General features: G+C 41.1%; 2 protein-coding genes, 3 long non-coding RNA genes and 4 pseudogenes across 12 annotated transcripts; 6 read left to right on the forward strand and 3 right to left on the reverse strand.

Annotated features, from left to right (window-relative positions):
* Positions 1-34,631: 34,631 nt before the first annotated feature.
* LOC100450380 (myotubularin-related protein 2-like) lies at positions 34,632-36,827 on the forward strand (annotated as a pseudogene).
* Positions 36,828-49,889: 13,062 nt separating this feature from the next.
* On the reverse strand, positions 49,890-50,497 carry LOC129050760 (retinoic acid receptor responder protein 2-like). The gene has a single exon (XM_054533836.1). It carries the CDS (start codon positions 50,464-50,466, stop codon positions 50,056-50,058), a length of 411 nt encoding a protein of 136 aa, XP_054389811.1. The 5' UTR covers positions 50,467-50,497; the 3' UTR covers positions 49,890-50,055.
* Positions 50,498-53,848: 3,351 nt separating this feature from the next.
* LOC100450742 (angiogenic factor with G patch and FHA domains 1-like) lies at positions 53,849-59,809 on the forward strand (annotated as a pseudogene).
* A 3,686-nt stretch (positions 59,810-63,495) lies between these two features.
* LOC129050761 (uncharacterized) lies at positions 63,496-91,284 on the forward strand. 8 transcript variants are annotated; one of them, XR_008514514.1, is made up of 12 exons: positions 63,496-63,744; positions 64,334-65,530; positions 67,393-67,493; positions 70,462-70,581; positions 77,901-78,017; positions 83,337-83,442; positions 84,879-85,120; positions 86,505-86,747; positions 87,273-87,377; positions 87,796-88,041; positions 88,625-88,868; positions 89,571-89,658. It is a non-coding gene; the product is annotated as an uncharacterized LOC129050761 (long non-coding RNA). The 8 variants fall into 8 exon arrangements; XR_008514512.2 differs by lacking the exon at positions 64,334-65,530 and adding an exon at positions 90,567-91,284 and having other exon boundaries at positions 63,526-63,744; positions 84,879-85,128; positions 87,273-88,041; positions 89,571-90,162; XR_008514506.1 differs by lacking the exon at positions 64,334-65,530 and having other exon boundaries at positions 63,526-63,744; positions 84,879-85,128; positions 87,273-88,041; positions 88,700-88,868.
* Positions 78,441-83,264, reverse strand: LOC129050762 (uncharacterized). Its single transcript, XR_008514515.1, has 2 exons — positions 83,203-83,264; positions 78,441-78,914 (listed from the first exon to the last, which is right to left on the reverse strand). It is a non-coding gene; the product is annotated as an uncharacterized LOC129050762 (long non-coding RNA).
* Positions 91,285-91,575: 291 nt separating the features above from the next.
* On the forward strand, positions 91,576-97,558 carry LOC112129370 (angiogenic factor with G patch and FHA domains 1-like; annotated as a pseudogene).
* A 1,004-nt stretch (positions 97,559-98,562) lies between these two features.
* On the forward strand, positions 98,563-101,510 carry LOC129050887 (mitochondrial protein C2orf69-like; annotated as a pseudogene).
* Positions 101,511-107,066: 5,556 nt separating this feature from the next.
* On the forward strand, positions 107,067-111,827 carry LOC129050763 (uncharacterized). The gene is made up of 3 exons (XR_008514516.2): positions 107,067-107,588; positions 108,677-108,907; positions 109,112-111,827. It is a non-coding gene; the product is annotated as an uncharacterized LOC129050763 (long non-coding RNA).
* A 5,600-nt stretch (positions 111,828-117,427) lies between these two features.
* Positions 117,428-119,911, reverse strand: LOC100452245 (uncharacterized). Its single transcript, XM_054534414.1, has 4 exons — positions 119,626-119,911; positions 118,914-119,337; positions 118,064-118,211; positions 117,428-117,747 (listed from the first exon to the last, which is right to left on the reverse strand). The coding sequence occupies exons 1-4, from the start codon at positions 119,909-119,911 to the stop codon at positions 117,595-117,597; spliced, it is 1,011 nt and encodes a 336-aa protein (XP_054390389.1). The 3' UTR covers positions 117,428-117,594.
* Between the last annotated feature and the right edge of the window lie 24,268 nt (positions 119,912-144,179).

Below are 144,179 nucleotides of genomic sequence, written 5' to 3' on the forward strand. Positions count from 1 at the left end.
TATTATGGTGAGCTGTGATCAGTGATCTTTGATGTAACCATTGTAACTGTTTGGGGGCACTATGAACTGAATCATATAAGAAGGTAGACAAAATGATAAATCTCATGTGTGTTCTGACTGATTCAATGGCCATTTCTCTCTCTCCCTCTCATTGGGCCTCTACTTCCTGAGACACAATAATATTAACATTGGGCCAATGTTACATTTATTGTAAAGATCTTTTACTTTTTTGGTTAATTCCAGGGTATCAAATTTCATTCATGGCTACTGTAAATGGAATTTCTTTTTAAATTGCATCTTCAGCTTGTGCACTGTTGACATGTAGAAATGCTACTGACTTTTTATGTGGATTGTGCCCATTCTGGGCCAATCCCAGAATGGATTCTAAGTGCTCAAGTAAGAGAAAGAGTTGCATGTCTCTCCTTTTAAATCAAAAGTTAGAAATAATTAAGCTTAGTGATGGAGAAAAGTCTAAGTCAAAAGCTAGGCTTCTTGCACCAAATAGCTAGCAAGTAGTGAATGCAAAGAAAAGGTTTTTCAAGGAAATTAAAACTGCTCCTCCAGTGAGAACACATAAGAAGTTTTTCAAGGAAATTAAAAATGCTTCTCCCGTGAACACATAGCAAGAAAGTGAAACAGCCTTATCATGAATAGGGAGAAGTTTTAGTGCCTTGGATAAAAAGTCACATCAGCCACAACATTTTTTAAGCCAAAGCCTAATTCAGAGCAAGGTCCTGACTCTTTTCAATTGTGTGAAGCCTCTGAGTGGTCAGAAAATTGCAGAAAAAAGTTTAAAGTTAGCAGAGGTTGGTTCATGTGTTTTAAGAAAAGAAGCCACCCATATAAAAGTGAAAAGTGGGCAAGGCATGGCATTTGTAACCCTAGCACTTTGGGAAGCCAAGACAGATGGATGGCCTGAGCTCAGGAGTTTGAGAGCATTGCAGGCAAAACGGTGAAACCCTGTCTCTACTAAAATACAAAAAAATTAACTGGGTGTGGCTGCATGTGCCTGTAGTCCCAGCTACTTGGGAGGCTGAGGCCGGAGAATCACTTGAACCTGGGAGGCAGAGGTTGCAGTCAGCCGAGATCGCACCATAGCACTCCAGCCTTGGCGACAGAGTGAGACTCTGTCTCAAAAACAAACAAACAAAAAAAGTGAAAAGTGAAGCCGCAAGTGCTAATGTAGAAGCTGCAGCAAGTTATCCAAAATATCTACCTAAGATTATTGATGAAAGTGACCATATTCAACTTCACATTTTAATGCAGAATATCACTCTGATATGTAAACCAAAGACACATGAAAAAAAGAAAACTATAGGCAAATATCTCTGATAAATATTAATGTAAAAATTCTTGACAAAATAGTGGCAAACCAAATTCAAACATAAAGAAGACCACTCATCATGACCAAATGAATTTATCCCAGTGATAATGCTATGTTTTGTGCTGTGGTTATGTCATAGAATGTTTCCACATTTGCAAGTCAGTCAATGTGGTTATATCATAAGAGAATGAAGAAATAAAATTATATGATCATTTTATTTGATGTTAATAAGGGTTTGATAAAAATTGACATGTTGGCTGATCATGGTGGCTCATGCCTGTAATCCTGGCACTTTGGGAGGACGAGGTGGACAGATCACGAGGTCAAGAGATCGAGACCATCCTGGCCAACATGGTGAAACCCAGTCTCTACTAAAAGTACAAAAATTAGCTGGGTGTGTGGCATGCACCTGTAGTCCCAGCTACTCAGGAGGCTGAGGCAGGAAAATTGCTTGAACCCAGGAGTCGGAGGTTGCAGTGAGTCCAGATCGTGCTGCTGCACTCCAGTCTGGCAAAAGAGCGAGACTCCGTCTCAAAAACAACGGCATGTTTTTATTTTTTAAAAACTCTCAAGAAACTGGATATAAAGGGAACACACCTTAACATGATAAAAGCCATATATGACAGACCCAAAGCTAGTATCATACTGAAAAATAAAATACTAAAATCATTTCTTCTGAGATCCAGTAACATAAAAAATGCCCACTTTTGCCACAGTTTACCCAATATAGCGCTGGAAGTCCTAACTAGAACAATCAGATAAGAGAAAGAAATAAGGGCATACAAATTGGATACAAAAAAAATTATCCTTGTTTCCAGTTGATATAATCTTATATTTGGATAAAGACTTTAAAGTTGATAAATTCAGTAAAGTTGCAGGACACAATATCAACATAAAAAGTCAGTAGCATTTCTACATGTCAACAGTGCACAAGCTGAAGATGACATTTAAAAAGAAATTCCATTTACAGTAGCCATGAACAAAATTTGGTACCCCAGAATTAAGTTAACCAAAAAAGTAAAAGATCTTTACAATAAACACTATAAAACACTGATGAAATAAATTAATGAAGACGCAAGAAAAGTACAGTATTCTATGTTTATGGATTAAAATAATCAATATTGTTAAAATGTTTATACTACTTAAAGCCATCTACAGATGAGAGTGCTTTAGTGTGGATAGAGATGGCAACTCCTGATAAAGGTCGTAAACTCCTGTGCAGACCAAACAAAAGCTCATCAATTGGTGGCTCTGACCCAGGTGACTTTCAGTGTTTCATAGAATCAGTAACCCAAGAGCAGTTAGTTAAAGCTGAAAAGACATTTTCAGTCACTGTTGGTCCATTCTTTTTGTGCTGTCAATTATTTTAGTAGCCTACTCATTGTTAAGGGAGGAATTAGCACCTTAGTCTACTGGGACAGTCAAACCCATGACATCCATTACTAGACAGATAAGATTAACAACAGTATATTAGTTACATATACTCAGTCAAAAGGAGAAAAGTATTATAAGCTATGTAGGTCTACCCAGGGATTGCAATTCAAAGCAAAGAGAATAAACAAAAGGTGTTAGGGGAAGGCTTTGTAGTATCAAGAGGGTGAGATATTCCTTGATTCTCAAAGGAAGATGTGACTGTGAACTGGCTGGGTGCTGAAACATGTCATACTACCAACTGTAAAGACTACAGTAACATAGTATAGTACTACATTGCTGTAATGTACTATTTACCACAACACTAACTAGAGAAAATTGTCACTTAATATTGTTGATAGATTCTTGAAAACTGTGACTTTAAATCAAACAATGTACTACAAAATAAAGTGAATTTTGCCACAGGCTGATTGACATACAAAAATACAGTTCCTATGTCATACAGCATTTTGTTTCAAGTCACAGTTCTTAAGAAGCTATCAGTGATATTGAGAACATTCTGTACGTATATTTTAGTAACATGTATTATTACATAGTTGTATATAATAAACACTACTTGAGAACAAAATTACACCTTATACAACATATTACACTCACTGACCATCTCAGTCAATGACATACCACATATAAGACTGTATAGATGAGGTGTGTAGGAGGCAAAACTGTAGTTTTCTGAGTAAACTGCATGATGTTTCTACCTTGACAAAATTGTGTGAGAATGCATTTTTAGAACATATCTCAAGTTAAAGGATACATGACTATATATATATATACATACTTATTCACACATGTATGTGCACTGTATATACACTAGATAATAATGTACCATATACTGTATTGGGATACACAAATCTTATAATATACATGCAAAAATCTCCACAAAATATTAGACAAATCCAGCTACCAATATATAAAAAGACTTTATTACCAAGATTTAACCAAGAAAAGAATATTTGTGTCAAATCTGAAAGTCAATTAATAGAATTAACTTATCCTTTTCTTTTTTTTTTTTAAACAGAGTTTCCCTCCGTTGCTCAGGCTGGAGTGCAAGTGGCATGATATCATCTCACTGCAAGCTCCACCTCCTGGGTTTAAGCAATTCTCAAGTCTTACCCTCGCAAGTAGCTGTGATTACAGACATGCACCACCATGCCTGGCTAACTATTTTGTATTTTTAGTAGAGTCGGGGTTTTGCTATGTTGGCCAGGCTGGCCTTGAATACCTGATCTCAAAAAATCCACCAACCTCAGTCTACCAAAGTGCTGGGATTACAGGTGTGAGCCACTACACCCAGCCAGAATAACTTTCAATAACCAAGAATCATCCCAATAGAAAACCATTTGAAAAAGTTCAACAATCCTTAAAAATAAAATATGAAATAATAATAAGAAAAAAAAATTCTCAACTGAGAAAATCAACTGAAAAAAAAATTAAATCCCTTTTTCCACATTGCTTACATTAATTGGGTTTCTATTCAGTATGAGTTATTTTATGTTTTGGAAGAGAACTATAAAATCTGAAGGCTTTACCACATTTCTTACATTCATGGGTTTTTCGATAATATGAGCCCTTTTATGTTGTTGACAATAACTGGAAGATTTGAAGGCTTTCCCACAATCTTTAAACTCATAGGGTTTCTCTCCTGTGTGAGTTCTTTCATGGCTATGAAGATGACTGGCATAGCTAAAGGCTTTTCTACAATCCTTACATTCATAGGGTTTCTCTCCAATATTACTTCTGTCTTGTTCTCTAAGGGAACTATTACATCCGAAGGCTTTACTGCATTTTTTACATTCATAGGGTTTTTCTCCAGTGTAAGTCCTCTCATGATATAGAAGGTAAGAGGAATAACTGAAACCATGACCACATTTCTTACATTTAAAAGATTTCTCTCCAGTACGAGTTTTTTTCATGTTTTTGAAGGGAGCTGGAATAACTGAAGACTTTTCCACATTTTGCACATGCATAGGATATTTCAGCAATGTGAGTTTTTTTATGTGTTTGAAAGAAACTGAGGGAATAAAATGCTATCCCACATTCATTACATTCATATGTTCTTCCAGTATGAGTTCTTTCATGTTTAGAGTGGTTACTGGGAAAACTTAAGGGTTTACCACATTGTCTACATTCATAAGGTTTCTCTCCAGTTGGAGTTCTTTCATGGTTCCAAAGGTAACTGAAATATCTGCAGGCCTTACCACATACCTTACATTTATAGAGTTTTGTCCCAGTGTGAGTTCTTCTGTTTCTCAAAAGAATCCAAGTAACTGAAGGCTCTACCACATTGTTTATATTTATAGGCTTTCTTTTTAGTGTGATTTCTGTGATGTGTATAAAAAACATTGGGAAAATCAAAGGCTTTTCCACATACTGTACATTTATAAGGTCCATTTCTAGTGTGCATTTCCATGTGTCCTCGAACACACGTGAGAGAAATGATGGCTTTCTGACATCATTTAGGTCTATCTGGCTTCTTTCCATTTTCTTCACATTCATATGGCTCGTGTCCAGAGTGAGATATGAGGTGCCTAGTAAGGAATAAATAACAAATAAAGATTTTCCCACACAGACTACATTCACATGGATTTACTTCAGTAGGAATTATCTTGTTCAGATTAAAATTTAGGATCTGACTGAAAGTTTCTCCACACTGACAATTTTCTTCACCTTTACATTCTCTGCCATGTGATATCTGTAAGCATATTGTTAATGATTGGTGTTTTAATAATTTTCTATTGATAAATAGGTTTTGAATTTACATTGCTACCCTTACCAGCAAAACTATACATTTCTTTTGCAATATCTGAATTGCTTGAAATTGAATAGATTGATTACACTAAAATACAAGTCTCCATAACTATTATCATAACTATAATATTTACATATGCAATTTGTTACTGCTGTTTCAAAGTGAACTATTTTGTAATCACTAAATATCTATGCTACATTAAAGTACTTATTATTGGCATTCTTTTTCTAAAAATAAATAAATTTAAAGTTGTGCTTGTTTGTTTTGTTTGCTTGCCTTTAAATATTTATTATATGCTAAGATTCTCTCAAGGGACATTTCTTCCTCTTCTGGGTGCAAATTACCTTAGATTACTTCCAGAATTTTTGAGTTGATCTTCAATGTTCTGGCATTTCCATTTGTTTTCTAGACTGCAAACACATAAAACTTATTATAAATTATATGTGTTTTTTAGAAATACTAAATTCTAAGTTTATTGTATATTACACTCATGTCTGATTTGTTTACCAAAGTATTTCCTTTCCACATGAAATCATGAAACAGTGTTGATGACCAAAAATACTTGTTCTTTCATTAAAAAAGTAAAGAAAGTAAAGAAAATTCATTCTTACCTGTAGAAGCCAGCTTCCTGAACGTTTCCCACATTACATTTCTGTAGATTTTTCTAAGAATCCAACAAAGCCCACTCCTTCTTGGTAAAGTTCACAGCTAAATCCTGAAAGGTGTCTGAGTCCTAAACATTACACATACATGTAGAGGAAGATTATTGAGACTGACAATGCTGGAAAGCTACACTTAGTAAGACATTCATGAATTCTTGTGATCTCCAAACATTTATTCTGTGATTTGGTTGTCAGAACTCTATTGTCTGTTCACACTTACTTTATCCCACACAGCAGATGCTAAAATTCATCTGTTTAGAATGGCAACAGTAGAGTAGGAACAACATTCTTGGTGAGTCCAGAGAGCAAGATGTGCTGTTAGGTCACCAATTTCTATTTGTAGAGTGGATATCCAGTACCTGCCTTAACAATGTTCTACTACCTGGTGTGCATAAGAAAGTTAGTATTAGTCTTAAGACTACTTATCCTTAGAAATGCCTACTCACAAGGTTTGCCCTTTGATGGTATCAGAGAACTTTGATTTATTTTTTTTTGAGAAGGAGTCTCACTCTGTCCCCCAGGCTGGAGTGCAGTGGTGTGATATTGGCTCACTGCAAGCTCTGCCCCACCAGGTTCACGCCATTCTCCTGCCTCAGCCTCCCAAGTAGCTGGGACTACAGGCGCCCGCCACCACACCCGGCTACTTTTTTTTGTATTTTTAGTAGAGACGGGGTTTCCCCGTGTTAGCCAGTATGGTCTTGATTTCCTGATGTCATGATCCTCCATCTCAGCCTCCCAAAGTGCTGGGATTACAGGCGTGAGCCACCACGCCCAACCGAGAACTCTGATTTTTGAAGAGATCCCATCAACCTAAGTTATAAGAGTGGATCACTTAACAATTTATGCAAAGAATATGGTATTTGCTGAACTCCTGTTTTTCTTCTGTGAGTCTTTTATTTTCTTTCACTCTTGCAGCAATGCCTAGAGAATCAGGCCCCCAAAAACATTCCGAGCACTGCATCTGTAATGAGCTTTCTTGGTAGACAATATTTTTCACATGTTGTCACAGCTTATTAGTTGGAGAATTTAGCTCATCCATGAGATTATACCAATAAATAATATTTGAAAGTTTCTAAGTGGCTTACTCCAGATCAACTTTAGTCAAGTGGTAAATAAAACTAATCATCAATATTTAATGATCCAAACAGAAAATTTTTTAAATTTACATCAGTTAATATGAAAGCAGAATGAAGATACATTAAAAGATGGCAAGTGAGATGCTTCAAAGTGGCTTACTAGAGAATTTTATAATCTCCTCCTCCACTTAACAGAGTCAAAACAGTGTGTATATACTAACACTTTAAATAGATTTTACAGAAGAGAACAGTGGAAATCAAGAAAAAAATGATATCAATCACCAAAAACAAGAAAGAAGATGGAAGAGACACAGCCCATGTGGCTGGGATAAATTGGGAGCCAGGAATGAATTCTCAATGTGAGAAAAGGGTGAAAGCCTTCCAGTGGCCCACATCATCACCATAATATCATGCAATTCTAGCCACAGCAGAGCCCTGCTCCATACTTGTAGGACCTGAACCATACATAGTAAGCCATTGCGAGATCAGCAGATAAAAATTTTCCAGTGAGTGTGCTAGGTCCCAAAGGTTTTCTGAGGGCTAAGCAGCTAAGCAAGTTGCCATTTTTTAGTCCAGCTTTCAACAGAGCAAGTGCAGTGTTCTGCATCCTGGCAGGGCTGACACTGCAGAATGAGGAGAATGTGGTCTGTTACCACCGGGGGACTAAGGTCCTATCTAGAAAGAGACTCCACAACTGAAACTGAGGCATGAGTAAAAGATGGAATACTGCTGCTGAAGGTAGTAAGCAAGCAAGCACTGCTGAAACTGAGGCAGGAGTGGTGCACATTTTGCCACTGAAATTGAGTTGCTAAAGTAAGGCTCCTGTAGCCAGGACAGGGCCATCAGTGAGGCACAGACTACAACTTCTGGAGATGACACATGAGCCCTGACAGGATTGATATGTGAGTGGGGCACATGTTCTCCACCTGCTGGTCCAGACTGCAGCCACCGAAGCTGGCCCTTCTCTCCTCAGTGTGGCTGCTACTGCCCCTCACTTGAGCATTTTACCTAGGACTGGAGGTCATCCCATTTTTGCCTATCATGTCTGGTGCTTTCAGTCACCACTGGGGAGCAGGAGGATGAGCCTGTCTGACCCAGCTACACAACCCTCACCAAGGCAGAGCATGTAGTATGAGGATCTGGAGAATTCCTAACCAGTTCACCACAAATGGCACCTGAGCATTCCACCTACGGTCTGAGGTTGGGCTTAAACATGTTGCTGCCATCTACCTTACCTTGCACCTACTGGCACATGTCATCAACAGGTGTGGAGACAGTTACATCCAACACATTGCAGCCCTCACCAACACCTGTGCATACTTCTTGAGACCTAGAGGACTATCCCATTACTGCTACTGCCATCACCCATGCCATACTAGTGCCCAGGGACCCAAGAGCCTGACCACATACATGATCCATTGCTGACACAACTGGAATATGAACAAGGAACCTGGAGGCCTAAGAATTGACCACTTAAAACCACTAATACAAGTCCCAGCAACCACCACCCTGGGGCACAAGGGTAGGTACACTCAGTCCACCTCTGCTACCACTGGGGCTTAAACACTGGCCCTCCTAGCAATCCAGCCCTCAGCACTTCACCACATCCTCCAGTAATAAACACACTTTAAGCTACCAAAGAAATAAAAATTATCATTAATGTTGTTTAGACCCAAAGATATAATCCAGAGATAATACGGCACACATCCAGAATTAAAGTCCAAATTCCACCAAACAAACAACATAGACACATATTCAGGAAAAAGTGCTCCTCTACAAAAGTAAATTTAAAAATAGGAAGAAGTGACTCTTACACCAGATGTGCAGATATCAATATAAGACACAGGAAACATGAAAAAGAAAATGTGATACCTCCAAAAAAATAAAAACACAGTAATTCTCCAGAAAAAGGTTTTAATAAGAAATTTTCAAAATCTAAGATAAAAATTCAAAATATTTATTTTAAAAGACTTAGCGGAATATAAGATAATGGTAACAAACAATACAAAGAAATCAGAAAAACAATTCAGGATATAATTTGAAAATGTAACAGATAAATATTGTCATAAAAATAACTTCTGGAACTAAAGGGTTTATTGGAAGAAACAGAAAATGCTTTCAAAAGCTTTAACAATAGACTAGATAAAGCAGAAGAATCTTAAGACTAGAAGATAGATCTTTAGAAATAACCCAATCAGGCAAGAATAAAGAAAAAAGGTCCAGACATCATGGCTCACACCTGTAATACCAACAAATTTTGAGGCTGAGGTGGGCAGATTGCTTGAACTCAGGAGTTCTAAGACCCTGGAAAACATCGCAAGACCCCAGACAACATCGCAAGACCCCATTTCTACAAAAAGTACAAAAAGTAGCTGGACATGGTGGCCTATACCTGTAGTCCCAGCTACTCAGGAGGCTGAGGTGAGAGGATGCCTTGGGCCAGAAGGCAGAGGTTGCAGTGCGTCAAAATCATACCACTGCACTCCAGCTTGGGTGACAGAACCAGACTCTGTCTCAAAAAACAAAAACAAACAAAAAAGAAAGAAGAATGAGTAAAGGCTTTATGGCATATGGAACAAAATAAAGTGACAAAATATTTAAGTTATTCGTGTTCCAGACAAAAGGCAAAGAGAAAACAAATGAGTTTAAAAACCTATTTAACAAAAGAATAAATCAAAACCTCAAGTCCAGTAAAATGTTTAGACATCCAGATACTGGAGGCTCAAAGATCCCCACATATAATGTGTAAAGGTCTTTTCCATGGCACATTTTAATCAAACTGTCTAAAAAGTCAAAGATGGAGGGAGATGCCTAACAAAAAGTAAGAGAAATGCATGTAATCACATACTAAAAAAAAAAAAAAGACCACCAGACACAGCAAATTTTTCAGCAAAATTCTTACAGGCTAGAGAGAATGGGATGACATAGTCAAACTGCTAGAAGAAAAAATCGCTAGGCAAGGTTAGTATATCTAGCAAAATTATTCTTCATTAATAAGTAATAGTCTGTTCTAGATGATCAAATGCTGCAGGAATTCACTACCACTAGACTAGCCCTACAAGAAACGTTGAAGAGATTTCTAAATCTAGAAGTTGAAGGATTTCATTTACCATTATGAAAACATACAAAGGGTTAAAAGCAAAATGCAGTAAGTAAAGAGATGGTACATGTTCTCAGAGAAAACTCAGTATCATCAAGGTGTCATATGTTCCAAATGGTATCCTTATAAAATTCCATAAATCCTCCAAAGAGACTTTTTAGTAGTCAACAAAAATTATTTTTCCAAACTTAATAAAAATAGCGACTGTTTAACAATTGTGTCTTCAGAATAATAGTGATTGCATGCCTACCACATATCAAGTATATTCAAATATAATATTCAGGATAGCATAATACTAGCAAACAGATAAAAAAATAGAGAAAGAAAAAAGAGTCTTCAGGAAGTTGGTATTTATGGGGAAAGTTGATTAACAATAGAGCAAGCATTGTAGAAAAATGGAAAAAATCACAAGCATCTTAAAACAGGCGACAACGAAAATTAACATGCAATGGAAAAATGCATTGCATTACCATCTATTTCATGGTCAGTAATCTATTTTAGACTCAAATATGAAAGATAAAACTAGAACACTTCCAGAAGTAACAGAAAATAATTTTGATAGCAGAGTAGGCAGATTTTTATATAAAAATTAAGCAATGAAGAAGGGAGTGACAGATTCAAATATATCAAAATGTATAAAAATTAAAAAACAATAACATTAGAAGAAAAATCTGCAATATAGTGTGAAAAGTAAAAATAAAGACATGATTAAAAATGTTTTAAATAAGCAAAACACACTTAGAAGATGAAAGACCATAGCTTAATAAATAGTCACATTCTTGGTAATGAAGAAATAACAAAAAAAGGTCAATTAGATGACACTTGACACTGATTAGCAGAAAAAAATAGTCAACTAAAGAATCCAACATGGTAATGACCATAGCAAGCTAATAAATGTGTGCATAAATGAGTAAATTGAGACTCTCAATTACTATTTCCTGTCATTTGGCCTTTATGACAATCTACAGCCCAGTAATTCTTCCTTTAATTTTCTGAGAATTTGGACATTTGCACTTTGAAATGTAATGTAAAATTATAGGAGTATTTTTCCGTGGTGCAAAAAAATGGACTTGAGAAAGCCCAAACATTATAGTCATTATAATAGATGACTGAATTGGATTATCCACAGCCTCAGACTATAGCATGCATGAAACATGCTGGGGAAAGAAAACCACTGATAAACCTTTTCATTTTAATACCATTAGTAATAATTTATTGAAATATCAGAAAAGACAAAACTAAAATCACTTTAATTAGTGAAAAATAACAGATGATAAATACATCTTAAAAAGCCAAAGCATAGCAGTGGTCTTCTAAGAAGAAAAACAGATGATTCCAGGAGGGGACCGTTAGGAAACTAATGAGTACCAAGGGCCCCATTATAAATCTTGATGATGATTCTAAGAATGTTTTCATTATTATCACTAAAACTTATGATAAATGTTTTATTCATTCGTTTGTGACTATATTGCATGATAAAAATTTAAAGATTTATTATGTTTGAATCAAACCCCACAATTTGTGTCATTTCCCCCTGTAATGTGGAAGTCTGAGTTTTAGTTCACAAATTTGGCAGAACAATAAACAGAGCAGCACAGCTCAAAGCACTAACTCCTCCGGAAGCAGCAGGTCAAAGTGCATGCCAGACATTAAGCAGCAGAGCAAGTTAGCAAGAGAAGACAGATTCTCAGGTTGGTGGGCAATGTCTGAACAGTCTGCTTATGGCACCAACTGTTAGTCACTTGCAAAGATGTGGCTTTAAGAGGGTAAGAAATTACTACTCACATAAATTACATTTGTGAGGTAAGTAGGAAGGCCTTTGAAGGTGATCTGACATGGCTTGAATGTTCAAGAAAAGGAGGCAGGCCTGGATTTTTATTGAGCGTAGGTGGCATGCTAGGGTGAAAATTTATTCCCATGGACAGGGGTTTGAATGGTTTCAGTCTGCTGCTGGTACCAGAAAAGGGACCACCCAGGTTTCCTCTTACTGTATTATTTTACACACACACACACACACACACACACACACACACACACACACACACACACGGTTTAGGATTAAAAGTAGTCAGAGACAACCATCAAAAAATGAAGATAGTCCCTTTTGGTCAGCCTGGCAAGTAAGGACGTAGAAGGCGACATTCACATCAGCGAAACTGAAAAAGGAAACATAGGCCAGCAATTCTCCTAACATCTATCAGAAAAATAAGTTCACAGGGCAAATCACCATCCCAAATTAGACAGAAGGACACACACATCCATAGAATTATTACTTACTTGATTAGTAAACCACAAGAAACCCCTATGGGAACAAATACAGGTGTAAGAAAACAAACCGTTATTGATGAATGGCTAAAAGTTTAAGAATTAACATTTTCAGGGTATACAAATTTATGAACTTTACTTTCAGAAACATGACATGGCTTTTACAGGGAAGATCATAGAAAAAATGCTTCTTGATTCCAGTAAGAGGAAGGGAAATGTAGCCATTTTTAACTATGCCCACAAAATGTTCTTTTTAACATTCCTATCTTCAATATAAACTATGTATCAAAAGCCTAACCAACTGAGATTTTACCAGAGCCAGACTTCCTGGAGTAAGAGAAATGCCCAATTCCATCTCCCTCTAAACTTCTTGATCCAGTTAAGACAGGTAAAGAGTGAGAAGTCCTCATGAAATTCACAGCCTAGGGATACACCGTTTTGTTTTGTTTTGTTTTGTTTTGTTTTAATGAGGCTAATGCATAAGTCAACAGAGTGCTTTGCCTCAGCTCTCACATTACCGCTACATCAGCAGCAGAATAAATACATGGTAGCAGAATACAACTAAAAGAACTGTATGCCTCAGATCTTGTTAAGTAAGTCTCTAAGAGACCACAAGGAAATTGAATAATGTTGATAAAGTGGACACATGTATATGTAGAAATACACAACGTACTAACACTGAGTCATGAAAAAATAGAAAATCTGAACAGACCTATAGTTGCAGATTGATGAAAAAATCACCCCTCCAGAAAAAAAAAGTACAAAACTATTATGCTGCTGAATCTATCAAACATTTAAAGAATTACCATTATCCTCAAACTCTTGCAAAAACTTGAAGATGCAGAAATACTTCCGAATTTATTCTATGAGGTAGGCCAAAATTTACAGTGACGCAAAAAATTAACAAAAGCACTACAAGAAAAGAAAGTTGAAGAAAAATGTTCTTTATAAATAATATAAAAACTATAAAATAAATATTAGCAAAATATATTTGGCAGAATAATGAGGGTTATCTACCAAGACTAATTGAGAGTTATCACTGAAATGCAAAGATGTTTTAACATATAAATATCAATAAATGTAGCCAGGCACAGTGGCTTCTGCCTGTAATCCCAGTTACCCAGGATGCTAAGGTGATAGGTTCACTTGAGTCCAGGAGATCAAGAGCAGTCTAAACAACATCATAATATCCTGTCTCTAAAAATAAATAAATAATTAAATAATAAACAAACAAATAATCATATTATACCACATTAGTAGTGTTAAACACCACAATATCTCAATTTACACAGAAAAAGCATTCTACAAGATATTACTCATTCATTGTACAAACACACAACATAATCAACAGTGAAATACAAAAAATGTTTTCCCTTAATATCAGGAACTAAAAATAGTTCCTCTTTTTTACCACTTCCACTCAACAGAGTATATATAATTTTAGCTTAAGCAATAACAAAAATAAAAATAAACAAAAAAATGCATACGTTAAAAAGAATGAAATAGAAATATCTGTTCACAGTAATCATATATGCACACAATTCTGAAGATTGTACAAACAGAAAAACACCTCAAAACAGTTTAGAATAAACAAATTAAGTAATGTTGCAGGATACAAAATTAACTTGCAAAACTCATTTACATTGATGCACACCAGTAATGATTAATCTGAAAAGGAAATTAAGAAAACCATACCATGAACAACAGTATTAAAAAGAATAAAATGCTCTGGAATCAATTTAACCAGGATGACAAACTATTTGTACAATAAAAACTTACAAAATGCTGCTGTAAGAAATTAAAGGTACAAATAAATGGAAAAGTGTCTTGTGTTCATAGGTGAAAAGACTTTTTTTAAAATTTCAACTTTTATTTTAGATTCAGGGGTTACAGGCACAGATTTGTTATGTGGGAATATTGTATAATGCTCAGGTTTGGAGCACATAGGTAGTGAGCACAGCAACCAATATGTAGTATATTAACTTGCTCTCCCCTCTGCACACTTTAGTAGTCCACCTTGTTTACTCTTCCCATATTTATGTCCATGTATGCTCAATGTTTAGCTCTTATAAGTGAGAACATGCAGTATTTGGCTTTCTGTTTCTGCATTAATTTGCTTGAAATTATGGCCTCTGGTTCCACCTGTGTTGATACCAAGGACATGATTTCATTATCTTTCACAGCTGTGTAGTATTCCATGGTGTATACATACCAGGTTTTCTTATCCAATATACCATTGATGAGCATCTGGATTGATCCCACATCTTTGCTATTGTGAATAGCACAGTGATGCATTCAAGTACATATGTCTTTTTGGTAGAATGATTTATTTTCTTTTGGGTATATACTCAGTTGTAGGATTGCTGGGTAAATTGATAGTACTGTTTTAAGTTCTTTGAGAAATCTCGAGACTGCTCTCCATGATTGCTGAACTAATTTACAATCCTGCCAATGACGTATAAGTGTTTCCTTTCCTGCACAGCCTTGCCAGCATGTTATTTATGGACTTTTCAGTAATAGCCATTCTGACTAACATGAGATGGTATCTCGTTGTGGTTCTGATTTGCATTTATCTCATAATTACTGATGCTGAGCAATTTTTCATGTTTGTTGGCCACTTGTATGTCTTCTGTTCTGGTATATCTGTTCATCTCATTTGCCCATTTTTTATTTTTTAATGTTTTTTTTTTCTTTTTTTGGCTTGTTGATTTGAGTTCCCTCTAGGGTCTGGATATTAGGCTTTTGTTAGATTCATAGATTGTGAATATCTCCTACCATTCTGGAGGATGCCTCTTTTCCATGTTCATAGTTTATTTTGCTGTGCAGAAGCTGTTTAGTCAAATTAAGTCCTACTTGTCTATTTTTGTTTTGGTTGCAATTGCTTTTGAGGACTTAGCCAAAAACAACTTGCCAAGGCTGATGTCAAAAAAGTATTTCCTAGGTTATCTTCCAGAATTTTTATAGTTTGAAGTCTTACACTTAAATTTTGAATCCATTTGAAGTTAATTTTGGGGCATGTTGAAAGGTAATGGTCTAGGTTCAATTTTCTGCATACAGCAAGCCAGTTATCCCAGAATTTATTGACTAGGGAGTCCTTTCCCCATTGCTTGTTACTGCCAGCCTTGTCAAATATCATATGGTTGTAGGTGTGTGACTTTCAGCAGTGTTTTGTAGTTCTCCTTGAAGAGATCTTTCATTTCCTTGGTTATCTGTATTCCTAGGTATTTCTCTTTTTTGTGGCTATTTTAAGTGGAATTGTGTTCTTGATTTCACTCTTGACCTGGAAATTGTTGGTGTATGGAAATGCTACTTATTTCACCATAATCAGTACTGTTTACACTGACTTTGTATCCTGAGACTATACGAAAGTTATCAATTCTAGGAGCCTTCTGGCAGAATCTTTAGGATATTCTAGGCATAGGATCATATTTTCAGCGAAGAGAGATAGTTTGACTTCTTTTCCTGTTTGGTTGCTTTTTCTTTCTCTTGCCTGATTGCTCTGCATAGGACTTCCAGTACTGAGCTGAATAGGAGTGCTGTGAGTGAGCATCCTTGTCTTGTTTCAGTTCTCATAGAAATAGTTTAAGTTTTTAACCTATTGAGTATGATGTTGACTGTGGGTTTCCCATAGATGACTCATTATTTTAAGGTATGTTCCTTGGATGCCTAGTCTATTGAGGATTTTTACCATGAAGTAATGTTGGATTTTATTAAGAAGACCTTTGTGTATCTATTTAGAAAATCATATGGTTTTTACTTTTGATTCTATTTAGCTGGTGAATCACATTTATTGGTTTGCATATGTTGAACCAGCTTGCATCCCAGGAATAAAGCCTACTTGACCATGGTGTATTACCTTTCTGATATAGTGCTGAATTTGGTTTGCTAGTATTTTGTTGAGGATTTTTACATTTTCTGTTCATGAGGGATCTTGGTCTGAAGTTTTGTTTTTCCACGGTGTTTCTGCCAGATTTTTGTATCATGCTACTGCTGGTTTCAAAGAATGAGTTAGGAAGGAGCCCCACCTCCTCGATATTTTGAAATAATTTTAGTAGGATTGATATCATTTCTTCTTAGTATGTCTGGTAAAACTCAGCAGCGAATCTATCTATTTCAGGCCTTTTTGTTGTTGCTGTTGTTGTTGGTAGGTTCTTTAGTACTGATTCAATGTCAGAAGTTGATATTAGTCTACTTGGAGTTTTGTTCTCTTTCTGATTCCATCTTCGGAGATTGTGTGCTTCCTGGAATTTATTCATTTTCTCCAGTTTTCTAATTTGTGTACAGAGCTGTTCATAGTACTCCCTGAAGATCTTTTGTATCTCTATGTGATCCATTCTAATATAACCTCTGTCATTTTTATTGTGCTTATTTGGATCTTCTCTTTCTTTTTTACATTTGTTAATTTGGCTAGGAGCTTATCAATTTTTTTTGAAGAACCAATTTTTTGTTTTCTTGAACTGTTGTATACATTTTTGCATCTCAACTTCATTAAATTCTTCTCTATTTGCTGTTATGTCTTCTCTCATGCTATCTTTGGGGGTGGTTTGTTCTTTTTTTCAAGTTCCTTTAGGTGCAAAGTTACATTGTTAATTTGAGACATTTCTAACTTCTTGATAAAGGCATTCAGGGCTATAAAGTTTCCTCTTAACACTGCTTTGGCTGCATCTTAGAAATTTTGGTAAGTTGTGTTCCTATTTTTATCAATTTCAAATAATTTTTATATTTCTGCCTTACTTTGATGTTTACAAAGCATTTATTCAGGAGTAAGCTGTTTAATTTTCATGTATTTCTGTAGTTTTGAGAGATCTTGATATTCATTTGTATTTTTTATTGTACTGTGCTCCAACAGTGTGCTTGGTGAGATTTTAATTTTTCTTAATCTATTGAGGCTTTATTTATTACTGAGCATATGGCTGATCTTAGAATATGTTTTTTTGTGCAGATGAGAAAAATGTACATTCTGTGGTTGTTCGATGGAGTTTTCAATAGATGTCTATTAGATCCAATTGGTCAAGTGTTGAGTTTAACTCCGGAGTTTTCCCGGTTTTTTTTTTGCCTCAATGAAATGTCTAATGCTGTAAGTAGAGTGTTGAAGTCTCTTACTACTATTGTGATGTTGTCTAAGCCTTTTTGTGGGCAAAGAAAAAGTCATTTTGTAAATCTGGGTGCTCCAATATTAAGTGTATATATATTTAAGATATTTAAGGCTTCTCACAGGATTTTATCCTTTATCAATATGCCCTTGTCATTCTTCTTTTCATTGGTAGGCAAAGAAGAAGTCATTTTATGAATTTGGATGCTCCAGTGGTAATCACATATATATTTAAGATAGTTAAGGCTTCTTGTTAGATTGCACCCTTTATCAAAATGCTATTCTTGTCCCTCTTATTTTTTTTTTTGGTTTAAATTTGTTTTATCCAATATAAGAATAGTGACTGCTGCTTGTTTTTGTTTTGTTTGCATGGTAGAACATGCTCCACCCTTTTACTCTGAGGCAAAGGGTGTGTCTTGAAAGCAACAGATGGATGGGTACTGTCTTTTTATCCAGGATGCCACTTTGTGTCTTTTAACTGTGGTGTTTAGCTTACTTACATGTTAGGTGAGTATTGATATGTGTGATTTTGAATTCACCATCATGTTGTTAGCTGGTTGTTATGTAGACTTGATTGCATTATTGCTTTATAGTGCCTGTGGGCTATGTGCTTAAGTGAATTATTTTGGTAGCAGATATCATTCACTTGAATCCATGTTTAGCACTACCTTACAGACCTCTTGTAAGGCTGGTCTAGTTTAAATGTATCACATCAGCATTTGCTTGTCAAAGGAAATTTTTTTTCCTCCTTCACCTATGAAGCTTAGTTTAGAGGGATATAAAATTATTGGTTAATTTTTTTTTCCTTTAAAAACTCTGCAAATAGGCCCCTAATCTCTTCTGGTTGCAAGGTGTCTGCTGAGAGGGCTGCTGCTAGTCTGATGGAATTCACTCTGTGAGTAACCTGCCCTTTCTCTCTAACTGACCTTAAAATTTTTTTTGCACTGACTTTGGTGAATCTGATGACTATGTGACATGGAAACAGCAATATGGTTTGGATCTGTGATTCTGCCCCAATCACATGTGGAACTGTAATCTTCAATGTTGGAGGTGGGGCCTGCTAAGAGGTGATTGGACAATGGGGATAGATCCTTGTGAATCGTTTAACACCATCCCCTTGTGCTGCCTCGAGATAAAGTTCTCATGAGATCTGGCTGTTTAAGAATGGGTAGCACCTCCCTGCTCTCTGTGTTGCTCCTGTTCTTCCATGTAAGATTCCTTGCTCCCCTTCTTCCTTCTGCCATGGTTGTTAGTTTCCTGTGGGCTCCCCATAAGCCAAGCTGAGGCTGCCATGCTTCCTCTGCAGCCTGCAGAATTCTGAGCCAACCAAACTTCTTTTCATTATAAATTACCCAGTGTCAAGTATTTCTTTATAGCAATGTGAGAACTGACTAATACAGACAGTCATATATTATTGTATCTGACTAGGGAATGACTGGCGTTCTCTTGGATTCGAATGGCAACCTCACTAGTGAGATTAGAGGTACTTTCATGAACTATATCTTCATACGTATTTTCCAACTTGCTTATTCTCTTTCCTGCTCTCTCAGAAATGCTGATAAATTGTACATTTGGTCTCTAAGTAATCTCATATTTCTCAATGGGGATGTTCATTTTTATTAATTCTTTTATCTTTATTTTTGTCTATGTTGATTCAATAAAACAGTGTTTGAGCTCTGAGATTCTTTTCTCAGTTTAGTCTATTCTGCTGGAAATACTTCTGATTTTATTATAAAATCCTCACAGTAAATTTTTCAGCTCAAGGATTTTTTAGTTTAGATATTTCTTAAGATTGGTATTTTATCTTTCAGGTTTAGAATCATTTAACATCCTGGATTGCTTGGCTTCCTTGGGTTTTCAACTTTCTTCTCAATCTAAATGAGTTTCCCTGCTCTTTTTTCCATGTCTGTCATTTTAGACAATTCAGACTCTTAAAAACCATCACTGGGGCACTAGTAGGCTCTCTTGAAGGAGACACTCTGGCTCTTTGCATTGCCAGAGATTTTGAGCCAATTCTTTCTCATCTGAGAGAACTGGTATACCTCTAATTGGGGTATAAATTGAGTATAGTCCATTGGCTTTCTTTTTTGAAGGTTTTCAGAGGACTAGGACTCTGTACAGGGTCTTTGTTGTTGAATTCTTGCTCTTGGTTTCACAGGGGAAGAATAAGTAAAGTGATTTTTGGTGGTGTAATCTGCACTGCAATCAAGTAGACAGCACTTGAGAGCCGTGGGATGTAGATAGGTTCTTTGCCATGCAGTTCCTTTGTGTATCTTCATATTTGCAACTATGTTCTGTGGTACAGGTCTGCTCATGAGTCTTGAGAGACTCACTTCCAATCACTGGCACTATGCCCATTATTATTACTATCATTATCATTATTGTCATTGTTGTTAGGTGTTTCAAGCTGTGGGGCTTCCTCAGGGAGATGTCTTCTAGAAAAATACCCTGCATCTTTACCATAACAGCCCTGTGGAAAGAGGTGTGCCTAGGGCCCACGCCAGCCTGTGAAACTGTGTGAATCTGGCCTCTCAGTATTTGAAGATTGTGGGCTCCTCCCCCATTCAACTGCCAAGCACAGATCCCAGCTTGGCACTCCTGAACCACAGGCCACAGCACTGGAGTGCCAGGACTTGCTCATGACTCCTTCTTCCTGATGCTTAGGGCCAGGTTCCAACTGTGGTGAGGGATCTGAGGGATTTCTGGGCTGCCAGAATGCATTCAGGTGGAGCAAAGCATCCAGGTTGGGTAGCAGAAACTACAATGTATACATGCTTCTCCCAGGAAGCCAGGCAGGGGCCATGTAAGAGGCTGGTGGACAGGCATGCCTACAGGATAGACATGTCCAGTCCTGCGGGTAAGCAGGCCTTGCTTTCTCCCTGCAGTTTAGCTGGGGCCAAAGCCTCTGAGAGAGATAGGCAGCCCCAGAGGTGGGACTTTATGGCTGAGCTCCACCAGACCTGATCCATGCTAAAAAGTCCTGGCTCTGTGCCTGCTACAGCTCCATCTCCATCTACTCTCCAGGGAGATCTCCTTGCCAACTCACATGTCCATGGGGGTGTGGAGCTTCCTGCAGCCAGGATCCCAGTGGTCTGCAGCGAGATTGAGCAGTCTCCCAGTCCCTTTACTCACTTCTTCCCCAGGTGCCACTCAGGGCCAAAAAGCAGTCATAGCGTTCAGGCACCCCATAAGGGCACCCCAGCTTCCTTGCTCTTCAGTCTTAGAAAATGCATCTTTTCTCTATCCACACTATGCATTTTCTTTCCAAATATCTATTCAAACTATGTTGATGTAGTCAAAATTGTGGTCTTTCTCTTTGGGAGCAGCACTTCCTGGCTGCATCCAGTAAGCCATCTTGGAAACTCTCTTAAAAGTACTAATGTGGCAATTTCTCCTAAAATTATCTATAAATGCAGTGCAATCCCAATCAAAAGCCCAATAACTTTTTTTAAATGGAAACAGAAACTGACATTCTAAAATTCAAGTGAAATCTCAAGGAACCAAGAATAGTCAAAACAATCGCAAAAAAAGAGATAAAAATGTTCAAAGCTCTAATTTCATAATGAGAAATTTCCTAACGTCAAAAGTTACTCACAGTCATGTTACTCAGAACAGTGTGGTACTGGGATAGAGACTACAAACAAATGAAATAAAATAGAGCCCAGAAAGGTATCCTCACATATATGATAAAATAGTTTAACAAGTTGCCAGGGTTATTATTCAGTGGGAAAAGAAAGTCTTCAGAAAAAAAAATTTGCTTGGAAAACTAGATATTCACATAATGAAGTATAAAATTGGACTTATACTTTACACTGTATACAAAATGAAATCAAAATGCATCGAAAACCTAAAAGAAAAACTTAAACTTGAACAACTATTTAAAAAAAAGATACGGCAAAATATTCATACCATTAGATGTGGGAATAATTTCTTGCATATGATGCAAGCTCAGTCAACAACAAAATAGATACATGATTTCATCAATAGTGAATTTGTCTCTCAGAGGACACTATCAATAGAGAAACAGGACAACTCTGAATAATAGAACATACTCCATAACAATACTCTAATAATACATCTGGCAAGGTATTAATATAGGGAAAATACAAAGAAAAAAGGTTTGAAAATCTTCAACACTCTTCATGATAAAAACATTAAATAAACTGGAAATAGAAAAGATATTGTAAGACATCTATAAAAACCCCACAGCTAACATCATACTTGATGTTAAAAGACAAAATGCTTTCTCCCTAAGATCAGAAATAAGACAAAGATGTCTGTTCTCACGACTTCTATTCAACATGGTAAGAAAAGGTGTTAGGAAATTAGGCAAGAACACAAAAGTATTAGTGATTTTAAATCAAATACACACATAGCACCCAGACATAAATACAAAAGCAGATTTTCACTGCACATAAAGGTGGATACACGCAGACAAAGACACACAAGCTTGCTAACTGTCAGAGTTAGCAGCTGAAACACACAAATAAATGCTCAGAGAGGCACCCAGTTTAGACCTCTGCTCTCTTTACCACACTCTCCTCCCACATTAGCAGTAACCACTATCTTACACATTGTTTATTTTACTTGTATTATATATTTATTCTTTCCTAGAATATCAGCTTCAAGTGGGCACAATTATTTGCTCTGTTTTAGTCATTGCAGCACCTCCTAGAACATCTGCTACACAAGGCAAGATTAATACATAGTAAATCACTGGGCTCAAATTCACACAACTATACACAGTGCTTTTCCATGAACCTCATCATAGGCCCACATAAACTTGATTTGCATAAAATGAGTTTTTCTTAACTCGATCCTATGTGGCAGGGTGGTGTCTTCTGAACTCCAAACAAATTCCTAAAGGTTAGCTTACTCAAATGAATTGAAAATGTAAGTCCACACAAAAACCTGCACAAAAAAGTTTACAACAGTATTAATTGTAGTTTTCACAACTTGGAAGCAACCAAGATCATGTATTCACCAAGGTCAGAGGTACAAAATTATTATACGAAAATGAATTCTACTTCTATACACTTGCAATGAAATATCTAATAATGCAGTTGAGGCAAAAACAAATCTATTTACAATAGCAATTAAATAATAAATACATAGAAATAAATTTCTAAAAATGTGAACGAAACTTGTAATCTGAAAACTACAAACCTTATTGAAAGAGGTTGAAGATCTAAATAAATGAGAAACCATTCCATGTTTATGAATCAGTAGGTTTAATACATTATGATGACAATAACTCCCCAAACAGTCTACATCCAGTACAATTAGATTCAGTACAATTAGAATTCAAGGTGACTACCATGTAAAAACTGAAGCATTGATGTTGAAATTCATATAAAATTAAAAGGGACTAAGAATACTCAAAAATCTTTAAAAAGATGCCAAATAAGAGGACTCACAAATTACAATTTCAAAATTTGCCTCAAAGCAAACTTAATCAAGATGGTGTAGTAATGACACAAGGAAAGTCATTTAGATCAATGAAATACAACTGAGAGCCCAGGGAGAGTAAAATCAGCAAAATGGCAAGAATGTACAGCTCCAAACACCTGCTCCTCCACAGAAACAGGGAAAAACAAGTAGAACTGTCAGAAACAATATGTTGTAAAACCTGTTGAAAACCATCGAGTTTTACAGCAACCATGTAAATACAAAATCAAGAAACACAATGAAGAACAGGAGAAAAGCCTTGTGGACTCTTTATGTGTCCTTGCCCAAATCCTTCCCTTACTTGATGGCAGTCTTAAAAACAACATCCTGAGTTGCCAGTATGGGCCTCTGCTCAGTGGTTCCAGAGGGAAAAGAGGAGGTCTTACTTGCAAAGTATTGTGTTGTTACATTAAAATCTTTATTAAGGCTATCCAAAGGTCTGAAACAATGCTCTCTTTTTTCTCTAAGTCAGAAAAAAATCAGTTTAAAAAATTGGCATGAGTTACTTGGGAGTATTTTAAGGAAACTGAAAGCCAGCAGCCCACTGGAGAATAGATTACAGACGACACATACAGTAGGTCACATAAAGCCAAGAATAAAAATCTAGCGTGAGTTTTTTTTGTTTTACAAATTAGGCTATTAAAAAGCACCCAGGTGTACTGGCAAATTGACAAAGCACTCTGTGCATAACCACGAAAAACACATTTTCTTAAAGACCCGAGAAGACCCTCATTTTCAGCACTGGCTGACCTTCAGGCTCAGCTCAGCAGAAAGTGAAGACTGAAGCAGAGTTTTCAACAGTCTGCGTATGTGTTAAAGGAACACCCCAGCCCAGAGTCATCCACAAAAACTGGAAGAATCCATCAGTTTGTCTTTGTCTCAGTTTTGTCATATAGACCTTTGTGACACACAGATCTATATACAATGAAAACTACAAATTTCTAATGAAAGAACCACAAAAGATCACAAAAGATCTTAATAAATAGAAAGACATTTAATGTCCATGAACATAAAACCTCAATATTGTCAAGATGTAATTTCTCCCCAATTTGAGTTATAGATTCAACACAAGCCCAACTAAAATTCTAACAAGTCATGATGTTGCTAACAGAAAATTAATTATAAGAGTTATATGAAAAGCCAAGAGACACAGAATGGTCAACACGAAAAAAGGATTAAGTATTGGCACTACCTAATATTAAGACTTTCCGTAAAGCTACAGTAATCAACATAATGCGATATTTGGAAAAGAGTAAACAAATACATGAAGAGAACACAACAGAAAACCCACAAATAGCAATCATGGTATAGCAGTGAAAAAACAAAAAGGAAAAGAAAATTCAGAAATAAATCCACACAGTTAAGTGATCTTTGACAAATAAGCAAAGTTCAGTTAAAAAAGTAGTCTTCTTAATACATGTTTCCAGAACACCTGGATATTTATTTGAAAAGAAATAAATAAGGCATAGGCCCTGCAACTTTTCCAAAAATTCACTCAAAATGGATCATAAACCTAAATGTAAAATGCAAAATTTAGAATTTGTGGAATATAACATAGGAGAAATTCTAGACATCACTGGCTTTGGCAATGAGAATTCAAATACAATACCAAATGTATAACCTGTGAATGAGAAAATGGATTGGATTTTATTGAAATTTATTCTGTTTTATGAAAGATATTGTTAAGAGAATGAGAAGACAGACTAGAACAGAATATTTACAAAATACAAATTTGATAAATAGAATTCAAATAATAATAATAAATAAAAAAAGAAATAGAATTCAAAACACATTAAAAAACTCTTTACGAAAACAACCAATTAAAAAAATGAACAAAAAATTGGAAAGACGCCTCACCCAAGATACACAGCAAATAAACATGACAAAATATTCAACATTATGTGTTTTTGGGGAATTCCAAATTAAGACAAGAATGAAGTTCCACCCTATAACTAAGGTAAAACATAAAACCTTGATACCATTAAATGCTGGTGAAAGTATGAAGCAATATGAACTCTTCTTCACTGTGTAATAAGAAATATTCAATGAAAAAAACTCAGCCATATGGAAGACAGTCTGGTATGTTCTTACAAATTTAAACAAGGTTTTACCATACAATTCAGCAATTACACTCCTGAGCATTTACCCAGATGAGTTCAAAAGTGATATCTACATAAAAGTCTTCACAAGAACATTTGTAGCAGCCTTATTCATAATTGCCAAAAACTAGAAGCAACCATAATGTGCTTTTCAATATGTGGTTGGGTAAACTCTAGGATATTCATACAATAAAATGCTATGCAAAAATGGCCACATAGAAAATGATTCCAAGTAAATAACATCCTGGAAAAGGCAAAACTATAAAGAAAGTAAAAAGAATCAATGGAGAGAAAGAGAAAATAGGAGATGCAGAAGATTGATGCACAGATGGAGCACAGGATTTTCAGGACAGTGAAATTCTTCTGTATGATATTGTGATAGGGAATGCATGACACAAAACTGTAAAATACAAAGAGTGAATGCTAATGTAAAGTAAGGATGTTAGTAAATATTAATGTTTTTCTTTATCAGTTCTCTTCACCACCAAACATAATACACTGGCTCATCAACTGTATTAAATATACTTCATAAATGCAAAAACTTAAAAACAGGGGAAACTATGAGCTGGGGAGGAGTACATGGGAACTTACTATAACATCTACTAAATTTTTCTATCAACCTAAAACTACATTGAAAAGTCGTCTATCAAATAAAAAAGCAAATAAATTAGAAATCCATGGAAGAGTCATAATTATGAAAACAGAAAACATCACATACAGAATAATGACATTTTCATAAAACATAAAATGTACTAACATAGGGATACATACACAGGTTCTAAAACTATGAAGAGAAAATTATCATATAATTCACAATACTGGTGTAATATGGAGAGAAATGGATGGATTCAGCCTCTCAGAATCATTTCAAGTGAGTGTGTCCAGTGAAGGCTTCTTCCAAGCCTCTGACTGGTTGTCATTACACAAGCATTCCCTTCACAGTGGTACAGTTGACTGCAATTGTTTTTTACATTTACTGCATATGTAATATTTGTAGGAAGTGTCCAGAATAGAAGCTCAATACACAAATCTCAGCAAATTTTGAATTGCTAGCAACAAGCTATTGAAAGTAAATTTATAGAAGATGCCTATTAAAACTAATTTTCCTGAAGTCCTAATATACGTGTAACAAACAGTATAAAAGTATTATAACAGAAAAACTAGACATTAAAAGACATCAATGTATACTAAAATAAATGGAAAGACAACATAGGTATTTAGAAAAAAGAATAAACATCACCATGGTCTAAACTCTCCCAAATAGATCTTCTTTTTTATGAAGTTTCATGAAATTCACAAGCAAGTTTGTTTTGTTTGTTGATGAACTAAAGAAAACCTACTTCTAAAATCTCAGAGAGCACAAAAATGTCTAAGAATAGCCAAGATGTACAAAACACTCTTAGGGAGTGTTATAGATTAACGAAGGGAATTAGTACCTTTATAAAAAGATGTACCTATCTATCCCTTTCAGACAACAAAAATGCCATTTAATTATTATTCTATGATAACAAATTATTTAGTAAACACATAATCATATTTGAGTACTTGACAAGGTAGTCCCACAGCATTTAGTATTCATATGCCATGTTCAGATAAGGAAATTCTCCACCCGAATATTTGAGCAAATCTATTTAATTTATCAATTTATCATGCTTTTTAACAAACAGAAATGTATTCATTTTCAACAGCCATAATAGAAGTTACAATTTCTTCCCCTGCTAGAATTCTTGAGTAAAATCCCTAGAATTCCATTTAAAATCATCCAAAGGAAAAGAACAGATGTCAGAAACCTATCACACATACTCAGGGAAAGAAAAAAGGTGAAAAAAGAACTTTTAACAAATGAAAAATAATCCATTTTTTGAAAACTCACTGATTTTTTGCTTCTTTGGAAATACTGCATTTATCTCTCCAACTCCATTTATGAAATGCATTTTATATTTCATGAAAGATAGAGGCTCAAATAATAGAACAAATCCTTTCAAGTTGACAAACTCAGGGAGGGTGGTGCTGGCTGGAATACAGACACTTCTGACTCCAGGATCAAGTCAGGTCATCTCATCATGTGACACATCCTCCTATCCCCTCCTGCTCACTGAAGTGCTCAACGACCACCCTCCCAGGAGACACTGCACTGTCCCTGCTGTGTGACCACAATGTATTTTGCTTAGCACGTTCTTCCACCACCTCACTGTGGTAGGTTTTCCTTGTCCTTTATTATAGTCACCGCCCGTCCCCCCCCCGCCCCCCACCAGCCTTCAAAGTCTAAGAAAATTCAGAAGGCAGTAATTATGTCTGTCTTTCCCCTCAGTACCACTATCCAACTCACTGCACACCAATTTTATTTCCAAGGAATGAAAACTGGGCTTGAGGGAAGAAAATTTTCATACCCCAAGGTGTTTGCTTTTTTTTTTTTTTTTTGAGACGTAGTCTCTCTCTGTTGCCCAGGCTGTGGAGTGCAGGGGCGCGATCTCAGCTCACTGCAAGCTCCGCTTCCCGGGTTCACGCCATTCTCCTGCCTCAGCCTCCCGAGTAGCTGGAGCTACAGGCGCCCGCCACCACGTCTGGCTAATTTTTTGTATTTTTAGTAGATACGGGGTTTCACCGTGTTAGCCAGGATGGTCTCGATCTCCTGACCTCGCGATCTGCCTGCCTCGGCCTCCCAAAGGGCTGGGATTACAGGCGCGAGCCACCGCACCCGGCCGGGGTTTGCTTTTTACATGAAGAGTATACCAAAAGATTTCTCTCGGTACCAAGGCATTTGGCTGCTTCCCTGAGAGGCTTCACCCCTATACCTCAGGCTGTCCACTATGAGATGACTCTACAGCTGATAGTCACTAGACACTCCAAAAGACATGGCTGCTGTGGAAATCTGGGATCATCCCCAGACACTTCTGAAGCCCAGAAACAAGTAAAGACAGGAGAGTGGCTAAGGACATATCATCCTAAAAAATTTTTAAAGGGGAACCACAATCCATAGATATCCTGAGAAGGTGTCAATGCCTAGGGAAGGTAAAAGGAGGAGAGGCACAAAGATCTCTTACATCAAAGTGTTGGGATTATTCTGTTTTTCTTCATGTGAAGTGTTCAAAAACATAAATATTTTAAAAAGTCATCCACAGCTCTGTGAAAAATCATAAACAATTAAAATACTTACATCTGTTTGAAATGTACAAAAAAGAACAAATAGTTTGTAATGTGAGGTGGAGAAAGAAAGTTGACATTTGGGAATTTGAGGAATTAACTGGAGATGTAGTATTTTGCCGCAAGCCCTAGAATAATTAGACTGGAGGAAAATCCTGGTGGATTTGAGACCCTGCTTGACATACATTTGGGAAATGCAGAGAAAAACCAGTTCCCCTGTGGAGTGTTGAAATAATCAAATAGGAGAAAATTCGACTGAGGTGGCTGTAGCTCCGACTTTCTATCTAGGGAAATTAAAATGTTGCTAAATGCATTTATTGCAAATTACTAACTTAGAAGGGAAAGGAAATTCAGGCTTAATCAACCACAAATGGCTCTGATCACAGAAGAGAAAATTTCTACCTGAGTAATCCAAATAAGGCAGCTACATTACTATACCCAATGAATTACTGCATGTGGTTTACTTCTCAAGAACCTTACAAAAGCCTCTTACTCAAGTCCCTCCCGGGGACTCCCAAACCACAAACCATGGCTGGAGGCCTCCCAATTCATTTATCTGTTTGCTCGATTAAACTAATATTTGAATGGTGCCTCAGTTTAATTTTTAACAGGAGAAGGGAGAGACTGCGGACCCTCCGGGCCACAGCTCCCGCCATGCAGGAACCCCGCACCCCAAGCGGGGATTCCCCCTGATGAACCTCCCGTGGTCCCTGCACAAACGGGGGAGATGCGGGGCTTCGGGGGCAGAGTTGCCCAGAGACGGGTCCTGATGGGGCCAAAGTGGCCGGGCAGGAACGAGCCAGGATGCCGGCCCCTCTGCACGCCACAGCCTGAGGGGACTGAGGCCCTAGCAGCGCCGGAGGGGACTCGGGTCCCACACTCCGGAACCGGCCCCCGGGGGAGGAGGCCTGGTCCTGCCTCAGCCGGTTCCAGCCGGGACCAACCAACAGCCCAACCCCTTGGAAAGCCAGGCTGCCCACACTCACCATGTCCTGGCGTCTCCTCATAAATTTCTCAGTTCGTGCAAGTCACAGAGCCACAGAGGCCACTGCACAGCCATTTAGGGCATCTAGGCGTGAAGGAGACAAAGCAGTGGAGACCAGAGGGTACCCGGAGCCAGGAGCACAAACTCAGGAAACAAAGGACCAGCCGGGTGAGGAAGACCGCCCCGACCTCTGCAGTTCATCGCCTGATTGGACAGTTTTCACCCCAGCACCAGTGACTGGATAATAGGGCTTCAGGCTCTGCCCCCTCGGGTCCTGAGTGACAGAAGATGTGTGTCAACTCGCGGCCACGTGAGGACAGTGGAAAGTTCCAAGCTGCAGTCCTTGTGGGGCAGGACTTCCTCCTTATGCTGAAGCCCAGCCCTCACTGTGGGACGTTTGCATTTAACCTTGTACATAAGGTTATTTTTATTTAGAAATTATATACATGTGGCCGGGCATGGTGGATCTCACCTGTAATCCCAGCACTTTGACAGGCTGAGGCGAAAGGAGCTCTTGAAACCAGGAGTTCGAGACCAGCCTGGACAAGATAGTCTGAGCACCCCGCCCCCCGCCTTTTCTACAAAAAGAGAGAGAAAATATTAGCCATGCGTGATCACACTTGTCTGTGGTCCCAGCTAGGCCACTGTACTGCAGCTTGGGTGACAGAGCAAGATCCTCTTTCTATTTCTCTCTTTGTCTCCCTCACTTTGTGTGTGTCGGGGGGGAGTGTGTGTGTGTGTGTGTGTGTGTGTGTGTGTGTGTGTATTATTCAAAGTGAAAACAATATAATGACAATTATTTTATTTTATTTTATTTTATTTTATTTTATTTTATTTTTGAGACTAAGTCTAGCTCTGTCACCCAGGCTGGAGTGCAGTGGCGTAATCTCGGCTCACTGCAACCTCCGCCTCCCGGGTTCAAGTGATTCTTCTGCCTCAGCCTCCTGAGTAGCTGGGACTACAGGTGTGCTCCACCACGCCCAGCTAATTTTTTGTATTTTTAGTAGAGACGGGGTTTTACCATGTTGACCAGGCTGGTCTGGAACTCCTGACCTCGTGATCCACCCACCTCGGCCTCCCAAAGTGCTGGGATTACAGGCATGAGCCACCACACCCAGCCATTTTATGTTTATTTTTTGAGAGAGAGTCTCACTCTGTCACCCAGGCTGGATTACAGTGGTGCAACCTGGGCTCAACCTCTGCCTCCCAGGTTCAAGCGATTCTTCTGCCTCAGGCTTCCAAGTAGCTGGGATTACAGGCATGCACCACCTTGCCCGGCTAATTTTTGTATTTTTAGTAGAGATGGAGATTCCCCATGTTGGCCAGGCTGGTTTCAAACTCCGGAGCTCAAGTGATCCACCCGCCTCAGCCTCCCAAAGTCCTGGGATTACAGGCGCGAGTCAGCAAGGGCTTGGCCAATGAGAATTATTTTTAAATTTTAGATTTTATACAGTCTTTCTGGCCTCTTTGACTTTTGAGGCAGCCTAAACTTTTAAAATAGGCAATCCTGCATTGTAGCAATGTGCAATACAAGTAATAGAAGTCAAATGTGGCAGTATGAAAAATACCTTCTAGGAAAATTGCAATCAAATGACAGCAAGAGTGGTCAGAATTATGCAAAATACACATTAAGTCAAAACTGAAACAAGAGACAAAGAAGGATATTATATAATGATAAAAGTGTCGATTTACTGGGGAAACTGTATTAATAATATATACACACTTCACCTCAGGGTTCCCAAGCATATAAAGCTAGCCTTGACACAAATGTAAAAAGAAATAGATACTGCAAAAATACTAAGAGACACAATTAGCCTACTATCAGTAATGAATAATAAAACCAGACAGAATATTAACATGAGAACAGAGGATTTGAATAACACTGCAAACTGTGCAAACCTAAAAGACATATAGAAAACACTACTCACAGTGAATAGAAGTGAAAAAGAAAAAGAAAAAAAAGACACTCCACACGACAACATTGGAATACACAATCTTTTCAATAAGTCATGAAACTTTCTTCTGGGTAGGTGACCTACTAGGACACAAAACAATTTTACTAAATTTTAAAATATTAAAATATGGGCTGGAATGGTGGCTCATGCCTATAATTCCAGCATTTTAGGAGGCTGAGGTGGGAGGATTGAGTGAGTTTAGGAGTTCAAGGCCTGCCTGGGCAACATAAGGAGACCCTGTCTCTACAAAATAAAAAAAAAAAAATTAGCTGGGCATGATGGCACATACTTGTGCTTCAAGCTACTCAGGAGGCTCAGGTGGGAAGATTGCTTGAGCCTGGGAGATCGAGACTGTTGGTTAGCCATGATTGAGCTGCTGTGCTCCAGCCTGAGCAACAGAGCAAAACTCCGTCTCAAGAAAAAAAGGTTAAAATATTACAAACTATCATTTTTATTAAAAGGGAATAAAATTAGAAATTAATAGTGGAAGAAATATTGGAAAATCTACAAATATTCAGAAATTAAACAACACACTCTTGTGGGTTTTTTTTTTTCTTTGAGACAGTCTTGCTGTGTCACCCAGGTTGGAGTGCAGTGGTGCAATCTCAGCTCACTGTAACATCTGCCTCCTGGTTTTAAGTGAATCTCTTGCCTCAGCCTCCCAAGTAGCTGGGACTAGAGGTGCCTGCCACCACGACTGGCTAATTTTTTTTTTTTTGAGACAGAGTCTCACTCTGTTGCCCAGGCTGGAGTGCAGTGGCGTGATCTTGGCTCACTGCAACCTCCGTCTCCCAGGTACATGAGATTCTCCTGCCTCAGCCTCCCAAGTAGCTGGGATTACAAGTGCCTGCCACCACGCCCGGCTAATTTTTTGTATTTTTAGTAGAGACAGGGTTTCACTGTGTTAGCCAGGATGGTCTTGAACTCCTGACCTCATTATCCGCCCACCTCAGCCTCCCAAAGTGCTGGGATTACAGGCATGAGCCACCTCACCCGGCCACGATAGGCTAATTTTTGAATTTTTAGTAGAGAAAGGATTTCTCCATGTTTGCGAGGCTGGTCTTGAACTCCTGACCTCAGGTGTTCTGCCCGCCTCAGCCTCCCAAAGTGCTGGGAATACAGGCATGAGCCACTGCACCCGGCCAACAACACACTCTTGAGCATGCTCCTCTTCAAGGTTTGGAAGATAATATTGTGAAGTCATCCACATTACCCAAAGTGATCTAAATCAAATTTTAACTGTCATTTTATTTTGCGGAAATGCAAAAAAATTTCTAAAACTTATATGGAATCTAAAGGGACTATAAAGAGCCAAACAACCTTCAAAAATAGAAATAATACTGGAGTCATCCCACTCCTGGACTTCATAATGTATTACTATGGTAATACTATGATAATGCAGGGTAAAACTATGGTAGCCAAACTGATTGGAACTGGCATAAAGACAGGCAGACAGATCAATGGAACAGACTAGAGCACAGAAATCAGCTCTCAAATATATGGCTAAGTGAAGAGTTATTTGTATATCCGTATGCATTGTAGAATTACTCACAAAAGTGGACAGGTGGAAGCAACCCAAACCTCCCTCAATGAGTGAGTGGATAAAGACAATTTGGAATATACAAATAATGAAATACTATTCCGTTTTTTAAAAGCAGAAGATCTGATAATTTTTACACTAAGGATAAATCTTGAGGATATTATGTAAGTAAAATAAGCCAGTCACAGAAGGACAGACACTGTGTGATTCCTGTTAAATACGACATCTAAAGTAATTAAACTCCTAGAAACAGAAAGTAGAATAGTATTAGTCAGAGACTTAGGGGAGGAGATAAAGGGGTAGTTGTCGTTTCAAGGGTATTGAGTTTTAGTTTTGCAATATAAAAATATTCTAGATATATGTTGCATAACCATGAGAATATATGTAATATTATTTAACTATGTACTTAAGGTATTTAAGTTTATAAATCTTATGTGTTTTTCACTATATTAAAAATGAAAAACTTTCTAAAGAGATACATATTTATAAATCTTTTCAAAAATTACCATCAACTCATAAAAATGTCAGAAAAACAATAAAGAGTCCAGGTGCAGTGGCTCGTCCATGCAATCCAAACACACTGGGAGGATGAGGAGGGAGAATAGTTTGAGGCCAAAAGTTGGAGACCAGCCTGGGCAACATAATAAGACCTCATGTACAATTCATAAGCAGAAGCAAACAGACGAATCAAGAAATAAATGAAACTTAAAACATCACACTCTTGACCTCATGTTCAAGGGTCAGAAAATTTAATATTATTAAGATGTCAATACTACTCACAGTGAAGCACAAATTCAAAGTATTTTCTTTCAAAATCCAAATGTTACATTTTTGCAGAAATGTTATTTTAAGTCCTAAAATTCACATGGAATCTCAAAGGACAATGAGTAGCCAAAATCACTTTAGAGAAGAACAAAGTTAGAGGTATCACACTTCCTGATTGCAAAACAGATTACAAAGCTATAGAGATACAAACAGAAAGACAAATAGCTCATGGAACAGAATAGAGAACCCAGACATAAACCCTCATGAATATCATCAAATACTTCAGTCAAGTTGCCATGACTGAGCAACGGGGAAAGAACAGACTCTTTAACAGATAGATAGTGTTATAAAACTGAATATCAAAATGGACGAAAATGAAATTGGACTTTTCACTTGCACCATATACAAAAATATCTTCAACAAATCAAACACTTAGATGTATGTAAGATGGCTATACAACTCTTAAAATAAAATATAGGGTAAACAATCACGACATTTGTCTTTGTAATTTTTTTTAATATGACATTAAAAGCAGAAGTAACAAGAAAAAAAAATAGAGAAATGAGACTACATCAAATGCCACCTAAGGGCCTGATGTGGTGGCTCACGCCTGTAATCCCAGAACTTTGGGAGGCTGAGGTGGGTGGATCATCTGAGGTTAGGAGTTCGAGACCAGCCTGGCCATCATGGTGAAACCCCGTTTCTACCAAAAATACAAAAAGTAGCTGAGCGTGGTGGTGGATGCCTGTAATCACAGTTACATGGGAGGCTGAGGCAGGAAAATCACTTGAACCCAGGAGGCAGAGATTGCAGTGAGCCGAGCTGTTGCCATTGCACTCCAGCCTAGGCAACAAGAGCAAAACTTTGTTTCAAAAATAAAAAAATAAAAAAAAAGAAGGACTGCGGCCCCTGCCCGGAGCACTCCGCCCTCCACTTCTCCCGCCCTGCAGCCTGGAAGACCGCTTCAGCCTTTACCTCTGCTTCCCCTGCCATGCCATGGAGAAGAGCCCAAGCCGCCAGAGTCTTGGCTCCCAGCAGGCGGCGGCTTGGCCTCCCAGTGTGGACTCTTTGTCCAGGGTCAACTGTATTATGAAGAAGTAATTCCAGGAGGCTATCACCTGAACCAGTAAAGCTTGGATTATGCCCAAGGGAAGGAGATAACCTGGATACAGATGACCAGAAAGCATTATGTTAAGAGCCACTGACATTTGAAGATCATCAGAAGGGAAGATAAAACATCTCAAAAATTGTAATTGCCTCCACTTCTCATTCAGAGAATTCAGCGCATACAAAATCAGCTTCTGTTGTATCATCAGATTCCATTTCAACTTCTGCCAACAAGTTTTCTCCTGATTTTAGGGTCCTGAGGGAGCCTAACAAGTTAGCAGAAATGGAAGAACCACCCTTGCTTCAAGGAGAAAATATTAAAGACATGGCCAAAGATGTAACTTATACATGTCCATTCACTGGTGTTGTACGAGGAATTCTGACTGGCACAAATCATAGGTTATATTTCAAAACCATGGAACAGGATCCCCCAATTTTTTTAGATGCTTCTCTTGGTGTAATAAGTAGAGTAGAAAAAATTTGTGGTGCTTCTAGTCGAGGTGAAAATTTTTATGGACTAGAAACTGTGTGTAAGGATATTAGGAATGTACGATATGCTCATAAACCTGAGGAGCAAACAAGAATATCCATATTTGAGAATCTAATGAAATACGCATTTCCTGTCTCTAATAACCTGCCATTTTTGCTTTTGAATACAAAGAAGTATTCCCTGAAAATGGGTGGAAGCTATATATATACGATTTTGGAGTATAGAAGGCAGGGAATTCCAAATGAAAGCTGGAGAATAACAAAGATAAATGAACGATATGAACTTTGTGATACATACCCTGCCCTCCTGGTTGTGCCAGCAAATATTCCTGATGAAGAATTAAAGAGAGTGACATTCTTCAGATCAAAAGGACATATCCCAGTTTTATCATGGATTCATCCTGAAAGTCAAGCCACAATCACTGGGTGTAGCCAGCCCATGGTTGGAGTGAGTGGAAAGCGAAACAAAGATGAAAAATACCTTCAAGCTTTCATGGATTCCAATGCCCAATCTCACAAAGTCTTTATATTTGATGCCCAGCCAAGTGTTAATGCTGTTGCCAATAAGGTGGAGGTTATGAAAGTGAAGATGCCTATCAAAATGCTGAACTAGTTTTTCTGGATATCCACAATATTCGTGTTATGAGAGAATCATTACAAAAACTTAAGGCGATTGTGTACACCAACATTGAGGAAACTCACTGGTTGTCTAACACGGAATCTACTCATTGGCTAGAACATATTAAGCTTATGCTTGCAGGGGCTCTTAGGATTGCTGACAAGGTAGAGTCAGGGAAGATGCCTGTGGTAGTGCATTGCAGTGATGGCTGGGATCACACAGCTCAGCTCACTTCCTTTACCATGCTCATGTTGGGTGGATACTATCGAACCATCCGAGGATTTAAAGTCCTTGTGGAGAAAGAATGGCTAAGCTTTGGACATGGATTTCAAGTAAGAGTTGGCCATGGAGATGAGAGTCATGCAGATGCAGACAGATCACCTGTTTTTCTTCAATTTATTGACCGTGTCTGCAGATGACAAGACAGTTTCCTACCACATTTAAATTCAATGAGTATTTTCTCATTACTATTTTGGATCACCTCCACAGCTGCTTCTTCAGAACATTCCTCTGTAACAGTGAACAACAAAGAGGAAAAGAGAATCTTCCTAAAAGGACTGTGTCCCTGTGGTCTTACATAAATAGCCAACTGGAAGACTTCGCTAATCCTCTCTATGGGAGATATTCCAGTCATGTCCTTTATCCAATAGCCAGCATTTGCCACCTAGAGCTCTGGGTGGGATATTACATAAGGTGGAATCCACGGATGAAACCACAGGAACCTATTCACGACAGATATAAAAAACTTCTTGCTAAACAAGCAGAGCTTCAGAAAAAAGTAGAGGAACTACAGAGAGTGATTTTAACAGATCATCGTCATCCTCAGAGATAGCCAGCTCTCCTGCACAATGTGTCACTCCTGTCCAAACGGTTGTATAAAGGATTGTAAGATCAGGGGCATCATTGCTACACACTCTTCATTACACTGGCAGCACTATGAGTAGAAAGTCTTCCGAATCTAGAACCCATCTATGAGAGAAAGTTCAGTCACTTTGTTTATTTTAAATCTCTCTAGGATGAATTTAGAACTGTAGCAGTGCAGGTGGCTTAAGTGAAATAACTCCATATGTAATTACATGATTATGGCACTAATCTTTTAAGTATCCAAAGAATATTAAAATACTTCAATCCTGGATCCACAGTGTGAACAAGTTTCCATTAAAAGGCAGATGCTATTACAAATTTTGGCATCAGATAACATTAAAATAAAACCATTTAGAAATATACTCTGTGCTCACTGTGCAGAGGAACATCAGTTTTCAAACCATTGGGCCTTGAAGTCATGACAGATCAAAATTATCTGATACCTTTTCTCCATTCTAGGTTTTTCTTTTTTGCGGTAATTGATTTACCTTGATCACTTTTCAGCTTCCATATTCTTCACATAGTGAAAGGCAGTGTTGAAGATATTATTGTGTAGTAGTAGTTGAAAATTGTTGCTGTCATTATTGACATACTTAACAGGTATTAGCAAGTTGATCCAAAATTAGAGGCCTTATGGATGTGCTTGGGGGAAGATGAAGGGGAGAAAGTAGCCATACAGGGGTTCAAAGAATTCCATGCCCTTCAGATTAGCCCAATTACCAGAAACATCATGGAAGATATTTTAAAAACTAATTTTTTTTAATAATTACACAAACAGTGCATTATTTTTAATAATACACAAACAGTGTATTTCACTTGGTTTGTGTTTTCTGAACACACAGAAGCTAATCGGCAAGTTTTTAAGAAGTATTTTAAAATCTTACTATGATTGACACTTTTTCTGAAGTTTGTATAAATAGATTATGGTGAGAAGTACTAAGCTCAAATTTTACATTACATTTTTTCTTTGCAAATCCTATAATTCCACCGAATGATTAAGTCTACTGAAGAACATATTACATATAAAAGATGCATTACAATTGCAAAGCCAGTAAAAGAAATCTTGCTTCACTGTTTACCTGCTACAAGTAAGAGTTTGGTGCTGGTAGAAACATTTGACTTTGATATCCATTTTATTCTATATGAGAGCCATATGTAATGTACTGTAACAAAGGAGCTTCTGTCCCTTGGTCTTTTAATTAAAAGAAATTCCAACTGACTTTCAAACTTAAAAAAAAAAAAAAAAGCCTACTAAGAAATGAGAAAAAATATTGCAAATAATATATTTGGTAGAAGTTAATATCCAGAATGTATAAACAACTTTTAAACTCAACAAAAAAGTGAATAACCCAATTTAAAAATGGGCAAAACTCTCAATAGATGTTTCTACAAAGCGCATATACAAATTCCCAAGAAGAATTTGAAGAGATGCTCAAAATCACGAATCTTTAGAGAAATAAAAGCAAAATCCTAATGAGATATTACCTCATACTCATTAGGATGGCCACTATTAAACAAGAAAAAATAACAAATGTTTTCAAGGATGTAGAAAAATTGGGACACTTGTGCACTGATGGTAAAAATAATAATAATAATGCAGCCATTATAAAAAATATTACAGGGGTTTCTCAGAATTTCTGGATATCTATCTAAATGTGCAAAGCAGGACCTGAAAGAAACATTTGCACACCCATGTTTATAACAGAATTACTCTCAAAATACAAAAGGTAGAAGCTACTTAAATGTCCCTTGATAGATAAGTAAAGAAAATATGATATATGTATTTTATGATATGTATTTTATCATATAATATATATTTTATCATGTGATATACAATGAAAAATTATTTAAAAAGGAAATCTTATCACATGCTACAATAACTATAAATGTTTAGGACATGATGTTAAGTGAAATATGCCAGGAAACAAAGTGACAGTGAGTGCATGATTCCACCTATGAGATATCTTAAGTAGTCCAATCATAGAAACAGAAAGTAGAAGGTGTGTGTCTGGGGCTTAGGAGAAGGTAAAATGGGCAGTTGTTGTTTAATGGGTATTAAGTTTTAGTTTTACAATGGAAAAGCTCTGGAAGCCTGTTGCATAACAATGCGGATATATGTAATACTACTAAATTATGCAATTACAAAGGTATAGAATCACAAATTTTGTTATGTGTTTTTATTACAATTAAAAATATGGTAAAGTGAAACATAAAAGAGATATAGACTTATAAACTTTTCAGAATATTACCTTCAAATTACAAAAGTATTTTCCTCACATAAACATTATATGGATTCATCAATAAACACATGGATAAATTAAGACTATTTACATGACTACTCTCCTGAACAAGATAAAACAACTTTCTACAACAGCCAACAAAGAAATATGCAAGATAAGTTGTGAACAAATGGAATATATTTATAGAGGCAAACAAACATACATGCTTTTATTGGTGATAGTTATGGCTGATTCATATTTTAATTAAACCCCGCATTGACTTAAGGTGTACACATACAGATGCAGATTTACATCCAAAATCACAATACATAGGTAAAACCAAACACAATACACGAATGTCAAGGAACCTACCCTAAAAAAGAAACACAGTAATACCAAATTGCAAAACAAAAATGAGAGAAACATTAACCAATAAACTCCTATATAAAACATAGATGTACTATTAGGGAAGAATCCTCCTAGATAACGACAGTTTACAACTGTGACTGTGCACCCGTGGTGAGCAGGGATTTTCAATCATGACTGCGTTAGGGAATGCTCAAGGGGGCAGACAGTGCCACCTCCAGAGAAGCCACTGCTGTGATACGGGACACACCGGGCAGTGCGGGTTGGGGCAGCTGAAGCGCTGGCTTGGGAGTCTCCGAGGGCGCCCCGGCCCAAGAGACACCCCTCACGGCCTCCAGCGCCCGGCAGGACACCGCCACTCTGGGGTCCCTCCTCTTCCTGCTGCTGCTGCTGCTGCCCCTGCTGCGGTCCTCTGCGCCTGCAGTCCCCACTGGGCGCCTGACTCCTTCCTGGAGTGCGGAAGTCCTGTTCCTTCTGGAGCGACAGACAACTTTTCTCCCGGCCTCCTTGCTTGCTCGCCTGCCAGGTGCAGGACCCGAGATCTGAGCTGGTCCTGCGTCTTTGAGGAGCTGGGCGCCCGATTGTGAAAACAAGGAGGCGAGCTGCTGGGAGAAGGGGCAACAGAAACGCCAGGCTCATGGGGCCGCTGGCGGCGACGCGGGCAGCGCTGGCTGCTGCCTAGACCAGATGGTCAGATGTACCAGAGGTCGCCATCGTCCCCACCCTTTGTCCCCTAACCGGCATTCATACATTCATTCTGTGCTCAAGAAACGGAGGCGGCAGTAGGAGCTGCTGCTCCAGGAGGCGGAGTGGCCTGGCAGGGGCACACAGTTGCCATCTGCTACCAGCCGAGCTTGTCTGCAGCCTGGGCCCTCGAATGCTCCCCCTTGTACAGGACACACTGCAGCCCTTGTCCTGCTTGCTCCCCCACCTGCTATGCAAAATGATCAGGTACCAGATCTCCGGCATTCCTGGCAAGTGTAGCGCGGTGGGGAGGCAGCAGGGAGGAGGGGTTTGCCAAGAGCCCTGAAGAGAGGTTCTTGGCCTAGGGAGGAAAGAGAGGTGGCTGGCTGGTTCTAGTTGTAGGTAGAGGAGCGGCAAACTCCATGGAACCTTGTCTTTTCAGGAAGACTTCGGTTCAATTTTTTTAAACTGTTTCTTATTTCTTTATTATTATTATTATGTTTTAGCAACTAGCATCTGCATTTTTTAAAATTTTACTTTAGGTTCTGGGATACATTTGCAGAACGTGAAGGTCTGTTACACAGGTATACACTTGCCATAGTGGTTTGCTGCACCTACCAACCCATCATCTAGATTTTAAGCCCCACCTTCATTAGTATTTGTCCTAATGGTCTCCTTCCCCTTTCCCCCATCCACTCCCCCGACAGGCACCAGTGTACGATATTCCCCTCCCTATGTCCATGTGTTATCATTGTTCAGCTCCCACTTATGAGTGAGAACATGCAGTGTTTGGTTTTCTGTTCCCGTGTTAGTTTGCTGAGAATGATGGTTTCCAGCTTCATCCATGTCCCTACAAAGGACATGGACTCATTCTTTTTTATGCCTGCATAGTAACATGGTATATGTGTGCCACATTTTCTTTATCTAGTCTATCATTGATGAGCATTTCGGTAGATTCCAAGTTTTTGTTATTGTAAATAGTGCTGCAAAGACATATGTATGCATGTGTCTTTATAGTAGAATGATTAAAGAGCTTCTGCACAGCAAAAGAAATTATCATCAGAGTGAACAGGCAACCTACAGAATGAAAGAACATTTTCGCAATCTATCCATCTGACAAAGGTCTAATATCCAGAATCTACAAGGAACTTAAACAAATTTACAAGAAAAAAACAAACCCTATCAAAAAGTGGGCAAATGATATAAACAGATGCTTCTCAAAAGAAGACATTTATGCGTCCAACAAACATATGAAAAAAAGCTCATCATCACTGGTCATTAGAGAAATGCAAATCGAAACCACAGTGAGATATCATCTCACGGCAGTTTGAATGGCAATCATTAAAAAGTCAGGAAACAACAGATGCTGGCAAGGATGTGGAGAAATAGGAATGCTTTTACACTGTTGGTGGGAGTGTAAATTACTTCAGCCATTGTAGAACACAGTGTGGCGATTCCTCAAGGATTTAGAACCAGAAATAACATTTGACCCAGCAATCCCATTACTGGCTATATGCCCAGTTCAATTTGTATCTGTTCTCCACCAGCCTGAGCCTCTGAGAACAGAGGAGATAGGGCTCTTTAAAATCAACTTGGCCATAATGGTCTGGACCCTTGCCCCAGGGCAGACCTCCTTCTGGGGCTCTTTGCAGCCTGGAAGCTCACACCTGTCCACCCCAGGTGTCTTTAATACAGGGTCTAGTTAGGTCTGGCTGGCAGGGATGCTGAGATGCAGCACGATCTTGCCAGATCTTTGCTGTTACAGGGTGGTTTAGCCGTCAGCACTCTGGACTGTTTTCCTCTCCTCCAGAAGCCCCCGTGAGCCTCAGTGTTGCTGGGCCCAGGCCCTGACTACCTCTCTATGGTCCCATCTTATCCCACCTAAGTGCACCAGGGCCTCACTCTGCCTTTTCCCCTTTCCCAGAACAGGCCCCATTCAACTCCAACAGGACATGCCTGGACCATGTGCACCCCTCTTCAGTGTTAAAACATAGAAAATAATTCCTTTTTTTTTCATTGAACATGTAACTGATTTAACATGTAAGGAGATCAGCTTCGTGTGTAGATATGCATGTAAATATATATAAAAGTTCTAACAATGTGGGAAGATTAACATCCTTACACTTTGTTCAATGATTTTACATAGTGTTTTTTTTTAACCATTTCTCGCACACTTTTTTTTTTTTTAATTTTTGAGACAGATTCTTGCTTTGTTGCCCAAGCTGGGGTACAGCTGCAAAATCTCAGCACACTGCAGCCTCTGCCTCCTGAGTTCAAGAGATTCTCATGCATCAGCCACTCGAGTAGCTGGAATTACAGGCATGCGTCATCAGCTGTTTTTTGTGTTTTTAGTAGAGACAGAGTTTCACCATCCTGGCCTCAACTGACCTGCCCGCTTTAGCCTCGCAAAATGTTGAGATAACTGGTATTAGCCAACATGCCCAGCCTACCTGTCACTATCTCTATGTTTATTTGTTCAGTGGGAAAATTCTCAGTGAAGACAACTTAGTATGATGGAGATAAGCTTATGCAATCAGTCATTGATAGATGCTTAGTGGAAAAACTTTCATTTCCCATTTACAGCTCTCAGAGCTAGGATTAAAAACTCCTAGTCAAAAACTCATGTGATGAGAAGTTGTAGCATGCCCTCATTTTCTACATATCCACCTGCATTTACGGTTGCCTTTCAAACTTGCTAGAAGGGAAAGAAGTGGGGATGTGTCCCCGTTAGAGCTACTCTCCTCCACCTAGTGGGTTTCTAGTTTGTGCACTGTCCAGATGGCCCCGGAGCTGATGGTCAAAGGGAAGAGGTCATGTTTGTCACGAGAATGCTTTGCTGCATCAGGATTCAGTGAAGCTCTTCACTGCCTGGAACTCATGCAGTCTCCAGAAGCAGGATGGAACTCAGAAATCATCACTGAGTTTAGGAAGTGAGGACAGAAGTTGAGGGATGCCCACAGGAGAGAGGCAAAATGCTCCCTTCAGATTTCCAAGTGGTTGCTGCTGCTTCTTGCATCAGCCTTGCTTCTGACCACAATGTGTTCCTAGTCCCTTCTTCTTGGCATTTTACTGTTTGTGTCCAAGGAAAGGAGTCCTGGATGGCAGTGATGAGAAGGATGCCTGCCTGCTAAAGCTGATCCCCTGGTGAGCTCTGCAGCCTGTTAAGCAGAGCCTGAAATTCTTTCTCACTGAGTGGTGATTCAGACCGTGGAGGGTCCTCCTCCTGTGGATCTGCATTCAGAAGAGATTGTGCCTTTTCCTGAAACTCTGAGGTTGGTAGGAGATCATGCCGATGGCTGGTTTGGTTGCTTCAGCAGATGGGATGGCTCCTTCTTTGCTTGTGTCACAGGGGAGACTCAGTGTACACAGGCTGCTAAAGTGCTCCTGCTCCAGGTTCCCATTGAATCATGACATCCTGGGACTGCTTGCCCAAGCCCCATCAATGCTGAAGGTGGGATGTGTCTTGTTGACCCAGATCCTTAAATTGTGGCTAAGGATAACCATGCTGAGACTGTGCCTTTAAGGCAGAACTTCCAGGCCAGTTTCTCATTTTTCTTGTCATCCTGATATTTTCCCTCACACAGAGGCCAGAAACAAGTCTGTGTATGGGAAATCCCCTACTCCTAGAGTTGGTACCATTGACACATGACTCCTAAGTGCCAGAGAGGTTGGGAGATCTCTCCCATCTGCACAGCCAGAGTGGTGTGAGCAACATGACCCTTGGTGCCTGGCTCATGCAGCCTGCAGAGGGATCCAAAGATTCACAGGATGTGGGAGATGGAGGAAGAGCTGGTACAAATGACAGGTGGCTGGTGAAAGAATAGGAGGCAGGAAGAGGATGGGACTTGCCTGGGGCAGTGCACATGTTTTGTTCCAGCCAAACAGTCAGATGAGGTCTTGGTCTAGGACCTGGTGCCAGGGAATTCACAAGCCGCCTTCTGCTGTGGCCTGGGAGCTGAGGTCTTTGGTTCTGAAACCAAATGTAAATTTTGGACTCTGGAATGCCTGTCTGTTTAGCCAGTTTCTCTCTAATGGTGATTCCAGGAAAGGATTTCTCCTGGAAATTTTTGAGGACTCTTCTCAAAGGCTTCAATGAGTACACTGGTTTGTGATTGAGTGATGGATGTCCCTTTCCTTCTGCCTTCATATTTGGCTTATATAATAAATTTAACCATGACAGTTATGATCATATCATTCTTGACAATAGAGGAAACTTCAAGTCATTATTGATGACACCATAGCCTCATTCTCCTACATTAAACATTCTCCTACATTTAACTTCCTGCATTTTCCATGTCAACTATCTAGAAAACCTAAAAACATGAAATACTAAAATTTAGAAATAAAGACCTCAATAGGTACCAATTATAAAAGTAAATCCAAGAAGAAACAGAATATATGAATACACGTATAACAAGTAAAGAGATTTACTTAATTAAAAATATCACAAAAAGAGAAGCCCAGAGTCACATGGCTTAACTGGTAAATTCTACCAAAAATTTAGTGAAAAATTAATGCCAACTCATCACAAACCTTTCCAGAAAATACAAGACAGTTATTGGGAACACTACCTGATTTTTTTCTGTGAGGTCAGTATTACCCTCATACTAAAGCCAGACAAAAGCATCACAGGTAAATATGAATATGGATGAATTTCCCTGATAAATACATACAGAAATTCTCAAAAAAAAGAATGAAATGAATCAAGAACATATCAAAATAATTGTACACTAAGACCAAGTGGTATTATGTCACAAACGCAATGTTGACTTATCTAATAATCAATCAATGCATTACACAAAGTAATAGATAAAGCAAAGTAACAGAAAGATCCCTGCAACAGACACATAGAGCGTTTGACCAATCCAATATTTATTCACAATTAATCTCCCTAGAAAGGAGGAGTACAAGCAAACCTTCTAGGTCTATTAAAGGGCATCAGTGAAAAACTCATGGCTAACCCCATAATAATAAAATACTGGTTGTTGTGTCTTGACATTTGAGAAGAAGACAAAAATGTTAACATCCCATGAAATTATATATGAAAAATAAACAAAATCATCCATGTGGGAAAATAAGAGGTTAGAATTGTCTATCATTGCAGAAGACATAAACTTGAATATAAAAGTTTATAAGAAAGTAATTGAAACCCACTAACACTAATAAATGAGTTCAGCAAGGTCATAAGATACAAAATCAATATACAAAGTTCAGTTTTACATTTATGTACTAATAATGATAAACCTGAAAATAAAATTAAGAAAACAATTCCATTTGTATTTGTATGAAAAAGAAAGAAATATTTAGGAGTATACTTAAACAAATGTAATTTTAAACTGAAAAAAAGTTCTTAAACTTTTTAAAAACTGAAAAAAGTAGGCATGAATGTTCATTTAGCTAATATTATTACATTATCAATTGTATCCATTTAAACTCCATAGAATAAAATAAAATATATTTTAGCATTATTTTTATTTTAATAAATAAAAGTTGGCTTAGAACTCATATACAAAATATAAAGCAAACTAATTCTATGTGTCCAGAAAAGTCTATCCTAATTTTTCTATTTTACATGTAGTATAAATCGAACAGATTTTGTTTCATATTTTATAATGGATCTTCAGATAAAATCCAAATTGTTAAATATATGAAATTGATTATAAGCTTACCAATGAGGTTTTTACTCATTGTAGGAATTTAGAGAACATTAAGTTGCAAAGACAGAAGCAAATATTTTTGCATGAATTATGAAGGAGAATACTCACAGGAGTGCTTCCCAGTTTTATCAAGTGACTCATACAATCTTACTTTAGGAAAAACTGCCTCTCATTTTAGACACTCGTTCATAGCAGATTCTAAGTAGAACCAGCACCAAGTTCATATGCAGGAAAACTGCTGACTGTAGAGGATTTTGTCTCCTGGCTGATGACATGATTCTGTCTTTCATAAGCTATTCCAAAACTTCCATAATGATGGTAGAGTTCAGTAAAGTGGAGTGCCAGGATTACCATCCCCATGCTCCTGGCAAGCAGCACCATCGCCTCTGAGCATGGTGACACAGGGCATGCCATTGACACCCACCTTGCTGCTGTTCACCTCCACGTACTAAGTTGCTGTACACTTTGCAGTGGAACTCCACCTTGTGGCGTCTGGTTGGCCAGAGGCCCTGTGGTTTGAATGGGATGTTCAGAAGAACACATTGAGCTCAGAGGCTGCCCACCATCCTGCCCCCTGCCCATGGGCCGCAGCCCTCACCCAGCTGTCCAGCATGCATGTCTGCTGAAGGCTGCTGCACTTGTTCTCCATCACAGAGGTGAAGTGACAGCAATCTGATGGCACCACACTCCATGACCAGGCTCTACTGCTGTTGCCACAGCTCCAGGTGGAATGGTGGGTGAGCCAAGGACAGGTCCCACCTTCCACATGCAGGCCACACTGCCATCAACTTCCAGGCCCACTTCAATGTCCTGATATGATGCTTTACTTGGAACTCTTGTGGTTCTTCAGCCAGGAGATGGAGAGAATGCGGTTGCCAGTAGCCAGGCAGCCAAAGTTGGTTTGGGTGGACAGCATGGCTGGCAGTTTCCTGTCTGTCCACTGGGGCCAAGTCCAGTAAGGGGCCTCTGCTCATGGAAGTGCATGTGAAGGCCATAGCTCAGGTGAGGAGCAGAGGTCCATCTGACCAGACCCCCAGTCCAAGGCCACTCCTGCCCACATGCAGCGTCAGTTTTCCCTCCTAAGCACGAAGAGTGTTGGCCTTTCAAGGACCTCTGCCTGAAATGAATGAGGCTCCCAGGAGCTTCAACACAATATCCTCACCCAGTCATGCTCACAGCTCGGCCATGTGTCTCCTCCCATTCCCTCTGCTTCCCCCAAGCAGCTTTTCTTGCTGAGATGTCGGGGTGCTTCATCCTGGCCTGAAAGCCTCGGGGCATAAGGGAGTCTCCATGGGAGCCCCAACCCATGCAGGGAGGCACACAGGGAGAGCCCCCACCAGGAAGGAGGCACAGCAGGTAACCCAGCTAAGTGAACAAGCCAGGACAGGCATTGAGAGCAGTTTACCAGGAGGGGAAACCCAGGCCTTTGCAGAGCTGGGAGCCTCAGAAGTAGCTGAGAAGCCTTGGCTTGCAAGCCGCAGAGCCCCTAAGCCACACCCTGCAGAGCTCCAGGGCCTGGCGGGCACTGGTGAGGATGGCGTCCGGGAGGCCTCAGCTCTCTTTTGTCCTAATGTCCAGGGCTGTCACCATTCCCTCCCTCACAGCTCAACCAGTTTTTTTTTTCTTTCTGGGGGCTGGGGTGGGGCTGCCTTCCTGCCTAAACTCATTTGTAGGCTCGACAGCCTTACCCACAGGAGAGAGGCACCAGGGGCCCAGGAAGGAGAAAGGAGGCAGCCCCTTTCTCACAGTGACCTCCTCGCCATTCACATGCAGCAATAGGCCCACATCTCAGAGGAGGATGCTGAGGCACAGGTGAGAGCAATGCAGAGAGACACTGGGAAGAGGTACCTCTCACAGCTCTGAGCTGTCCTCCAGGCCTCCAGGGGTGGTGGAAGGAGGCCCCTGGGTGATGAAGACAGCTCAACAGCTGTAGCAGAGGCTGTTCCCAGGACTGGTCGATGACAGTGACTCAACGCTGCCCACCCCTAGACTGTGCATTCTGAAAGTGGCCCATCAGTTACCCCCACAGCATGAGCCCACACCTGTCTGGACGGCCAGGTAGGCAGAGGTGAGCAGGGACTCAGAGGAAGGGCACTAAGGTGTGTGGACAGGAGCAGGGGCCTTTGGGGCAGGTGAGCCAGAAATTTTCATCCTCTTCTTGGGTTTGCTTCTCTCCTGGGGTCTGTTTTCCTTTTTCCATCTGCCTCTGTCTCCCTGGCTGTTTTCTCCTCGCTCACTTGCCTGCTCACCCCAGAGGTCCCAGGGGCCCAGCCCACTACCACTTGTCCCCAGGTTATAGCTGCCCCTTCCATGTCCATCCCAGGAGGGCCCTCATCTGCATGAGCACATCTTTGGGCTCCTCTGAAACGAGAAACCCCACCTCCCTTACAGACCTCTCCATGGCTGGACAAAGTCCACCTGCCATTGTTCCAGGCCAGAATGCCTGGACATTATCCCCCTAACTGCTCTCTCATACCCACAGCCCATCCCCAAAAACACTGTTGGCTCCCCTTTTCCAACCCTCACACCCACCCTCTCCTCCCACTGGGCTGTAGCTTTTGTCTCCTGGTGACTTAACCCCTTTATCTGCCCCATGGCAGCCACCTGAGCTTCTGTGCATTGCTGTGCTCACACCTGCAGTAGTAGAGCCCACATCAAAGTTCTCACAGGCCAGTCCTGGCCTCCTCACTGCTCCTGGAACCCCAGGGCTGTGTGCCCCAATCTCCCCATCTGTAGCATGGGTGTCTGCTCCCACCCCTGGCCTGCCACCCAGAGCCCAGGACAAAGCATCCAGAGTTATCTGGATGGCCCAATCTCACCTCCAGCGTGAGGGAATGCCAACCATTGTTTGACTCCGTGGAGGTCATCCCCCAGGCCTCAGTCCCTCACCTACCATTCACAAGTAACTTCATTAAAAAGCAGACAAGAGCAGGAACAGATAATTTCCAATAAGAAGACAATGATGGCCAACAAGTATGTAAAAAATGCTCAACATTGCCAATGATCAGAGAAAAGCCAATTAAAAACCACAATGAAATACAATTTTACACCATTCATAGTGGCTAATTATTTAAAAGCAAAAAAAAAGTCAGATATTGGCAAGGATACAGAGAACAGAGAATACTTATACATTGTTTGTGGTAATGTAAATTTCTACAACCTCTAAGGAAAACAGTACGGAGATTTCTCAAAAAACTCAAAATAGAACTTCCATTTGATATAGCATTCCCACTACTAGGTATCTATCCGAAGGAAAATAATTTATTACATAAAGAAGATACCCACACTCATATGTTTACTGCAGCTGTATTCATAATAGCAAAGATATGGAGTGAATTTAAATTTTGCTATACAGTTGTACCCTGGAATACTATTCTGCCATAAAAAAGAATAAAATCATGTCTTTTGCAGCAACATAAATGGAACTGGAGGCTTTTGCAGCAACATAAATGGAACTGGAGGCCATTACTGTAAATTAAATAACTCAGAAACAGAAATACAACGTTTTCTCCCTTACATGTGGGAGCTCAATAATTCATACACTTGGATATACAGACTGGAAAAATAGACACTGGAGGCTCAGAGAGATGGGAGGTTGGTAGGGGGGTTAGAAATGAGAAAGTACCTAATTGAAACAATGAGCACCATTCAGGTGATTCTTACACAAAAGCCCATACTTCATCACTATGCAACATGTCAGTGTAATGAAACTGCATTTGTATTGTCTAATATATTAATAAACAGAAAAAAAGACTTTTATCAAAACGGCAGATGGAATAGACCTCATAATTTTCATAAATATTTAGATTAGGCTGAAAAATAATTTTAATAAAAATAAAGGAATAATAATATTGTGTTTTAAGAATGGTATAAAAGATAATTTGATGAATTAGAGTAGTTAGCACTTAGCACAGACAATATGCAAGGCAACATTCTAAGCCATTAGACATTTGTAGACAGAATATCTCACAGTGTAAAATAATACAAATATTCATTGGCAATGACAAATTGACATATTTTCAATCATATTAGATAATATTAAAACCATTAAAAAATTTACTGTTTGTTTCATAATAAAGGATCATAATGTTAAATAATTTCATTAAAAAGTTTGACTAATTAGGCATAGAGGTAAATGGGCAGCATGTTGACCAGTAAACAGAGTATACACATTATTTTCAAAGACAAAACAAAATTATTTTATATTTATTTATTTATTTATTTATTTATCTGGGTGGGGGGAGCAGCTTTATCAGCTAGGGATATGGTGGGGTTCTGTCCCTTGGAGGTGGGATCCTCCACTGGTCAGCTTCAGCAGTGGTCCAGGAGGTGCCATGCAATTCAGTGCTGGACTCAGCCGGGGGCTGGGCCTTCAAGAAGGCAAACTTTGCAAGGAAGCAGTAGCTGCAGGGTCCTCACTGCCCAATCCACCCTGCTGCACTGGGTCCCTGGTGCTCCTCAGGCTCCCGCCAAGCCTGTGTCTCTATATGGTAGTGATTCATCCTGCCCGGAACTTTCTCCTCAGAGCCAAGTTTGATGCAGGCCAAGCATTTCTGCTCCCTCTCATTGGGATGGACTTTGCACTCAGGTTTCCTCCAGTCCTTCTTCTGGCTGCTTGTCTGCCTGAGCTTAAATTCCAGCCTCACAAATGCTCCAGCTGGGACAAGCATGTCCACAGTGCTGTCCACACTGGTCTCCTGGAAGCACACTGCATGGGCAGGTGGATTCCTATAGGGCCACCTGCAGGCCCTGGCGCTGGGCCCCATGAGCTCAGCCCTGCCCATCCCCCTGCACCCACCCATGGGGCCAGCGGGATCCACAGCCATCCCTTGCTTCCACTGCCACCCCAGCCCTGCGAAGCAGGTGTGTGCCCCTCAGCTCTGCAAGCCCTCCGGGAGCTGCCTCCTCTCCTACCCTGCCCCTTGGGGGGCCATACCCACAGAATGCTGGGCAGAGGTCAAAGAACCAGAAAATGTCCCTTTCTCCAAATTGACTTCGGGGTCCACCTGGTCCCCTCCACTCCCTCCCACCGTGCCCGCACATTCCCAGGGTCCTGCAGATTTAGCAAAGTTCCCTGCCCCCTACCGGTGCTGGGAAGCAGTCCTGTGGCCCACTCCCACACTTTACTTCTTTTCTGGCTTATTCTCTCTCCCCATGGAGTCTCCAATGTGACACACTCTCCTCCCTACTGTCCCTGGAGCCCCACTCTGCTTCCCATGCTCAGTCTCCTCCCTGACTGCTTCTCCCTCCCTATCCTGAATCTGTGGGCTCCCACGGGGTGCCCCCCAGTTCCCGGGTCCCAAGAAAAACCGACAAAATTATTTTAAATTGGAACATTTGAATTCCACTGAATTTATGTCAGCAAAAACCCATCTGGTCATATTTTAAAGAATTATGAATTGATAACAGCAACTATCAATTTAAAGTGTAACTAGGATTAAGAATATCCACCATTAGCACCTGAGATCAGGACTTCCAGGCCAGCCTGGCCAACACGGGGAAACCCTGTCTCTACTGAAAATACAAAAATTAGCCGGGAATGGTGACGGGAGGCTGAGGCAAGAGAATCACTTAAACACGGGAGGTAGAGGTGGCAGTGAGCCAAGAACACACAACTGCACTCCAGCCTGGGCAACCAAGTGAAACTTCATCAAAAAAAAAAAAGAAAAAGAAAAAGAAAGAAAAAAGAAACAGCATTTTACTGACAACAACAACAACAATATTGCAGCGGGATTTTTAAGGAATCAGAGAGACCAATGGGGTTCAGGAGGATATTTATTAATTATTTAGGTGCACTGGCCCAGTTGGATTAACATCTAAAGGACTGAGCCCTGAACAAAGAGCTAAGTTACCTTTTAAGCATTTTGTTGGTGGGGGGAGATCTGTGCAGGGGGAATCATACCACAGAAGCAAGAAACAAAGACAGTTATTCAGTTGAGACAGGCATTACATCATTTCTTACTTTTCAAGGAAAAACATGTTTTACAACTTGAGTTTATCTGTCTAGTGACCTGGCAGCTTCACAGCTAGGGAAACAGGGTCTTCACCATGCCTGGGAAGGGAGGGGAGATAAGGCTCACTAGCCACAGAAAAACAGGCAGTTAGTTTTTAAAGGACTCCAGCCCTTTCTCTTTCTCAGGGGGAGTTGGGTATTCTTACATACAACTGAGTTTCTACTTACACACTCTTTAATTTCTTTTAATTTGTGTTCCATTCCTTCCTTTGATGCTTTTTATAACAGAGGTGTTAATAGAAATCACCCCTGTTTGCCACCTCCTCATGGAGCTGAGCTGCTTCTTCTACTGGCAGTGGCTGCTATCTGGTTAATGCCATCAACTGTGTGGTAGTGTGTGGGGCTACTATTGCCTCTATAGCTGACTGAATACACCTAATAAACAGGGGTAAGAGGCAAGGGAGGATGAGACAGATGCCAAGAATAAGCAAGAGTCCACTAATGAGGGTTTTGAATTCTCCAAAGGCTGAGAACCATCCTCCAAACAAGGAATCTGGGGACCACCTGGACCAAGTCTGAACTGGAACATGGGCCAACTTGCACATTCTAGCTGTGATTTTCATGACAGCTCAGCTATTATAATCGATTTCTAGGCAACAGTTGGTTAAACTAAATTTTCCACATGCTCCTCCTTCTGAGGCTAAGAGGTAATCTAAATCCAGCCTGTTCTGATATATAGCATTCCTCATTTGTGTTGCTTGTATTGCCAATAAATCTAGTGTCCTTGATGTTTCATTGGTTATAATTTCAAGGACTGCCTGCAAACTTATGATGCAGTTGAGCATATAGATGGGGGTAAAGTACCACCATGATCCATCATGTTCCCAAGTTGCTGGCCCATAGTATTTAATGATTCTTTCAGGAGGCCATTTATTATCTTTCCAGTCTCCTATGTCCACATCTTTTATGATATTTGTGTCTATTTTTGTGATTATGTTTTTCTAGTTGTTTTTTTTTTGTTTTTTTTTTTTTGCCTTTAGTGTTCTTGCTTTTTGGTGCCCCTTGCAGTGCATCCCTGCCACCTCTTTAGGGGCTTATACAGCATTTAAGAGCTGGACAATTTCTTCCTTTTATTTTATTTCTTTACTTCCAGCAGTTAAAAGTCTTTATTTTTTTCTTTCTAAATAGCCTCATGAACATGCAAAGTGGCAGAGGCATATTTGGAATCTGTGTAAATATTTGTCTTCTGGTCTTTTGCTAGCCAGAGAGCTCTTGTCAGAGCTATTAGCTCTGCTTTCTAAGCAGAAGTTTCTGTAGGCAAAGACTGCACCTTTACTACTGAGTCCAAAGTCACCACTGCATACCTAGCTCACTGGACTCCCTTTAGTATGAAATTGCTTCCATCAGTAAAATGTTTAATGTCCAGGTCCCCAAGGGGCCGATCTGTCAAATCTCTCTGGCTTGAGAACACTTTATCTAACCACATCTACACAGCAATGAAGGGGGCCTCCTGGCACTGACACGATGAGGAGCAAGATAGCCAGGTTTAGGGTATTCATGGTCTCTAAAGTCGATTTATTAGCTTTCTGTGCCAGTAGGGCAGTGGCAGCTAGTGCTTTAAAACAAGGAGGCCACCCAAGTGCCACAGAATTTAATTGCCTGGATAAGTATGTCACTGGGCAATGCCATGACCTTATGGCTTGAGTTAGAACCCCTATGGCCTGCCTTTCACTTGTGGACATACAAGAAGAAAAGCTTAGTTAGTTCAATCTGGCAGTCCTAAAGCTGGGGCCTTAGTCAAGGTTTCTTTGATTTCTTTAAAAGCATGTTCCTGGTTGGCCTCCTAGAGGAGGGGCTCCTTTTTTCTTCCCCTTTGTGGCTTCATATAATGGCTTAGCCATGAGCAAGAAATTTGGGATTTAAATGTGGCAGAACCTTGCTGCCCTTAGGAACTGTCTTATTTCATACCAGGTGTTTGGTTGGAGTAGGGAGTGCACAGACAGCCTGCTTTTGTTCACTATTAAGCAATCTTTCCTCTTGGCTTATATAAAAGCTTAAATACTGGACACTTTTAGAGCAGATTTGAGCTTTTTTCCTGACACTTTATATCCTGCCTTCCACAGCAGGTGCAGGGGGTCTCGGGTTTCTCCTGAGTGCAGTAGCCCCTGGGCCAGTGGTTTTTTTCGTACCATGGCCCTGATCATTCTCCTTATTCTTTTGATATTCATCCTTCCAGTGTCCTTTCCTTTTGCACCATGCACATTAATCTCTCTCTAGCCTTGGCCAGCTTTCAAACACCTGTCCAGACTAGCCTTTTCCATAACTACATTAACGCCAGCATCCATGCTTCCTTGCAAAGCCAGATTCTCTTCCTGTTAGGGCTGCTGCTAGTAAATTAGCCTTTCTTAAGCCTCAATCAGTCTCCTTCTTTGTCCCTTGATCTCAGTTAATGTACACCTTGGTAGCCACTTTAATAAGCTGAGTAGCATTCATGCCTATGGAGCTTCTAACTTCTGCAATTTATGCCTGGTATCTCCTTGTGCCTGCCTTACAAATGCCATATTCCCTGTGCACTGATTTTTGGCAAGCCCAGGGTTAAACGGAGTGTACAACCAAAATGCCTCACAAAGTCTTTCATAAAACTAGCTGGTGCTTTTATGTGCACCCTGGAGCACCTCTGAGATTTTTTGTATTGATTGCCTTTTTCTTTTACCATCCTTTAGCCTTTGCAGAAGTGCTTCTCAGCACCTTTGTAGGTGCTGAAGCTGGACTGCATTATCTGGGCCCTAGTGGGGATCCTCTTGTCCTCTTAAGAGGCATAAGCATAACTTGGGCACAGCCAGACCTGAGACAGCCTGCCTGACTTTTCGAGCCTTTCACTTTAACTTCCCAGAGCTCTGACTTCTTCTTCTCTGATGAGACTAGGAGCCTTTATCTGTCTGAATTTAACTCCTTAGGGGCAGTTAACGTTGGTAAAGGGGGATAGATTGGAATGTAGGGAGGAGGGGTCTCTATTCCCACCTGTGGTTCTTGCAAAACCGGTTTTTCTGCCTTTCCTGAGACTTTTCTTTTGTCTCTATAGCTTCCAGGGCAGCTGATTTTTACTTTTACTTTTGGCTTGGTGGTGCTACAAGTCTCTGTGACTTTCTCTTTAACTCTGTAGCTGCCAGCACAGCTGATTTCTCTCAGCGTGAGCTGCGAGTGTTCTACAATAAACTGCTAGGCAGGGCTGCATTCATTTAGCAATGAGTCAACAAAAAGTCTAGGTCTGAATGCCCTGGCTGTCCTCTGACCCTAGTCACCACCTTAAAACACACGGCCAATTTCTCTATCTATAGTGCCTTTGGCCAGCCATCCAAAACTAAAAGAGGGCTATTCTAATTCACAGTATGTCCATAACTTTTGAACATCCAGTTTTATCCCATAATTACCTCCAAACCCTTTTTTAAAATTCTTCATTATGCATTCCAAAGGAGTCAGTTTTGATGCTTTTCCTCCCATTTCCTCCCTTGCAGCACACTTTCACTCTCATTTTCGCTATCGGCTCCACCAGACCAGGTCCTATTATGGGAGTTCCAGATGCTGCTTAGCCAGGAACGTGCCTTCCCCTGTCACAGCCTGCTATGGCTGTGGATCTGGCTCTACAAGCTGTATGCAGCATCCTAGGTCTGATTTCCCCTGCACTTGCCTCAGAGCACACAGTTCATACTAAGGGACCTGTGCCTCCCCACATCACTCCCCACGTTGGCCTTTTCCGAGATTGTCTCTTTCACACACTTTCACACACCTTCCCTGCCCCAGGACTCCTCATCAGATGAAATGAGCCTCTCTCATGTCCTGGGTGAGTTTACATGCACCCACACACTCCCAGTTGGGGTGGCAAGCCACTCTTGCCACACTGCCAGCAAGCTCTACCTTGCTCCACTTGCTGCTCTATTGGCCCATTTCCTCCTTTTTTCCAGTTCCTGTCTCCAGATCTAGTGAAGCACTTTCACTTCATTAGTGGGAACACAAGGATCATCCAAATTGGGAAGCCACTCCTGTCATCCCCCAGCTGCTCTGGGCTGGATTAGTGGTCATTCACCAGGAGGTGATCAAGCTCCTCTTCATCCTTATGAGACAGGCTTCCCTGCCTTGGGCCCTTGTTGCTTACCATGGTTCCTGAAGTGCTGGTATTGTCCTGCAACCCCATCCCTGGTTCCATCATACTGCTGGGCAGGGTGCCAGGACAGGGGGAGAGCCACTTTCCATCCGGGTGAAGCTCCCCCACAGTGCACCTTGGATGCCTGGTCTCCCCCAGCCCCGGGGCTCCAGTCCTGCAGGGAAAGGAGACAGTAAATCTGTCATCTCCAATCTCAGGTGGGCCCCCAGAAATGTAGCAGGATTTTTAAGGAATCAGAAAGACCGATGGGGTTCAGGGGGATATTTATTAATTATTTAGGTGCACCAACACAGTCAGATTAACATCCAAAGTACTGAGCCCTGAACCAAGAGTTAAGTTACCTTTTAAGCCTTTCATGGGTGGAGGGAGATCTGTGCAGGGGGAGTCATACTACAGAAGCAAGCAACAAAGACAGTTATTCAATTGAGACAGGCATTACATCATTTCTTACTTTTCAAGGAAAAACAAGTTTTGCGACTTGCGTTTATCTGTCTAGTGACCTTGCAGCTGCACAGCTAGGGAAACAGGGTCTTCCCCATGCCTGGGAAGGGAGGAGAGATAAGACTCACTAGCCACAGAAAAACAGGCAGTTAGTTTTTAAAGGAGGACTCCAGCTCTTTCTCTTTCTCGGGGGGAGTTGGGTTTTCTTGCATACAACTGAGTTTCTGATTACACACTCTTTAATATCTTTTAATTCCTGTTCCAAAACCTTGTTATAGCTAACAAACTAGTTCAATAAAGTTGCAGGATACAATATTAACATGAAAATTAGTTGCATTTTTATACACTAACAACAAGATATCTGAAAAAGGAATGAGGAAAACAATTCCATTTACAATATTATCAAATAGAATGAAGTAATTCTTTAAATAGAATGAGTTTAACCAAGAATATGAAAGATTTGCATACTGACAACTATAAAACTTTGATGAAAAAAATTGAAGAATACAAAATAGGAGCTATATCTTGTGTTCATGGATTCTAAAAATTAATGTTGTTAAAATTTCCATACTACACAAAGTCATCTACAGAGTTAAAGATATTTCTATCAAAATTTTAATGCCATTAAAATAAATGTAGAACAAACAATTGTAAAATTAGTATGGAGCCACAAGAGACCCCAAATAGTCAAATACTGAGAAAAAAAGATGCTGAAAACCTCAAACTTCCTGATTACAAACTGTATTACAAAGCTATAGTCATCAAAATAGTATAGTATCTACCTAAAAACCAATGGAACAGAATAGAGGACCTAGAAATTAACTCACACATATACACTCACCTGATCCCACAGAATTAGGAAAAGATAGACACATCAAGAAATGGTGTAGAAAAAACTAGATATCCACACAAAAAAAGCGAAACTTTCTCTTATATCATCACAAAAATGAGTTGAAAATAAAGATTTAAATGTAAGAACTGAAATCATGAATCTTCTAAAAAATAGGAAAAAAGGACATTGACACTGGTCGTGGCAATGATGTTTTGGATTCTACACAAAGAACACAAGCAACAAAAGCAAAAAAAGGAGAACTATGTTCAAGTAAAAAATTTCTGCACATTAAAGGAAACAATCAACAAAATATAAAGGCAATGTAAGGGATGGGAGAAAATATTTGTAAACCATATGTAGGATAATATGTTACTATCCAAAATATACATAATACTAATCAATACAAAAAAGGAAAAAAAAAAAAACACATGGCAGAACAAAAGAAAAACCTACACCCTGGTTAATTGGGCAAAACATCTAAATAGCCATTTTTCCAAAGACATAAAATGGCCAGCATGTATATAAAAAAGATTCTCAACATCACTAATTATCAGAGTAATTGAAATCAAAATCAGAATAAGATATCATTTTATCGTGGTGTGAGGATAGTTGTTATCAAAAAGTCAAAAGATAAAAAGTGTTAGGGTGCAAAGAAAAGAGAATATTTGTACATTGTTGCTGAGCATGTCCACTGGGCAGCCATTATAAAAAAAAAACACAGTAGGGAGTTTCCTTAAAATGTTCAAACTAGAAGTACCACTAATCCCAATTTGGAGTATACAGCCAAGGGACATGAAGTCAGTATCACCAAGGGCGCTGGCACTCCTCTGATACAAATAAATGGATAAACTGTGAGAGAGAGACAATTCAGCTTTAATAAAGAATGAAATTCTTTCCTTTACAAAAATATTGATGAACCTTGAAGACAAGATACTAAGTGAAATACACAAAGACAAATACTACATGATCTCATTTTTATGTGGAATAAGAAAGAAAGAGAGAAAGAGAAGAAAGAGAGAGGGAAAGAAAGAAAAAAGAAGAAGAAAAAGAAAAGAAAAAGAAAGTAGAATGGTTGTTACCATGGGCTAAGAAGTGGGAAAGTGGGAAGATATCCATCAAACGGTGCACACCTTCAACTATATGGTGAAAAATGGCTGGGGACCTAATGTGCAGAATGGTGACTACAGTGAATAATAATATGTACTTGAAATTTGTTTCAAAAGTGGATCTCAGGTGCTTTCACCACACACAGAAAACTATAAAGCAACTATGTGACGAGATAGATATGTTAACCAACTTCATGGAGATAATTTAAACATGTATATACATCTCAAAGCACTCTATTGTATACCCTAAATATATACACGTTTCAATGTGTAAATCATAGTTCAATAAATTTGGAAAAAAATAAGAGTAATCGGCAGGTCCTATCTAGCCACAGGTAAGCTTTATTTAAAACTCTCTTGACCACTGTTTCTGGCTCAACCTGGGAACAGCCCGAGCACTTCTGGCCCCTTGACTTCTCCAACGCTCCTCCAGCTATTCCCATAGCTGGGGAAGATGTAATAGTTCCCAGGAATCTTCTGGTTTCCAGCTGCGCAGATTGAGCAGGGCCAGCAGCCATCCCCTTGCACATTGCCCACAGCCCCATTTGGCTCCTGGCAATGCGTGTCAGGGCGTTCTGGCAGGGGTCACAGCAGCCAGCCTGGGCGAGGCTGCCTTTCACCGCCTGCACTCCCATGGTCTCTGGCTCCACAGGTGTCCAGTAAGGCCCAGCGTAGCCCTCCTCACATTAGCAGTGAAGACAATGTAACTGCAGAAGACATTGAGGAGGAAAATGAGAAAAAAACATTGGCTCCTCTGTATTAGAGTAATTTTCAGTAGATCATCCTTGTTGCAGACAGGATCACTCTTTATCATTACCAATGAAAACCCTGCTACAATTGGACTAGAAAATTATCTGGAGCATACTCTTTGAATCCCTGAAGGTGGCATCAGTAAGTTTCATGCAGACATTTATTTTGACCATGACTTTCAAAGTTATGTCTTGTAGATCAAAGCAGTCAAAATGGAACAATTATTAATGGGAAACGGATTGTTTAGCTGAAAACTAAATGTGACCCTTATGTACTTGAGCATAGACATGAAGTGAAAATCAGAGAGACTGTGTTACCTTTTCACATTCACCCTGGCAGTGATAGCTGTGATGGCAGGGACCCAGGGCAGGTTAGAGCTCACCTTCACCTTGATAAGAAAGATGAATTGCTTATTGGTTCAACATTAAGTAAGGAGAATAAAGAGTTGGAAATAAGAAAATAATTAAAGAAAATACAAGTAAAATATGGTTTACAGAATATAGACTATGAAGATGAATAGACATTGAAGGATCTATAATATAAAGATAGAGCTGGAAAATGTAGGGAGTAGATTGGAAGTGAAGAAACTTTCTAAAGAGATGATGCTCCTGCATCTATCCATTCTGAAACTACTGACAGCAACAAAGATCAGAAGATGTCGAAGAAGATGAGTTGGAAAAAATGAGATGGCCTGGGGAAGGATGGTGGGGGAATGACAACTTCAGCTTCAGCTTCAGCTTCAGGGAACACATGTAGGCTTGGGGACAGGCAATCCATCCTCAATTGAAGATATTCACCTTTTCCAAAACAAAAACAAACAACCTGAACAAAAGCATGAGAGGAGTTTGCTGAAAATTTCCCAGACACTAAACCTTAAAAAGATAATCTAGGGACCATGCCTTGGGTAAAAGGGACTGTAGGGTGAAGGTTAATCATAGGAGAAATCTCAAGCTTTTTTAAAAATAGAGTTTGGAAACTCTTATTTATTTTATTTTTTGCAGAACTTTTCTCCCCAAAAGAGTCTGCAGCCCAAAAGAACTGTGGGACAGTTTTCCCATTTCTGATTCAGAATGTGTAATAAAGTTTGATTTGCAGCTTTTAAAACCATGTTTCAAACTAATAAATAGTGACTGAATCAAGCTGTACAGTAAGTGGACTAAAGTTTACAGGGCACAGATCAGTTTATCAAGCTTCATGATTTTATCTTGTCATTTATGACATCCCTATAAACAAAAAGTTATATAGGCAAAACTCCTATAACCACTAATGACTTAAATGTACATTTGTCTTTGTCTCCATATATTCAAAGACGCACAGCAAAAGGAGCATCACAATTTTATAAAAATAAATCTGACTATATGCATCTTTGTTTATGCCTTTTAGAACCTACATAAAAGAACCTCTTGAACTTGAAATAGCCTAAATAGTACTATTGAAGAACTAATGAACAGGTGACATATTGTAGAAAATTAGTCTTTTTTTTTTCTGTAAAGAATCGCTTGATTTGTACTATATATTCAGCATTTACATTTGGTTTGTTTCACAGCTAATGGGATACTTAGATTTGAACAACTGAGTAGAGTGTTGAAATAGTGTGCTGGTATTTGTAGTTTTCATAAATATTATTGCAGGCAATGGAGTTGTGCCAGAGGAATCTGATTTCTAGTACAGAAGGAATACTTAGCCGGGGTCTCAAGTTTAAGATATTTATTGAAAATGTCCTCAATTGCAATAAAAACATTATAACTTTTTTTTAAAAATCTCTTTTCAATAAATTCTGAATTAAACAAAAAATTCAAATAATAACCTTTTATGGAGTTAAGGAAGTTCTAGTGAGGTAGAATGGCAATTGAAGCCAAAATATCTTAATTCAGGTAAATAATTTTACCCATATTAGTTTTATGTTAAAGAAAACAATAATTCTGACCATATACTATTTACTTCAGTGAAGTAGTTCAGATATTTGTGCATAATACATAATTAATTTTCTGGTGGTAAAAAAGTAATCACATTTTACAAATTATTACAATATTATCTCTTGAAGAGAGCAGTATTTCCAATGAAGAAACTTGGAATTTCTTATGAGGTGATCTATGCCATGGAAAATCTAGGTAAAATATTTTACTTATGTGTGCAACTGTTGACACTTCTGATTTTCAGGAAAATAACATGCTTTAAAAGATTCAAAATCTTTTTTTATTGACTGGTTCAGATACTAGAGTCACTACCATGCCTGTGAGCTAGGTCCAGCAATGAGTCAACATTTTACCTGTGTCCAGATCCACATATGACAGTCAAAATTCCAACTGTGGACTGTGTCTATGAGTGAGATTCAGGGCCTTAACAGTGGGCTTTGTCCATGTGTGAGATTGACAATTTTAATTTGTTGGCTGTGCGCTGGGCCCTGTAATGACAATGTCTGTACAACCAGAGGGCATTATAGCATATGCATAAGCTTCCTAAAACTTTGCGATGTTTCCAAAACTAGGAGACCGAAGACCTGATACATTGCCATAAGGACAGCTATAAGAGTTAAAATCTCTTCCATTGGTTGTGTACATGTAGGATAGTCATCATTATGCCTGTGAAGTTGACCCAGGTATGTGTGAAAATACCACCTGTGGGCAGGGACCAAAAAGGAGAGCCACATCACCTGAATGGTGAACCGCATATATGTCAGTATGTTGTGAGAGAAGAGCCCTGGCAGGAGAGTCACATCACCCGGCTGCTGAGCCCACTGATACGTCGCAATGCCTTCTGTGGACAGAATCAAGGCAGGAGAGTCAAATTACCTGGGTGCTGGTTCTAGAAATATTTCAAAAATTACCCCGTGGATAGACCTCAGGAAAGAAGAGGAGTCATATGACCTAGGTGATGGGAGCAGAGATATATCACAATGCCCTCTGAGGAAGGGCACAGGCAGGAGAGTTACATCACCTAGAAAATATGGCCCAGGTATATTTCATAATCCCAACTACAGGCATTGCTTAGACAGGAAAGCCACATCACCTGGGAGCTTGGCCCACTGATTTGTCACAATCACTTCTGTAGGGAGAGTCAAGGAAAAGAAAAACAGTCAAATATACCAGGTTCTGGGCCCAGTAATATGTCCCAGTTCCCCAGGTAAGCAGGTCCAAGGCAAAAGAGAAGAGTCACATCACAAGGTGATGGGACCAGAAATATGTCTACATTCCAAATGGGGATGGGGTCCAGGCAGGAGAGGAGAGTCACATCACCTAAATGATGGACCCAGTGATATGTCACAATTACCCTTGCGGGCTGAGCCCAGTGCAGCGAGGAGAGTCACATCCCCTAGGTGACTGGTGCATAAATATTTCAAAATCTCCTCTGAGAGAATAGCCCAGGCAGGAGAGTCACATCACTCATGTCCTTTGCCTAGATATAGGTCACAATCCCATGTTTAGATGGAACCCAGGCAGAAGAGTAAAATCAACCAGGTACTGGGCAGATATGTGTAAAACTCACACCTGCAGAAATGTTCAGGGATGAGATTCACAATACTGTATGTGACCTGGCTCCAAATATGAAAGTCAACACCTTTTGTGAATTCTATCCAAGTTCATGAGTCACAATGTCAACAGTGGACTGGATCTGTGCATGAGAGTCCCAACCTCATCTGAAAAAATGTGTCCTAATAAAGGAGACACAGCGTCACAGTGTTTAATCTTGACGCAAAAGTCACTCTTACCTGTGGTTTGGATGCATGTATAGGAGTCACAGTTGCAACTTTCAATTGCCTCCAGATGTGAAATTCAGAATTTCAACCATGGGCTGTGGCCAAGTAAGTGAATGACAATCCTTACTGTTAGCTTAGTGTGGAGACAAGAGTCACAATTTCCTCTTCGTGGTGGACCCTGTTATGAAGCTCTCTTTACCACTTGAAGGCATTGTACAATATGCTTGAGTGTTGTAGGGCTCTGTGACTTTTGTACAAGTAAGAAACCCAGAACATTACCTGTTGTCCTAAGCCTAGTTACTAAAGCAAACATCTATTTTATTGGCTGGGTCCAGATATTAGAGTCATTACTGGGCCTGTGAGCTGGGTCCAAAAATGAGTCACCATCCCACCTGTGGCCAGATTTACACATGACAATCACAATTCCTACTGTGAACTTTATTCCTACTGTGAACGTGAGAATCAGGAGCTCACCAGTGGTCTCTGTCCATGTATGAGGGTGACAATACTAATTTTCAGCAGTATGTGCCTATGAGAGTCACAATATCACCTGTGTTCTGGTTTGTATGATGAAACTCTCTGTACCACCCAAAAGCTTCATAATATATGTGTGTGTGTCAGACTCTTCTGTAACTTTTTACAAGTAGGAGACTCAGGACCTTACACTTTGGCCAAACTCTATGTGTGACAGTCAAAATCTCTTCTATTGGGTGGTTCCACATCTGAGAGACATCATGATACCTGTTTGCTGGGCCAAGGTAGAGGTCAGTCTTACCTATGGGTGGACAGAAGGCAAGAGAGTCACATCACTCGGGTGAAGGGCAAGAGATACGTCACAATCATTTCTGTCGCCAGGTCCCAATAAAGGAGATACATCACCTGGGTGCTAGGCTCAGTGATATATCATAATGCTCAGTGTAGGCAGGGCACAAGAAGGAGAGTCACATTACCTGGGTACTTGGCCCAGTGGTATGTCACAATCCATTAGGTAGGGAGGTCACCGGTAGCAAAAATATCACATTACCGAGGTGCTGGGCTAGAGCTATAAGTCTCTCAGTCGTTCAGGGCAAGGGTTAGGATCTCTTCAGATATTCATGTAACAGAGCCCCAACTCTTCCATGCCTGGAAGCAAAGGCCAGTGGAGACCAAATAGGGCTTGAAAGGTAAGTCCCCTAGAAAAGCAGAATGTCCTGGGCTTTGACCTTTCCCCTTCAAGCATAACCAGATCATAACCTGTCTTCTGACTTCTCACTATGCCCAGCACTGGAAAAAGGCTCCTGACTCCACTCCCTTACCTCTCCACCCCTCCACGCTTACTGGGCAGACCAGAGACCAGGAGACCTAAACTCCAGCACAGCCAGAGGAGAAGCGAATCCAAAGTGCACGGTGGCGGCGAGGGCTGAGCTGTCATGGCTGCCCTAAACCAAAGCTGCAAGCCCAGGCTGCGGTCCAGGTGGCACTCGGTGCTGGTTCTGTGATGCCGCTGGAAGGCCTGGAACAGCCTGTGCAACTACCACTTATTCCCTTTCTTAAACCCCGAAAACATGAACATTTTCCCAAGGTTTTCAGATATGCCCAGGCACCACCAGCTGAAAGTGGGGATAATGGCATTCTTCATTATGGTTTATCACCTCGCCCAGGCAGCAACAAGCCCCAACCTCACCAATCCAGCCGCCCCAGGCTGGAGGTGATCCTGTCAAGCCTCCACCCTGCAGCTCCACTCCTCCTTTTATTCTTCTTCCTCTACCACAGGGATACTTTTGGTCATCGTCCCTGTTGTCACAATGTGGCGCCTGACACCATGGAGACCCTGGAACCCCGCTGAACTCAGGCCTTACAGGGGTCAGGCGAACAAGTAGAAAGTCCAGGAGAAAAGTCATCTGCCACCTCCAGAATGAGAAGCACAAAACTCCCGCACTCCAGGAAGAAGTCAGGAGTCCATGGGGGAGGCAGGGGCAGCCCGCAACAACTTCAACATATAGGGTGCTCTGTGGCTCATGCTTGTGTCCTGCAGGCTGACCAGGGTCCTCAGTCTTTGTTCTGAATGTGGAATTAGCACTCCGGCAGCTTAACCAGGCGTCCCCGACAGGGAACGGGTGGAAACAGTGAGAATCTTCAGCACAGCGGATCCCCTAACCCTGGCAGCGACCAGACCTAACCCCAAGTGGCACCAGCAGCCCCAGACTAGAAGCAGTCACATCAGGCCTCCTCCCTACAGCATCTCTCCTGCCTTTTTTTCTTTTCTCCATGGTCCTAATCCCCTACATTTGGTCATCCTCCTTGTCACAATGGGGCATCTGGCACGGTAGAGACTTGGGAAATGTGCAAATTTGGGGTCCTGCAGCATCCAGGCAAACATGCCAGGAGTCAGAGAGGAAAGTCTTCTGAAGCCTCCAGAAAGAATGGAACAGGACCTGGCACTGCAGGAAGAAGTGGGACTCCCAGTGGGGGATGAAGGTCCCACACACCACAGCGGTAAACGTGTAAGGTGCTCCCTGGCCTGTGCCTGTTTCCTAGACATTGGAGTCCACGACAAGGCCTGTGGTCACCCTTCCACACACATAATAAGCTGTTGGGCTGGGTGCCTCACCTAGCACCTAGGTCGTGCCAGAGATAATCCTGGATGCTGCTTTCCCATGGGCTGCAGTGCCTGCAACTTTAGCCACCCCAATACTCCGCGGTATCCAGTTCTCCAGCCTGGGGATTCTCATCACCCAGTGATTCCAAAAAAAAAAAAAAAAACGATTTACAGTGGCAAGACCAAATGCCACAAACAAACAAACAAAATATCTGAGGGAAGTCCATTGGTCACTTCAATTTTTCTTTTTTTTTTTTTTTTTTAGTTTGGGTAATAAGGTCTTTATTTTCAAAATAAGTAAAACAAATCATAAAGAATTGACCCAGCAATTGATTCAGGATCCCAGAATCAGTCAAGAATGTAGGTAGAAAGTGAGTTTTAATTTTTTTCTACTCTACAGAGCAGTGGTTCCCAGAGTATGTTCTTTTATTTATTTATTTATTTATTTATTTATTTATTTATTATTATTATACTTTAGGTTTTAGGGTACATGTGCGCAATGTGCAGGTTGGTTGCATATGTATACATGTGCCATGCTGGTGCGCTGCACCCACTAACTCATCATCTAGCATTAGGTATATCCCCCAATGCTATCCCTCCCCCCTTCCCCCTTCCCACAACAGTCCCCAGAGTGTGATGTTCCCCTTCCTGTGTCCATGTGTTCTCATTGTTCAATTCCCACCTATGAGTGAGAATATGCGGTGTTTGGTTTTTTGTTCTTGTGATAGTTTACTGAGAATGATGATTTCCAATTTCATCCATGTCCCTACAAAGGACATGAACTCATCATTTCAATTTTTCAAAGGTGACAATTGTCCCTCCTTGAAATCTTGAGAGTGCATGAACAGGCTATTCTAATAGACGTGCAATTCACACTAAAACTGATTGAAAAGCAAATTCTGATTCCTAGGTACTTTTTATTCTGAAATTGTGTGTTTCCCCTGCCCCCATCAAAATATAAGAGTGATGACTACTTGTCTTCTTAGCACTCTGGGGACACAACCTCACATGGAAGTGTGTCAAAAACAACATTCCATAAAGGACTGTCACTTCCAATTTTCAAGCAAGATGGAAAACTAACCATGATGTATGAAACTTTGTCAGCCAAAATGCACAATTAGTAATGTAAAAATGAATGGTATAAGCTATTCTACCTATGTGAGGCCATCATGGCAATTTGGACATCAAAAAACATTGCCAAATTCAGGAAGAGGAACTTGTAAGGTCATGGCTGTTAGGAAGCTTAACTTCTGTTTACTAGAACCTATCAAAGTTATTTCTCTATGTCAATCTGTACAAACAAACCTTGAGTTGTTTATTTCTATGGAATTCCTATAGAATCCAAACTGGCATTACGCTTCTGGCACCATCTTCACACCACTGGTGCCAGTGGAATTGCTCTTGCTTGTGCTTCCACCTATTTTGTTAAGTGTGGAAATATTTAGTGACAGCGTGGGTTTGAAAGATACTGAAGTAATGGCTGGGGCCTCCTGGGTGGGTGGGTCAGGTCTTCTGAAGCCTAAGCCTTTTTACAATAAATAAGTTATAGGTAAAGTTAGAAAAAAATAAAGAGAACAAAATGGAAATCATTATCTTTCTTTGCTCACCATAAAGACAAACACACGGAGTCTAGACTTGTCTGTTGGAGCCAGGCTTGTCCTGGGAAAGTGGGAAGCACAGAGCAGGAGCCACAGAAGAAGGAGGGCAGGTGAGGTGGGGCTCCCAGGGAGATGAAGCCAGGGTCAGGGCCTGGCCCACTCAGGCTGGCAGGGGCCTTCTGAAGGCCAGGAAAGATGGCCCAGGACACTGAAGGCTCAAGCAGCCCATCTGAGCAAAGATCTGTCCAGGTCATACTGAATCTTAGCAGTCCTGCCAATAGGGGGCCTGATCAGCCCTGAGGCTATCAGTCATGGAGCCATGGGGCTGGTGGGTGAGGTGGAAGAGCTGCCTACTGTGAATGTGGGAGTCCACTGCCTGGCAGACTGGAGAGAGCCTCCACGGGTGCTGGCCCTAGTGCTGTTAGTCTGTGGGTCTGTCAAGATGAACATGCAGACCTCTGTGGCCATGCCCAGCTACCAGAGCCTTATCTCCTCAGTCTGCAGAAGTGTAGGACAGTGGAGACTGGATAGGACTTGAATGGGAGGCCCCCTAAAAAGACTGTGTCATGAGCTTTGGCCTCTCCTCTTCTCTCTGAGCAGAACAAGATGACTACCTCTGTCCTCTTTTCTTGCAGCACCCAGCATTCCCACTCCCACTGCTCTGTCTCTCCAACCCTGGAAACTTCCCCGGCAGGACAGAGATCAAGCCACTAGAATCTTGGCACAGCTAGATGAGGTACGAGCCAGAAGAGGGCAAGGGCGATGGAGGCATGGGCTGCGCTCTACTGGTGCCCCAGACTCAGGCTGCATGCCCAGGCTGCAGTCCAAAGGGTACTTGGTGCAGGTCCCTTCACCCCACAGTGGCCTGGATCAGCTGCTATGGCTGCAGCTTCTTCCATTTCTTGAGTAACTGGGGTGTGTATCATTTCCAAATCTTTTCAGACAATCCCTGGTGACTCCTGGCAGGGGGTGATTATCATGGTGATCTCCAGAGGGCCCAAGGCCTTGCCCTCAAGCAGAACCCAGCAATCCCTGTGCTCACCCAGGCACTAAGTGTTTGTGGAGGGTCTCTTTCTGGAAGCTCACCTTCCCCTCCTGTTCATCCTCTGTCTTCCTCAACCCGGTACTTCTGGCTATCCTCCTTGTCATCACAATGGGACAACTGAGTGCTGGACACTCAGAAACCGCCATGCAGACCTCTACTCCTTCCTAGGCCTGGCCAACAGGGCGGGGAACTGGAGAGAAGTCATATTCTGCCTCCTGAAGGCTGCTAGCATCAGGGCTTGACACACTGAGGCTGGCAGGGGCCTTCTGAAGGCCAGAGGAGATGGCCCAGGACACAAGTCTGAAGCAACCTGTCTGAGCCAAAAATCTGCTTGTGTACAATTTCATTTGCAGAAGCTGCACGGAGTGGGTAAAGAGAGAGTCCTGTGTAGGAGTCTCCCTTGGTGGATCATAAGGGAGGTGAAGTCTTTGTCATAGCCTCAAATGCGGCTTGTAGGATAGCAATTCCAGTGAAGCTGGAACAAGCTGGCACTGCTCAACCAGGCCTCCCAAGACACCATATTTTTTTCCACCAAATCTGGGCCTGAATGGTGATGTGGACACCCACAGAGTCCAGAGGATGGGACCGTGGTCAGTGGTGTGCTGGTGTGTGCCACGAAGGCAGCTGGGGAAGGCCCTCAAGGAGGGAGGAGGAGCCAGCTTCTCCTGTGGGGCCCTGGGCAAGTCACTTCCCTCTTTGGGCCTCTGTTTCCCCATCTGGAAAATCCAGGAAGCCTGTTGTGCAGTCCTCAGAGGCTCATCATAAGGTTCAAATGAGGAAGGAAATTTGAGAGTTTTTATGCCTCCCTCTTCCTGAGAGGGATGATGGTGAGAACAGTGGTGATAGCCACATGCAACTGAGTCCTCAGGAGGCCCTGTGAGGAAGGTGTTCCCATTACACTTCTCAGATGAGGAAACAGTCTCAGGGAGGCCTGGCCGCATGCCCAAGATTACACAGGCAGTGAATGTTGGAGCTGGGAGTAAATCTAGAATCAGGGCTCACTGGAGGTGGTGGGAGCATTGCACCAGCTTCCTCAGGCAGTTATGCAAGATCTGATGTCAATGGGGCTAGGGAGTAACTCAGTGTGGGAAGCACAGTCTCACTGACCCTGTTTCTGACTCTGCTAGGTAGGGACCTTTTTAGAGAGTCTGGATGGTGCTGCTGCTGCAGGTGAGTAGGCCTGTGGCTGTGGCAAGGAGGGGCTCCAAGGAGTCAAGGACAGGACTCCTCCCTCCCAGCTGGAGTTCTCCACATCAAGAGACCAGGGTGTCTTCCTCCTCTGGCCCTTCCCTCCTGTGGCCACAGTGCTTGGAACGCCTTCATTAGGGAAACCACAGAAAGAGCCTTAGAGAGCCGGGTTCACAGTGGATTTGGAGAAGAGTGAGGGTGGGGACAACCTTACTTTGTGACTTGTTAAAATCCTACCATAGAATTAGCTAGGAGGCATTTGGTGTCTTTGGAGGCCAGCTGTGGAAAGAGGAGGGAAAGATTTCTGGTAAGGACTCTGAGCATCCTTGGCTGCTCCAAGTGGGAAACTTGGGTAGGGATGTCAAGGAGCCATGGGTTGGTGACAGTTCAAAGGACAGGCCTTGTGGGGGAAGCTGAGAATTGGTGCACATCACTGCTACCACCTTGATGGCACAGGGTGCTGTGCTCTCTCTCGACACACTTCTCACTGACCTGATGATGCTGGAAATTGCCGTAAAGGATTATATGGATGTGTGTGAGACTGGGGCAGGCAGGCAGGGTGGGGACCAGGATCCTGAAGCTTGTGAGGACAGAGTCCTGGACTGAGCCCTGAGATTGCAGCACTCAGCAAACCTCCTTTCCTGGGAGCCTACCAGATGCCCCTGTGAATGTGGGTGTCAGGTCCATCTTATCTATGTGTGATGGAGGCTCCAGCAAAGACACCAGTCCCTATTCCTTAAGTGGTGAAGCCAGCCTCTGCCTTAGGTGGTGCTCATTGGAGAAGAGAAAAACTGGGCCCCTCCTAAAATAGGCAGTTCCTAAGTTGTTGAGTACCTTCTTTGTTTCCAAGGACTTCATCATCACAGAGAATCAGGACAAAAGGTCACTGAGCCTCAGTGTCCCTTCTGTGGAGCCCAGAACCTGATGCAGTTTCAAGTCCTGTTTTATGCACGTGCCCTGACCTTGGCCGCCCTGATGGTGGTGCAGCATGGGAAGTAGAGGGGATGAGGGCTAGTCATGGGCCAGAGGCCCTTTCTGAGGGATCTTGGTCATCTACCTTCTAGGAAAATATAAACAACACTAATAAAGGAGAAACGTGAGCAGCTGGGACCCTCCCTTCGAGGGAGGGTGGGGATGTGATATTCAGAGACCACCCTGAAGAGGACACTCCCTGGCTCCATCCTCTGCATCTTAGATTTATTGGGAAGGTTTGATACACAGAGAAGGAGGAGATCCATCCCAATGGAGGATTTGATTAGGGGAATAGAATCAGTGATAAATTCCTAGTGGAGGGACTGTTTATATCCAACTCTGAGAACAGGTTGGGGCTACATGGGATTGGAGGGGAGGGTGGGACCCCTTAAAAGAAAAGTCCCAGAGACTCACCCCTGTCCCATCCCTCCCCCACAATTCCCATTTATCATCTTCCACCCAGGACTTGTCAGAATCCTGCCCTTTTTTCTGTCTCCAGATCAAAGTCCTCCAGGAAATGCAGCTGCTTCAGTGGCAAGAGATAATTGTCGTCTTCCGACTAAGGAGGAATTTGTGGTTCGGTTCCAGTCCATGAAGTATGACACAGTCAGAATAAAAGGTGAGGGCCGAGCAGATCAGAAGAGAGTAGGGGAAGACTCTGTCTTGCAGCCAGCTCCAGAGAACCTGTGACCATGACTCCCTGGTCAACATTAGGCCCTGCTTTTTGGGGAGTGCTGGGCAGGCAGTGGGAAGCCTGAGGTGTGGCTTCTGGTAGCTTCACAGCTGCCACTATTTCCAGAAGCTCCTATTTGTTCTGTCAGCTGAGCCCCCATCCCAGTAGGCCAGCAACACCCTCGAGACCAAGAAGAGGCCATGGTGAATCTCAGGGCCACTGAGTGCCTGGGCTGGCAGGGACAGTGTGCCTCAGGGCTCAGTGACATTTTGGCTGAGCATGGCCTTTAGGAATCAGACAGCTGCACTGGGCTCATGTTACACAGTGTGTATTATTCTTCCTCCTGATTTCTTTACTACACAGTATGATTTCACTCTATGAGGTACTTATGGATGTTCCATTCATAGAAACTCAAAGTAGAAGAGTAGTTCCCAGGGGCCAAAAGAAGGTAAAGGGAAGCTGTTTGTTTTGTTTTTTTTTTTAACAGAAACGGAGATTCAGTTTTGCAAAATGAATAAAATTCCCAATGAATATGGATGATGGTTGCAGAACAATCTGAGCATGATTAATTCATCTGACCTGCACATCAAAAACTGTTAAAATAGTTAATTTTATGTATACTTTACCACAATGTATAAAAGGACTTTTAAAAATGAACAGACTGTAGATATCTGCAACAGCATAAATGAATATCACAAATATAATCTTGCATTAAAAATTGATGGAAAAGTATCCATACTATATAATTTCATTTGCATTAAATCCAAAAATCAAAACACATGTTCTGGCTTGCACTAATGACGAAGTAGCTAGTTGAACACTCTCACTGAGAATAATGATGGATCCTGGATAAAATAGTATATATATATATACTGGATAAAATAGTATATATATATATACACACAAATTATATATATATACACACAAATCTCATATATTTATCATATGTAGAAGTGTTCATAATTATATATACATTTATATGTAGAAGTGTTTATAATTATATATAAAAATATTATTTATATATATTTATATAATATTATATAATATACATAAACACTTCTACATATAATAAATATATGAGATTTGTGTGTATAAGAAGTGAGTGAGCATATCCCCTGTGCCCTCCATAGGAGAGACAAGTATTGAAGTTAGAATCCAGCCCAATGAAGACCCTATTTAAAAAATCAGCACTCTTCAAAGGGACACAACAGAATCCAGAGTCTCTATAATTCTTGTATACAGCCTCTAGTGTACAATTTTCAAATTCATGAGATGCATAAAGATGCATGAACATTTAATACATACACAAGATAAAAAGCAGGCAGTAGACACCTGCAAGATGTCCAAGATATAATGAGCAGATAAGAATTTGAAGGCAGCTATTAGATATATGCTCATGGAGGCAAAGGAAAATGTTCTCATAAATGAACAGATGCGGAACCTCAGCAAAGACATGAAAAAATAGCCAAATAGAAAAATAAGACACAAAAATAATACTTTTGAGGTTATCTATAGATCAGAAACAGAAGACACAGCATAGAAATTATTCAATCTGAAGATAGAATTAAACAAACAAAAAAAACCACAGAAGTTTAAGGAAAATGAACAGAGCCTTCAGACCTGTGAGATGACTGAGTCTGAGAAAAGGGGAGAGACAGGAAAAAGTAAATGGGGTACAAATTAAATGGGGTGCTCAGCCCTGGAGGAGAGGAAAGCGGTGTGCCCCTCACAGGGCATGCTGGGAGTTGTAGTCTCTTCATCTGTTCCAGAAGGTGGGTTGTGGGGCTGCAGGATGACAATCCCAGATCGAGATGGGGTGGAGGCTGTGTGCAGCCCTGCAGGAAGGGGCAGGGCGGTGTATGCCTCTTCACTTACCAAGCTTTGCTGACCATTGATTCCATGCCAAACCCTTCCCAAGGGGACTGAGTCAGGAGAAGATCTTGAGGGGCACTCAGGGTCTTCCCAGAGCATCTGTGCCTCCTCCAGCCCCTCGAGCCACCTGCTTTCCTAAGTAGTTTTGGGAACTGGTCTGAGGTCCCAGACGCTGTCCACTGTGCTGCTGCCCTCTGCTCTTGCTAACCACAGTGCAAGTTCAGCAGCCTTTGAAAGATATCCACCGCCTGGCCTGGGGATACACAGGTTCAGAGCTTTGCAGGGAGTGAGCATGGGCTGTGGCTTCGTGAAAATGTCACCCTCCTCAGCACCTTTCTGCAGATGTGGATGTGGAGGCATGAGGGAGGGTTATCATTGGGTTACCAAAGTGCTGCTAAGAGCAGAGTAGAAAACCCCAATTCCCAGCCATGTGTCTGGTGTGACATTCACTGACTCATTTAAGTGTGCAGGCCACAAAATATCTACCTAAAGACTATGATAGTTTAGGCATTTTACACTTAAAATCATTGGTCTCCTGTCCACTGAAGCCTGACTGGCCAGTGTCTGCAAGACACAGATGATAACCTGATCCCTTAGGAACAGATGGTGCTCCAGCTTTGTGGGAGTGACATTCAAGGTATAGAGCACTTGGAGGGTCTTTGAAACCTGTCAGTTTTCACATCTCTGCTTTGGGTGAAAAGCTCATCACCCACAGTAGTCAGAGATGTGTCTTTACTTGCTGGGGCTGATCTGTGGAAACTTTATGTCTAGACAATGGAAACATCCAGGAACATTTCTTCTTTTATGTAGCCTCTTAATAATTGATGTCCTAAAGTCCTATGCCCTCATGGACAGTTCCTTTGATTCCTGGATATTACCAACTTTCATGCTGTTTAATCTGTAAAAACCTGAGTGTTAATCTCGATGCAAATAAGACCCTGTTCTTTCTCATTTAAATGCTCGCTTAATTCCTTGTCTAATATTCTGAGTAGGATATCCAGTACTGTGTTGAAAGAAGTAGTGAGAATGAGCACCTTTATCTTATAATAAACCTTGGGAAAAAAAATCCAACATTCCACCATTGACTATGTTAGCTATGGGCTTGTCCTATAACTAATAAAGAATGTGTCTCTTTATTGTGTGGTATATCATTTCTATACACAATTTGTTATAAATTTAATTAGGAGTGGATATTCAATTTTGTCAATGCAATTTTAGACATGCATAAACATAGTCAAAATTTTTCATCTTTTTGTTGTGTAAATAAGGTGTATGCATTTATTGATTTCTGCAAGTTAAAATATTCTTGCATCCCAAGAATAAATCCAACTTGATCATAAGAAACAATCCTTTAAAAGTGCTTTTGAATTTTATTTGCAACTACTTTGTAGATGATTTTGCATCTACGTTCATCACGGATATTGGCCTGCATTTTTTTTTTCTTGTAATGTCCATCTCTGGCTTCAGCATCAGGGTAATGCTGGCTTCATAAAATGAGTTTGGAAGTATTCCTCCTTCTTCAATTTCTTCAAATATTTGGTTCTGTTTAAATGTTTGGTAAAATTCAGCAGTAAACTCATCAGATCTAAACCCCTTATTCATTACTGATCTATTCATATTTTCTATTTTTTATGCTTCAGTGTTGGTAGGTTGTACATGTCTAGACATTTATTTATGTCTTTACCTTATCCAATTTTTTGGGATATAATTGTACATAAGGGTCTATGTTCATAGCAGTCTCGTAACCTTTTGTATTTCTGTTTTACCAGTTGTAATGTCTTCCCTTTAATTCAGATTTTATTTGCGTACTTTTTCCTAATATAGCTAAAGATATGTCAAATTTATGTTTTCAAAAAAAAAACAGGCTCTTACATTTTTTACATTTTTTGTTGTTTTTTTAGTCTCTATTCTATTTATTGCTCTTCTGATTTTTCTCTTTAATTTCATCATCTGGTAACTTTGGGATAAGTTGTTTCTCTTCTAGTTCCTTGAGTTGTATCATCATTTATTTATTTGTGATCTGTCTTCTCTTTGGAGAAGGCGTTTACTGTCACTCAGTCTTACTTAGATTGGCACCCATATGCACTATGGTCATTTTATTTGAGTCCATCAAACTTCTGATTCTAAGATTGTACCTCTGACATACTCGTAAGCAGCAGTGCTAAAAGCCCACACAATGAGTAGAGGTTTTATACTGAGAGAATTAATCCCATGTTTTGGGAGGGCCTAATAGCAAATGCTCTTTTTCCTTTTTATGACTCATCAGTGCCCGAACCATAAGGCACAAGGAACGTGCACCTCATCATGAGAGGGTTTGTGACAACAGCAAAGGAAGTAGCAGCACAGAAAAGGAAAGGCCACTGTCCTTGCTTGCCTGACAGTAGCATTTGTTAGAATAACTGAGTGACATGTCTAACTCTCTCCAAAGTGAAAGTCCCTTCTGTTTCTGCGGTTTTACAAAAGACCATCCTTGGGCCTGTCCTGAGAGTTTGCAATAATAAACAATGTTCAGATGACTACCCAGACATTTAATAATGATAATCAGGTCAGATGAAGTAACAACAGAGATATAGCCTGACTTTTGGTAATCAGGATGAAAGTGCTGACTTATTAAGGTGCTGTATTTTTACTGCCTTGACAGGCAAGTGTCTTGCAAACTGCCTGCCAAACACAGGCTAAACCTGATGACATATTATACTGGAGCAGAGTCAATTGACCACCTAAGTCTAGGTGATGCATGCACTTTAGTGTGGGCAGGGAAGGCAAGTCATGATAAAGGACACAAACTTTTATTTAGACCAGAGCAAAAGTGTACCAGCAACTGGTGGCTCTGACTGAGATGACTTTTAATGTATCATGAAACCAGTAGGCCAAAAGCAGTTAAAGTTGAGCCAGTGTCCTCAACTTTAATCACGGTTGGCTAATCCAGTTTGTGTTGTGAGTTGTTTGATTAGCCTCCCTTTACCCAATTGGTGAGGGAGAAATTACCACCCTAGGGCTACTGGAATAGTTAAAACCATGGCACCAATCATTGGACAGATGAGATTGACAGCCGTTATTCATTACATGTAATCATGGAAGGAAGAAAGTACTGTAAGGTAAACAGACCCACACAGGCATTGCACTTGGGAGCAGAGAGAACAAACAGGAAGTGTCAGGAGAAGGCTTTGTAGTATTAAGAGGGTGAGATGCTCCTGGTTCCCAAAGGAAGCTGTTATTGGTTGGTCTGAATAATTCTGTGATCTTGGGGAACACCGAAACATACTATGTTGCCAACTGTTAAGACTACAACAACATACTGTAATAGTGTAATGTTGTAATGTACTATATGCTATAATACTAATTACAGTATGTTCTCACTTTGTTGATAGGTTCCTGGAAACTGACTTTAAGTGAAAGAAAATGCTATATAGGAAATGATCTCTTGTTTATATGAATTAACCAATGGTAAAATTGGTTTTATTATATAGTACATTGTTTTACTTAAAGTCACAATTGCCAAGAATCTATCAATGATGTTAAGTGAGCACTTACTGAACATGTATTTTAGTGATCTGTAATAGAAAGTAGCTATATAAAATATACCATATAAAGTATACTATTCATGTACAAAACTACATTTGCTACACGTTGCAGTCATGAACCACATAACAATGTTCTAGTATAGCGGGACTGATAAGGAATCAGAGAGACAGAGGGATTGAGGAGGATATATATTATTATTTAGGTGCACCGACTCTGTCGGATTAACATGCAAAGGACTGAGCCCTGAACAAAGAGTCAGGTTACCTTTTAAGCATTTTGTGGGGTGGGGTGAGATCTGTGCAGGGGGAAGCATATTACAGAAGTGAGAAACAAAGACAGTTATTGAATTGAGACACGCATTACATCATTTATTACTTTTCAAGGAAAAACTTGTTTTATGACTTGAGTTTATCTGTCTAGTGACCTTGTAAGCGCACAGCTAGAGAAACAGGGTGTTCACAACACCTGGGAAAGGGAGAGATAAGGCTCACTAGCCACAGGCAGAAAAACAAGCAGTTAATTTTTAAAGGACTCCAACTTTTTCTCTTCCTCAGGGGCAATTGGGTTTTCTTACATACAGCTGAGTTTTTGCTGACACATTTTTTAGTTTCTTTTAATTCCTGTTCCACTAGAAACTGAGAGACCATATATATAACCTTGCTTTGTCATGAGTAAGTATATGTAAACCTACCTTTAAAGGCCAAGGGAGTTGAAGGTTGAAGATAGAGGCTGACAGATCAAGTTTCTCAGAAAGAAACATTTAAGAACTTATGAATAGACGCTATATCTCAGATGGCTGAAGATGGTGGATCCCTGTAGTGTTACCTCCTAAACCCAGACACTTATCACATGAAAGGAATGTGTAGGACAGTGGAAATCACCACATAAATTTGCCTAAGGGTAGGATTTATGCTAAGTATTTGTTAACAATAACATCAAGATTGTTTTGACTTAAGGGTAGGGCTTACAGAAACAGTAGGTTTCAATATATAACATAGATACTTGAAACCCTTCCAAAAAGCATTAATGGAAGTACCTATGTCATAATTTTAATTTTTTATTTAGTAATTTAAAATCTTAAAGTCTTGTTATGTTAACTAATCTTAAGTTTCTCACTAAAAATTAGCATGACTAAGCATGAAAATAATAGTTTTAAGACAGTTTTTCCCCCAGAACCAGTGATTGGATAATAGGATTCAGGCACTGCCCCTTCTGGTTCTGAGTGACAGAATGTGAACCAACTTGTAGCCAAATGAAGACAGAGTGAAACGTTCCTAGTTGCAGCCCTTTCTAGGCAGGACTTCCTCCTTATGCTGAAGCCCAGCCCTCTCTGAAACACTTGCATTTAACCTTGTATATATGGTTATTTTTGTTTATAAATTATATATATACATATATATGTGTGTGTGTATATATATATGTATATATATAGCTGAACATGGTGAATCTCACCCGTAATCCCAACATTCTGATAGGCTGAGGCGAGAGGAGATCTTGAAACCAGGAGTTCAAGACCAGCCTGGGCAACATAGTGTCAGCACCCCACCCCCAGGTTTTCTACCAAAAAAAGAAAAATATATATATATATATATATATGCCAGGCATGGTGGGGTGTGTCTGTGTTCCCAGCTACTTGGGAGACTTAGGTTGGAGGGTCATTTAAGCCTAGGAAGTAGAGGCTGCTGTGAGCTGAGATCAGGCCACTGCACTCCAGCCTGGGTGATAGAGTGAGATCCTCTTTCTCCTTCTCTCCCTCACTCTGTGTGTGTGTTGGGGGGTGGAAGGGTGGGGTGTGTGAGTGTGTGTGTATTATTCAAAATGAAAACAATATAATGATAATTATTTTTATTTTTATTTTTTTGAGACAGAGTCTCACTCTGTCACCCAGGCTGGAGTACAGTGGTGCGATCTCAGCTCACTGCAACCTCTGACCCCAGATTCAAGCAACTCTTCTGCCTCAGCCTCCCAAGTAGCTGGGATTACAGGTGCCCACCACTTTGCCTATCTAATTTTTGTATTTTTAGTAGCGACATGATTTTGCCATGTTGGCCAGGCTGATTTCAAAATCCTGAGCTCAAGTGATCCACCCACCTTGGCCTCCCAAAGTGCTGGGATTACAGGCATGAGCTACCATGCCCGATCAATGACAATTATTTTAAATTTTAGATTTTACAATCTTTGTGGTCTCTTGGCTTTTGAGGCAGCCTGAGCTTTGAAAATAGGCAATTCTCTATTGCAGCAATGTGCAAGAGAAGTAAAATGTGAGCCACATGTCGATTAAAATTTTCTAGCAGCAACATAAAAAATGAAAAATGAGTGAAATTGATTTTAATAACCTAACCTAATATATCCAAAATATTTTAACAAATGATCAGAATTAAATTATTAAAGATAAATCTATATATGCAAATGTTTAAAATACTTTCTTGTATTTTTCCCCAGCATATCTCAGTTCATACTGAGAACAATGTAGGTGCTCAGTAGCCCCCTGTAGCCAGTGGCTGCCATATTGCAAGTGCATCTCTGTGCACTCTGACTTTTATGACCTTAGTGAAGCAAAGGGCCTGAATCCTCCTTTTCTTCCAGATGGGAGGGAATGCTCCTTCTCTGCCAATATCACTCCTGTTTCAAGGGCATGAGAAGTGGTGCCCTGAGAGACCGGATGGGCTTACAAGAAACAAGTTTTCACAGGTAGAACACTGCTGTCCACTGTTGCTTGGTGTGGATTCATCAGTCCTCCAGAGATCAGACAGCAGTCCAAAAATTATGGGGCCCCAGAAGGGGAGAATCTCATGTTTTTAGATCTGTCCATAGCCTTGACCTCCTGTGTTTAGATGTCAAGAGATTGGATTAAAGCAAAGCTTTTATCTTGCAATTTGGCCCTGTCAAATAAAAATAAAAAGAAATAAAAACTTGTCACCATAAAAATCAATTACATACAAAGAAAGGCAATAAGAGCAGAAAAGAGGAGAAATAGCAATAAGAAATAAGTAGAACTATTAACAAAATGGAAATAGTCCATTCTTTTCAGAATTAAAGTGAATATATACATGGAGTAAAAACGCCAATAAAAACAGATAAATTGGCTAAAGAAATTTAAAAAATAAGATTTATTTTCTGCTGTTTATAAGAAACTAACTTGAGATCTAAGCACACAGATGGGCTAAAAGTGGCAGTATGAAAAATAGCTCCTTGGAAAATTGCAATCAAATGACAGCAAGAGTGGTCAAAGTTATGCAAAATACACATTAAATCAAAACTATATTAAGAAACAAAGAAAGATATGATATAATGACAGAAGTGTCGATTCACTGGGGAAGCTGTATTAATAATAAAGATATACACACTTCACACCAGGGTTCCCAAACATATAAAGCTAACATTGACACAAATGAAGAAAGAAATAGCTATGCATAAATAGTAAGAGAAACAATTTCCCCACTATCAGTAATGAATAATAAAGCCAGACAGAAAGTTAACATGAGAACAAAGGATTTGAATAACACTGCAAACTCTGTAAACCTAAAAGACATACAGAAAACACTAGTCACATTGAAAAAAAGTGAAAAGAAAAAAAAGGAAGAAAACAACACTCCACACAATAACATCAGAATGCAAAGGCTTTTCAATGGGTCATGAAACGTTCTTCTTGATAGATGACCTACTAGGACACAAAACAGGTTTTACTAAATTTTAAAATATTAAAACATGGCCCAGGGATGGTGGCTCATGCCTATAATTCTAGCATTTTGGGGGGCTGAGGTGGGAGGATTGAGTGAGCTTAGGAGTTCAAGGCCAGCCTGGGTAACATAAGAAAACCCTGTCTTTACAAAATATAAAATTAAAAAATTAGCTGGGCATGGCTGTGCTTCCTGCTACTTAGGAGGATGAAGTGGGAGGACTGCTTGAGCCTGGGAGATCGAAGCTTTTATTAGCCATGAGTGAGGCACTGTGCTCCAGCCTGAGAAACAGAGCAAAACCCTGTCTCAAAAAAATATATATATTACAAACTACTATTTTTGATTAAAAGGGAATAAAATTAGAAATCAATAGCAGAAAAAATAATACAAAATCTACAAATATATGAAAATTAAACAACACACTTAAGCATGCTCTTATTCAAGAAGTGGAAGACAATATTGTGAAGACATCCACAATACCCAAAGTGATCTACAGATTCAATGCCTATGGGATCTCAAGGGACAATGAGTAGCTGAAATAGTTTTAGAGAAGAACAAAGTTGGAGGTATCACACTTCCTGTTTTCAAAACATAACACAAAACTATAGAAATACAAACAGAAAGACAAATAGATGATGGAACAGAATAGAGAACTCAGAAATAAACCTTCATGAATATCATCAAATAATCTTCAATCAAGTTACCATGACTGAACAACGGGGAAAGAACAGAGTCTTTAACAAATAGTGTTACAAAAAAACGGAATATCAAAATAAAAGGAAATAAAGTTGAACTTTTCACTTACACCATATACAAAAATAACTTAAATGAATTAAACATTTAAATGTAAGTAGGTAGCTATAAAACTCTTAAAATAAATATAGGGTAAACCATCATGACATTTATCTTGGTAAATTTTTTTAGTATAACATTAAAAGCAGAAGAAACAAGAATAAAAACAGAAAAATGAAACTACATCAAGTGTTAATAAGCTTTCTGGACATCAAAGAAAACATTTAGTGGAGTAAAAATGCCATTGAAGAAATGAGAAAAAAATTACAAATAACATATTTAATATAAGTTAATATCCAGAATGTATAAACTACTTCTAAAACTCAATAGCAAAAAATGAATAATCATATTTTAAAATGAGCAAAATGCTCAACAGATGTTTTTAAAAACCAGATATACAAATGGCCAAGGGGAATTTGAAAAGATGCTCAAAACTACGACTCTTTAGAGAAATAAAAAGCAAAACCCCAAAGAGATATTACCTAACACTCATTAGGATGGCCACTATCAAACAAGAAAAAATAATACATGTTTTCAAGGATGTAGAGATATCAGAGCACTGTGCACTGGTGGTGAAAAATATAATAATGCAGCCATTATGAAAAATAGTACAGAATTTCCTCAGACTATTAAAAATGGAATTATAATACAATCTGGCAATCTCATTTCTGGATATCTATCTAAATTTTCAAAACAGGATTTGAAAAAAAAAAAAACTTGCACACCCATGTTTATAACAGAATTATTCACAAAATCCAAAAGGTAGAAGCTACTTAAATGTCCCTTGATAGATAACTAAGTAAAGAAAATATGATACATACATACAATAAAATAGGATTTAAAAGGAAATCTTATCACGTGCTACAATAGCAATAAGCCTTTAGGACACTATGTTAAGTAAAATATGCCAGAAAACAAAGTGACAGTGTATGATTCCACTTATGAGATATCTTAAGTAGTCCAACTCATAGAAACAGAAAGTACAATGTGTTTGTCAGGGGCTCAGAAGAGGGTAAAATTGGCAGTTGTTTTTTAATGGGTATTGAGTATTAGTCTTGCAGTGGAAAAGCTCTAGAAGCTCAAGAAGCCTGTTGCATAACAATGTAGATATATGTAATACTACTAAATTATGCAATTAAAAAGGTATAGAATGGTAAATTTTGTTATGTGTTTTTATTACAATTGAAATATTGTAACATGATACATAAAAGAGATACAGAGTTATAAACTTTTCAGAAAATTACCATCAATTTACAAAAGTGTTTTCCTCACACAAACATAATATAGATTTGTCAATACATACGTGAAAAAATTAAGGCTATTTACATGACTACTTTCCTGAACAAGTCCAAATGGAATTATTTCACAAATGCAATGCTGACTTATTCAATAATCAATCAATGCATTACACAAAGTGATAGGATAAAGGAAAGCAACAGAAGGTCCCTTCAACAGAAACAGAGAGCATTTGACCAATCCAATATTCATTCACAATTAATCTCCCTGGAAAGGAGGAGTACAAACAAGCTTCCTAGATCTGCTAAAGAGTATCAATGCCTGTCAAAGACCTGGGGTGGACAGAACACAACCAACAAACTGCTCAGAGCCTTAGGGACATGCCTAGAGCCACTGGTTTAACTTAAAAACAAAAACAAGGCTGAAATGAGAGTGGTTTGGTTACTAGACTGGAGAAATGTATGGAAGAGTGAAGACTGAGGGCCTTTGTTTATCTCTGAAGTTATTGATGGAGTCCTTGAGCTGATGTGCCATCAGTATTGAGGATATTAGTAATAACACCAATGATATTAATTATAATACCAATAATAATTCTTGCAAATGGCCCGGCATGTGACAGGACTTGCATTCATTTCAAGAGTGTGACTCTGTTGAATCCTCAAGACAGATCTATGAAGTGGGTGCTCTTATCCCCGCTGTGCTGGAGACTGACCTCACACAGGCCAAATGCAGCAGGTCTCCATTGAGATCACACAGCTGGTGTGCTGCAAAACCCCACCAACCTCCTCACTGCTCTTGCATTCCTACAGCATCACACCTCTTCTTATTTGGGAATTTCCATGCTCTGTGTCTGAGTGTCAGTGCTAATATGACCCAGTGGGAGGAGTGTGTCAGTACTTCTGAGGATGCCCAGGCTCCACCAAGTTTCCTGACCCATGCTCTTAGGAAAATACTAGATCATTTGGATGTTCTCCCAAAGCCTGTTCTCCCATTCTTTTCTGTCTCAGAAAGGGCCTCACCATATCTCTGGAAATTTTCTTAACTTCACTAACGTGTAGCAGTAGTCTTGAAGACCCTTTTCTTTTTCAAGTAACAAACCAACAGGTCCTATAGCCACTATAGCCTCATGCGCAAATGTATCCCCAATCCACCTACTTCATTCTGATTCCACATCACCCAGTCTAAGCCACTATCACTTTTACCTGACCTGTGACAAAAGGATCCTTGTTTCCATATTCACCCTCTTTAGAATGCAATATCCATAAAGCTGCTGGAAAAAGCTTTTAAACATATGAATCTGGTTGTGCCTCTTGCTTAAAACCCTCCAATGGCTTCTCACCATATAGGGAATTAAATCACCATCAAGTTTGCTTATCTCACAGGAACTCTGAGAGTTCACCTCCTCTGCTTGCTTTCCATGCCCCCTCCTTGCCGTCACTGGTCTCTGCTTCCTCAAACTCACCCTGCTGGCTCCCGTTTCAGGACTATTGCTCAATAAAATCATCTGCTTGGAATTTTCTACCCCAGAATCTTTGTATGTCATTCCCTCTGTTGCTAGGTTACTGGGATCTCAATGTAAACATTATGTCCTCACAGAGGCTGCTGTGAGCTGAATTGTGTGCTTCGCAAAATTTGTATGTAGACACCCTAACGCCCAGTACCTAAGAATGTGACCATATTTGAAGAAAGTGTCATCAAAGAGGTAATTACGTTAAAATGAGGTCTTTGGGGGTGCAGGTGGGGTGGTGGGGAGGTCACATTATACAAAATTTCAGTAAGGAAGAATAAGTGCAAGAGATCTATTGCACTTGGTGACTACAGTTAATGTAATCTCTTCTTGAACATTGCTAAGATAGTAGATTTTGAGTGTTCTCATAACAAAAGCATGATGGGTATGTGAGGTAACACATATGCCAGTTAGCTTGAGTTAGCCATTCCACAGTGTGTGCATATTTCAAAACAGTACCATAAATGTAGACAATTTTTTTATCGGTTACAATAAAAAAGTTTTAAAATGAGGGCCTTAGGGTGGGTCCTAATCCAATCTAAGTGATGTCTCCCTGAAAGAAGAGATAAGGTATCAGGGGAAATTCAGCCATATATCGGGCAAAATTCACCCCCGATATTTCACATAGGTTCTATTCTATTTTCCCTAAGTATTGGCCAGTTTGAGAAATAAAGGAACAGAGTACAAAAGAGAGAAATTTTAAAGCTTGGCGTCCGGGGGAGACATCACATTTCAGTAGGTTCCGTGATGCCTCACAAGCCGCAAAACCAGCAAGTTTTTATTAGGGATTTCCAAAAGGGGAGGGAGTGTACGAACAGGGTGTGGGTCACAGAGATCACGTACTTCACAAGGTAATAGAATATTACCTTGTGAAGGCAAATGGAGGCAGGGCGAGATCACAGGACCACAGGACAGGGGCAAATTAAAATTCCTAATGAAGTTTTGGGCACCATTGTCATTGATAACATCTTATCAGGAGACAGTGTTTGAGAGCAAAAGGTCGAACCAAAATTTATTAGGTGGGAATTTCCTCATCCTAATAAGCCTGGGAGCGCTATGGGAAACTGGGGCTTATTTCATCCCTACAGCTCAACCATAGAAGATGGCCACACCCAAGGGGGCCATTTTAGAGGCCCACCCTCAGTGGCGCATTCTCTTTCTCAGGGATGTTCCTTGCTGAGAAAAAGAATTCAGCAATATTTCTCCCATTTGCTTTTGAAAGAAGAGAAATATGGCTCTATTCCGCCCGGCTCACCAGTGGTCAGAGTTTAAGGTTATCTCTCTTGTTCCCTGAACATTGCTGTTATCCTGTTCTTTTTTCAAGGTGCCCAGATTTCATTTTGTCCAAACACACATGCTCTACAATTTGTGCAGTTAATGCAATTATCATAGGGTTCTGAGGCAACATACATCCTCCTCAGCTCACAGGATTAAGAGATTAAAGTAAAGACAGGCATAGGAAATCACAAGGGTATTGAGTGGGGAAGTGATAACTGTCCATGAACTCTTCACAATTTGTGTTTAGAGATTGCAGTAAAGACAGGCATAAGAAATTATAAAAGTATTAATTTGGGGAACTAATAAATGCCCCTGAAATCTTCACAATCCATATTCTTCTGCCATGGCTTCAGCCGGTCCCTCCGCTTGGGGTCCCTGACTTCCCGCAACAATAAGGATACAAATGTGCACACAGAGAAATGGCCACATGAGGACACAAGGAGAAGGTGGCCACTTACAAGCCCAGGAGAGAGGCCTCAGGGAAAACACACCCTACTCACACCTTGATCTTGGACTTCATCCTCCAGATGAAGTCCTTCACCCTCCTTCATCAGTTGGAAGCTTTTGATTCTGAATACTCTTCAAATGCTGGAAGGTACAAAGGTGAGAGGACAGCATAGACCTCAGGGTGAAAAGTTTAAAGAGAATAATATCTTCCCATTGCCCTGTTCTATCCTCTACACACACCTGTGCCAGCCTTTATTGGTCTTGTGTATTCCCCTGGCTTGAGGATAGTGTAACTTGTAAATCTGTGTTTACATACAGGATAACATAAAACAAAGGTAAACAATAAAATAAAAACAAACAGCAAAACTCAACTAGTAGTGTTTGGGCAGGGTGACAGTGAAGACAGGAGGGACACATAACAATGGAGGTGGAACTTTTTGAGCTAAATCAAAGTCCTGTTGTGTTTCTACATAGAATCTACAGTAGCAATTGTCAGGTTAGGTGTTTTTATCCTTGCCTGTCCCATAAGTGCCAGAGGGGATTATTCTAAACTGGGTGAGGAACAGGTAGCGAAGTGTAAGTGAGACAAACTTCCCTGCCATTTGCCAAAGTAGCAGGGCAGAATGTATCATGAATGCCTCTACTCTCTGATGTCCAAAAAGCTCAGCTCCATAGGTGATGTTCTGTTGGCTCCTAATTTAGAAGCATCTGCCTTCATACTCCTGTCTAGAATGGTAACATCTCTCTGCCAGTAACTGATAAAATTGCCAAAATCTCATAGTCCTGTTTTCCAGTTAAGGTTCACTGCAACTATGTGAGCACGTTTACATAGCTCAATTCTTCCAGCAGCCAAGGAATACTTGATATTTTTTTCATTTCATGTTTCTGAGACAGGGAGCCAGCCTCCACCTAGAGGTGGCCCTTAAGAGTTTTTTGACACATAATCTCCCTGACACTACTACCTCCGAGGATTTGAAAGTCAGTGTTGAGCTTCCTACATGCTCTTGTCAAACTGAATCCTGGCACATCAATGGCTTGGGGCTTCCCAACTTGATATTTCAGTTTTGAAGTGAGAAAATTTGAGTTCTACAAGACATCAGAAGACCACTTAGAATATAACACATTCTAAAAGTAAATTGGAATGCCACAGGAACATCTTAGCTGTAAAAGAAAAATTAGGTTATTTGGTGAAAATGTTATGCCCCTTGATATGGTTTTGCTGTGTCCCCACCCAAATGTCATCTTGAATGTTAGCTCCCATAATTCCCCAGTGTTGTGGGGGGGACCCAGTAGGAGATAATTGAACCGTGGGGGCGGTTTTTCCCATTCTGTTTTTGTGGTAGCGAATAAGTCTCATGAGATCTGACGGTTTCATAAGGAGAAATCCATTTGCTTTGCTTCATTCTCATTCTCTCTTCTCTTGTCTGCCGCCACGTGAGACATGCCTTTCATTTCCTGCCATGATTGTGAGGTCTCCTCAGCGACGTGGAACTGTAAATTCATTAAACCTCTTTCTTTTGTAAATTGCTCAGTTCTTGGGTATGTCTTCATCAGCAGTGTGAAACCGAACAAATACACCCCCCTTCACTGTTTGAAGAAAAACGGCTGGCTCAATGGGGTCTTCAATTCAGTGAATATTTTTTAAATGCCCAGCCCCAACTCACTGACAAGTCAAGAAAGCTGCCACCTTATGGTGTTCACGAGGCTGCTGTGGGTGTCTCACCTCATTGCCAGCCACACAGAACTTGAAGCAGGGGTGGCTGCTCCACTTAAAGGTAAAAGCTCAGGGTTTTGGGTCATTGCCCATGTTCTAACTGTTTGGTCTTCCACATTGAAACTAAAGGCTATTTGATTAAGGACATCCTTTCTCAGATTCAAATCAGGCAGAATTTCAGCTGCTGTTCTGTCAGGTCATTTTTCTGAAAATGCTAACCACAGTTAAGCCAATAAACCAAGCCTGAATCCATATGTAACGCAGAGGTCATCACTGCATGCCAAACAGTGCTTCCTGGTGAAAGTTTACCAATTTGTCTCACAGTTTAGAAGGCCCCAGACCATTCCTGGCATGATAACTGCATTGGCCTTTGGCCCACTTCCTGAAGTATTGGTCATGTCTCACCAATATTGACACCTTTAGGATAATAGTCAGCTGACTCCAGCCAAAACATGTGTCTCTTGAAGCTCATTTGTGTAATTTTTTAGACTTTTGTGACCACTTGCATTGAAATCACATTGTAGCTCTTATCACTAAACCTATTAAGATGGCCAAACTGTTTGATTTTGCCTTCTTTTTCCCCTAGGTTCGCACATGTTGGCTATGTAATGTGTTGATTGAATGTGACTGTCCCCCAAGCACCCAAAAATCTCTTCTTGACTGACTCCAAGATGAAGAGAACAACGCTGAGGTCTATAGGCATCCATTTTCAAAATTTGAGATTTCTCACTGACCATTCCTGGACAAGATGTGTCTTTCTTTTCCTTAACTGAACACCAGGCAAAACTTGTTTTTACATTCTCTGAATGGCAGTCCAGCCCAAAGAGGGGTTGTGGTACTCAACTTAGTTATAATGAACTATTATATAGAAGTTCTTTTGTCCATATCATCTGGCTCTACTAGAAAAAAAATTACTAGAAGACAGTATGGGTGACAAGAATAGAAAAAAATGACTACTGAAAATTATAGGTACTGGACTAGCACACACAAATTCTGTGGATGTAGAGAAAAGACAAAAACCCAAAACCTAAAAAGGAACAAATTAGACCCCAGGAACTACAGAAATGGAGGCATGTTAATAACTTTTTGTCTTTCTGGATTATCCCTAGTGTGGCCCAGAAAAGAGTTGGGGAGTCCTGTTGGGCCAGAATGAGTAGTAGTATTAGTCAGACCAAACGGCAGAACAAGACCGGTGGGTTCAGATTCTCCTAGGAATTTCATCCTTCTGTGATGTAGGCATGGAATCCCAGTGAGCATCCTGCACTCTCAGTGTCCAGCTGCCTGAAGCCACAGTTGTTTTAGAAGATTGAGAACAATTGCTTTTTGCTGAGGAGACTTAGCAATCCACAGCTGAGGTAAGGTGGATTCTATAGAGCATTAATTCCATTTTATTTTTCCTCTGTGCACTGGGGTTCTGTCTTCAATTTTTTATCTAGAGATGAAAGTACACTTGTCAATAGTTTTACAAACAGAGATATAACAGAGATATAACTCTGGCATGTAGACCCTTAGATGCAACCCTCAGCAGAAATTCTGGTCTGTTTTTCTTCACACTTTTATTCAATTATTGGCACAGAAAGATGCACTGACATGTGGTCTCTCAGGAGTGATTAGACTATTTTACTTCTAGAGGAGTGAGTTGATGGCAGAGGGCAGAGCTTAGAGTGAGGATCAAAGCTTCTGTCCAAATCTTCCAATCAATCTGTATGTGGTAGGTAGAGTCAGGAAAGACTCTAGAGCTTTGGAAGTGATCATTAAGAGAAAACAAAATCCCTGTAAATTAGAGTACTAGGACACATGTTCATTGGTCACCTTCTGAGTCAGATGCTCAGAGCTGAGCTTGTGTGGGAGGGTGCAGAGCAGTGCGTGCCTGGGGAAGCCTCTGATCATGTGTGAATTATGAGGCTCTGGCTCAGGGACAAATCCTGTATCTGACAGAACGTGATGCTTCTGGACGTGTGAGATTCAGTGCCCTTCCTCAGCAGGGCAGCACTGAGTGAATAATTGTTTTAGGATCAACCACATGGAGGCCAATTTTATTTTGAATTTCTCAAAGACAGAAATGGAAAAGATTTTTATACACTTTGAAATTGAGCAAGCCTGTCAGAAACTTCAGTAAAAAAGTCACAGGAGGAAACCCTCTTATTCATCACCAGAAACCACCAAAATTCTGATCCAAACTGTAAGAATTCACCTTGTAAAAACTTGATTTTTTTTTGCCATATTGATTTATCTTTCATTTGTCTGTTATTTAATTACAAGTTATAATTAATACATTATTTTTACCATTATGATAGAAATATCAGATTATTAAACGCAAAGCATTAATGATGCCTACCCAACGGTAGTTTTTATTGCCAATTAACTTTTTGCTATGAAGTGAATTTGTGTGTCCTTCTAAAAACTCATTTGTAAAAATTTAATCCCTAATGTGATAGTTTTAAAACATGGAGCCCTTTTGGAGGTGACTAACTCAGAAGGGTTTCAACCTCATGAACGTAATTAATATCCTCCAATAGAGGTTGAATGGAGCACCCTTGTCCCTTCTGCCATGTGAAGACACAGCAAGAAGGCATCATTTATGAGAAATGGGACCCTCACCAGACACTGAATTTGCTGGTGCTTTAATCTTGAACTTACCAGCCTCCAGAACTGTGACCAACACATTTCTGTTATTTATACATGACCCAGTCTAATGTACTTTGTTTTAGCAGCCTGAACAAGCAAAGGCACTTTCTTATGCACTGTTGTTTATTTTTGGTTTTGTAGTACCACTGAGCTATCCATATATTCATAAATCAACATGTCTCACAGGGTGGGATAGCAACTCTCATTACTTTTTCAGAGTTTTCTTAACTGTTCTTATTTGTGTTTCCATCTATAGGAGTTCTGCAATAAAATGCCTGCTTCCACTACCAGATGGTATCTATATTGGGACAAAATTAAATTTATTAATTACTTCTAAAAATTGATGATTGAGTAATAATGAGTTTTTCTGCTTTAGAACATGATGTATTTTTCCATTTGTTTATGCTGACTTTCCTATATTTCAAAGACTTTTTATGGTCTTTCTCATATGCTTTATAAATTCTTGTTAGATTTATGTATAGCTAGTTCATTTTGTTTTATCCTGTTCATTTTATTTTGTCCATTTTATTTTTTCTTGTAAATTTGATTGAGTTCTTTGTGGATTCTAGATATTAGACCTTTGTCAGATGAGTAGATTGCAAAAATTTTCTCCCATTCTGTAGGTTGCCTGTTCACTCTGATGGTAGTTTCTTTGGCTGTGCAGAAGCTCTTTTGTTTAATTAGATAAATTTGAAAAGTTTTCTTGGCAGGAAATGTTAGTGCATATCCCTGATTCCAGCACTTTGAGAGACCAAAGTGAGAGGATTACTTGAGCCCAGGGGTTTGAGGCCAGCCTGGGAAACATAGTAAGACCCTGGCTCTACAAAAAATAAGAAGAAATTAGCCAGGTACAGTGGCGCATGCCTACATTTCCACATACTCATGGGGCTAAGGTGGGAGGATGGCTTAAGCTCAGGATGTAAGGTTGTAGAGAGCTTCGATTCTGTCTATGCAGTCCCCCATGAGCGACAGAGCAAGAACCTGTTTCAAAAAACATTTTTCTTGAGTAACAAGCAACAAATGAATTGTGGAACACCAGACCAAAACAGGTTTACCATTTCAATGGCAAAGTGTCAGAGGTATTGAAGAAATGCAGGAGCAAAATATTAAAATTATTTAATTTGTTGCAGGTATAAAATTGTCTTATTTGGTTTCCCATACAGATGTATATTACTGTAAGCTTCTTGGGTACTTCTGATAGCTTAAGCTTAAGTTCTGTTTTTGTTTTGTTTTGTTTTGTTTTTTACTACAGGCATTCACAAAAGATAGCTCACATTATGTTTTGCTTGTTTGCAAATCAACAAGATGAGGTCACTGAGGAGATCTAACTGATTCTGTCTGTTCAGGAATGTTTCTGAGACTTGGTCTCCCTTTCAATTTACTTCACAAATCATTTTCTAATTGTAACTCCCACCTATTTTGTAAGTTGTAAATTACTTTTATACATATGTAAAAATATTTTATGTATGATTTCTATGTATATCGCTCATGAACATTGATTGTTGCACAGGCAAAGCTTGTCTTATTGCACTTTATTGTGCTTCGCAGATGTTGGATTTCTTACAATTTGAAGGCTTTTGGCAACCCTACATTTTGCAACTCTATTAACACTACTTTTCCAAAATCATGTGATCTTTGTGTGTGTATACCTATGTCAGCATTTTTTAGCAATAAAGTACATTTTTTATTAAGGTATGTACGTTGTTAATGTAAACATAGGCTATTACAGTCTTATTCTGCAGTATAGTATAAACATAGCTTTTATATGCCCTGAGAAGCAAGAAAAATTATGCACCTCACATTATTGTGATACTTGTTTTATTGCACTGGTCTAGAGCAAAACCCATATATCTAAAAGGTACATCTGTATATTTTTATTGAATTGGCCCCATTTACTTAAATGATAAATCACTATTCTTGACTAAACAAGAGCTGTGGAGTGTGGAGAGGTCAGGGTGAAAATGAAGCAGAAGTGAAGATAAACAGTCCTCTAACTCACACAGGTAGTAATACAAATTAATTATGGATGAAATACAAAATTATCTAAAATTGAATGTTCTCAAAAACATTAATGTTTATATAATTATTTATATGAATATTAAGAGGCAAAGAACTTAACAAAAAATAGATTTAGATGATAAAAGCTTTCATAACCTCACTGTAAAATGCAAGAATAAATATATAAAATATATCAATACATAAAATAAATGACAATATTTATATTTTATTTAATATCCTACAATACAGTATGATCAACTGAAATGTATGAAATGGAAGAAGGTATAAATTTAGAAAATTTAAAATGAGGCCAATATGAGTCAGGTGAGGAATAAATAAGTATGATCAATTACATTTAACATGACTTCAATTTTATGGAAAAATATTAATGGTAAACACTTTGTGTAGTGATTTCACTATAATTTTATTAAACTGTAAAAATATATTAACCTTTTCCCACAGAGAGTACAATTAAAGGTTTGTAGATATTAGTCCTCCATGGGTTCAGTGTGGGAAAGTTAGGTACCCACACTCATACCCAACACTCATATGTTTATTGCAGCACTATTCATAATAGCAAGGATATGGAGTCAATTTAAATTTATCAATCAATGATTGAATAAAGAAAATGTGCTATACATTTATTCCATGGAACTTTACTCAGCCATAAAGAATAAAATCATGTCTTTTGCAGCAACATGAATGGAACTGGAGGCCATTATTGTAGGTGAAATAACTTAGAAACAGAAAATAAATCACTACATTTTCTCACTTATAAATGGGAGCTCAATAATTCATACACTTGGATATAGGAACTGGAAAAATAGGCAGTGGAGACTCAGAAAGATGTAAGGTTGGTAGAGGGTTTAGGAATGAGAAAATACCTAATTGGGGCAATGAGCAGCATTCAGATGATTGTTGCACAAAAGCCCATACTTCATCCCTATGCAACATGTCCCTATAATGAAACTGCTTTTATACCCTCTAATGTATTAATAAAGAGAAAAAAATGGACTTGTGTGTGTGTGTGTGTGTGTGTGTGTGTGTTGCCTAGGCTGGAGTGCAGTGGCATGATCTCGGCTCACTGCAACCTCCACCTTCTGGGTTTATGTAATTCTCTGCCTCAGCCTCCCGAGTAGCTGGGATTACAGGCTCCTGCCACCACGCCCGGCTAGTTTTTGTATCTGTAGTAGAGACAGGGTTTCACCATGTTGGCCAGGCTGGTCTTGAACTCCTGACCTCGTGATCCACCTGCCTCGGCCTCCCAAAGTACTGGGATTACAGACATGAGCCACTGTGCCCAGCCAAAAAACGAACTTTTATCAAGACTCAATAGACCTCATAATTTTCTTAAATATTTAGATTAGGCAGAAAAATAATTTTAATAAAATAAAAAATAACATTGTATTTTTAGGGATGGTATAAAAAGATAATTTGATGAATTAGAGCAGTTAAGACTTAGTACACACAATATGTTAAGCGAGATTCTAAGCCATTAGACATTTGTAGACAGAATAACTAACAGTGTAAAATAAATAACACAAAGATTCATTGGCAATGACAAATTGACATATTTTCAATCATATTAGACGACATTAAAATCATTACAAAATTTACTGTTTTGTTTCATAATAAAGGATCATAATGCTAAATAACTTCATTAAAAAGTTTGACTAATTAGGCATATAGATAAATGGGCAGCATGTTGGCCAGTAAACAGGATACACATTATTTTCAAAGACCAAACAATTTTTGATATATTTACTTATTTATTTATTTTTCTGGTCAGGGGAGCAGCTTTATTATCTGGGGGTATAGTAGGGTTGTCTCCCTGGGAGGTGGGGTCTTCCACTGGTCACCCCAGGCAGTGTTCCAGGAGGCGCCATGCAATTCAGTGCTGGGCTCAGCTGGGGGCCGGGCCTTGGAGAAGGCGAACTGCGCTGGGAAGCAGTAGCTGTGGGTCCTCACCGCCCTCTCCGCGCTGCTGCACAGGGTCCCTGGTGCTCCTCAGGGTCCCGCCCAGCCTGCGTCTCCACAGGGCAGTGACCATCAGGCCCGGAACCTTCTCCTCAGAGCCCAGTTTGACACATGCCAGGCATTTCCGCTTCCTCCCCTTGGGCTGGGCTTTGCATTTGGGTTTCTTCCAGTCCTTCCGCGGCTTGTCTTAAATTCAGCTTAAATTCCAGCCTCAAATGCTCCAGCTGGAAGGGGCGTTTCCACCGCGCCATCCACACTGGTTTCCCAGAAGGCCCACTGCAGGGGTGGGTGGATTTCTCCAGGGCCCCCTGCAGACCCCAGCGCGGGGCCCTGTGAGCTCCGCCCCGCCCCTGCCTCCCGCGCCCATCCACAGAGCCAGCGGGATCCGCAGCCATCGCTTGCTTGCGCCATCACCCGGGCCCTGCGAAGCGAGTGTGCGCCCCTCAGCTCTCCGAGCACGCTGACAGCCGCTTCCTCCCCTTCCCTGCCCCTGGGGGTCCTGCCTGCAGAACGCTGGGCAGAGGTGAAGGAACTGGGAAATGTTCTTTTCTCCAAATTGACTTTGAGGTCTGCCTCGTCCTCTCCACTGCCTCCCACCCTGCCCGCAGTCTTCCCTGGGGCCTGCAGTTTTAGCAAAATTCCCCTGCCCCCGGCCTGTGTTGGGAAGCAGTCCTGTTGCCCACTCCCACCCTTCACCTCTTTTCTGGCCCATTCTCTCTCCCCACTGGGTCTCTGACACGACCCCCTCTCCTCCCTACTGTCCCCAGAGCCTCTCTCTGCTTCCCGTGCTCAGCCTCCCTGACTGCTTCTCCCTCCCCATCCTGAATCTCTGGGCTCCCATGGGGTGCACCCCCCCGCCGCCCTCCCTGGGCCCAGGCAAAACCGACAAAATTGTTTCAAGTGGGAACATTTGAATTCCACTGAATTCATGACAGCAGAAACCCATCTGGTCATATTTTAAAGAATGATAATAGCAACTATCAATGTAAAGTATAACAAGGCTTAAGAATACCCACCATCTTACCAAAAACACAACAACAAAACCATGTTATAGCTAAAAAACAAATTCAATAAAGTTACAGGATATGATATTATCATGAAAATCAGTTGCATTTTTATACAATAACAGCAAAGTGTCTGAGAAAGGAATAAAGCAATTCCATTTACAATATTATCAAATAGAATGAAATACTTAAGTCATAAAATAAAATGAGTTTAACCAAGAATAGTAAAGATCTCATACTGAAAACTATAAAATGATGATGAAAAAATTGAAGAATACAAAATGGGAAATATATCCTGTGTTCATAGATTCTAAAAATTAATATTGTTAAAATGTCTATATTACAGAAAGTTATCTACAGTTAAAGAAATTTCCATCAAAATTTTAATGCCATTAAAATAAATGTAGAACAAACAATTGTAAAATTAGTGTGGAGCCACAAAAGACCCCAAATAGCCAAATATTGAGAAGAATAAAAAGGCTGAAAGCCTCAAACTTTCTGATTTCAAACTATATTACAAAGCTATACTCATCAATATAGCATGGTACCTACGCAGAAACAAATGGAACAGAATAGAAGACCCAAAAATAAACTCACACATATACAGTCAACTGATCCCGCAGAATTAGGAAAAGATAGATACGTCAAGAAATAGTGTAGAAAAAAACTAGATATGCACACACAAAAAGTAAAGCCTTCTTTTATCACAAAAATGAGTTTAAAATAAAGACTTAATAACTAAAATCATGAATCCTCTTTTAAAAAAAATGGGGATAAAGCTCCTTGACACTGGTCATGGCAATGAAGTTTTGGCTTTGACACAAAGAACACAAGCAACAAAAGCAAAAATAGAAGAGTGAAACTATATCAAAGTCAAAAGTTTCTGCACAATAAAGAAAACAATCAACAAAATGTAAAGACAATATATGGGATGGGAGAAAATATTTGTAAACCATATGTAGGATAATATGTTACTATCCAAAATATATGTAATACTAATCAATGTGGGGAAAAAAAAAACTCACAACAAAACAAAAACCAATTCCCTGGTAAACCGGGCAAAATAACTCAATATCCATTTTTCCAAAGACATACAAGTGGCCACAAGGTACAAAAAAAAGATTCTCAACATCGCTAATTATCAGAATAATTGAAGTCAAAATTGTAATGAGATATCACCTTATCATGGTGTTAGGATAGCTATTATCAAAAAGTCAAAATATAAAAAGCGTTAGGGTACAGAGAAAAGAGAATATTTGTACACGATTGCTGAACATGCTCACAGGTGCAGCCATTATAAAAAAAAAAAAACAGTAGGGAGGTTTTTTAAAATTTTTAAACTAGATGTATGATTAATCCTAATTCAAAGCATACAGCCAACAGGCATAAAGTCAGTATGGCCAAAAGTATCTGCACTCCTCTGATACAAATAAATGTATATACTGTGAGAGAGACATAATTTCAGCTTTAATAAAGAATGAAATTGTTTCATTTACAACAATGTTGATGAACCTTGAAGACAATAAGCAAAATACAGAAAGAAAAATGCTGCATGATCTCATTTTTATGTGGAATCTTAAAAAACAAAAGAAGAAAGAAAAAATGAAACAGAGACTAGAATGGTAGTTACCATGGGCTAAGACGTGGGGAAAAGTGGGGAGATATCCATCGAAGGGTGCATAATGAAAAACTCCTGGGGAACTTATGTGCCGAATAGTGACTATAGTTAATAATAACCTGTACTTGAAATTTGTTACAAAAGTAGGTCTCAGGTGCTCTCACCACACACAAAGAAATGTATAAAGTAACTATGTGAGGGGATAGATACGTTAACCAGCTTCAATGAGATAATTTAAAGATACATACACATCTAAAAGCTCTATTGTACACCCTAAATATATATACTTTTCAATGTGTAAATCATAGCTCAATAAATGTGGTGAAAAAATTAAAAGTAATCAGCAGGTCATATTTAGTCACAGGTAAACTTTATTTAAAACTGTCTTGTGCACTGTTTCTGGCTCAACCTGAGAACACCTCCAGTGTTTCTGGCCCCTTGACTTCTCCCACACTCCTCTCGCTCTTCCTGCAGCTGGGGAAGAGGTAATCGTTCCCAAGAGTTTTCCGGTTTCAAGAGTTTTCCAGTTTCAAGGCCATGCAGATCTGGCAGGGCCGTCTTCTGTCCCTTGCACATTGAGCACAGCCCCGTTTGGCTCCAGGCAAGCCCTGTCAGGGTGTCCTGGAAGGGGCCACAGCAGGGGCAAGGCTGCCTTTCGCTGCCTGCACTCCCATGGCCTCTGGCTTCGCAGGCATTTTTTTAGGGCCCTAGCACAGCCCCTCCTCTCATTACCAGTGAAGGCAATGTAACTGCAGAAGACACTGAGGGGGAAAGTGAGAAAAAAATCTTGGCCCCCTTGTATTAGAGTAATTATCATTAGATGACCCTTGTTGTGAACAGAATCACTCTTTATTATTACTGCTGTGAAACCTGCTACAATTGGAAGAGAAAATGATCTGGAGCATATTCTCTGAGTTCCTGAAACTGGTGTCAGTAAGTTTCATGCAAACATTTATTTTGACCATGACTTACAAAGTTATGTCCTTGCAGATCAAGGCAGTCAAAATGAAACAATTGTTAATGGAAAGTGGATTGTTCATCTGAAAACTAGATTTGAGCCTTATGTACTTGAGCATAGATGTGAAGTGAAAATTGGAGAGACTGGGTTTCCCTTTCACATTCACCCTGGCAGTGATAGCTGTGATGGCTGTGAACCACGGCAGGTTAGAGCTCACTTTTGCCTTGATAAGAAAGAGAATTGTTTACTGGTCCAACACTAAGTAAGAAGAAAAAAGAGATGGAAATGAGAAAATAATTTTTAAAATATGAGTGAAATATGGTTTACATTATACAGACTATGAAGATGAATAGACATTGAAGAATCTAAAACACAAAGATAGAACTGGAAAACGTAGGGAGCCGATTGGAAGTGAAGGAACTTTCCAAGGAGTTGATGCTCCTGCATCTGTTCATTCTGAAATTACCGACAGCAACAAAAGTCAGAAGATATTTGAGAAGGTGTGTTGGAAAAAAGGAGAGGGCCTGGGGAAAGATGGTGAAGGAATGAAAACTCCTATCCAGCTTCAGCTTTAGTGGACACACGTAGACTTGGGGACAGGCAATGCCTCCTCAATTGAAGATGTTCACCTTCTCCAAGACAACAACAACAACAACAACAATAACAATATCAAACTATGAAAAAGCATGAGATAGGTTTGCTGAAAACTTCCCAGAAACTAAACCTTAAAAACATGACCTAGGCACCATGGCTTGGGTAAATGAGACTCTAGAGTGAAGGTGAATCATAGAGGAAAACTTAAGTTTTTTAAAAAATAGAGTTTGGAAACTCTTATTTAGTTTTTGCAGAACTTTTCTCCCCTAGAGTCTGTGGCACGGAGGAACTCTCTCACAGTTTACCCCTTCCTAATTCAGAAATGTGTAATGAAGTTTGGTTTGCAGCTTTTGAAAACCATTTTTTAAAATTAATAAATAGTGATTGAATCAAGTTATGCAGTAAGTGGACTAAAGTTTACAGGGCACAGATGAATTTATCAAATTTCGTTATTTTATTTTGTCATTTACGACATTGATATAAGCAAAAAGCCATATAAGCAAAACTCATATAACCACTAATTACTTAAATGTACATTTGTTTTTGTCTCGATATATTCACAGTAACACACACAGCAAAAGAAACATCAAAATTTATAAAAATAAATCTGACTATATGCATTCTTGTGTATGACCTTTAGAGCCCAGATAAAAGAACCTTTATACTTGAAATAAACTAAATAATATTATTGAAGAACTAATGAACAGGTGACATATTGTAGAAAATGTCTTTTGTTGTTTTCTTCTGTAAAGAATCTCTTGATTTGTGCTATGTATTCAGCATTTATATTTCATTTGTTTCACAGCTAATGAAATATGTAAATATGAACAACTCAGCACAGTATTGAAATAGTGTGCTGGCATTTGTAGTTTTTATAAATATTATGGCAGGCAATTGAGTTGTGCCAAAGAAATATGATTTCTAGTACAAAAGGAATGCATAAGCCAGGGCCTCAAGTTTAAGATATTTATTGAAAATATCCTCAATTGCAACACAAACATCATAACATTTTAAAAAAAAACTCTTTTCAATAAACTGAATTAAACAAAAAATTCAAATAATAACTTTTATGGAGTTAGGGAAATGCTAATGAAGTAGAATGGCAATTGAAGCTGAAAGATCTGAATTCAGGTAAATAATTTTACCCATATTAGTTTTATGTTAAAGGAAAAAACAATTCTGTCCATGTACTATTTATTGCAGTGAAGTATTTCAGAAATCTGTGCATAATACATAATTAATTTTCTAATGGTAAAAAAGTAATCACATTCTACAAATTACTACATTATGGTCTATTGAATAGAGTGGCATTTCAAATGAAGAAACTTGGAAGTTTTCATGAGATGGTGACCTATGCCACAGAAAAACTATGTAAAATATTTTACCCATGTGTGCAACTGTTGATACTTCTGCTTTTCAGGAAGATAACATGCTTTAAAAATTTAATGCAGATAACTAAAATCACCAAGAAGTTACAAGAATTCACAAAATGCCTAATATAGTTGAAAGAAAATTATAGAAACTTCTCAGGAATAGAAATAAAGGTAACAATCTAGAGAAGTATCAACCTAAGAGGGCCAGTGCTCCATTTAGATGCATCTGGTCACAAGGACGTCAAATCCATGTTGGTTTTTCGGCTTCTGACAAGGGAAATGGAATAAACCAAGATGAACTGGCTACTGGCATCCCAAGTGTGCTGTCTTCCACATGTGAGAACTAAATTATAAATTATGTTGCAAAAAAGGAGATAAGTCACTAGTGTGAAGCATTAAATTATATGGTACATAAAACTCAGATGTGAGGTTTATATTTACAAGATTGCCAATATAATAAAAAAAAACAATTTAATGTGGCAAAAAAACTATAAGCCTGTCAAGTCATATTTGGAAAAGAGGCAAATGGAAAATAAACTATTGAAAATGTAGCAAAACTATTTAATGTACAGCATACAAATTATGCATTAAAATAGGCTAAGCTGATGACAGAACTAAGACACTGAACTGCTGAGCACAATTAATGTAGTCATCTACTATTTGAAGGCAAATTAATACAAAATACAAATATATTTATTTACATATGAAAATTAGATGAGAAGAAATGAAAAATATTTTATTGTTTCACTAGACTATATAAACAGAAAGGAAGTATTTAAAGAATCAGTGACTCATAAATTTCAGAAACTAAGGTAAGATAAATTAAGAAATACTTAAAAGAAATGATTTTGGTTATTGTGAATACTGCTTCAATAAACATGGGAGTGCAGTTATCTCTTTGACATACTGATTTTATTTCCTTTTGATATATACCCAGTGTTGAGATTGCTGGATCATATATATGGTAGTTCTATTTATAATTTCCTGAAAAACCTCTATGCTGTTTTTCTGACCTGGCCGGGGCCCCGACAGCTGGGCGTCCTGTCGCAGTTGCTCCCTCAGGATCCCCTCACCCTCCGCCTCCCAACAGCTCGGGCTTTTGCGTTTGCTGTGGCTGCTGCTTGTGCTCCTGCAGCTTGGTATTGGAGACGCCTGGTTCTGATCTCAGGACAGAACCATGAACCCAGCGGCAGCAGCAGTGCGGGATGCTTTCCCTCCGTCACCGTGCGCCAGCTGCAGAGCCTGCCGAGTCCGCCATGCCCGGAGCGGACCGGCAGTGCAGCGCCAAGTTATTCCTGCTGGAGGCGGCCAGGGAGTGAGTGGAGTCCTGGGACACCTCTGGGGAGCGGGCGAAGGAGGAGCCGCAACCCCTATGTCCTCTGTTTCCCCAGGGATATGCAGAATTACCATGAAACCATGACTCCTCTTTCTGGGAATTACCAATGGGAAAATTGGAGTCTAGAAAATGTTGCCATCATTTTAGCCCACCAGTTCCCCAATAGCTATAGTTGGGTGATAAAGTGCTCCCGAATGCATTGTACGGACACAGCTGTCATGATGATTTTGTGAAAAGTAACATGTTTGGTTCCCCAGAACACAATACTGACTCTGGAGCTTTTAGGCATCTTTGTATGTTATTAGTTAATGCTTTTAAGTCAGAATAGTTTATCAAAGAACAAATTGAATGATTGGAATAAGGACTTCACAGCATCTAATTGTAGTCCAGTTCTTCTCACACTGCAAATCGTTTCCAGGGAGAAACAGAGAGGACCTGTGAAAAATCTGATGAATTGGCCATGAGTTTGTATCCACCATCACTAAATGACGCATCTTTTAATTTGACTGGATTCTGTTGTATCCGAGCGAGTTAGAGAGAAATGCCACACTTTGAGACAAATTCAGGAGTCGTTTATTAGGTAGCGACCGAGAGACGGCTAGTGCTCGAAATTCTCTTGGCCCCGACTAAGGGGCTTGATTTTGTTGTATACTTTGGTTTAGAAAGGGAAGGGGGGGGTGCTTAATTGTAGAAATCTTACAGGAGTGAAACAGGCAAAAAAGTTAAAAAAACAAATGGTTACAGGGAAGTAAAGAGTTCCAGGTGCAGGGGCTTTAAATTCATCACAAGGTGATAGATGCTGGGATTTTTGGGCATTACAACCAGACACAAATGCGGGGGCTTAGGGTACTATCATCTGGACAAATTCCTAGGAACTGCGGACCTAGCTTGCCATAGCATCTTATCAGTTAATTGCATTCTCTGATGTGCTGGGAGTCAGCTTGCACAAGTTAAGTCCTTGAGGAAGGGGGTGGGTAAGGAGCCCTTGTTGTCTTGCAAATGAAGGAGCCAAATGGAGTCTGTCCAGTTTCTCAACTAAGAGAGAGTGATTCAGGTTAATGCAAGTTAGAGTATCACAATTCAATAAAGGTTGTGTTGTTTTGAATCAGTTTGTTGTTGTTGTTGTTGTTGTTGAGAGAAGCAAAGACAGACAAAGACACAAATGCTTTCATTAAAAGCGTAAGAAAAACGTATTGGCTGGATGGTGGTCATTCCAGAAGAAGCAATACTTGGGTTACTTATTCACAAGTCTTGAAAGAATTTGCACAATGGAGGATTATTGTTCACACCCATGTAACACTTTACAAAATATGTGATCCAATGAGATCTTGGATTGGAAAGGAGCAAAATAAATTTGTTTAGATACTTGGGGGATATTGATATGCAGGTGGCTAGCTGAATTCATTTCACAAAGGAAGATTTCTACATAGAGCATCCCTTCAGAGTTCATTAAGTATTTTGAGGCTACAAGTATATTAATGTAATTGTTCATTGGAAGACCATAAGCACTTTGAGTGGTATAAATTCAGATAATAGAATGTAATTCATAGATGCATTGTCAGTTTAGGGGTATGGGGGAAAGCATACATTCCTGAAATATGAGTGTAATGTGCAATAGTATTTCTTGCTTGGGAATGTGAGCAGTTTTTAATTTGGGTTGGGTTAGAATTAGTTAATTTGAAGTCTAACAAGGTGGTTTGTGATAATATTGAGTAGATACAAGACCCTTAAAATGAAAGGTACCACATAGTTCTTGTAGAAGATAACCAAAATTGTTTCTGTTGGAAGTAGTGGTTTTCTAAGTAATGTTACTAATTTTGATGACATTTTAATAGTGATTAGCTATTTTGGCACTTAAAACTTGTGTGGAAACATTTTATTTCTCTTCAAACAAAAGCAAAGGCACAATGTTGTTTCCTATCATTTTGGAATAATTGTACCTTGCCTCTTTTGTTGTGTAAACTCATTGACTTGTCCTTTAATGTGAAACCAAGTACTTTTTTCTTGAGAGTAAAAATATATTTGTTTCCCAATGTCCAAAAATGTGCAAGAGTGTAAAGGTGGTTTTTAAAAATATAGCCATGTGGTGATGTGTCCCCTTAGTCCCAGCTACTCAGGAGGCTAAGGCAGGATGATCTTTTGAGTCCAGGCTGTAATGCACCATGATTGTGTTTGTGACTAACTACTGCACTCCAGCCTAAGTAGCATAGTGAGACCTCATCTCTAAAAGAAAAAAAAAGAAAAACAGAAAAAATTACACTTAAGTAGCATCACTTAATTTTTAATTGATAGTCTTTAGTTGATTGTTTTGGATAAGACATTCTGGGGTTTCTTGAATCTCGGCCAAAAACCAGTTGTTTTTGAAAACTGTCTTAAATTAAGCACATTTATATATTTTGGATAAAAATGAACTACAGGAAAATTTTCAAATTTTTCATTATATTAGTCTTTTTGAAAGAGAACAACTTAAATAAGTTAAATATATAATGCTCTAATTGTCCATGCTCTATTAAAAAGGAAACAGATTCCATATATCTAAATCAATGCTTCTCTACAATCATGACTTTGTCAGAAAAAAAAAAATAGTTATTCTTGGCCAAAATGCAAATTACATTGCTGTAAGAAAAGTTACAAGACAACGTTTAAACATCATCCAGCCTGAGGCCAGATCCACATATGACAGTTACAATTTCAACTCTGAAAGATTTAGCATCTCATTAGTGGACTCTGCCCATGTATGAAGATGACATCCTAATTGTTGGCTACATGTGTCTATGAGAGTCACAAGCTCACTGTTTGCTGGGCCCTGTTATGTAACTTTCTATAAAATCCAAGGTCTTTAAACAATACATGTGAGTGTGGCAATCCCCTTTGCGTCCCTCCCATTGTATGGGAGCTCTGTTTTCACTCTATTAAATCTTGCAACTGCACACTCTTCTTGTCCATGTTTGTTATGGCTCCAGCTAAGCTTTCGCTCATGGTCCACCACTGCTGTTCATTGCTGTCCCAGATCCGCCGTTGACTTCCACCCCTCTGAATCTGGCAGGGTGTCTGCTGCACTCCTGATCCAGTGAGGTGGCACCCATTGCCACTCCCAATCAGGCTAGGGGCTTGCCATTGTTCCTGCGAGGGCTAAGTGCCCAGGGTTCGACCTAATCGAGCGGAATAGAGCTATAACGCTCACCACATGGCCCAAGATTCCATTCCTTGCAATCTATGAGGCCAAGAACCCCAGGTCAGAGAACAAAAGGCTTGCTGCCAACTTGGAAGTTGCCCAGCACCATCTTGGGAGCTCTAAGAACAAGGTAACATTTTGGTGACCATGAAGGGACCTCCAAAATGGTGAGTAATGTTGGACCACTTTTGCTTGCTATTCCATCCTATCCTTCCTTAGAATTGGAGGAAAATACCAGGCACCTGTCAGCTGGTTAAAAACAATTAGCGTGACTGCTGGACTTAAGACTCGGGTGTGAGGCTGTCTGGGAAAGGGCTTTCTAACAACCCCAACCCTTCTGGTTTGGGAGTGTTGGTCTGCCTGGAACCAGCTTCCACTTTCAATTTTCCTGGGGAAGCCAACGGCCGACTAGAAGCAGAAAGCTGTCGTCGTGAACTCCCAGCGTTAGCCAGTTGACATCATGGTGCAGCCAGAAGTCTCTACTCAACAGTTGCCCATGCGTGCACCCCTACCTTTCCTTCTGACCCATACCTCCTGGGTCCTGACCACAACTTTCTTGAAAGTGTAGCCTGAAAATTCTCCTTATCTCTGAATCTACTTCCTCTGATCCCTGCCTCCTAGGTACTAATGGTTCAGACTTTCATTTCTTCTAGCAAGATGTATCCCCAAAGGCATCTAAGAAAGCTCTATGCTGTGTCCTTAGGCCCCTAGGCTATGATCCCAGAGAGTCTTCTCCCTGGTGTCCCTCCCAATTTAGGCATACAGCTCTCAACATGGGCAGTTATGTGGTACCCATTCCCCACCACCCTTGCCAGGGCCCCAAGTCTGTAAAGGGCTAGGAGAAAAGAAAGAGAAACAGAGAGAGACAGAGGGGAGAGAAAGAGAGAGAGACAAACAGGGAGTCAAAGAGAGAAAGAGAAAGATAGAATTAGTAAAGAAAAAACAGTGTGCCCTATTCCTTTAAAAGCCAGGGTAAATTTAAAACCTATAATTGATAATTGAAGGTCTTCTCCATGACCCCATAATACTCTAGTACTACCTTGTTGTCAGTGTAAACAAAGGCATAGCCTGAAAACACTGAGACCACTGACAACCCATAGCATTCCTATCAAAAATCCTTAACCCAGTATACTGCGGATGGCCCAAATGCATCCAATCTGTAGTGGCAACTGCTTTGCTAACAGAAGAAAGTAGAAAAATAATCTTTAGAGGAAACCTCATTGTGAGCGCACCTCAGCAGTTCAGAATTATCCTAAGTCAAAAGAGCAAAAAGGAGCTGGGAACGGTGGCTCGTGCCTGTAATTCCAGCACTTTGGGAGGCCGAGACAGGCGGTTCATGAGCTGGAGGTTTATACCAGCCTGACAATGCTAAAAGGAGCCTAAGTCCCCTCAGAGGGAGCAGCCAGGCGGGCATCTGACTGATCCCATCACAGGACCCCCTCCCCCAGGGACCTCCATGGGTGCCTGCCTACCACGCCTTCAGGTGTCAAAGCCCCCAACTGTCAGGAGTGTATGCAATGAGAGTCAAACCATTAACACTGTACTGGATCTTGTTATATTATTCTTTGCACAATCTGCAGCTTTTTACAATATGTTTGAGACTTGCAATCCACTCTGAAACCTTTGTCCTTATATAAGCCCATGACCTTACTTATTTGTCCAAGCCCAAAAATGAGATTCGACATCTCTTCTATTGACTGGCTCAGATATGAGAGTCATTACCATGCCTGTGAGCTAGGTCCAGCAATGAGTCACCCATTTTACCTATGGCCAGATCTGCATGTGACAGTCAAAATTCCAGCTGTGGATTGTGTCTATGAGTGAGATTCAGGGCCTTAACAGTGGGCTCTGTCCATGTGTGAGATTGACAATTTTAACTGTTAGCTATGTGCTGGGCCCTGTAATGACAGTCTCTGTACCAACAAAGGACATTATGCAATATGCATAAACTTCCTAATGCTTTGTGATCTTTCCAAAAGTAGGAGTCCGAAGTCATGATACACTGCCATAAGCCCAGCTAGAAGAGACAAAATCTCTTCTATTGGTTGGGTCCATGTAAGATAGTCATCATTATGCCTGTGAACTGGACCCAAGTACATGTTACAATACCACCTGTTGACAGGGACCAGAAGGAAAGCCACATCACCTAAATGCTGAGCCAGGGATATGTTAGTATTTATTTTGAGAGAAGAGCCCTGGCAGGAAAGTTACATCACCTGGCTGCTGAGCCCACTGATATGGCACAATGCCCTCTGTGGGCAGGGCCAAGGCAGGGGAGTTAAATTAATTAGTTGCTGGATCCAGCAATATGTCTCAAATTATTCTATGGACAGAGCCCAGAAAAAAAGAGAAGAGTCATATGACCTAGGTGATGGGCACAGAGATATGTCATAATGCCCTCTGAGGAAGGGCTCAGGCAGGAGAGTTACATGACCTAGAAAATATGGCCCAGGTATATTTCACAATCCCAACTATAGGCATTGCTTAGACAGGAGAGCCACATCACCTGGGTGCTTGGCCCATCAATTTGCCACAATCACCTTTGTAGGGGGAGTCCAGGCAAAATAGAACAGTCACATCTTCCAGGTTCTGGGCACAGTAATACATCACAATTCCCCAGGTAAGCAAGTCCAAGGCAAAAGAGGAGAGTCGCATCAACTAGGCGATGGACCCAGTGAAATATCACTGGGGGCTGACCCCAGGCCAGAGAGGAGAGTCGCATCACCTAGGTGACTGGTGCATAAATACTTCAAAATCTCCTCTAAGAGAATAGCCCAGGCAGAAGAGTCACATCACCTATGTGGTTCACCTAGGTATAGGTCACAATCCTGTGTTTACCTAGGACCCAGGCAGAAGAATAAAATCAACCAGGTGCTGGGCAAAAATATGTGTCAAAATCAGGCCCACAGAAAGGTCCAGGGATGAGATTCACAATACTGCATATGGTCTAGCTTCAAATGTGAAACTCAACACCTTTTGTAAGTTCTGTCCAAGTAACAGTCACAATGTCAACAGTGGACTGGATCTGTGCATGACAGCCCCAACCTCATCTGCAAAAAAGTGTCCTAATAAAGGAGACACAGCCTCACAGGGTGTTTAATCTTGATCCAAAGTCACCATCTTACCAGTGGTCCAGATCCATGTATGAGAGTTACAGTTTCAACTTTCAATTGCCTCCAGGTGTGAGATTCAGATCCTTACTGTTAGCTAAGTGCGCAGACAAGAGTCACAATTTCATCTGTGTTATGGACCCTGATATGAAACTCTCTTTACCACCTGAGGGCATTGTACAACATGCTTGAGTGTTGTAGGGCTCTGTGACTTTTGTACAAGTAGGAAATCCAGGACATTTCCTGTTGCCCTAAGCCTAGTTACTAAAGCAAACATCTATTTCATTGGCTGGGTCCAGGTATTAGATTCATTACTGGGCCTATGAGCTGGGTCCAGAAATGAGTCACCATCCTACCTGTGGCCAGATTTACATATAGCAGTCACAATTCCAACTATGGACTTTATCTGCATGTGAGATTCAGGAGCTCACCAGTGGGCTCTCTCCATGGGTGAGGGTGACAATTCTAATTGTCAGCAGGATGTGCCTGTGAGAGTCACAATATCACCTGTGTTCTGGTTTGTATTATGAAACTCTCTGTACCACCCAAAAGCTTCATATTATGTGTGTGTGTGTGTGTCAGAATCTTCTGTAACTTTTTACAAGTAGGAGACTCAGGACCTTACCCTTTGCCCTAAATCTGTCTATGAGAGTCAAAATCTCTTCTATTGGGTGGTTCCACATCTGAAAGACATCATGATGTCTGTGTGATGGGTCTAGATACTGGTTACAATCTTACCTATGGGTGAACAGAAGGCAAGAGAGTCACATCATCTGGGTGATTGGCCAGACATATGTCACAATCCCTTTTGTTGACAGGTCCCAAAAAAGGAGTTACATCACCTTGGTGCTCAGCTCTGAGATGTGTCACAACATTGCCCAGTACAGGCACGGCACAGGCAAGAGAGTCACATTTCCTGTGTGCTTGGCCCAGTGGTATGTCACGTTTCCTTATGTAGGGAGGGCACACGTAGCAAAAGAGAGTCACATTACCTAGGTACCGTGCTAGAGCTATCAGTCTCTGTGTTGTTCAATGTGAGAGTTATGATCTCTTTAGACATCCATGTAACAGAGCCCCAACTCCTTCATCCTCAGATGTAAAGGCTAGTGAAGACCAAATAAGCCTTGAAAGGTAAGTCCCCTAAAAAGGCAGAATGTCTTAGGCTTTGGCCTCTCCCCTTCAAGCACAATGAGATCATAACCGCTCTTTTGACTTCTCACTATGCCCAGTACTGGAACAAGGCTCCTGACTCCACACCCTCACCTTTCCACCCTTGTACCTTCACTGGGCAGATGAGAGACGAGAAGACCTGAACTCTGGGACAGTCTGGGGAGAAAAGAATCCAAAAAGGGTTGAGGTGGCAAGGGCTGAGCTCCCATGGGTGCCCCGGCCCAAAGCTGCAGGTCCAGGCTGCTTTCCAGGTGACATTCAGTGCAGGTTCTTCAATGCCACTAGAAGGCATGAAAAACCCACTGTAGCTGCTGCTTCTTCCTTTTCTTAAGCTCTGAAAATGCAAACACTTTTTCAAGGTTTTCAGATATGCCCAGGTACCCCCAACTGAAAAGGAGGATAATGGCATTGTTCATCATGGTTTATCATCTTGCCCAGGCACCAGCCAGCCCCTTCCTCGCCAATCCAGCTGCCCCAGGCTAGAGGCGATCCTGTCGAGCCTCCTCCCTGCAACTCCACTCCTCTTTTTTCTCTTCCTCAAGCACCGGCATACTTTTGGTCATCCTCCTTGTTGTCACAATGGGGAGCATGATACCATAAAGACCTGGGAACCCCAATGATCTCAGGTCCTGCAGGGGTCAGGTGAACATATAGGAAGTCCAGAAGGACAGTCATCTGCCACCTCCAGTTAAAAAAGAACAAAACCCTCACATTCCAGGAAGGAGTCAAGAACCCAGTGAAAGCCACAGGTCTAGCCCACAACCACCTAGGTATGTGGGGTCCTCCAAGGCTCACGCTTGTGTCCTGCAGGCTGGAGCCCATGCGAGGGTCTGCAGTCTTTGTTCCGGATGGGGAACTACTGCTTCAGCTGGTTACCCAGGTGTCCCCGATGGGGAAAGGAAGGAAATGGTGAGAATCTTTAGCACAGCGGATCACATCACTCTGGCAGAGACCAGTCCTGCCTGCGCATGGTACCAGAAGCCGCAGGCTAGAGGCAGTCACATCAGGCCTCCTCCATACAGCATCTCTCCTGGTTTTTTTTCAAACAGCCCTAATCACTTAATTTGGTCATCTTCCCTGTCACAATGGGGCACCTGGCGCTATAGAGACTTGGGAAACACACAGATCTGGGGTCCTACAGTGTCCAGGTGAAGACGCCAGGAGTCAGAGAGGAAAGTCTTTTGAAGCCTCCAAAAGGAATGCAACAGGACCCGGCACTGCTTGAAGAAGTGGGGTGCCTAGTGGTGGATACAAGCCCCACACATCGCAGCAGTAAACAGGTAAGGCACTCCCTGGCCTGTGCCTGTTTCCTGGAAACTGGAGCCGTGCCCAGGCTGGGAGTCACCATTCCAGACACAGAATAAGCTGTTGGGCTGGCTGCCTCACCCAGCACCCTGCCACGCCAGAGAGAATCTTGGATGCTGCTTTCCCACAGGCTGCAGTGCCTTCCAATTTAGGCCACCCTAATAACACTTCTCCCACAGGGACACCATGGTGTCCAGCCCTCCAGCCTGGGGTTTTTCATCACCCAGTGATTCCAAAAGAAATGATCTACAATGGCATGACTAAGTTCCAGAAACAAATAAACAAAATACAGAGGGAAGTCCATTGGTCACTTTGATTCTTCAAAGGTGACAATTGTCCCTCTCTGAAATCTTAAGAGTGCAGGAACAGGCTGTTCTAATGTAAATGAAATTCACACTAAAACTGATTGAAAGATGAATTCTGTTTCCAAGGTACTTTGTATTCTCAAATTGCATCTGCTTACCCTGGCCCCCTCAAAATGGAAGAGTGATGACTATTTGTCTTTGTAGCACTGTGGGGACACAGAGCCTTAACTGGAAGAGTGTCAAAAGCAACATTCCATAAAGGGCTGTCACTTCCAGTTTTCAAGCAAGGTTGGAAACCAGCCATGATGTATGAAACACTGTTGACCAAAGTGCACAATTAGTAATACAAAATGAATAATATAAACTATTGTAAATATGTGTGGACATCGTGGCAATTTGGACATCAAAAAACACTGCCAAATTCAGGAAGAGGAAGCTGTAAACTCATGGCTGTTAGGAAGCTTAACTTCTGTGTACTAGAACCCATCAAAATTTCTCCATGTCCATCTGTCCGAACAAACATTGAGATGTTTATTTCTATATAATTCCTATTGAATCCTACTGGGCAGGACCCTTCTGGCCCCATCCTCACAGCACTGGTGCAGTGGAACTGCACTTGCTCCTGCTTCCCCCTATATTGTTAGGAGTGGAAATATTTAGTAACAGGGTGGATTGGGAGGCTACTGAGGCCTCCTGGATGGGTGGGTCTGGTCTCCTGTAGCCCAAGCCTTTTTACAATAAATAAGTCATAGGTAAAGTTAGAAAAAAATTAAAAAATGGAAATCATTCTGTTTCTTTGCTCACCACAAAGAGAAACACAGCATCTAGAGATGTCTGTTGGAGCCAGGCTTGTCCTGGGAAAGTAAGAAGTGCTGAGCAGGAGCCCTGGGGATGGAGGGCAGGTGAGATGGGGCTCCCAGGAAGATGCAGCCAAGCCTGGCCCACTCAGGCTGGCAGGGGCCCTCTGAAGGCCAGGAAAGTTGGCCCAGGACACTGAAACTCAAGTGGCTCATCTGAGCCAAAGATCTGACCAGGTCGCACTGAATCTCATCAGCCCTGCCAACTGGGGGTCTGATCAGCCTTGAAGATCTTGGTCACTGGAGGCAGACAGCTGGTGGATGGGTCAGGAGAGCTGCCTACTGCCAATGCGGGAGTCCACTCAGTGTAGGCCCACTGCCCCACTCAGCAGCCTGGATAACCTGCTGAGGCTGCAGCTTCTTCCAGTTTTTGAGCAATAGGGGCATGTATCATTTCCGAAGGTTTTCAGGCAATCCCTGGTGACCTCTGGCAGGGGGTGGTTATCTTGGCAATCTCCAGCAGGGCCTATGGACTTACTCCCAGGCAACACCCAGCAATCTCCGTGCCCACCCAGGCACTAAGCATTTGTGGTGGGGCTTTCTGGAAGCTCGCCTTCTCCTGCTCGCTCTTCATTTTCCCCACCCCGGTACTTCTGGCCATTCGCCCTGTCATCATCACAATGAGACAGCTGGGTGCTGGAGACTCAGAAACTGCCATGCAGACCTTGAGTCCTTCCCAGGCCCAGCCAACAGGGCAGAGAATCCAGGAGAAAAGTCATTTTCACCTCCTGAAGTACCAGAGCTGACCAGGCACCTAGAAGTTGTGCCCCAGTGCAGGCTGCCGGTGGAGCTCATGACAAGGCCAGAACGTGAAGCACTCCCTTGTCTGTCCTTTTTTCCTGAAGGCTGGGGCTTGCCCGGCCGATGTCACCCTTCAGGACAGGGAATCAGAGCTTTGCATGGCTGCCTTACCACACCAGGGCAGCGCCACAGAGAATCATCGCTGAGGCTTTCCTGTGGGCTGCAGTGCCTGCCCCTTTAGGGTCCCCACAAAAACACCTTTCCTGCAAATAATCCACCATGTCCTGCTTGCAAGCCTAGGTTTCCTCATCAGCTGGTGATTTCAATGAAAACAAACTACAGTGGAATGACCAAGTTCTAAAGCAGGAACACACAAAGAATCTGTGGAAAGTCCATTTGTCATCTAGATTTTTAAAAGATACACATTTTCCCTTCTTGTTATATTCAGGAGTGCATGAAGCCGATATTATAATAGATGTGCAACTCACACTAAAGCTGATTAAAGGGTGAATTCTTATTCTAAGGTACTTTGTGGCCTCAAATTTGTCTGTTCCCACCCCCAGGACCCCATTAAAACTGAATAATTATCATTGAGAGAAGATGTAGAAAGAAACTAGCTAGGCAGATAGAGCAAAGAGTTCTCAGCAGAACATCCCTTCTAACAAAAAGCAACCCAAGAAATCACTTCTCTTTAACAAAGAGCAGCCTGGAAAATTGTGCAATCATACAAAAGGAAGCTGGAAGCTTGTGTGGGCAGGCATGCCTGCAGCTGCATAGATAGAAATGACCACCTTGGGCCAGACACATCCAGCATGGGGGGCTGCACCCTTCTTTGTAGCATATGCACAGTAGAAAAGAGATAAGCAACTTGGAGTAGCTCAGGCTGAGAATCTGCCTGCATAATAAAAGGTTGGGGTGTGAGCTGCCAGAGATTCATGCTCTAAGCAGATGACACACCTGGTCCTAACCAGTTTTTCATGCCCTATGTGGATAACATACCCCTTCCCACTAGCTCATCTATAAAAACACTTGTATTTCACTGCAGAATGGCAACTCTTTTTTTCTGGTTCCCTCTCTGCAGCAGAGAGCTGTTCTCTTTTTCTCACCCATTAAATTTTTGCTCTAACCTCACCTTTGGCATATCTGTGTCCTTGATTTCCTCGGTCCTGAGACCAAGAAGTTCAGGTGTAACCCCAGATGACAAGGCCAGTTTATCATGACTTGTCTCATTGCCTCTTGGGACATAGAAACGTCAATGAAAATGTGTCCAAAAGGACATTTCATAAAGTGCTCTCTCTTCCAATCTTCAAGCAATGTGGGACTATCCATCATGTATAAAAAACTTGTGGCTGAAATGCACAATTTCTAATACAAAAATGAATGCTATAAATTACTCTATGTATGTGTATTATGGCCATTCGGACATTGTCACACATTGCCACATTTAGATAGAAGAACCTGTGAACTTGTGGCTGTTAGGAAGCTTAACTTGTGCATACTGTCACCTATGAAAGTTATTTTTCCCTGCATTTCTTGAAACCAACCTTGAAATGTCAATCTTGTACACAATTTCCATTTATCCCCAGTGAGGTTCACCCATCTGGCCCTGCCCTTACAGCACTGGTACCAATGGAATTGCACTTGCTTATGCTTCTTCAAATTTTCTGGAGGTCATAAACATTTAGTGACAGAGTGGAATGAGAAGGTACTGAATCAAGGGCTGATGCCTTCTGGGTAGATGGGTAGAGATCTCCTGCAGCCTGGATATCTTCAAAATAAATAGGTTATAGGTCAAGTTAGAGAAAAAAATAATACTCTTTCTTTGAACACCACAAAGAGAAAAGCACTGGATCTAGATGTGTCTGTGAAGCCAGGCTTGTCCTGGGAAAGTGAGAAGAGCTGAGCAGGAGCCCTGGCAATGGAGAGTGGGTGAAATGTGGTCCCCACGGAGAGACCGCTAGGGTCAGGACTTGGTACAGTGAGGCTGGCAGGGACCTTCTGAAGGCAAGGGAAGATGGCCAAAGACACAAGGCTGAAGCAACCCATCTGAGCCAAAGATCTGTTTAGGTCCTTCTGAATCTCAGCAGCCTTGCCAAGGAAGGCGTGATTACCCATGGGTATCAGAGACTCTGGAGGCTGGCAGCTGGTGGGTGGGCCAGAGGCCTGACTACTGCACAAGTGTGATTTCACTGGCAGGCCAACTGCAGGGAGTGGATAAAGAGAGAGTTCTGTGTGGGAATCTCTCTCGGTGGATCATCGGGGAGGTGAAGTCTTCTTCATAGCCTCAAACCCAATTTGTGGGATAGCAATTCCAGTGAAGCTGGGACAAGCTGGCACTGCTCAACCAGGCCTCCCAAGACACCAGGTTTCTTTCCACCACAGCTGGGCCTGGATTGGGATGTGAACATCTATCCTAGAGCCCAGAGGATGGGACCCTGGTCAGTGATGGTGCTGGTGTGTGGTGTGAAGCCAGGTAGGGCAGACTCTTCAGGTGGAAGGAGAAGCCAGCTTCTCCTGTGGGCTCCCGGGCAAGTCAACACCCTCTTTGGGCCTGTCTCCTCAACTGGAAAATGCAGAAAGCCTGTTGTGCAGGCCTCACAGGGTCAAGGGGCAAAGGATGAAGGAAACTTCAGAATTCTTGTGCCCACCTCTTCCTGAGAGGGATGATGGTGAGAACAATGGTGATAGCCACATGCAACTGAGTCCTCAGGAGGTACTGTGAGGAAGGTGGTGTTCACATCACACTTCCTAGATGAAAAAACAGTATCAGGAAGGCCTGGCTGCATGCCCAAGGTTACACACACAATGAGTGTTGAAGCTGGGAGTAAATCTAGAATCAGGGCTCACTGGAGGTGGTGGGAGCATTACACAAGCTGACTCAGGCAGTTATCCAAGATCTGAGGTCACTGGGGCTGGGGTGTAACTGTGAGAGAGGCACAGTCTCACTGACCCTGTTTCTGACTCTACTAGGTAGGAACCTTTTTAAAAGTCCAGATGGGGCTGCAGCAGCAGGTGAATTGGCCTATGGCAGGGAGGGGCTCCAGAGAGTCAAGGACAGGGCTCTTCCCTCCCAGCTGGAGTTCTCCACATCAAGAGACCAGGGTGTCTTTCTCCTCCAGCCCTGCCCTCCTGTGGCCACAGTGCTTGGAATGCCTTCATTAGAGAGACTAGAGAAAGGGCCTGGGAGAGCTAGGCTCAGAGTAGATTAGACGAAGAGTGAGGGTGGGGACGATCTGACTTCATGACTTATTAAAATCACACCATAGTGGTAACTAAGAAGTGCTTAGTGTCTTTGGAGGTCAGCTGTGGAAAGAGGAGGGAAAGATTTTGGACAAGGAGGTGAAAGGTCCTTGGATGCTCTGAGTGAGAGATTTGGGTACGGGGGTCAAGGAGAAATAGGTTGGTGAGAGTTCAAAGGAGAGGTCTTGTGCAGTTAGCTGAGAATTGGTGCTCATCACTGCTACCACCTTGATAACAGAGGCTGCTGTGCCCCCACTCCCCTCCCCGCCGCCCCCCCGCCGCCCCAGGCACGCTTCTCAACAACCTGCAGATGCTGGAAATTGCCATAGAGGATTATATAGATGTGAGTGAGACTGGGGCAGGCAGGCAGGGTGGGGACCAGGATCCTGAAGCTTGTGAGGACAGAGTCCTGGACTGAATCCTGAGACTGCAGCACTCAGCAAACCCCTTTCCTGAGAGCCTACCAGATGCCCCTGTAAATGGCGGTGTCAGTTACATCTTATCTATGAGTGACGGAGCCTCCAGCAAAGACACCAGTTCCTGTTCCTTGAGTAGTGAAGCTGCAGAGCTAAGTCTCAGCCTCTGCCTTAGCTGGTACCCATTGCAGAAGAGAGAAATTGGGCCCCTCCTAAGACAGGAAGTTCCTAAATTGTTGAGTAACTTCTTTGTTTCCAAGGCCTTTGTCTCCCTGTCTATCATCACAGAGAATCAGGGAGAAAGGTCACTGAGCCTCAGTGTCCCTTCTGTGGAGACCAGAACCTGATGCAGGTCCAAGTCCTGTTTTATGCACATGCTCTGACCCTGGTGGCCCTGGTGGTGTTGCAGCATAGGAAGTATAAGGGATGAGGTCTAGTCATGGGGCAGGGAGACTTTCTCATGAATCTTGGCTGTCTACCTTCTAAGAACATATGATCAACACTAATAAAGGAGGAAGGTGAGCAGCTGGTGCCGTCGCTTTGAGGGAGGGTGGGGATGTGAAAGTCAGAGACCACCCTGGGGAAGACACTCCTTGGCTCCATCCTCTGCATCTTAGATTTATTAGGACGGTTTGATACACAGAGAAGCAGGAGACCCATCCCAATGGAGGGTTTGATTAGGGGAACAGAATCAATGATAAACTCCTAGAGGAGGGACTGTTTATATCCAACTCTGAGAACAAGTTGGGGCTACATGGGATTGGAGGGGAGGGGAGGACCCCTTAAAAGAAAGACCCTAGAAATTGTCCCTACCCCCACACACCCCCACAAGTTCCCTTTGTCATCTTCCACCCAGGACCTGTCAGAATCCTGCCCTTCCTTCTGTCTCCAGATCAAAGTCCTCCAGGAAATGCAGCTGCTTCAGTGACAAGAGATAATTGTCATCTTCTGACTGAGGAGGAATTTGGGGTTTGGTTCCAGTGCATGAAGCTGCACAGTCAGAATAAAAGATGAGGGCCTAGCAGCTTAGCAAAGAGTAGGAGAAGACTCTATCTTGTGCCCAGCTTCAGAGAACCTGGGGCCATAGCTCCCTGGTCAACATTAGGCCTTGCTGTATGGGGACCCCTGGGCAGGCAGTGGGAAGCCTGAGGTGTGGCTCCTGGTAGCCTCACAGCTGCCACTATTTTCTGAAGCTCCTACTTGTTTTGTCAGATGGGCCCCTATTCCAGTAGGCCAGCAACACCCTCAAGACCAAGAAGAGGCCACGGTGAATCTCAGGGCCATTGAGTGCCTGGGCTGACAGGGGCAGAGTGCCTCAGGGCTCAGTGACATTTGGCCTGAGTGTTGGCTTTGGGAGTCAGACAGCTGCACTGGGCTCCCAGCTTCACCATGACCAGTACTGTGTCTGGGGCCGGGGCCTCAGTGCTCTAAAACTTGAGACACCATAGTGATAAATTTTACACACCCTTCTAACTGTTTTTTCTTTTTTATGTCTTTCTCTATAATCACCATGTACTACTGATCTCTGTGTTTATTTAAATTAATAAACGTGTTATACAGTGTGTATTATTCTTCCTCGTGATTTCTTTACTACATTGTATGATTCCACTCACATGAGGTACTTATAGTAGTTCCATTCATAGAAACTCAGAGTAGAAGAGTAGTTCCTAGAGGCCAAAAGGAAGGTAACGGGAATAGAGTTTCAGTTTTGCAAAATGAATAAATTTCCCTATGAATGTGGATGATGGTTGCAGAACAATGTGAGTGTGATTAATTCCTCTGTCCTGTACTTTTAAAAATTGTTAAAATGGTTAATTTTATGTATATTTTACCACAATGTAAAAAAGGACTTTTTTAAATGAACAAACTGTAGATATCTGTAACAGCATAAATATCACAAATATAATATTGCATTAAAAAATTGATGTAAAAGTATCCATACTGTGTAATTTTTTATATTACATTCAAAAATCAAAACTGAGGTTCTGGCTTCCACTAATGATGAAGTAGCTAACTGAACTAACACTCTCACACAGAAAAATGATGAATCCTGGGTAAATTATTATATATCATTATAGAAACACTTCTATATAAAATACATACATGAAATATGTGTGTATAAAAACTGAATGCATATTTTGGCTATCCCTTCCATAGGAGAGATAAGTATTGAAGATAGAAGCCAGCCCATTTAACACCCTCTTTTAAAAACAGCACTCTTCAAAAGGACAAAACAGAATCCAGTCTTTTTAACTCTTGTATACAGTCTCCAGGGCACAATTTCCAATTCAAGAGATGCGTGAAGACACGTGAAAATGTAATAAATACACAAGATAAAAAGCAGGCAGTAGCCATCTCCAAGATGTCCAGGATGTAAACAGCAGACAAGAATTTGAAGGCAGCTATCATAAGCACGCTCATGAGGGCAAAGGAAAATATTCTCAAAAATGAATAGATGTGAAACATCAGCAGATAAATAAAAAATAGCCATATAAAAAATGGGAAATAAAAATAATAATTTTGAGCTTTTCTATGGTTCAGAAACAGAAGACATAGCAATATAATTTATCCAATCTGAGGACAGAAAAAAAAAGAAGTTTAAAGAAAATGAACAGAGCCTTACACACCTGTGGGATGACTGAGTCTGAGAAAAGGTGAGAGATAGAAAAAATCAAATGGAGTATAAAAGTAAATCAACAAAATTTAAAGAAAATAAACAGAGCCTTAGAGACCCATGGAATTATTGACTCTGAGGAGAGGAGAGAGACAGAAGAATTAGATGGGTTGCAAAAATAAATAACAGCTGAAAACTTGCAAAAATTGTTCAAAAACCTATTTTTTTTAATCTAAAGATCCACGAACCCCCCACAAAAGTACAAATAAAACCATAACAAGGCCATATTGCGATTTAGGAAACTAGCAGGCAGGACTTTCAATTGACTTGATATGATTTATCATTTTTACTATTTATAAGAATGGAAATAAGTTCTTAGAGTTTTTGTCTTGGAGAAAGTCTGACATGTGAGGGACAGACGACAGTTACTAAAGGCAGATGACTTTCCAGACTTGTCTTAAATGTTCCATTCTTTACATTAGAACTTATTTAAATTTGTTTCTTCCAAATACTGCAGTAATATTGATGCTCCAGAGAGCTGTCCCACGGAGATTCAGCTCTTGTGCATCTGCCCTGCACAGAGCTGAGGCAGTGTCTATGAGTTTCAGAAGTAAGTAGTCCTGCAGTACTTAATCTGAAAAACTTAATGGAAACATGAATTAACAGAATGATCACTGTTTAGTTCTCTCAGAAAACTATTAAAAGTGGTCCAAGGGGGTATTTAAAAAGAGATATTAAAGTATTTTCCAAGGGAGCCCTATTCAGAGCAGAAACACAGACACTATCCCTGACCTCACCACACAAACTACCCTCATGTGTTGGGAGGGACCAAGGGGTGCTCTGGTCCTGCTGACCTGCATTAATCATGGCCAGGAGGTCCACACTAGGACCCTAACGCCTGGGAAGCAGCCTGGGTGGGGTCAGAGAAGTGGTGGATGAGGCTCCCACAGCAGCTTACAGGGTCCCATCCCCGTAGCTGTTTCCTTAGGGTCAGGCCCTTCCGCTGTGACGTTTTCTCCTCTTTATTACACTGGCGGGAAAGTCTCCGTGAGAGGCCCGGCCTAGATACGGGCCACGCAGTGAGCCCGGGGGTCCAAGCGGCGCTCCTGGGATGCAGAGGATTTGTGACAGCATAGAGAACAGAGGAAATGGTTTTGAAAAGGCAAATGGCAGGTGACTAGGGACACGATGTTTTCACTTCTGGCAGTCAAGTGACAGTTTCAGACACTCATGAGGGGGCTTCTCGAGGGGATCCCAAGAGCCTGAGACCTGCCAGGTCTGCCGCCATTACCCTGCTCCTAGGGACGGGCTCCACTGCGCATGTCCGAAAGGGCAGGCCCCTTAGCCCCACCCCTAGGAATGGGTACACTGCGCATGTGTGAAAGGGCATGACTTTTATCCCGCCGCTAGGGACCGGCTACACTACCCGTGTCTGAAAGGGTGTGACAAGAGGGAGGAGCGAGAAGGGATGGGGCGGAGCGGGAGGTGGGTAAGAATACGAGCGCGGTGCGTCCAACGTCCGGCGGAGGGTCGTTACCACGGCAACCCTGCTGTGGAGGCCATGAGAGGCGAACGGCCCTTGTTGGCTGGCAGGAAATCGAGACACTCTTGAGGGGGCTTCTTGAGGCGATCCCAAGAGGCCTGAGAACGGCCACATCCGCGTCCCTTAACCCACTCCTAGGGACGGGCCGCACTGCGCATGTCTGAAAGGGAGTGACAAGAGGAGGAGCGAAGGAGGGTGGGGCTGAGGAGGAGGCGGGGTGAGAAAAGGGGCGGGTCGCGCCCAACGCTTGTCTGAGGAGCGTTACCTTGACAACCCTACAGCGGAGGCAGTGAGAGGCCACCAGCCCTTTGTTGATCCGCAAGGTATCAAACTTCGAACATGACAAGCATAAAAGCCTGCAGCTCGAGGAGACAGGGTGTCACAATTACCAGGCGAAACTAGCCGCCCTAGCTCCAATGTCTCCTCAGCAGGAGAGATTTGGAAACAGCAAGGCTTCTCTCCGCAGGGCGAAACTGCTGGGCTGCGAAAGGCGGGACAGGGAGCGGAACCGTCTTCAACCGTTCCGGGAGTTCTGCTGTCTGGTCCGCTCCCGACTGTTGGTCGCAGGGCAGAGGGTCTAGGATGCCAGCCGACTGCGGGCTGGCCCGTGAGCCCAGCCCAGGGCGGGGAGATGCAGGGTGAGGCGCGCCTCGCGCTGCATACTGGGAGTTGTAGTCTCTCCACCGTCCCTCACGGTGGATGGTGGGGTCACAGGAGGACAATCCTAGATTGAGACAGGAGCGGAGGCGGGGCGCGGCCGTGCAGGGAGGGGGAGGGCGGTGTAGGCGGCTTCGTTTACCAAGCTTGCTGGCTATTGATTTCATGCCAAACCCTCGCCAAGGGGATTAAATCAGGAGAGGAACTTGAAGGGCAGGCCTTGGCTGGCCAGTGAGGAGGATGTGTTGTTGCGAAGTGCACCCCGCCTTTGCCTAAATCGGGAGTGTCTGGTCCTCACTTAGGCGACTTCGACTTCTCACTGCTCAGCTCGATTTTCTTTCCCACCCGCACCCGAGCTCTTTCCAGAGCGTCACACCTCCTCCAGCCCATGGAGCCATCTGCTTTCGTAAGTGGCTGTGGAAACTGGTCTGAGGTCCCAGACGCTGTCACTGTGCTGCTGCCCTCCGCTCTCTTCAAGCAAAGCACAAGCCTGGTTGCCTTTGAAAGACAACCAGGGCCTGGCCTGGGAATGCACAAGTTCAGAGCTTCGCAGGGGGTGACCATGGGCTGTGGCTTCGTGAAAATGTCACCTTCACCAGTACCCATTTTGCGGATGTGGACGTGGAGCCATGAGGGGGGTGATCATTGGGTTACAAAGGTGCTGCTAAGAGCGGAGGAGAAAAACCCAACTCCCAGCCCTGTGTCTGGTATGATATTTCACCAACCCATTTAAGTGCGCAGGCCTCCAAATATCTACCTAAAGATTATGATAGATTAGGCATTTTACACTTAAAATCACTGGCTTCGTGTCCACTGAAGCCTGACTGGCCAGTGCCTAAAAGAAACAGATGATAACCTGATCCCTCAGGAACAGATGGTGTTCTAGCTTTGTGGAAGTGAATTTCAAGGTATGGAGCACTTGAGGGGTCTTTGAAACCTGCTAGGTCTCACATCTTTGCTTTTGGTGAAAAGCTCATCAACTAACTGTAGTCAGGAATGTGCCTTTACTTCCTGGGGCTGGTCTGTTGAAATTTTGTGTCTAGACAATGGAAACATCCAGGGGCATTCCTGCTTTCCTATAACCTCTTAATAATTGATGCCCTAAAGTCCTATATCCTTTGATTCCTGGATGGTACCAGATTTCATGCTGTTAAATCTAATCTGTAAAAACCTGAGCGTTAATCTCCATGAACATAAGAACTTGTTGTTTCTTATTTAAATGCCCTTTTTTTCTCTCGTCTTAGATTCTGAGCAGGATTTCTAATACAGTGTTGAAAGAAGTAGTGAGAGTGGGCATCTTTTTCTTATAATAAATCTTAAAAAATAATTCCAAAATGTCACCATTTATAGCTAATAAAGAACGCATCTCTTTATTTTGAGGTATATTCTTTCTATGCCTAATTTGTTATAGATTTGATTTGGAATGGATTTTAAATTTTGTCAAAATAATTTTAGGCATGCATAAAAAAGTCATGATTTTTAATCTTTTTGTTGTGTAAATAAGGAGTATGGCATTTATTGATTTCCACATATTAAAATATTATTGCATCCCAGGAATAAATCCAACTTGATCATAATAAATGATCCTTTTAAAGTGCTTTTGAATTTCATTTGCAACTACGTTGTGGATGATTTTGCATCTATGGTCATCAGGGATATTGGCCTGTAATTGTTTTTCTTGTAATGTTCATCTCTGGTTTTTGTATCAGTGTAATGCTGGCTTCATAAAATGAGTTTGGAAGTATTCCTCCTCCTTCAATTTTTTCAAAGATTTGGTTCTTTTTAAATGTTTAGTAAAATTCAGCAATAAAGTCATCAGATCTAAACTCCTTACCCATTACCGATGTATTCATATTTTCTATTTCTTTATGCTTCAGTCTTGGTAGGTGGTACATGTCTAGAAATGTATTCATGTCTTCTCCCTTGTCCCATTTGGTGGGATATCATTGTACATAGGAGTCTATGTACATAGCAGTCTTATGACCTTTTTTTATTTCTGTTTGACCAGTTGTAATGTCTTCCCTTTAGTTCTGATTTTATTTATTTAAGCATTTATTTCTTAGTCTAGCTAAAGACATGTCAGTTTCATGTTTTCATAAAACAAGCTCTTACATTTTTTCTACATTTTCTATTGTTTTTCTAATCTTCAATGTATTCATTTCTGCTTCAATTTTTTTATTAATTTTATTATCTGGGAACATTGGGATAAGTTCTCCCTCCTCTAATTTCTTGAGTTGTGTCGTTATTTGTTTATTTGTGATCTGTTTTCTCTTTGGTTGAAGGTGTTTACTGCCACTCCATTTCACTGGGATTAGCACCCATATGCATTGTGGTCTTTTTGTTTGAGTTCATCAAACTTCTGATCCTAAGACTGCACCTTTAGCATACTGGTAAGCAGCAGTGCTAAAAGCCCACACGATGAGTAGGGGATTTACGATGAGAGAATTACCCAGTAACTTTTGGGAGGGACTAATATTAAGTTCTCTTTCTCTTTTTTATTTCTCATCAGTGCCTGAACCATAAGGCACAAGGAATGAGCACCTCATCGTGAGAGTGCATGTGACAGGAGCAAAGGAAGCGGCAGCTCAGGAAAGACAAGGCCACCGTTCTTGCTCCCATGACAGTAGCACTTGTTAGAGCAACTGAGTGACATGCATAATTCTCTCCAAAGTAAAAGTCCTTTTTGTTTTTTGCAATTTTACAAAAAACCATCCCTGGGCCTTTCCTGAGAGTGTGCAATAATAAGCAATGTTCAGATGACTACCTGGGCATATAGTAATGGTAAGCAGACCAGATGAAGTGACCACAGGGATATAGCCTGACTCTTGGTAATCAGGACTGAAGTACTCACTGATTAAGGTTCTGTGTTTTCACTACCTTGAAAGGCAAGTGTCTTGCAAACTGCATGCCAAACAAAGGCTAAATATGATGACACATCAGGCTGGAGCAGAGTCAGCTGACCATATATGTCTAGGTGATGAGTGTGCTTTAATGTGGTCAGGGAAGGCAACTCATGATAAAGGCCACAAATGGCTATTTAGACCAGAGCAAAAGCCCACCAGAAACTGGTGGCTCTGACTGAGGTGACTTTTAATGTATCATGAAATCAGTAGGCCAAAAGAAGTTAAAGTTGAGCCGATGTCCTCAGTCATGTTTGGTTAATCCAGTTTGTATTGTGAATGGTTTGATTAGCCTCCCCTTTACCCCATTGGTGAGGGATGAATTACCACCCTGGTACTACTGGAACAGTTAAAACCATGGCACCAATCATTGGACAAATGAGATTGACAGCAGTTATTCATTACATATAATCATGGAAGAAGGAAATTATATAAGGTATACAGACCCACACAGGGATTGCACTTGGGAGCAGAGAGAACAAACAGGGGGTGTTGGGGAAGGCTTTGTAGTATCAAGAGTGTGAGATGCACCTGGTTCCCACAGGAGGTTGTTATTGGTTGGTCTGGATAATTCTGTGACCTTGGGAGAAACTGAAACACATTATACTACCAACTGCTAAGACTACAATAACATACTATAATAGTGTAATGCTATAATGTACTATATACTGTAATACTAATGACAGTATGTTCTCCCTTTTTTGATAGATTCTCGGAAACTGTGACTTTCAGTAAAACAATGTACTATATAAGAAAACCAATTTTACCATTGGCTAATTGATATAAACAAGAGTTAATTTTCCATGGCATATAGTATTTTGTTTCACTTAAAGTCAGTTTCCAGGGACCTATCAATGATGTTAAGTGAGCACTTACTGAACATGTATTTTAGTGATGTATAATAGAAAGTAGCTATAAAAAATATACTATTCATGTACAAAACTACATGTGATACACATTACAGTCATGAACCACATAACAATGTTCGAGAAATTGACAGACTATATATATGAGGGTGTTTTCTTGTGAGTATATATATAAACCTACCTTTAAAGGCCAAAGGAGCTGAGAGTTTGAAGAATGAGGCTGACAAATCAAGTCTCTCAGAAAGAAACATTTAAGAGGAACATTTATTAATAGAAGCTATGTCTCAGATAGCTGAAGATGGTGGAACCTCACACTGTGACCCCCTAAACCCAGACACTTATCACAGGAAAGGAATGTGAAGGACAATTGAAATCACTATGTAAATTTGCTAAGGGTAGGATTTATGCTAAGTACCTGTTCACAATACTATCAGGGTTGTTTTGATTTAAGGGTAGGGCTTATAGAACTGTAGGTTTCAATATGTGACATAGGTATTTGAAACCCTCACCAAAATCATTAGAGGAAGCAACTGTGTCATCATTTTAACTTTCTTTTTTTTTTTTTTTTTTAGTAATTTAAAATCTTAAAGTCTGGTTATGTTAAATTAAGTAATCTTAAGTTTCTCACTAAAAATTAGCATTGCTAAGCATTAAAATAATAGTGTTAAGACAGTTTTTACCCCAGCACTAGTGATTGGATAATACGGCCCCAGGCCCCACCCCTTCAAGTTCTGAATGAGAGAAGATGTGAGCCAACTGGTAGCCAGATGACAGCAGGGTAAAATGTTCCAAGCTGCAGCCTTTTTCAGGCAGGACTTCCTCCTTATGCTGAAGCCTGGCCTTCACTGTGGGATATTTGCATTTAACCTTGTATATAAGGTTATTTTTATTTATAAACTGTATATATGTGGCCAGGCATAGTGGATCTCACCTTTAATACCAGAATTTTGATAGGCTGAGGGGATAGGAGCTGTTGAATCCAGGCGTTTGGGACGAGCCTGGGCAACAGAGTGTGAGGGCCCCACATCAAAACTTTTCTACAAAAAAAGGAAAAATTAGCCAGGCATGGTCACACGTGTCTGTGGTCCCAGCTACTTGGGAGGCAGAGGTAGGAGGGTCACTTGAGCCTGGGAGGTAGAGGCTGCAGTGAGCTGAGATCAGGCAACTGCACTGCAGCCTGGGTGACAGAACAAGATTCTCTCTCTCTTTCTGTACCTTATTTGTGTGTGTGTGAGGGGGGGAGGTGTGTGTGTCTGTGTGTATTATTCAAAATGGAAACAAAATAATTATTTTTATTTTTATTTTTATTTTTTTGAGACAGAGTCTCACTCTGTCACCCAGGCTCGAGTACAGTGGTGAGATATTGGCTCACTGCAACCTCCGCCTGCCAGGTTCAAGTGATTTTTCTGCCTCAGCCTCCCAGGTAGCTGGGATACAGGCACCCACCACGTTGCCCAGCTAATTTTTGTATTTTTAGTAGAGACATGGTTTCACCATGTTGACCAGGCTGGTTTCGAACTCCTGAGGTCAAGTGATCCGCCCGCCTCACCCTCCCAAAGTGCTAGCATAACAGGCGTGAGCCACCATGCCCAACCAATTACAATTATTTTTAATTTTTAAGATTTTACAATCTTCCTGGCCTCTTGGCTTTTGAGGTAAACTGAGCTTTGAAATTAGGCAATCCTCTATTACACCAATGTGCAATAGAAATAAAATGTGAGCCACATATGTCAATTAAAATTTGCTAGTAGCAGCATAAAGAAAAAGAAAAAGAAAAATGAGTGAAATTGATACTAACAACATAGCCCAATATATCCAAAATATTTTAACATATAATCAGAATGAAATAATTAAAGAAATATATATATGTGTACATATATACATACACACACATATACATACGTTTCTTTAACCCAGCATTATATATTTTTATGCACATATGTATATGTAACTAAATATTTAAATATTTTCTTGTATTTTTCCCCAGCATATCTTAGTTCATACTGTGCACAATACAGTTGCTCAGTAGCCCCTGTGGCCAGTGGCTGCCACATTGCAAGTGCATCTCTGAGGGCTCTGACTTTTCTGACCTTAGGGAGGTAAAGGGCCTGAATCCTCCTTTTCTGCCAGATAGGAGTGAATGCCCCTTCTCTGCCAATATCACTCCTGTTTCAAGGATAAGAGAGGTGGTGCCCTGAGAGACAGTAGGGCCCACAAGAAACAAGTGTTCACAGGTAGAACACTGCTCTCCACTGCTGCTTGGTGTGGACTCATCAATCCTCCAGAGATCATACAGCAGTCCAAAAAGTGGGGCCCCAGAAGAGGGAAACCTCATGTTTTTAGATCTGTCCATAGGCTTGATCTGATGTCAAGAGACTAGATTAAAGTCAAACTTTTTATCTTGCAATTTGGCCTTGGCAAATTAAATAGAAACATGTCACTATAAAAATCAATTAAATAAGAAGGAAGGCAATAAGAGCAGAAAAGAGGAGAAAATACCTACAAGAAACAAATAGAACTATTAACAACATGGAAGTAGTCCATTCTTTTCACAATTAAAATGAATATATACATAGAGTAAAATTTCCAATAGAAATATGTAAATTGGCTAAAGATATTTAAAGAAAAAAAGATTTGTTTTCTGCTGTCTATAGACAGAAACTCACTTTAGATCTAAGCACACAGATAGGCTAAAAGTGCAAGTATGAAAAACATCTTCTAGGAAAAGTGCAATCAAATGAGAGTAAGAGGGGTCATAATTATGCAAAATACACATTAAGTCAAAACTGAATTAAAGGACAAGTAAAGATAGTATATAATGATACAAGTGTTGATTCACTGGGGAAGCTGTGTTAATAATAAATATATGTACACTTCACATCGGGGCTCCCACCCAAATGTATAAAACTAAGATCGACTCAGATGAAGAAAGAAATAGCCACGCAAAAATAGTAAGAGACATAATTACCCGACTATCAGTAATGAATAATAAAGCCAGACAGAAAGTTAACATAGGAACAGACAATTTGAGTAACACTGCAAACTCTGTAAACCTAACAGACACATAGAAAACACAGTGAAGAGATTCAGGAAGCTGGAGGCCCGTGGGATGTGACCAACTCAGCATTCCACTGGAGGCTATATGATCAAACAGCAAACTGTTTATCATGAATATGATCAAACAGCAAACTGTTTATCATGAATGCAGGATGTGGGCAAACTCACACTACCCTGCCACCAAAAGGTTTGCTGAGTGCCTCACTCCCTGGCACCAGGCTCCTTGAAGTTATCTATTGAGAAATCCAGTGCCTATTGTTCTAAGAATGCAGTCTCGCAAGTCTGCTGTGAATCAAGCTGCTGGTGGAAAACCACCCCCCTCTTCTCACTATCTCTTTTGCCTAATAAATATGGAGGGCTGTGTAAAGCTGAAGTACCTTGTCCACCAGAGGCAAGGTGTCCCTGACCCCTTTTTCCAATATACCGGTTTGTCTCTTGTCTTTTATTCCTGCATTCACCCCGCTTTGTTCAGTCCGATATGTCCGTGTAGGCTACAAATAGAAGTGAAAAAAAAGAAAAAAAAAACACTTCACACAACAATATCAGAATACACACTTTTTCCAATAGGTCATGAAACATTCTCCTGAGTAGATAACCTACTAGGACACAAAACGAGTTTTACTAAATTTTAAAATGTTAAAATATGGGCTAGGCATTGTGGTTCATGCCTATAATTCCAGCATTTTGGGAGGCTGAGGTGGGAGGATTAGTGAGGTTAGGAGTTCAGCGCCGGCCTGGGCAACATAAGGAGACCCTCTCTTTAGAAAATATAAAATTTAAAAATTAGCTGGGCATAATGGCACATGCCTGTGTGTCCAGCTACTCAGGAGGCTGACGGGGGAGGATTGCTTGAGCCTGGGAGATCAAGGCTATGGTTAGCCATGACTGAGCTGCTGTGCTCCAGCCTGAGCAACAGAGCAAAACTGTGTTTCAAAAAAAAGATTAAAATATTACAATCATTTTTTATTACAAGGGAATAAAATTAGACATCAATAGCAGAAGAAATATGGAAAATCTACAAATATGTGGAAATTAAACAACACACTCTTCTGCATGCTCTCGTTCAAGGGTTGGAAGACAATATTGTGAAGATGTCCACACTACCCAAAATGATCTACAGATTCAATGAGATCTCTATCAAATTTTAACTGTCATTTCACTTGGCAGAAATACAAAAAGCATTTCTAAAACTTACATGGAATCTAAAGTGACTCTCAGGAGCCAAACAACCTTCAAAAAAAGAAATAATATTGGAGGCATCACACTCCTTGACTTTATAATGTATTACAAAATTACAGTAACCAAACTATTTGGTACTGACATAAAGGCAGACAGACCAATGGAACAGAATAGAGCACAGAAATAAACTGTCATATATATGGCCAAATGAAGAGTTATTTGTATATCCATATTCATTGCAGTATTATTCACAACAACTGATAGGTGGAAGCAACCCAAATGTCCCTCAATGAATCAGTGAATAAAGACAAATTGGAATATACAAATAATGGAATATTATCCAGTTTTTTAAAAGCAGAAGATCTGATTATTTTTACACTAAGGATAAATCTTAAGGACATTATGTAAATAAAATAAATGAGTCATAAAAGGACACTGTGATTCCAGTTAAGTATCTAAAATAGTTAAACTCTTAGAAACAGAAAGTAGAATAGTATAAGTCAGAGCCTCAGGGAAGGAGATAAAAGGGTAGTTGTTGTTTCATGGCTATTGAATTTTAGTTTTGCAACATAAAAACATTCTAGAGATATGTTGCATAACAATGTGAATATATTTACTATTATTTAACTATGTACTTAAAATATTTAAAATGGTAAATTTTATGTGGTTTTGACTACATTAATAGTGAAAAACTTTCTAAAGAGATACATATTTATAAACCTTTTCAAAAATTACCTTCAAATCATAAAAATGTCAGAAAAACAATAAAGAGGCCAGGTGCAGTGGCTCATCCATGTAACAGAAACACATCAGGAGGCTGAGGAGGGAGAATAGATCAAGCCCAAAAGTTGGAGACCAGCCTGGGCAACATAATAAGACCTCAGCTGCAAATCACAAGCAGAAGGAAACTGGCAAATGAAAAAATATGTGAAACTTAAAACAGAACACTCTTGACTTCTTGTTCAAGGGTCAGAAAATTTAATATTATTAAGATGTCAATACTACTCACAGTGAAGCACAAATTCAAAGTATTTTCTATCAAAATCCCGATGTTACATTTTTTTTCAGAAATATTGTCTTAAAATTCATATGGAATCTCAAGGGACAATGAGTAGCCGAAGTAGCTGTGGAGAAGAACAAAGTTAAAGATATCACACTTCCTGATTCCCAAATATATGCAAACAGAAAGACAAATAGATGATGGAACAGAATAGAGAACCCAGAAATAAACCTTTATGAATATCATCAAATAATCTTCAATCAGGTTGCCATGACCGAACAACAGGGAAGAACAGAATAGTGTTCTAAAATTGAGTATCAAAATGGAAGAAAATAAAATTGGACTTTTCACTTGCACCATATACAAAAATATCTTAAACACTTAAATGTAAGTAAGATAGCTATAAAACTCTTAAAATATAAGGTAAAAATCATGACATTTGTCTTGGTAACTTTTTTAACATGACATTAAAAGCAGAAGTAACAAGAAAAAAGCAGGAAAATGGGACTACCTCAAATGTAATAAGCTTTCTGATAAAGAGAAAACAGCTGGGCCTGGGGGACCAGTACCACCAAGACGCGGAGACCAGTAGTGGCCCCGAATGGCTGGGCACGCTGATATTTATTGCATACAAGACAAGGGGGCAGGGTAAGGAGGGTGAGTCGTCCAGGTGATTGATAAAGTCAAGCAAGTCATGTGATCATGGGACAGGAGGCCCTTCCCTTTTAGGTAGCCAAAGCAGAGAGGGAAGGCAGCATACGTCAGTGTTTTCTTCTACGCATTTATAAGAAAGATCAAAGACCTTAAGACTTTCACTATTTCTTCTACCGCTATCTACTAAGAACTTCAAAGAGGAACCAGGAGTATGGGAGGAACATGAAAGTGGACAAGGAGCATGACCATTGAAGCACAGCACCACAAGGAGGGGTTTATGCCTCCGGATGACTATGGGCAGGCCTGGATAATATCCAGCTTTCCACAAGAAGCTGGTGGAGCCGAGTGTTCCCTGACTTCTCCAAGGAAAGGAGACTCCCTTTCACGGTCTGCTAAGTAACGGGTGCCTTCCCAGGCACTGGCATTACCGCTCGACCAAGGAGCCCTCAAGTGGCCCTTATGTGGGTGTGACAGAGGGCTCACCTCTTGCCTTCTAGGTCACTTCTCATAATGTCCCTTCAGCACCTGACCCTATACCCGCCAGTTATTCCTTGGTTATATTAGTAATACAACAAAGAGTAATATTAAAAGCTAGTGATTAATAATGTTTATACTAATGATGGATAATGTCTATGATCACCTCTATATCTAATTTGTATTATAACTATTCTTCTAACTATTTTCTTTATTATACTGCAACAGTTTTTACCTTCAGTCTCTTGCCTCGGCACCTAGGTAATCCTTCACACCCAAATGTTTCTACAAAGGAGATATACAAACCGCCAAGAGGAATTTTAAAAGATGCTCAAAATCATGAATCTTTAGAGAAATGAAAAGCAAAACCCCAGTGAGATATTACCTCACACTCATTAGGATGGCCACTATCAAATAAGAGAAAATAACAAGTGTTTTCAAGGATGTAGAAAAATTGGTACATTTGTGCACTGGGTGGTGGAAAAAATAATCATGCAGTCATTATGAAAAATAGTAAAAAAATCTGAGGAAACTTTTTTCCTCAGATTATTAAAAATGGAATTATCATATGGTCTGGCAATACCATTTCTAGATATCTACCTAAATGCGCAAAGCGGGACCTGAAAGAAACATTTGCACACCCATGTTTATGACAGAATTATTCTAAAACTCCAAAAGGTAGAAGCTACTTGAATGTCCCTTAACAGATAAATAAGTAAATATGATATATACATACAATGAAATATGATTTTAAAAGGAAATCTTATCACATGCTGCAATGACAATAAACCTTTAGGGCATGATGTTAAGTGAAATGTGCCAGGAAACAAAGTGACAGTGATTGTGTGATTCCACTTATGAGATAGCTTAAGTAGTCCAACTCACAGAAATGGAAAGTAAAATGTTAAGGGCTCAGGAGAGGGTAAAATGGGCAGTTGATGTATATGGGTATTGAGTTTTCGTTTTGCAATGGAAAAGCTCTAGAAGCCTGTTGCATAACAATGTGGATATATGTACCACTAATAAATTATGCAATTACAAATGTATAGACTGGTAAATTTTGTCGTGTTTTATTACAGTTAAAATATTGTAAAGTGATACATAAAAGGGATAGAGTTATAAACTTTTTGGAAAATTACCTTCAAATTTTAACTGTGTTTTCCTCACACAAAGATAATATAGATTTGTCAATAAATACGTGGGTAAATTAAGACTACTTACATGACTACTCTCCTGAACAAGATAAAACAATTTCTGACACCAGCCAAGAAGAGAAATATGCAAGATAATTAAGAAGAAATGGAGTATATTTATAGAGGCAAACAAACATACACAATTTTATTGGTGGTAGATATGGCTGATTCATATTTGGATTAAACACATTGACTTAACATGTACATAGAGTTGCAGATTTACATCCAAAATCATAATACGTAGGTAAAACCAAACTCACAAAACACGAATGTCAAGGAACTTACCAAAAAAGAAAAAATAGTAATATGAAATTTCAAAAAGGAATGAGAGAACCAACCAAAAAACTCCTATATAAAACATAGATTTACAATTAAGAAAGAATCCTCCTAGATAACTACAATCTTCAGCTGTGACTGTGCAACCGTGGTGAGCAGGGATTTTGAATCAAGACTGCGTTAGGAAGAGGCTCAAGGGGGCAGACAGTGCCACCTCCAGAGAAGCCACTGCTCCTACTCCTGCCTCTGCTGCTACTGCAGCCACCGTCCTCTGCTCCTGCAGCCCCCACTGGGCACTCGATTCCTTCTTGGAGTGTGGAGGTCCTGTTCCTTCAGGAACGACAGACAGCTTTTTTTCTCCCCGTCTCCTCGTTTGCTCACCCGGCAGGTGCAGGACTTGAGATCTGAGCTGGTCCTGCATCTCGAGGAACCGGGCGCCCGACTGTGAGAACGAGGAGGCAAGCTGTGGGGAGAAGGGGCGACAGGAATGCCAGGCTCATGAGGCCGGTGGCCGCGGCCCAGGCAGGGCTGGCTGCTGCCTGGGCCGGATGGTAAGAGATACTGTGGAAGGAAAATAAAATAAAATAAGTAATAATAAAGTTTGAAATAATAAACCTAACATAGGTAATAGTTAACATTAAGTATAGGTTATTTAGAAGTTATACATAGGCTAAGAAATTTCAGCAGCCCATTCCAGCATTGCTAACAAGTTGCAGCTGCGAGCTTATCGCAGTCTTCCAAGCTTAATGCCTGCCTCCAGAGCCCCGCATATTTCTGTAATTCGTGTTTCCCCTTACCCCAGCTCTGTCCAGCTTCAAAGTTGACTGGACAAAATAACTAAATTGTAAGTTCTCTCCGAATTGTCACGGGTTGGATAATTTACTGTCTTTGTCTGAAACCTGTAACCTGCCTTGTTTTCCCGCCTCAAACGGCACATAAGCAAGCCTGCTTTCTTTGCCGGGGTCGGCAGCCATTTTGGGCATGAGCCTGCTCTTGGCCCAGGTGCCTGAATTAAATAAAGTTCTCTTTGGTCTCCAAAGGTCTCTTCGTGTTCCTTGGCTGGAGTTTTACTACAACAGTACCAGATGTCGCCACCATCCCCATCCTTGGACCCTAGCCGGCATTCATACATTCTGTGTTCAACAAACAGAAGCGGCAGCGGGAGCTGCTGCTCCGGGAGGGGGAGTGGCCTGGCAGGGGGCACACAGCTGCTACCTGCTGCGAGGCGAGTTGGTCTGCAGCCTGGGCCCGTGAACGCCCGCCTTTGTGCAGGACACATCGCCGCCCTTGTCCTGCTTGCTCCCCGGCCTGCCGTGCAGCATGCTCAGGTGCCAGATCTCGGGCATTCCTGGCAAGAGTACTGTGGCGGGGAGGCAGCAGGGAGGAGGGGTTTGCCAGGAGCCCTGAACAGAGGTTCTTGGCATAGAGAAGAGACAGAGGTGGCTGACTGGTTCCAGTTTTAGGTGGGTGGGGGGAAGGGGCGGCAAACCCCATGGGACTTTGTTTTTTTCAGGGAGACTTCAGTTCACTTCTTATCTGTTCTCCACCCGCGTAAGCCTCTGAGAACAGAGGAGATGGGGCTCTTTTAAATTGGCCTGGCCGTAATGGTCTGGACACTTGCCTCAGGGCAGATCTCATTTGAGGGCTCTTTGAAGCCTGGAGGCTCACACCTGTCCATCCCAGGTGTCTTCAATATAGGGTCAAGTTAGGCCTGGCTGGCAATGATGCTGAGATGCAGGACGATCTGGCCAGATCTTCGCCTGTTACAGGATATTTTAGCCTTCAGCACCCTGCGTCATTTCCCTCACCTGCCTCACCTCCAGAAGCCCCTGTGAGCCTCAGTGTTGCTAGGGCCCAGACCCTGGATGCCTCTCTATTAGGGTCCCACTTTACCCCACCTAAATGCACCAGGCCCTTACTTTGCCTTTCCCCCTTTCCCAGGACAGGCCCCATTCAACTCCAACAGGACATGTCTGGACCAGGTGCACCCCTCTTCAGTGTTAAAACAGAGAAAATAATATATTTTTCACTGAACATGTAACTGATTTAACATATAAGGAGATCAGTTTATGTGCAGATATGCATGTAAATATATACAAAATTTCTAACCTTGTGGGAAAATTAACATCCTTACACTTTGTTCAGTGATTTTATAGTTTTCTCTCTCGCGCTCACTTGCTTTTTTTTTTTTTTTTTTTTTTTTGAGACACAATCTTGCTCTGTTGCCCAAGCTGGAGAGTACAGTGGCAAAATATCAACACACTGCAGCCTCTGCCTCCTGGGTTCAGAAGATTCTCAGGCTTCAGCCACCCGAGTAGCTGGAATTACCGGCATGAGTAACCATGCCCAGCTGTTTTTTGTGCTTTTAGTGGAGACAGGGTTTCTACATGTTGCCCAGGCTGGTCTCGAACTCCTGGCCTCAACTGATTTGCCCACCTTGGCCTCGCAAAATGCTGGGATTACTGGCGTGAGCCTCTATGCCTGGCCTACCTGTCACTATCTCTATGTTTATTTGTTCAATAGGAAAATTCTCAGTGAAGACTCTTCAGCATGATGAAGATAAGCTTGCACAGTCAGTCATTGATTGATGTTTAGTGGAAAAATTTCCAATTCCCATTTACAGCTCTCAGAGCTAGGATTAAAAACTCCTGGTCATAAACTCATGTGATGAGAAGTTATAGCATGCCCTCATTTTCTACATATCCACCTGCATTTACAATTAGCTTTCAAACTTGCTAGAAGGGAAAGAAGTGGGAATGTGTCCCCCTTAGAGCTACTCTCCTCCCCTTGCTGGGTTTCCAGTTTGTGCGTTGTCCAGATGGCCCAGGAGCTTATGATCAAAGTGAAGAGGTCATGTTTGTCATGAGAATGCTTTGCTGCATCAGGATTCAGCGAAACTGTTCACCGCCTGGAGCCCGTGTGGACTCCAGAGGCCGAATGAAGCTCAGAAACTGTCACTGAGGTTAGGAAGTGAGCACCAAAGTTGAGGGCTGCCCAAAGGAGAGGGCCAAAATGCTCCCTTTGGATTTCCAAGTGGTTGCTTCTTGCATCAGTCTTGCTTCTGACCGCAATGTGTTCCTGGCATTTTGCTGTTTGTGTCCAAGGGAAAGAGTCCTGGATGGCAGTGCTGAGAAGGATGCCTGCCTGCTAAAGCTGATCCCCTGGTGAGCTCTGCAGCCCGTTAAGCAGGGCCTGAAATTCTTTCTCACCGAGTGGTGATTCAGACCAGGGAGGGCCCTCCTCTTGTGGATCTGCATTCAGAAAAGATTGTGCCTTTTTCTGAAACTCTGGGACTTATAGAAGATCATGCAGACGACTGGTGTGGTTGCTCCAGCAGATGGATGGCTCTTTCATGGCTTCTGCCTGTTTCTTCCACAGGGTAGACCTAGCGTGCATGGGCTACTAAGGTGCGCCTGCTCCAGGTTGCCATTGAATCATGGCATCCTGGGACCCGTTGCCTAAGCTCCACCACTTCTGAAGGTGGGTTGTGTCCTGTTGCCCCAGACTCTAAAATTGTGGCTAAGGATGACCAGGCTGTGGCTGTCCCTTTAAGGCAGAACTTCCAGGCCAGTGTCTCATTTTTCTTGTCATCCTAAAGTTTTCCTTTCGACTGAGGCCAGAAACAAGTCTGTGTACGGGAGAGCCTCCCTCCTAGAGTTGTTACCATTGACATATGACTCCTAAGTGCCAGAAGAGGTTGAGAGAACTCTCCCATCTGCACAGCCAGGGTGCTATGTGCATCGTGACCCTTGGTGCCTGGCTCACACAGCCTGCAGAGGGATCCAAAAAATCACAGGTTGTGGGAGGTGAAGGAAGAGCTGGTACAAATGACAGGTGGCTGCTGACAGAATAGGAGGCAGGAAGAAGATGAGACCTGCCTGAGGTAGTGCACATGTTTTGTTCCAGCCAAACAGTCAGATGAGGTCTTGATCTTGGACCTGCTGCCAGGGAATTCACAAGCCCACTTCTGCTGTGGCCTGGGAGCTGAGGTCTTTGGTTCTGAAACCAAATGTAAATGTTGGACTCTGAAATACCTGTCTGTTTAGCCAGTTTCTCTCTAATGGTGATTCCAGGAAAGGACTTCTCTTGGAAAATGTTGAGGGTCCTTCTCAAAGGCTTTAATGAGTACACTGATTTGTGATTGAGTGATGGATGTCCTTTCCTTCTGCCTTCTTATTTGACTTGCACAATAAATATTAACTATGGCAGTTATGGTCATATCATTCTTTACAACATAAGAAACTTCAAGTCATTCATTGATGACACCAAAGCCTCATTCTCCTACATTAAACATTCTCCTACATTAAACTTCTTGAATCTTCTATGTCAACTGTCTAGAAAACCTAAACACATGAAATACTACAAATTAGAAATAAATACCTCAATAGGCACCAATTATAAAAGCAAATCCAAGGAGGAACAGAATATATGAATACACATATAACAAGTAAAGAGATTCAATTAATTAAAAATCTTCACAAAAAGAGCAGCCCAGAGCCACGTGGCTTAACTGGTAAATTCTACTAAACATTTAATGAAGAATTAATGCCAACTCTTTACAAGGCCTTCCAGAAAATAGAGGACAGTTATTGGGAACACTTCCCAATTTGTTCTATGAGGCCAGTATTACCCTGATACTAAAGCCAGACAAAAGCATCAGAAGTAAATATGAATATGGATGAATTTCCCTGATGAATACACACAGAGAAATTCTCAAAAAAAGTGAAATGAATCAAGAATATATCAAAACGAATGTACACCATGACCAAATGGAATTATTTTACAAATGCAATATTGATCTATCCAATAATCAATCAGTGCATTACACAAAGTAATAGGATAAAGGAAATTAACAGAAAGAGCCTTTCAATAGACACAGGGAGCATTTGACCAATCCAATATTCATTCACAATCTCCCTGGAAAGGAGGAGTACAAGCAAACTTCCTAAATCTGCTAAAGAGCATCAATGAAAAACACACCTAACGCCATAATAGTAAAATGCTGGTTGTTGTGTCTTGACATTTTAGAACAAGACAAAAATGTTAACATCCAAAGAAATTAGAGGAGAAAAATAAACAAAATCATCAATGTGGGAAAATAAGGTGTTAGAATTGTCTATCATTGCAGAGGACATAATGTGAATATAAAAGTTTATAAGAAACTCATTAAAACCCACTAAATCCAATACATGAGTTCAACAAGGTCACCAGATACAAAATCAATATGCAAAGTTCAATTGTACTTTTATGTACTAACAATGATCAACCTGAAATTAAAATTAAAAAAACAATCAATTTGTGTATGTATGAAAAAGAAAGAAATATTTAGGAGTAGATTTAATGAAGTGCAATTTTACAGTAAAAAGAAATCTTTGTTAAAAAAATTTTAAAAAACTGGAAAAAATAGGCATCAATGTTTATTTAGTTAATGTTATTCCATTATCCAGTGTATCCATTTAAACTCCACACAATAAAACAAAATACATTTTAGCATTATTTTAGTGTAATAAATACAGGTTTGTAGAAAAGTCATAAAAGGAACTAATTCTACATGTCCAGAACAGCCCATCCTAATTTTTCTATTTCACATCTACTGTGAATCAAACCCATTTTGTTCCATATTTTATAGTGGAACTTAAGATAGAATCCAAATTGTTAAATATGTGAGATTGATTATAAGCTCACCAAGGAGGTTTTTACTCAGTGTGGGAATTCAGAGAGCATAAAGTTGCAAAGACAGAAGCAAATGTTTTTGAATGAATTATCAGGGACAATACTCACAGGAGTGCTTCACACTTTTATCAACTGACGCATGTCATCTCACTTTAGGAGAAATTGCCTCTAATTTTAGACCTTGGTTCATAGCAAATGCTAAATGAAACAGCACAAAGTTTATATCCAAGAGAAGTGCTTACTGTAGAGGATTTTGTCTCCTGGGTAATGACATCATTCTGTCTTTCATAGGCTACTCCAAAACTTCTATAACGATGGTAGAGTTTAGTGAAGTGGAGCATTAGCCTAGCATCCCCATGCTCCTGACAAGCAGCAGCAGCTATCCTAAGCACAGTCACATAGTGCATGCCATTGACACCCACCTTGCTGTTGTTCACCTCCACATACTAAGTTGCCGTACACTTTGCAGTGGAATTTCACCTTACTGCATCTGGTTGGTCAGAAGTCCTGCAGGTAGAAAGAGTTGGTGAGGAGGGCACATTGAGAGAACAGAGGGGAGCTCAGAGGCTGCCTAGCTTCCTGCACCCTGCCCACAGACCACAGTTCTCACCCAGCTGTCCAGCGCGCATGTCTGCTGAAGGCTGCTGCACTCGTTCTCCATCACAGAGGTGGGATGAAAGCAGTCTGAGGGCACCACACTCCATGATCAGGGTCTAATTCTGGTGCCATAGCTCCAGGTGGAAGGACAGGTAAGCAAAAGACAGGTCCCACCTTCCACATCCAGTCCACACTCCCAGCAACTTCCAGGCCCACCTCACTATCCTGATGTGATGCTCTCCTTAGACCTCTTGTGGTTCTTCAGCCAGGAGATGGAGAGAGTGGGGTTGCCAGGAGCCAGGCAGTGAAAGTTGGTTGTGGTGGCCAGCATGGCTGGCAGTTTCCTGTCCGTCCACTGGGGCAAAGTCCAGGAAGGGGTCTCTGCTGGTGGAAGCACACATGAAGGCCATAGCTGAGGCGAGGAACAGAGACCCATCTGACCAGACCCCCGATTCAAGATCACCCTGCCCACCCCCAGTCTCATGTTTTTCTCCTGTGTAGGGAGAGTGTTGATGTTTCAAGGACATCTACTTGGGCTGAATGAGGCTCCCAGGAGCTTCAACACAATGCCCCCACCCAGTCATGCTCAGAGCTGGCAATGTGTGCCTTTCTATTCCCTCTGCTTCCCTCAAGTGGCTGCTCCTGCTGACGGGTTGGGGTTCTTCATCCTGGCCTGAAAGCCTCAAAGAATAATGGAGTCTTGAGGGGATACCCCACCTGCACAGGGAGGCACACGGGGAGGGCCCGCCAGGAAGGAGGCCCAGCAGGTAGCCCAGCTAAGTGAGTGAGTCAGGACAGGCATTGGGAGCAGTTTACCAGGAGAAGAAACCCAGCCCCTTGCAGAACTGGGAGCCTCAGAAGCAGCTGAGAAGCCTTGGTCCACAAGCCTCTGAGCCCCTAAGCCACCCCCTGCAGAGCTTCAGGGCCCAGCAGGCACTGGTGAGGATGGCGTCCTGGAGGCTTCGGCTCTTTTTTGTCCTGACTTCCAGGGCTGTCACCATTCCCCCTCTCACAGCTCAACTAGTTTTTCTAATTTCTGGGTGCTGGGGTGGGGCTGCCTTCCTGCCTGGACTTGTGGGTAGGCTGAATTGCCTTACCCCCAGGAGAGACACACCAGGGGCCCAGGAAAGAGAAAGGAGGCAGCCCCTTCCCCACAGTGACCTCCTCGCCATTCACTTGCAGCGACAGGCCCACCTTTTGGTGGAGGATGCTGAAGCACAGGCGAGAGCTGTGTAGAGAGACACTGGGAAGAGGCACCAATCATAGCTCTGAGCTGTCCTCTGGGACACCAGGGGTGGGAGATGGAGACCCATTGATGATTAAGACAGCTCAGCAAACTGTGGCACAGGATGTTCCCAGGACTGGGAGACAACAGTGACTCAATGCTGCTCACTTCTAGACTGTGCCTTCTTTTCTTATTATTATACTTTAAGTCTTAGGGTACATGTGCACAATGTGCAGGTTAGTTACATTTGTATACATGTGCCATGCTGGTGTGCTGCACCCATTAACTCGTCATTTAGCATTAGGTATATCTCCTAATGCTATCCCTCCCCCATCCCCCCACCCCACGACAGTCCCCAGAGTGTGATGTTCCCCTTCCTGTGTCCGTGTGTTCTCATTGTTCAATTCCCATCTATGAGTGAGAACATGCGGTGTTAAAGTGGCTCTTCAGTTACCCCCAGAGCTTGAGCCCACACCAGCCTGGGATGGCTGGGTAGGCAGAGGTGAGCAGGGACTCAGGGGGAGTGCAGAAGGGTGTGTGGGCAGGGGTAGAGGCTGTTGAGGAAGGTGAGGGGAAATTTTCAGCCTTTCCTGTCTGCTCCTCCTGGGGTCTACTTTCCTCTCTTCCCTCTGCCTCTAGCTCCCTGGCTGGCTCCTCCTCACTTTCTTTCCTGCTCACTCCAGAGGTCCCAGGGGCTCAGCCCACTACCAATGGTCCCCAAGTTGCAGCTGCCTTTCCCATGTCTATCCCATGAGGACCCTCATCTGCCTGAGCACATCTTCGGGCTCCTCTGAAAACAGAAGCCCCACCTTCCTGACAGACCCCTCCACAACTGGGCAGAGTTCACCTGCCACTGTTCCAGGCCAGAATGACTGGGAATTGTTCCGCTGCTGCTGTTTCACACCCACAGCCCATCCCCCACAAATGCTGTTGGCATCACTTTTACAACCCTCATGGCCACCCTGCCCTCCGGCTGAGCTGTAGCTTTCGTCTCCTGGTTCCTTAACCCCTCCGTCCATCCGCCCCTTGGCAGCCACCTGAGCCCCCAAGCACTGCTGTGCTCACACCTACAGTAGCCACCTCACCCAGAGCCAACATCGAAGTCCCCACAGGCCAATCCTGGCCTCCTCACTGCTCCTGGAACCCCAGGACCCTGTGCGCCAATCTCCCCATCTGCAGCATGTGTGTCTCCTCTGACCCCCAGCCTGCCCCGCAGAGCCCAAGACATCCAGAGCCATCTAATAGATATGTAATACATACGAATTACATAATAATTCGTGATACATCATATTACATACAAAGTACGATGTCATAATATACTGTGATGCCATAATACATATGAATTTTGATGTCATAATATATTGTGATGTCATAACACATACTGATGATGATGTCACAATATATTGTGACGTCATACTGCTTGTGAATTTTGATGTCATAATACATGTGCATTATGATGTCATGATATATTGTGATGTCATAGTATAAATTATGATGCCATAATATATTGTGATGTCATGATGCATGTGCATTATGATGTCATAATATATTGTGATGTCATAATACATATGAATTATGATATCATAATATGTTGTAATGTCATAATATATTTATTTATCACATTAATGGTATAATAACATAAACTCTGTCAGGTAATTTTACAAGAAAATTCGGTGAAATTTTGTAACAATATTAACATATAAAGTAGCTTACAATCATGATGAAAAATGAAAGAGCAGCAGGAATCTCACATGGTAGGAATTGGAACAGGAAAGATCAGGGAGGGATATGCTTCACTTTTAAACCACCAGGTCTCGTGAGTACTCACTACGACAAGGACAGCACAGAGCCATGAGAAATCTATCCCCACGATTCAACCACCTATCACCATGCCCCACCTGTAACATTAGGGATTAAAATTCAATATGAGATTAAGAGGCGACATCTAAACTATATTATATGACCATTAGTGTGGGCGAAAGATCACCAAGGTGCCAAGGCAAGAGACTGAAGGCACAAAATGTTTCAGTATAATAAAGAAAATTGTTAGAATAGAATAGTCATAATACAAATTAGATATAGAGATGATCATGGACAATTATCAATCATTATTATAAACATTATTAATCATTAGCTTTTAATATTACTCTTTATTGCATTGCTAATATAACCTAGGACTAACCAGCAGGTATAGGGTCAGGTGCTGAAGGGACATTGTGAGAAGCGACCTAGAAGGCAAGAGGTGAGCCTTCTGTCACACCCCCATAAGGGCCGCTTGAGGGCTCCTTGGTCAAGTGGTAATGCCAGTGTCTGGGAAGACACCCATTACTTAGCAGACCATGAACGGGAGTCTCCTTTCCTTGGAGGAGTCAGGGAACACTCTCCTCCACCAGCTTCTTGTGGGAGGCTGGATAAATTATCCAGGCCTTCCCACAGTCATCCGGAAGTCTAAACCCCTGCCTGTGGTGCTGTGCTTCAATGGTCACACTCCTTGTCCACTTTCATGTTCTTCCCATACTCCTGGTTCCTCTTTGAAATTCGTAGTAGATAACGGTAGAAGAAGTCTTAAAGTCTTTGTTCTGTCTTATAAGTGCATAGAAGAAAACGCTGACATATGCTGCCTTCTCTCTGTCTGCTTCAGCTACCTAAGAGGGAAGGGCCCCCTGTCCTGTGATCACGTGACTTGCTTCACCTTGTCAATCACTTAGAAGATTCACCCTCCTTACCCTGCCCCCCTCATCTTGCATGCAATAAATATCAGTGCGTCCAGCTGTTCGGGGTCACTACTGGTCTCTGCATCTTGGTGGTAGTGGTCCCTCGGGCCCAGCTGCTTTCTCTTTATGTCTTTGTCTTGTGTCTTTATTTATTACAATCTCTCATCTCCGCACACGGGGAGAACACCTGCTAAGCCCCGTAGGGCTGGACCCTACACATTAGAAAAACAGATGAGGCAGGATGCGGTGGCTCACGCCTCTAAGCCTAGCACGTTGGGACGCTGAGGTGGGTGGATCACAAGGTCAAGAGATTGAGTCCATCCTGGCTAACACAGTGAAACATGGTCTCCACTAAAAATACAAAATATTAGCCAGGCATAGTGGCACACACCTGGAGTCACAGAAACTCGGGAGACTGAGGCAGGAGAATCACTTAAACTCAGGAGGCAAAGACGTAAGCTGCACCCCAGCCTGGGCAACAGAGCAACAGAGTAACAGAGCAACAGAGCAACCAGCACTCCAGCCTTGGCAACAGAGCAAGACTCCGTCTCAAAAAAGAAAAGAAAAGAAAAGAAAAGAAAAACAGATGAAACATTCATGGTTTCTACAGATACTTTCATTCCAGAGTAAATGGATACACGATTGAATTCTGTGGTCAGAAGAGAAAAGGGAGGTGTACAGGGGACTTTGGCTGCATTTGTTCTACTTCCCTCATGCTGTTGTTGTGAGTTCTGATGTCACCAGCTGAAGGGCTATTCATGGACAGAAGAATTATGGCATTGTTGTGATTATTCCTATTTCTTTTACCCCAGTAAAAATAAATTTTTTAGCTTCTCATGTATTTTTTTTAAAAACCCTAAGAGATTTAGTCAAATTCCTTATTATTTTATAGTATAAAAATTGACAGGGAAATGGCTAAAATATATTAAAATTACACAAATTCTAGGAGGCAAGTTTCTATTGGGCAATATTAGGAAAGACAGAACTGGAAACACTCCACCATAATAGACATTGAAGGGGGCCATTTCTCGTCAGGTGGGAGGAGAGACTGAGAAAAGAAATAAGACACTGAGACAAAGTATAGAGAAAGAACAGTGGACCCAGGGGACCGGTGCTCAGCATACAGAGGAGTCACACCAGTGCTGGCCTCTGAGTTCCCTCAGTATTTATTGATCATCATTTTTACTATCTTAGTGATGGGAGTGTAGCAGGGCAAGAGGTGGGGAAAGGTCAGCAGGGAAATATGTGAGCAAAGGAATCTGTATCATGAATAAGTTCAAGGAAAGGTACTGTGCCCAGATGCGCACATAGGCTAGATTTATGTTTCTCTTTACCCAAACATCTCAGTGTAGCAAAGAGTAACAGAGCAGTATTGCTGCCAGCATATCTCGCCTCTGGCCACAGGGTGGTTTTCTCCTATCTCAGAATAGAATGAATAGGAATGGTCGGCTTTACACTGAGACATTCCATTCCCAGGGATGAGCAGGAAACCGAAGCCTTCCTCTTATCTCAACTGCAAAGAGACCTCCCTTACCATTTACCACGCCATTTCACTGCCTTGTCTGGTGATTTTGAGAACTCCTTTGTCCAGTTCAGAAGTCAGAGACTTCTATCCCATTTCAGTGGGGACAAACCTTGGACAATACCCAGGCTTTCTTGGGCAGAGGTCCCTGAGGCTTTCTGCAGTGTGTTGTGTCCCTGGTTAATCGAGAATGGAGAATGGCAATTTCATTTTTCTTGTATGCAGGATGATTTTTAGGATTTTTTTTCTGTTATATTTTTTGTATTCTGGTTACCTAGAAGGTAGTGATCATTACCCCAAACCAGGGTTTGATATTGTGTTAGTCCACTTTCATACTGTTATGAAGAAATACCTGAGACTGGGTAATTTATAAAGGAAAAAAGGTTTAGTGGACTCACAGTTCCACATGGCTGGGGAAGCCTCACAATCATGGCAGAAGGCAAAGGAGGAGCAAAGACATGTCTTACATGGTGGCAGGCAAGAGAGAGAGCATGTGCAGGGGAGCTCCTTTTCATAAAACCATCAGATCTTGTGAGACTTATTCTGTTTCACAGGAACAGCACAGGGAAAAACCCATCCCCATGATTCAATTACCTCCCACTGGGTCCCTTCCATGACATATGGGGATTATAGGAGCTACAATTCAAGATGAGATTTGGGTAGGGACATAGCCAAACCATGTCATTCTTCCCCTGGCACCTCCTGAATCTCAGGTTCTCACATTTCAAAATCAATCGTGCCTTCCCAACAGTCCCCCAAAGTTTTAACTCATTTCAGCATTAACTGAAAAGTCCACAGTCCAAAGTCTCATCTGAGACAAGTCCCTTCCACCTATGAGCCTGTAAAACTAAGAGCAAGTTGGTCACTTCCAACATACAATGGGGGTACAGGCATTGGGTACCCCCAATGTATTTATACCTGTTCCAAATGGGAGACATTGGTCAAAACAAAGGGGCTACAGGCTCCATGCAAGTCTGAAATCCAATAGGGCAGTCATTAAATGTTAAAGTTCCAAAATGATCTCCTTTGACTCCATGTCTCACATGCAAGTCACACTGACACAAGTGGTGGTCTCCCATGGCCTTAGGCAGCTCTGCCTCTGTGGCTTTGCAGGGTACAGCCTCCCTCCTGGCTGCTTTCACTAGCTGGCATTGTTTGTAGCTTTTCCATTTACACAGTGTAAACTGTTGGTGGATCTACCATTCTGGGGTCTGGAGGATGGTGCCTCTACCATTCTGGGGTCTGGAGGATGGTGGCCTTCTTCTCACAGCTCTACTAGGAAGTGCCCCAGTAGGGACTCTGTACAGGGGACAGAGCCCACATTTCACTCCTCTACTACCCTAAAAGAGGTTCTTCATGTGCCCCTGCACCCACCCCCATCCCCCGCCCCGCCAAAGAAAACTTCTGCCTGGACATCCAGGTGTTTCCATACATTCTCTGAAATCTAGGTGGAGGGTCCCAAACCTCAATTCTTGACTTCTGTGCATCTGCAGGCTCAACAGCTTGTGGAAGCTGCCAAGGCTTGGGGCTTGCAACCTCCGAAG

Source organism: Pongo abelii, chromosome 18 (genome assembly GCF_028885655.2).
Source record: "Pongo abelii isolate AG06213 chromosome 18, NHGRI_mPonAbe1-v2.0_pri, whole genome shotgun sequence".
NCBI lineage: Eukaryota > Metazoa > Chordata > Mammalia > Primates > Hominidae > Pongo > Pongo abelii.

What these genes read in the sequence shown, in the direction of transcription:
- LOC129050760 (XM_054533836.1), bottom strand. Translation starts at nt 50,466, where the DNA reads ATGGCTGTGGATCCCGCTGGCCCCATGGGTGGGTGCAGGGGGATGGGC.
- LOC100452245 (XM_054534414.1), bottom strand. Translation starts at nt 119,911, where the DNA reads ATGGGTACTGGTGAAGGTGACATTTTCACGAAGCCACAGCCCATGGTC. An exon ending in AAAGAAAATCGAGCTGAGCA is followed by an intron (nt 119,338 to 119,625) that starts GTGAGAAGTCGA and finishes ATCCACCGTGAG; the next exon opens with GGACGGTGGAGAGACTACAA. An exon ending in TCCGCTGTAGGGTTGTCAAG is followed by an intron (nt 118,212 to 118,913) that starts GTAACGCTCCTC and finishes TCTGCATCCCAG; the next exon opens with GAGCGCCGCTTGGACCCCCG.